Below are 144179 nucleotides of genomic sequence, written 5' to 3' on the forward strand. Positions count from 1 at the left end.
CGGAGAAATCTGTCACTGTTGATTGCAAAATTGTAATCCCTCCCTCATTTACAAAGACGACTAATGTTTGGTTAAAACTGGAATGGACAATCCAACAAGTTCATGTCCAGACAAGTGGGTGAAAGGAATTTTTACACGCTTTTCCTATTTCAGATGGTCAGAGGTCCGCACCAACATGGGCTGGTGATGCAGAACCTGGGGCTAACCTCCTGGGTGCAGAAGGTTTTCAGCCCCACATGGCTAGTGATGATACCTGTGCTTAATAATATCTAGAATTAAAAGACGGCATTGTCATTAATAGAAAGAAAACCGCTGATCCACAGAAATATGGGTCACTCAGGATGGCCCTCTTAAAATGGCCTAGAGAGCCAACCATTTCTAGAGAAGGGGAACAAATGCGAACACAAATTCTGCTAAGGGTCCAGGCCCGAAATGTCAGCTTTCCTGCTCCTCTGATGCTGCTTGGCCTGCTGTGTTCATCCAGCTCTACGCCTTGTTATCTCTCTACTGCTGGCCTGGTATCTGTTGGCCTTAATCCTGTCCTGCATGTCTTTTTAAATCGAAGGGCTAGTGTGGAAGAGGAGGTATAAAATTCTGTCAGTATACCTACTTCCACACCTGGCGAAGGAGCAGATCTCTGTTTTCAAATAAACATATTGGACTATAATCTGGTGTCGTGATTTTTTTTTACCTTACTACAATCACTACAAGGTTTACTGTTCAAATCTAATGTTGAATTCTCTGTTTGTGCACCTTCTATGCAGCCTTAACTTTGTATATCTCGCTGTATTCTATTACCCTAATGCACTTTGTATAGTACGATCTGCCTATTCTGCACACAATGCAGAACTTTTCACTGTACCTAAGTATATGTGACAATAATAAATCAAATCAAAAATATAGCAGTTGCAACATCAGTGAAGCAGTATGTGAATGTTAGTGCTGATGTAAGGCCAGATATGTGTGCCATATGTTCCAAGAGGTGAGTAGATCCTATCAAACAGCATGTTTGTTCATAGTAAGCCAAATGCCAACATGACCCAACCAGTCCACATTGGCAAAATATGCAACACAGTACCTAACATTAGGTGTGATTCTGCAATTGGGCAACATTTGCTGGCTAATCCAGAATGCGTGAGGATTCATGCCATCTTCGGACTATCAGTGTGGTGCGTTTGTGTGTACTGGAAGTTATGAATGTTAATACACAGGACCCAGTGCAGTACAGATAGAAAAAATACCCCCACACAGCACCTGTTTCAACAAAATCAGTGACAGGCAATTGGCTGTTCATTTCTGACAGCAATGCATCTAACAATTACAGCCCACTTGCAAACCAATTCTTTCATGCAATGTAAATGTTGGTTTTCCCTTTGAATTGGCATTTTTGTGAATGCCCTGATGAGAGCGACAACAAACCTTTGATAAAATCAGTCTTTTGTCAATGATACTCAAGTTCAAATCATAGAATCATTCAATACAGAGGAGGCCCTTTGATCTTTTGAGTTTGTACTGTTAGAAACATTCTACTACTCTGCATTAGCCCCACTTTCCCAAGTTAGGCCCATAGTCTTGAAGTTTCTGTATGACCAAATGATTATCACAGAATTGTCATGCCGCAGAAAGATATCTTTCAAACGGTAAAAACTGAAAGAATTGTGGAAGCCGTAAATCCAGAACAAACACAGAAGTTGCATGGAAAGCTCAGCAGGTCTAGCAGCATCTGTGAAGAAAAAAATCAGAGTTAATGTTTCTGGTCCAGTGACCCTTCCTCAGAACTGGTCGGTATAGACCAGTTAGACTGAAGGCTGTTTCCATGCTGTATGACTGTGACTTGCGGTAATTATGTAGTCAGTCAGTAGCACTGTGATGCCTCACTGGAGAAATGCATTGGGAATCAAGCCTCGTTAGTCCCAGAGTCAACCCAAAAGTTAACAATATTGTCATAGTGCGACAAGTCCCTTCCCCAGAACTGGGTCACTAGACCCAAAACATCAACTCTGATTTTTTCTTCACAGATGCTGTCAGACCTGCTGAGCGTTTCCAGCAACTTTTGTTTTTGTTCCATTTGTCAGCCCATCATGTCTAAATGAGTCTATACCCTTTTTCCCATACTCCTCCTCACCATTTCTACCCACATAACCACCCAATGTCCTTCTTCAATGCGTCAGCTGAACCTGCATCTACCACATTTCCAGGCTGTGCATTCCACACCCTCGCTACTCACTGTTTGTCAAATGTTTTGCTCCCATCATCCTAACATCATTTGCACATGATGTTAGCCCTGTGGCCTCTTGCTCTTTTTTCTTATACAAATGGGAACAGCTCCCCCCGCCTCCTTCATCTATCCGGCTCCATCATGATTCTGAAAACCTCTATCAGATCTCCTCTAAACTGCCTTCTCTTCGGGGGAGAACAGTCCCTACTTCTTCAATCTATCCTCATCACTTACAGCTCCTCATCCCCGAAGCCAATATTGTAAATCACGTCTGCACTCCCTCTAGCATGTTCACATCCTTATTTCAATGCGGCACCCACAACTTCAGCACACAACAACAATCCAGCTGAGGTCTAACAATTGTCTCATTAGACATTTCCAACTCCACTTTGACTTACACTCCTCCCCTTTCTCCCTCCCCAGCCCTCCCCTATAGAATAGAACAGAAGAAAAGAATAGAATATCTTTTACAGTAAAAGATTGGGAGTACAGTGAAAAGTTTTTACAGTGATAGCCTTTTAATGGAACCATCTTAGGCACGAGTACCGAGGTACTTATCTTACAGAGGAAAAAAATATAGTGGTCTTACACAAAGAGGATTAAAGGAAAACATAAGCATTGCTTACACAGGTAGTTACGATAAAATGAAAAGTGATTTGGTGATGGTGGAAAAACTAATGTTCAGTTGTGTGCAAGAACATTTCTGGATTATAAAAAGAAAGAAAAAGAGAAAGCATTTCTATTAACAAGATGCAATTTATTCCACGGACGCAATCAGGCACAAGCCACATTGGCCACTGAGGGTTGTCACTAAGGCCCCCATTGAGAGACCTGTTGACATTGGTCTTCATCCTACAAAATCCGAACCTTGCTCCTCCCAAGCCCTTGTCAAACATCATTTTGGGTGGAGCTGAATGCAGTCTCCAACACTAATTCTTTCAGGGCCATTAGCTTACACAACAATGTAGGCGGCTTCATTCACAGTATTGAATTGCAGACTGTGGCCCAATTCTCGTCATACCTCAAGCCTCCCACAAGCACAGTGTTAATCCTAAACCAGAGAAATGGTTCATATTGGATTTCTACATTGAGCACCTCACATTTTGTCACTCGTCCGAAACTAACACGCAATTGGAAGTTTAGCACCTTCATATTTTTAACAGCTTCCTGACCTCTAATTAGCCTCATGGCAATTAGCCACAATTGCCAACAGACACAAATACTTGGATTTACAGCAAAAGCTGTAAAAGCACAGATTGTTAAATGGCAGAATAAATGCCTGACCCTGTGATATCCAATGGTGCTTATAAAATTTGCCACTGTTTCAGCGAAGGTATTAATTGGTTTGTAATGATGTTGAACTTCCCATACAACTGCTTATTTTTGATGACCACTGAATTAAAATTGATTGACATTCCCATAAAAAAGAAGGGAAAATTTGCACAAAGATGTTAAGTAAATGTATTTAATCCAGTATTGTACTGCTTCACTCTCACCAGTACTGCCACCACTTACCCACTTCCATTTTCTGCCCTTGGTAACCATTCTTTCAGTTGACGGAACTGTGAATTCCCTTTATAAAACTTGCCAACTACCCCTCCTACTATAGAGTGCTTTTAAAAACCTCCCTCATTGACCAAGTTAGTCATCACTTGAGTAAATGGGACTAGATTAGCCTGGGAAACCTGGCCTGCAGAGACCAGCTAGACCAAAGGCTGGATTTTCCAGGCTGTATGACTGTTAATTATGTAGTCAGTCAGTAGCAGTGTGATGCCTCACTGGGGAAGTGCATTGGGAATCAAGCCTCGTCAGTTCCAGAGTCGTCCCAAAAGTTAACAATATTGTCATAGTGCGAAAAGTCTCCAATTTACCTCTTGGGGACAGCCAGCCTAACAGAAAATAAAGACCATACCCCTGTACATGATTTACTACTTATTTTAACCAAAGTTGAACAATTATGAACTGTCAATATACATTGCCCATGCAATAAATCACTAACCGCCTCTAAGCCCATCCCTCCCATACACATACCACATAGACAGACACACGCGGATATAAGACATTGGTGTTATGGGTAAAGGGGCCAAGGTGGGAAAACAATCCTAATCCACAAGGATCACTGTGATGATCATTTAACTCGTCAGGATCTTCTGTCTTTCACTCTTCTTCCTCCAAGTTGTTTTTTAGCCCCTTTGTAGTCAGCACAGGCGCTGAGAGTTAGTTAGTTCAGTTAGCTGGGTGACTGGTCTGTAGTGTACAGTAACACCATAAATCCCACACGAGCTGTGGTTACCATGAAAGTCTCCCTTTGCCTGAGGTGTGTGCCCTCAGATTAAAGCACCACCAATTATCTCTTATTCATGGCTTAGTGAGACAATGGTGGCTTTGCCCAACCCTTAGAAGGCACAGGCAATTGGTCCACCTTAAACAAAGTCAATTAGTTGGTGAGGGACATCAACCGGTTTTAAGCATTTTACTGGGGAGAAAGACAAAAGACAATAGACAATCGACAATAGCTGCTGGAGTAGGCCATTCGGCCCTTCAAGCCAGCACCAGCATTCATTATGCTCATGGCTGATCATACACAATCAGTATCCTGTTCCTGCCTTATCCCCATAACCCTTGATTCCATTATCTTTAAGAGCTCTATCCATCTCTTTCTTGAAAGTATCCAGAGACTTGGCCTCCACTGCCTTCTGGGGCAGAGCATTCCATATATCCACCACTCTCTGGGGGAAGAAGTTTCCCTCAACTCTGTTCTAAATGGCCTACCCCTTATTTTTAAACTGTGTCCTCTGGTTCTGGACTCACCCATCAGCGGAAACATGCTTCCTGCCTCCAGAGTGTCCAATCCCTTAATAATCTTATACGTCTCAATCAGATCCCCTCTCATCCTTCTAAACTCAAGAGTATACAAGCCCAGTCACTCCAATCTTTCAACATATAATAGTCCCGCCATTCTGGGAATTGGCCTCGTGAAACTTATCTGGACAGAATTGCAAGAATACCAAATCTCAAAGGGATCAACAATTTATGCTGAACACATTATAGCATTTATAAATTGTTGGTTCCTTTGAAATTTGGCACTATTACATAGGTCTTGATGATTGTAAGATGAAAAGCTTCAACACTTCAGTTGTCTTATTGTAACTATTATTTTCATGCACGATTTGATGTCACATTTTCTCTGATAATTCCCTGAAAGTAGAGCTTGTATTCTATTAAATGTTTCACAACCATCCACCATCTCAAAATGATTTACAGCCAACAAAGTACGTTTCCTAATGTAACTACTGCCATCGCGCAGGAAATAAATCAACATATTTTAACTCATAAACTCCTAAACCTACTCCAAAACCTTAGACTTCTGAATAAGCGCTATGCAATAATGGCTAGGCACTCGGTAATAGAGTGAAGAATGATCGACCAAATAACCTCAATCTATGCTATAGCCATTCTGCGAGTCCCTGAGAGAGCTCCTTACACTTTTTGACTGAAATGTAGGCTGAGAGACTCAACTTTACGTTAACGTGCAACAATATTTGAGGTTTTTAACTGAACCCCAGCATCATACTTATCTGAGAAACAGAGTTCCAGATTTCCGCTGCCCCCCCGGTACTGCCCTTGAATCGACTGGCTCTGACCTTTGTAATTCTGCCCCTAAGTTCTGAAATCTTTCCAGGAAAACTACTTTTTCTCGATCTATCCCATCGGCTCCATTAATCATCTTGAACACCTCAACTCAATCACTGCTTAATCTTCTATACTCAGGTGTGTACATATCTTGACTGTGTCATTTGTCTTCAAAATTTACCCGCTCTCTTGCCTAGAACACTGTGGTCCAGGGTCATACCCTATAATAACGGACATGATGCCAGTCAGTAGTGACTCTATGGAATTCTTTACAGAAGAGGGCTGTTGAGCTGGGTATTTCGAAGGCTTAGATAGGCAGATATTTGATCAGTAAGGGAGTAAGAGCATAAGAACCAGGAGCAGGAGTAGGCCATCCGGCCCCTCGAGCCTGTTCCACCATTCAATAAGACCGTGGCTAATCTTTTTGTGGACTCAGCTCCATTTAACAGCCTGCTCACTGTAACGCTTAATTCCTTCACTGCTCAAAAATCTACCTGTCTTTATCTCAAAACACGTTCAATGAGGAAGCCTCACCTGCTTCGCTGGGCAGAGAGTTCCAAAGATTCACAACCCTTTGGGTGAAGAAGTTACTCCTCAGCTCAGTCCTACATCTGCTCCCACTTATTCTGTGGCAATACCCACTTGTGCTCGTTTCACCCACCAGTGGAAACAACCTCCCTGCTTCTATCTTATCAATTCCCTTCATAATTATATGTGAAGGGTCACACACTAACAGGAGTAGGCCATTCAGCCCCTCGAGTCTGTTCTGTCATTCAATGAGATCATGGCTGATTTGTGGCCTAACTCCATACACCTGCCTTTGGTCCATATCCCTTAATATCTTTGCTTGAAAGTGGAGTTGAAGATTATCAGATCAACAATAATCTTATTCAATGGCTGACCAGACTCGATGGGCTGAATGGCCACCTTCTGCTCCTACATTTTAGGGTCTTATGGATACCTGACAAGTGGCTGACTGCTTTAAAATATACCTCACAATCGATGTTTCCCTTTATTAAATTAGAGGAATCTCAATTACAATGCGTGTAAATCTGAAAGCTCATCAGCAGTACCTCAGCAAATGAAGTGAATGAAGAAAATTTTGGATTGAAGAGGTTTTTGGAATGTGTAAGATGGTTGAGTGGCACGACTCGAAGTGTCTAATGGAGGTTTAGTTTCGCACTTGAAGGAATAAATTGAAGGGAGCATATGAAAGTGCAGGAAAATGGGATTAGAGTAAATGTCTCTGATCATCTCTCATCTTCGCTAGCACAATGGGTCAAACCGATTTCAGTTACACGCCAATTTACATAATTCCAAAACAAACCATTTTGTTATCGGCAGCATTCTGTGAACTCCCAGAGTAATACAAGCAGAAAAATGACTTTGTACAGGCACATATGCAGTGGTGATGTGGTTATATTGCTGAGCTAGAAATCCTGTCACTTACAACCACTCAACTCCAAAGGCAAATCTGCTCTCTGGTACTGCGATCTTTTGGTTATAAACCCATCCGTTTCACTAATGCCCTTCATGGAATAAAATCTGCCGTCCTTACCTGGTCCAGTCTCCGTGTGACTCCAGGCCCATAGCAATGTGATTCATGATGTTGCTGACACAGGGCAACTCTTAGTGGGCTCTCTACAGCAGACCTTATTCTTACATTTCTTACAATCATTCTGAACTTTTAAGCCTCAATTCTACATCTGTTAAAATTAACAATGTTCACCTTCTTTGCAGCTGTAACTTTGTACTCCTTGCTCTGTTCTATCAGCCCATGATGATACGATCTGCCTGTGCCTGTGCTCTGTCAATCAGTGATGCTGATGGTTTTGTGATGTTTAATCTCAAAGGGTTTGCAATGTTGTGCTAGATATCAGAAAACCCAATGCCCCTGTGGGTACAATGTATTTTGTGAAGCTCAGTTCTCCTGAATGCTTTACAGCTTCCAATTACTCGCCTTAAAAGTATGGCAGAGGACAGACTTTTGCAATATTCAACCACTGTTCTTGAAACATTTTCATAACCTTCCACAGCAGATGAACAGGAATAGACCACTAGTGCTGCCCCACCATTCAATGTGACCATAGGGAAGTCCAGGCAATGGAGATGGATGGGGATGGGAATATTCATTAATTTATAAAATTCCTTGGTTTTAATGGTTTATTGCATTATTAGTTGCATCCTTCTATAGAGTGGACCCTTTAGTTCAATCACAATAGGGCAAGATTCATTTCATAGAATCATACAGTACAAGTAATAAGATTTTCCAGCGCATCAAGGCTGTAATGACAAAACTATATTTACTAACTAGGCTAGCCCCACTTTCCCGCACCAGGCCCACAGCTTGTTATAGCACTAAGTGCTCATTCAAGCACTTTTTTAAGGTTGTGAGGTTTCTTGCCTCAACTCCAGCCTCTGGCACCCTCTGGGTGAAACTTCTTTTGCTCAAATCCCTTCCAAACCTTCTGCCTTTCACTTTAATATCATTCTCCTTTGTTATAGACCCTTCAGCTAAAGGGTTAAACAGAATTCTATCCACCCTGTCCATGCCCCTCATAATCTCGTATGCCTCTACTAGGCCCCCCTCAACCCTTTCTGCTCCAAAGAAACCAGCCCGAGCTTATCCAGCCTCTCTTTATTAGTGGAATGCTCCATCCCAGGCAACATCCTGGTGAATTCCCTCTGCATTCCCCACATCCCAGTGCGATCACATCCTTCCTGTAGTGCGGTTACCAGAGCTACACACAGTGCTCCAGCTGTGGCCCAACCAAAGTCCTGTACAGCTCCACCATGTCCTCCCTGCTCTTATAATCTGTATCATGACTGATAAAGGCAAGCATCCTGTATGCCTTCTGACTAACCTGACCTGCCACCTTCAGGGATCCCTCTGTCCCTCTGAGCTTCCTTGTGTCCTTCCATTCATTGAGTCCTCCCTTGTCCTACTTTCTTCCAAAGTTCATTACCTCTTACTTATCAGAGTTACATTCTGTCTGTGAATGATCTGCTCATCTGACCAATCTAATTATATCCTCCTGCGACCTAACATCTTCCCAACCACCCAACCATCTTCAAACTTACTTAGCATTCCCATTCTCACCTCTACAGTTTACAAATTGTTGGTTTTCTTTTGTCTGTGACACTAATGTCAGCCTGCAATTACTGAAGTAGGAGGAACCAGGGAGGGTATTGTTATTCTGAGTGTTAGCCACTGTGAGAGAAATTGGAAATTGTTTCAGTGGTCGAGGCAGTTTGATTTACGATGCACGGAATTATATACTGCTACATGAGAGGTTATAAATGCAACAACTTACTGTTTTCAACATGAACCCAGTCACTGATATTTTACAACACGTGTGGGTTTTCCATTATCCTGAATGCTTTGGGAACAATATCTAGAATTGCGCCCTGCTCCTTTGCCCCTTTGCTTGCTTCTGGTCTAGCAGGACTTCAACCTTTGCCTTCAGATCTCTCCCTTAGTCTCATCTAACTCTATATCTGCAACCCTATCCAGACCTGCAGCCTATTGAGATCTCTATACCTCTCCAATACTTGTGCAAAATCGATTTTTGTCCCTTCACTTATACTGAGCATACTTTCGTTTCTCAGGACCCCAGGCTCTGATATTCTCTCAATTAGCCTCGTCACCACCCTTTCTCTAACACCTCCCTTCAGATATTCCTCAAAACCTACCTCTATGAGTAGATGTCTGGAGCCCTATCCTAATTACCTTGGCTTAGCGTCAAATTTTAGCGTTTTCCAGGACAGACGAGGGCATTTAACTCATCAAATCTGCACCGATTTACCAACACCAAACCCATCCCTCCACACCTTTGCTTAAAAGGTAGGAAAGTGGAGTTGGGGCCTATCAAATCAGATGCTCTCATTGAATGGTCGAGTAGACTTGATGGGCTGAATGGCCGACTTGCGCTCCTACATTTTATGGTATTGTCAGCCCATTCGAGGACTCCAACCCGCTTTAAAGCTCCTTTGGAGATTTGGTAATATGACTGAAAAAGCATTTACATTTCGAGGACGTCTTTCAGATCACCCCAGAGCAACTGCGCAGCCAAATGGGTCCTTGTTGAAGTCCATTCTCTGGGGCAATGCAGGGATCAGCACATTCAATTTGTCACACAGCAAGCTGAAAGAGTAAAGTCTTCACCCAGAGAGCGAGGAGCCTGTGGAATTCTCTGCCACAGAAAGTGTTAAGGTCGAAACATTGAACATTTTCACAAAGGAGTTGGATATTGTTCTTAGGATGAAGGAGATCATATGGGGAGAAAGTAGGAACGGGGGCCTGAGTTGGATGATCATATTAGATGGAAGATGAGGCTGAAAGGGCTGAATAGCCCGCTCCTGCTCCTGGTTTCTGAGTTTCTATGCTCCCCAACTGACTCTTCAGAAAGGGAAATGTACTAAAAACATTGTATAAATGGGTCTTGGGAAGCCTGCAGGAATGACATTAGGTATCTACTAGAATTGTAAAATCTAGACAGTGTGGAAGCAGGCCATTTGGCCCATTGAATCCACACTGACCCTCTGAAGAGCATTCCACCCAGGCCACCCTATCTCTGCATTTCCCACGGCCAATCCACCCAAACCTGCACATCTTTGGACTCTGGGAGGAACCGGAGCACCCAAAGGAAACACATGCAGACACGGGGAGAATGTGCAAACTCCGCACAGACAGTCGCCCGAGGGTGGAATCGAACCCAGGTCCCAAGTGCCGTGAGGCAGTGGTGCTAATCACCATGCTATCGCTGCTGGAGAGGGCGTTGAGTGCAGAGGCCAATTTAACATGTCTCTCCGGGCAATTGGGCATTTTGAAAATTTGGGTCATTCGGAAGTTCCTTCCAAAGAGGGCCCAGTAACACCACAAAATGTTTGATGAGAATGAACAATCAATTTCATTCACAGCCAAGAGATTGCTGGGCTATAAATATCTCCTGTTACCTTGATGTGAAAGTTAGCTGTGGTCTGATAAAATGTCAACTGCTGAGTGTTCATATCAACACAACAGCAGCACATTCTGCTGGAGTCAGGACATTTCTGTACAGCAAAATATGCTTGGGCTCAGGGTTGCAATCAGACAGTAATACAGCAAGCCTGCATGTTGGGTGGAGGTTATCAAACTGCATATGAACATAAAAACGTAGGAAATAGGAGCAGGAGTAGGCCATCCAGCCCATCGAGCCTGCCCCACCATTCAACAACGTCATGGCTGATCTTTTCATGAAGTCAGCTCCGCTTATCTACACCGCTCACTATAACCCTTAATTCAGAGAGTCATACATAAGATGTACAGCATAGAAACAGACCCTTTGGCCCAAATTCTCATCAAATATCCCAAATCTGACCTAGTCCCATTTGCCAATATTTGGCCCAAATCCATCCAAGCCCGTCCTACTCAAATGTCCACCCAGATGCCTTTTAAATGTTGTAATTGTACCAGCCTCAAGCCCTTCCTCTGGCAGCTCATTCCAAACACGCACCACCCTCTGCATGAAAATACAGCCCCTTCTGTCCCTTTTAAATCTTTACCCCAACACCTTAAACCTATGCCCCCCCTAGTTTTGGACTCCCCCAACCCAGGGGGAAAAAAAATCTTGGCTATTTACACAATCCATAATCCTCATGATTTTATAAACTTCCACAACGCATCCTCTCAACTCCTAAACTCAACGCACTGACCAATAAAGGCAAGCATACCAAGCACTTTCTTCAATATCCTCCACTGTCAAGAAACTATGAACCTGCACTCTAAGGTCTATTTGTTCAGCAACACTCCACAGGACCTTACTATTAATTGTACAAGTCCTGCCCTGATTTGCCTTTCCCAAAATGCAGCACCTCACATTCATCTAAATTAAACTCCATCTGCCACTGCTCAGCCCATTAGCCCATCTGATCACTGCCCCATTGCGCTTTGAAGTAACCTTTTTCGCTCTACACTGCATCTCCAGTCGTGGTGTTATCTGCAAACTTATTAACCATACCTCCTCTATTCACATCCACATCGTTTATATAAATGACGGAAAGCAGTGGACCCAGCACCGATCCTTGTGGCACACCGCTGGTCACAGGCCTCCAGTCTGAAAAGCAATTCTCCACAACCACCCACTTTCTCCTATATTCTGTATTCAAATGGTTAGTTCTCCATGTGTTTCATGTGATCTAACTTTGCTAACCAGTCTACCATGAGGAACCTGCTACTTTTTGAGGTGTTTTCGGTTTTAGAGCTGATTTTCTTGAATTTTAAGAGCTGTAATTACTGTTTTATAAGCTATTGCATTGTTTTGGAACTTTGTAAAAAACAGATCAAAACAATGACACATTGAAATGGAAGAAGAGAGACAAAAATAGAAACCATGTGGGAAGTAGAATAAAATGGAGAAGTGAACCCGCACATCTGACTGACACAGCACTGAACCTGCATAGCTGTCTGACACAGCAGTAAACCTGCACAGCTGCCTGACCCACCTGTGAGCCTGCACAGCTGTCTGACCCAGCAGTGAAGCTGCACATCTGTCTGACTCAGCAGTGAACCTGCACAGCTGTCTGACCCAGCAGTGAGCCTGCACAGCTGTCTGACCCAGCAGTGAACCTGCACAGCTATCTGACCCAGCAGTGAAACTGCACATCTGTCTGACTCAGCAGTGAACCTGCACAGCTGTCTGTCCAGGCAGTGAACCTGCATAGCTGTCTGACACAGCAGTGAGCTTGCACATCTGTCTGACCCAGCAGTGAACCTGCACAGCTGTCTGACCCAGCAGTGAAACTGCACATCTGTCTGACTCGGCAGTGAACCTGCACAGCTGTCTGACCCAGCAGTGAACCTGCACAGCTGTCTGACCCAGCAGTGAGCCTGCACAGCTGTCTGACACAGCAGTGAGCCCACACAGCTGTCTGTCTCTGATTTTTCTCTTTTACCTTTCTCTGGACATCAGAATTCATCTAAGAAAAATAAATAAACAGTTAAGAAAATTATTTTATCATTCAAAAATCCATTTTTACCTTAAAAACGTTCCCCGATGTAGTTTCAACTGCTTCACTGGGCAGGGAATTCCACAGATTCTCAACCCTTTGGGTATAGAAGTTCTTCCTTGGCTCAGTCCTTCATCTGCTCCTCCTTATTTTGCAGCTATGCCCCTCAGTTCCTTTTTCACCCACCAGTGGGAACAACCTCCCTGCTTTTACCTTATTGATTCCCTTCATTGTTTCATAGGTTTCTATAAGTTGCCCGCCTCCATTCTTCTAAATTCCAATGAGTATAGCCCCAGTCTAGTCGATCTCGTTTCATAAAGCCAATTGTCTCAATTTCGGAATGAACCGAGTGAATGCGCTCTGCACCCTCTCAAGTGTAAGTACATTCGTTCTCAAGTTCGTAACGGCAGGTTGAGCATTACCCCAGCACTGATGGCTGAAGCAGTATGAATTCTCTCAGGTGTCGTTTGCTGGGTAAGATGTGAAACACAGGCCTTATCTGCTCTCACTGGTAGAATCTTTTGTAAATTCCCCATGGTACTATTGTGGGAAGGAGCAGGGGAGGTCTCTCTGGTGTCCTCTGCAACATTTATTTGAAGATTTTCCTTCCTGTTTGTGGGAGAAACATAGAAAATAACAGCAGGAGCAGACCATTCGGCCCTTCATATACGGCTGATCACCCAACTACCCAACTGCTTTCTCTCCCTACCCTTCCATTCCTTTTGCCCGAAGAGCTATGTCTAACTCCTTCTTGGAAAACGTTCAATGTTTTGGCCCCTACCACTTTCTGTGGCAGAGAATTCCACAGGCTCCCCACACTCTGGGTGAAGACATTCTTCCTCATCTCAATCCTAAATGGTCCAGCCTGTATCCCTAGAGTGTGACCACTGATTCTGGATTGCCCAGCCACTGGGAACATCCTTCCTGTGTTTATCTTGTCTAGTCCTGTTGGAATTTTGTGGGTTTCCTTGAGACCTCCCTCTCATTCTTCTGAACTCTCGTGAATATATTCCCAACTGACCAGCGTCTCTTTGTACATCAGTCCGTCCCAGCAACTATTCTGTAAAACTTATGCTGCGCTCCTTCATTGCTGGAACATCCTTTTTCACATCAGGAGACCAAAACTGCGCACAGTATTCCAGGTGTAGTCTCATTAAGGTGCTGTACAATTGCAGCAAACAAACACAATCATTCCATTGCCAGATGCCCTGCAGCCATTTCACGGAATCAGTACAGTATGGAAGCAGGCCATTTGGCCCATCAGGCCAACACTACCCTTTTGCAGAGCGTCCTACCCAGCCCCAACTGCCTTCCCTATCCTTGTAAACCTACATTTCCCACGGCTAACCCACCTAGCCTGCACATCCATGGGCACCATGGGGCAACTTACCATGATCAGTTACCCTAAGCTGCACAGCTTTAGGCTGTGGGAGAAAACTGGAGCACACCCACGCAGACACAGGGAGAACATGCAAACTTCACATAGACAGTGGGTGGAATCAAACCTGGGCCCTGGGCATTGTGAGGTGAAAGTGCTAACCACCGAGCCACCGTGCTGCCCAACCTCTGCACACGTCCCCAGACTACTCAAGCATGAGTCCCACCTCAAACCACTCTGGGGGGCTGGAGCTTGGGGGGGGGCGGGGGGGGGGGGGGGGGGGGGGCGTTGGGCGTGGTTTTGGAGGAGGTTTGTTATTCTAGACCCCGGAGAGATGTAGGGGGGAGCGTTGGCAACTATGACAGTGAGGGAGAGAGAACTCTCACACTCGGCAACACCTTGTGAGTGAACAGCCAATCTGAAAGGGAGGGATCCCCACTTTCCCACCTGGGGTCGGAGCAGGGTGACTTGCTGGCACTGCGCCCCCTCCCCTCCCCCCCAACCACCAGCCCCTCAAGTCCCCTCCGAAGGAGTCCAAATGGACATAACTAAAATTTCCAATTGGGACATGGGTGTGTGCCAATCACATGATAAAAGGAGGACGGAAGAGGGAGACAAGCAAATTCGGCCCTTGTATTGAAGAATGGGATCAGAACTGTCCAGGGAAATATAGGCCAATCAGTTTTTCACACAAAGGCAAGAGAAAAGTCTGAAATGGCCAAGCAGGCCTCTCTTCTCAATGATAAGTAGGAATGGGCAGCAAAGACCATCCACCTCAATGAGGCCAACATTCCATGAACAGGACATTAAAATCCCAAAAACAACCAGCAATTACAAAATATAGTGATGAAGAGACTGCATAGACTTCAAAAGGGAAAATCTCACTTGGCAAAGCATATTAAATTCTTTTCAGAGCGAGTAGGTATTGGTAATGTAGTGGATGTATTTAATCTGGATTTTCAATGGGCCTGCAATTAAGTGCCTTCTAATAGACGAATGAATATGGGCAGAGAATGTGGAGTCGGGCCACAGAACAGAACATCTGGCTCCAAGATAGAAGGCAGAGATTGATGGTGAGAGGTTATTCTGAATGGAGGAAAATGGGATGTGATGTTCCGTGAGGATCATTGCGCAGAATGCTCATCTCCATGCTGCATGGCCAAAAGTTGGACTCCGCGTTCAAGCTCTTGATTTGTAAAATCCGCAGATGACACCAAACCATGGAGTGGCATGGTGCCTCAGTGGTTAGCCCTGCTGCCTCCCAGCATTAGGTACCCAGGTTCAATTCTACCCTCAGGCAACTGCCTGCGTAGAATACACACATTCTCCCCGCGTCTGCATGGGTTTTGTCCCACAGTTCAAAGATGTGCAGGTTAAGTGGTTTGGCCATGGTGTCCAGGGATGCACAGGCTAGGTAGATTAACAATGTGAAATGGTCCTGCTTCAGCATTGTAAGGATTCTATGAAATAGGCTGTGGGATAGGGAGTGACAGAGTGGTGGTGGAAAGATGTGTTGTTCAATGCTGAACGGATTGGAACAGATAATCATTGGCCAAATTAGAAAATAATTACCAACAGGTTAGACAGCATCTGATGAAGGATCCCAACCCGGAACATTGGCTTTCCTGCTCCTCAGATGCTATCTGACCTGCTGCGCTCCTTCAGCTCCACATTTTGACGCCTCTGACTTCCAACATCTGCAGTCCTTGCTCACTGAAAATAATGAACAAACCCAGTTCAGATAGGAACGTTTTATCTGGAACACCAAAGGAGTTAGTTATAGCTTTATCCAGAGGAGATGGTGCAGTATTAATCCTTGAACACCAGGCTAATGTTCAGCAGACATGAGTTCAAATCCCACCATGGCAGAGAGTGAAATTTGAGTTCAATAAAAAATCTGTCTGATTGGTGACCACGTAACCTTTGAAAATAAAAATTGCTGGAGATCACAGAGGGTCAGGTAACATCCATGGAGAGGGAACAAGCTCACATTTCAAGTCTAGATCAGAGCTCTAATGAAGAGTCATCCAGGCTCAAAATATGAGCTGGTTCTCTCTCTATGGATGTTGCCTGGCTGTCTGAGATTTCCAGAAATGTTTGTTTCTTGTACAGATTCCAATATCTGCAGTAATTTTCTCCTACCATGTAACCATCCTGCTCATTTTTATTTAAAACAACCCCACCTGGTTCTCTCTAAACTGTCCTTACCCACTCTCAATAGACTGACTGAAATGTGGGGTGACTCTAAACTGCCCTCAGGGCAATTATGGATGGGCAACAAGCGCTGGCCTGACCAAAGATGCCCCTGCCCTGAAAATGAACACAGAGAAATGAGATAACAAGGTGTGGAGCTGGATGAACACAGCAGGCCAAGCAGCATCAGAGGAGCAGGAAAAAGACATTTCGGGCCTAGACCCTTCTTCAGAAATGGCTCTGAAATAAATAGGGAGAGAAGAATCTCACAAATGCATCTCGCTCATTTAAACAAAACCCCAGGCCCACTGAACAGGAAACAAGAGGCCAATTTACAACAAGAAGCCTCTGCAAAATCAGAGGAAGGCATACAGGATGCTTGCTTACAAAACTATCGGTCAAAATATAGATAATATTCAAACAGATAATTAAATAAATCAGACACAAACTAAATTTTACAGCTACAGTACACTGCAGGCAATAAATCATTTCACCTGTTCTGCCAAGAGAGCTGGATATTGGAGTAACAAAAGTCAGGAGTTCTGCACCAAATATCAGTGTTCTGCCACTTGGGTTGAATTTATATCATCAGTAACGAGGAATAATAATTCACAATCTCAGGCTGCAGCTTGTGCGTTTTGTTATTTCTCCAGCTCCCGGGGGTATATCTTTTATAAGTAACACATCCAAGGAATGTAAGAACTGATAACAATTAAATGCTATATCGCATTAATATAGCGCCTTACCTGGCTGCAGGGAGTTCCAAAGTTATTTACATCCAAAGAACTGCAGTTGAAGCGCAGCCTCTGTTGTCCTATAGAAGACTCAGCAACCAATTTGTGCATAGAACATAGAACATGGAACATGGAACATGGAACATGGAACATGGAACAATACAGCGCAGAACAGGCCCTTCGGCCCTTGATGCTGTGCTGACCTGTGAGCTAATCTAAGCCCATCCCCCTACACTATCCCATCATCCTCCATATGCTTATCCAAGGACTGTTTAAATGCCCCTAATGTGGCTGAGTTAACTACATTGGCAGGCAGGGCGTTCCACACCCTTATCACTCTCTGAGTAAAGAACCTGCCTCTGACATCTGCCTTAAATCGATCGCTCCTCAATTTGTAGCTACGCCCCCTCATACAAGCCAACATCATCATCATCATAGCAAGCTCCCAGATCATCTCTGCCCACACTATCAACTGAGGGGCTAATATTTACCTGGAAACCAGAGAAAACACGAATCAAAGCAAAAAAACTGTGGATGCTGGAAATCTGAAACAAAATCTGAGCATGTGGGTGGCACAGTGGCTCAGTGGTTAGCAGTGCTGACTCACAGTGCCAAGGAACCTGGGTTCGATTCCACCCTTGGGTGACTGCATGTGTGGAGTTTGCACATTCTCCTCATGTGGGTTTCCACCCACAGTACAAACATGTGTAGGTTGAGTGGATTGGCCATGGGAAATATCCCACAGTAAGCCAGGGATATGCAGGCTAGGTGGGTTAGCTATGGGAAATGCAGGATTACAGGGATAGGGTAGGTGTGTTGAAATGATCTTTACAGTGTTAGTATACACACCCTATGGGCTGAATAGCTTGCTTCCACATTGTAGGATTCTATGATTCTAACTCTGTAGGTCTGGCTGCATAGTTGGAGAGAGGAAACAGAATTCACTTTCTGAGTCCGGGATAATGGGAACTGCAGATGCTGGAGAATCTGAGATAACACAGTGTGGAGCTGGATGAACACAGCAGGCCAAGCAGCATCTGAGGAGCAGGAACGCTGACGTTTTGGGCCTAGACTTTTCCCGAAACGTCAGTTTTTGTGCGCCTAAGGTGCAGCTTGGCCTGCTGTGTTCATCCAGCCCCACGCTTTGTCATCGCTTTCTGAGTCCAGTCTCCTCTTCAAAACTGAAGGATTTCAGGGTGACATGTGCAGGAAATGCTCAGCAAATTTAGCAGCATCTGAGAGAAAGAGAGTTAATATTTCTTTTTAATAAAATTAGTAGAATGAGTCTCAAAGTTTAAGGTGTAAGTGAGCTCAGAGGAAAAAGTAAACAGGGGAGGAAAGAGTGAAAGAATTGGGCAGTGAAAGGTTACAAGGGCAGGACACATTAACTGAGAGAAGGGGGTGATGGTGTGAGGTGAAAAGAGGAGGTAGTAGTGGAAACAAGTTAAGATAAAGAAGTTGAACATCAGAACTAGGAGCAGGCCATTCAGCCCCTCAAGACTGCTCCACCATTTGATGCGATTGTGGCTGATTTCACCACAGCCTCAACTCCACTTTCCTGCCTGCTCCCCATCACCCTTCAACCCGTAACTGAATAAAAATCTGTTACCACTTCCTTAAATTTACCCCATGTGCTAGCATCTACCGCTCTCTGTGGGGAGTGAATTCCACACAATTATGACCCTTTGAGAGAAATAATTCCTCTTCGACTCAGTTTTAAATCTGCCCTCCCCTTATCCAAAAATGATGGCCTTTTGTTCTAGATTGCCCCCACACGAGGAAATATCCTCTGTACATCTGCTGTGTCAATCCCCTTTATCATCTTATACACCTCGATTAGGTCTCCTCTCGTTCTTCTCAACTCTAAAGAGTATCGACCTAAACTGCTCAATCCCTCATCATAAGACAATAGATTGGAACTAATCTCGTGATCCTCCTCTGAACTGCCTCCAAAGGAGGTACGTCCCTCCATCAAGTGAGGGGACCAAAGCTGTACTCAATACTCTAGGTGCTGTCTCACCAATGCTCTGAACAATTGCAGCAACATTCACTCTTTTATCCTTTCATAACATCAAATATCGCTTCATGAACAAGTCAAATCCACCACACTCGACCTTCCTTCAACCTGTTCCACTAAATTCGCTATAACAAGGTGTGGAGCTGGATGAACACAGCAGGCTGAGCAGTGTCATAGGATGCCAAAGATGCTGCTTGGCCTGCTGTGTTCATCCAGCTCCACACTTTGTTACCTTGGATTCTCCAGCATCTGCAATTCCCGTTACCTCTCTCAAGTGTATTCGCTGTTCACAGCTAGATCAGCCACAAACTTGTCAAATGTAGGAACAGACCTGAGTGGCCGACATTTGTTCCGAAATCATATGTTCATGTGCTTGCATGTTATAAAAGTAACAAAGAGCTGGAACAAAAGCAGAAGTTGCTGGAAAAAACTCAGCAGATCTGGCAGCATCTGTGAAGACAAAAACAGAGTTAATGTTTCGGGTCCAGTGACCCTTCCTCGCTAAGAAGACCCTTCCTCCCAAAGAACTGGGATTTTCTTTCCGTGGTATTAGCAGGAAAGGAAACAATGTTACTTGAATTAGAGATAATGGGAACTGCAGATGCTGGAGAATCCAAGATAACACAGTGTGAGGCTGGATGAACACAGCAGGCCAAGCAGCATCTCAGGAGCACAAAAGCAGACGTTTTGGGCCTAGACCCTTCATCAGAGAGGGGGATGGGGAGAGGGTTCTGGAATAAATAGCGAGAGAGGGGGAGGCGCACCGAAGATGGAGAGAAAAGAAGATAGGTGGAGAGGAGAGCATAGGTGGGGAGGTAGGGAGGGGATAGGTCAGTCCAGGGAAGACGTACAGGTCAAGGGGGCGGGATGAGGTTAGTAGGTAGGAAATGGATGTGCGGCTTGGGGTGGGAGGAAGGGATGGGTGAGAGGAAGAACAGGTTAGGGAGGCAGAGACAGGCTGGGCTGGTTTTGGGATGCAGTGAAGGGAGGGGATGAGCTGGGCTGGTTTTGGGATGTGGTGGGTGAAGGGGAGATTTTGAAGCTTGTGAAGTCCACATTGATACCATTGGGCTGCAGGGTTCCCAAGCGGAATATGAGTTGCTGTTCCTGCAACCTTCGGGTGGCATCATTGTGGCACCGCAGGAGGTCCATGACGGACATGTCATCCAAAGAATGGGAGGGGGAGTGGAAATGGTTTGCGACTGGGAGGTGCAGTTTATTGCGAACCGAGCGGAGGTGTTCTGCAAAGCGGTCCCCAAGCCTCCGCTTGGTTTCCCCAATGTAGAGGAAGCCACACCGGGTACAATGGACCCCAGCTATGCCTGCCTCTTTGTAGGTTACGTGGAACAGTCCCTCTTCCGCATCTACACAGGCCCCAAACCCCACCTCTTACTCCGTTACATTGATGACTGTATTGGCGCCGCCTCTTGCTCCCCAGAGGAGCTCGAACAATTCATCCACTTCACCAACACCTTCCACCCCAACCTCAAGTTCACCTGGGCCATCTCCAACACATCCCTCACCTTCCTGGGCCTCTCAGTCTCCATCTCAGGCAACCAGCTTGTAACTGATGTCCATTTCAAGCCCACCGACTCCCACAGCTACCTAGAATACACCTCCTCTCACCCACCCTCCTGCAAAAATTCCATCCGCTATTCCCAATTCCTTCGCCTCCGCTGCATCTGCTCCCACGATGAGGCATTCCACTCCTGCACATCCCAGATGCCCAAGTTCTTCAAGGACCGCAACTTTCCTCCCACAATGGTCGAGAACGCCCTTGACCGCATCTCCCGCATTTCCCGCAACACATCCCTCACACCCAGCCCCCGCCACAACCGCCCCAAGAGGATCCCCCTCGTTCTCACACACCACCCCACCAACCTCCGGATACAACGCATCACCCTCCGACACTTCCGCCATCTACAATCCGACCCCACCACCCAAGACATTTTTCCATCCCCACCCCTGTCTGCTTTCCGGAGAGACCACTCTCTCCGTGACTCCCTTGTTCATTCCACACTGCCCTCCAACCCCACCACACCCGGCACCTTCCCCTGCAACCGCAGGAAATGCTACACTTGCCCCCACACCACCTCCCTCACCCCTATCCCAGGCCCCAAGATGACTTTTCATATTAAGCAGAGGTTCACCTGCACATCTGCCAATGTGGTATACTGTATCCATTGTACCCGGTGTGGCTTCCTCTACATTGGGGAAACCAAGCGGAGGCTTGGGGACCGCTTTGCAGAACACCTCCGCTCAGTTCGCAATAAACAACTGCACCTCTCAGTCGCAAACCATTTTAACTCCCCCTCCCATTCTTTGGACGACATGACCATCATGGGCCTCCTGCAGTGCCACAATGATGCCACCCGAAGGTTGCAGGAACAGCAACTCATATTCCGCTTGGGAACCCTGTAGCCCAATGGTATCAATGTGGACTTCACCAGCTTCAAAATCTTCCCTTCCCCCACCGCATCCCAAAACCAGCCCAGCCTGTCTCTGCCTCCCTAACCTGTTCTTCCTCTCACCCATCCCTTCCTCCCACCCCAAGCCGCACATATATTTCCTACCTACTAACTCCATCCCACCTCCTTGACCTGTCCGTCTTCCCTGGACTGACCTATCCCCTCCCTACCTCCTCACCTATACTCTCTTCTCCACCTATCTTCTTTGCTCTCCATCTTCGGTCCGCCCCCCCCCCCCCCTCCCTATTTATTCCAGAACCCTCTCCCCATCCCCCTCTCTGATGAAGGGTCTAGGCCCGAAACGTCAACTTTTGTGCTCCTGAGATGCTGCTTGGCCTGCTGTGTTCATCCAGCCTCACACTTTATTTACTTGAATTAGACCTCTCTTATAGTCCAAGCAGGGCTGACAGCAAAGACGTGTTTCATGAATAAGTCATGAAAGACTTATGACACTGTGTGTGACTTCTGTTAGCCTTGAGTAACAAGTTGGAAGAAAGATTAGAAGTTCAAATAAGCAAACTTTCCTCAATGTGTTTCATCTTCAATCCCAGACATTGACTTGTAAAGGATATAGAAGGGGCAGGAGTAATGCAGAAATGATTCATATGGTTAATAGACAGACTGAGAGGTCATACTTCTCATTAAAGACAGCCTGAGATTATATTAGTTCAGGAAAAGACAGTCTTGAAGCTGGAAGCCCTTGCATTTACCAAAAGGTAAGTGGTTAGCAATGCTGCTTTACAGGGCTAGGGACCCGGATCCACCCTTGGGTTACTGCCAATTATCCCTACCCCTGTGTGGGTGTGCACTGGTCTCCTCATCGCTGTGCCTAAGGATTCACACATACACCAGACCTCCATATGGAGCAGATCTCCATCCCTTAAATTGTGAGTGGGCCTGACGGATTGTTAATGACATCTCACAGCATTCACCATTTTATTCCAGACTTCCATTGAACGTAGTTTCACCAACTGTCGTAGTGGGATTCAATCCCACATTCCCAGAACATTAGCCTGGAGTTTTGGATTACTTGGCCCAATGACATTACCTGTAAGGAATGGAGCGTCGCGCAGTAAGGAGGGAGGAGCTGAAAGGGCCAAAGTTGCAATTGAATGGGGAAATGTTGTGACAATGTGACGAGGTAATGGGAAGGAAGGAGGGATCGACCAGCGTGTTGTAAACTGAAATTTTCCTACTCCTCTCCCTTTATCAACAGGATAAAACGGTCATTTTCCAGTTCTGAAGAGTCACATCAGACCTGAAATGTTAGCTCTGCTTCTTTTTCTCTGCAGATAAGGCCATAAGAAATAGGAGCAGGAGTTGGCCATTCAGCCCCTCTAGCCTGCTCTTCCATTCAATGAGATCATAGCTAATTGAACATTCTTTATGTCTATTTACTCACATTTTCCTGGTCACCTGTGTTTGTCCTACTGCTGACTTCTTCCCACATGCTCTGTTTTCATTTCAGATCTCCACCATCCAAGTATTTTTTTTAAATTATCCCACTTTTGTTATCTCATTGCCCTTGCAATAAGCCATACACATGGTTTGGTTTGACCTCAATGGAATCGCTACAGTGTGGAAGCAGGCCATTCAGCCCATTAAGTCCACCCCAACCTGCTGAAGAGATCCCCACCCAGGCCCAACCCCTACCCCAGCATTTCCCATGACCAATCCGCTTAACCTACACATCCCTGCACGCTAGGAACAATTGGCCATGGCCAATCCACCTAACAAGCACATCTTTGGACTGTGGGAGGAAACCCACGCAGACATGAGGAGAATGTACAAACTCCACACTGGCAGTTGCCTGAGGGTGGAATCGAACCTGGGTCCCCAGTGCTGTGAGACAGCAGTGTTAACCACAGAGCCACCGCGCCATCTCAAGACCTGTTCAGCACCTCTAGTAAATTGAACCAAACAAAATTTTGTCCAAATTGAGGAGCACTTAAATGTTGGCCACCATCCAGTTCTCAACATTGATTCACAAAAGAGATTGATTGTTGATTTTAATGAGACTTGCTGACAAGACAACCATGCTTTTAAATCAAAAGGGGGAATGTAAGGATTTTTGAATGTGCATGAAACAGGATCCAGGTCTGAGAAAAACTTTATTGGTTCTGGGTGAGCAATACCTGACACTGTACACACAGGCAATGCACAGGAAAATGTTGCGTTGTCTCTAACATCCTTTCCCCTTTTTATTTAAATACTCTGCAAACAACAGAAAGCACACACATTGCGATTCATTGGTTTATTTTCAAACGCTTTTATAAGCCGGTGAAATAATTAACAGGGCCAGCATTTAAGAGTCCCACAGTTAGTCATGAGTCAACCACATTGCTGGCGATCTGGAGTCACCAGACCAGGTAAGGAGGGCAGTTTCCTTCCCTAAAGGGCATTAGCGAACAAGATGTGTTTTTCCCCAACAATCGACAATGGATTCATGGACATCATTACACCCTCAATTCTGGATTTTAATTACATTCAAATTCCATTGTCTGCTGCAGCAGGATTTGAACCCAGTCCCCAAATTAACAGTCCAGCAATAAAACCACTAGGCCACTACCTCCCCACTAAGACAAGAGCCTTAGAGAGGTTGAGAATCCTGCCTCCATCCCACAGACCCCCTTTGCCCACATCCAGCACGCCCCCATCCACCTGAACTACTCCCCCTGGCCTTTTACTGGTACTTTTCTTGCTCATTGAGAACTGTCAATGTGATGTTGTTCGCCTCAACCTCTCTAACCCATTTTAACCTATTTCCTTCTGAATTGACTGCACTCTGTGCTCTCAGATCCAGCTCTGACTGTGCTGATAAGGGTGGTGCTGTTGTTCTCTGGTGTGGCCTCTACATTGCAGAGGCTGAGCACCATTTCTCAGCTACCTCCTCCTAACTCTCCCAGACCATGACCCCACCATAAAATGTCAAACTATTGAGCCCACAACACTCACTAATCTCATTCCATTTGCCAATCTCCCACTGACTTCCTCCAAGCTCATTGCCCCCAACCTCATACAGCTCCTTCTGAAAATCCACAAACAAGGCTACTCAGGCAAACCCATTCTTCCTGCTTCGACTCCACTTTTTCTCCCCTTGTCCAGTCCCTTCCCACTTACATTCAGAATTCTTGTGAAGTTTTACATCAGTTTCAGAATTTCCAGTTGGCGGGCTCCTCTTTACCATTACAGAATTTCCAGTTGGCGGGCTCCTCTTTACCATTATTGGGATGAGTACGTTCTTATCTTGTTGACTAGGATGGATATGATAGCCTGAATAGCCTCTTTCTGCACTGTAAACATCTACAATATTCTCACTTGCAGAACATCACAGATTTGGATGGCTTTCTTTTTCAATGAGAATCGATGGTAGGTTCAGTCTTGCTATTGCTGAGATGAGCTTTCCATTCCAGGTATTTTGTTTTAACAAAAACATCATTTGAATTTAAATTCCACTAGTCGCCATGGTGGGATTCAAACCCATGTTGAGGAAGCGTTGGGCTGGGCCTCCAGATTACGAGTCAATGCCACTACATCACCAGCTTCCCAAAAACAACATGTGCCACTTCTATCAATTTGATAACAGATGTGGTTTAAATTTGATTTCTTCGGGGAGGCTCCATGAATAAGATCATTTGGAAATGATCCCGTGATCAGTGCACTCCACATAGTCAATGCCTACATTAATTATGCAGCAATTAGCTTGTTCAGAGCAATATGCTTATTTACTTGCCAACACTCATGGTAATTTGTAGCTGTATCATCCTGTCGGAGGCTGTGACTGAGTTAGAAATGCAACTGGGCCTGCGAGAGTTGTCACAATTGTCACTAAACACATCCTTAGTTTTGTCTATGTCCCTGATGATGAACAGAGCAGAAGATTACAGTTCACCACATTTGCAAAGGTAAGTAATGCTGTAAAGGCGCTGTTGTTTAGTCTAAGCACTGCCTTGTCTTTCTCTCTCTGTGGTTTGCTGACCAGGGGTCCGGTGGGGCTGAGGTTGTGGGGGGTGGTGAATTTTCACTACAGAGTCAGCAGCTTGTAGGTTCAACTTCCAAGTTGTTGTTGGAGGGTCCACTCCATGGTACCTCTGTCCATGATAGGAATGAGGGATCATTGCCCCTGCCCTTGGTCAGACTAGGTGTCAATTTTAATGAATGTATTAATGGCAAGGCCTCCTCAGCCCTAGCAAGGGACACACAATGCATTGTGTGGCATTATTGGAAGAAATGGAAGGGATTTATAGTGACTGGAACAAGGGCCAGGTGGAACTGTGAGACCCCTGATTGGGCCTGTTAACCTGGGTCAGTCAGAGAGCCCTGGCTGACAGATATAGACAGAAGATTAGAATCTCCTCAATCAGGGTAGTGACTCTGAGCTGGCTGGTCACAGCCAGTGTACCATGCACAAGTAAATTAAGGGTGACTTGGTGATGGGATACCGGCCTCTGTGCAGTTATTATTGGTTAGCTGTCAGCTGGATGGCCTGTTTACTACACAGAGCAATGCAAATATTGTAAGTAAAATACCCAAATTGACTGAAGTTACGATAAACATCCCACCTTCCTGAGCTTATTTGAGACATGATGACTGTCAGGCTAAAACAGTCGTCCCTCCCTCTCTCTCAAATGCATGAGTGGGCCTCTGGTGTCTTTGCTCTTTTTTATAATTTGATCCATGGAAGAATTTCAAACAGCATTGTTAACATGAGGTTAACAGAAAACATCCAACTGAGACTTGAGCCCAGATCACCTGGCCCAAAGGCAGGGAACTATCAATGCACTACGAAAGCCTTTCTACACATTTTCTAACTACCCTGTTCAGAGATGTTACTATGCACCTCTGGAGTAGGCTGGTATCAAACCTAGGCCTCCTTACTCTGAGGTAGATACACCACCACCATCCATTAGGAACTCTCATAGTCAGTTCTATCAATTGAAGTTAAGTTGATAAGACAAATTTAGCACATTTAGCCTTCTGAGGAAGGGCTGAACACACCAGTCCACAATCCTCTGGGGGTTAGAAGAGTCAGAGTTGACTTAATCTCAGCATTATAAGGCGAGGTGACTGAGTGGACGCTCTTCATGTGCGAGAATCCAGAGGTAGGGTACACTGTTTAAAAATGGAGGGCTTGCAGGTTTGAGATGAGGAAACTAACATTTGCTCTCATAGGGTTGGGAGCCTTTGGAATTTGTTTCTACAAAGAGAAGTGGGCATGGAATATTTTTGAGGTAGATGTAGATAAATTCTTGATGACCATGGAGATGAAGGATTATCGCGGATGTGCAGGAATGTAAAGTTGAGATTAAACCCAGATCAGCCATGATCTTATTGAATGGGGGAGCAGGCTCGGTGGGCCAAGTGGTCTAGCTCTGATTCCATTACATATGTCGGTATAAGAAGAAGAACTAACAGTGTTTTCCTGGATCAGGTAGTGAATCATTAAACCAACTGTTTCTTATATCAGACGTCAGAGGGTGTCATCCCTTGGACTTAAAGGAGTTGGGGGTAAGGGTCATGCTGGGCATGACAGGGCTGTGATCAGGATAAGGACATTGCAGAGTGGCTGCAAGAGCAGGCCAGAAGCTTGGAATACTGTGGCAAGTAACTCCCCCCGGCTCCTCAAAGCCCATCCGCCACCTACAGGGCACAAGCCAGGAGTGTGATGGAATACTCCCCACTTGCCAGGATGGGTGCAGCCCCAACAACACACACCATCCAGGACAAAGCAGCCGCTTGCTCGGCACCACATCCACAAACATCCCACTCCCTCCACCACCGACACTCAGTCACAGCAGTGTGTACCATCTACAAGATGCACTGCAGAAATTCACCAAAGATCCTCAGGCAGCACCTTCCAAACCCACAACCACTTCCATCTAGAAGGAGAAGGGCAGCAGATACATGGGAACACCACCCCCTGCAAGTTCCCCTCCAAGCCACTCACCATCCTGACTTGGAAACGTATCGCCGTTCCTTCACTGTCACTGGGTCACAATCCTGAAATTCCCTCCCAAAGGACATTGTGGGTCACCCTACAGCACATGGACTTCAGCAGTTCAAGAAGGCAGCTCAGGAGCACCTTCTGAAGGGGCAACTAGCAATGGGCAATAAATGCTGGCCCAGCTGGCATTGCCCACATCCCACAAATGAATAGAGAAAAATAAAGTACAACTGGGGATATGGTTGAGAAGACGCACAGCTGCAGGATGGTCATAATGAAGTGCGGGCCAAAGTCCAGACAACGGAGATTTTGGAAATGCGGTCTAAAGTGAATTAAGGAACAATTTCCTCATGTCACTGAAACAAGAGATGTCTTCTGAAGATTTTTGCCTCACACTCATCAGGGTAAATGCAATAATGCCAAATATCAAACAATCAGAACAACACACATTCAAATTCATCATCACCAAAGGAATTCATTCACACCTGGCACCTTTTAAATTACCTGCGAAACTACAGCTCCTTGTTCTATGGCAATGTGTTTGTAAATATGAGTCATCATGTCAACCAATCAGCCCCACTCCTTCCTGCAATAGAAATCATTGCGACCGCCTGAGGTTTGACGTTCCTGCGAGTGTCGTGATGAGCAAAAGGTACAAAGCATCAGTTCCATGTCGTTGTTTTCAGAAAGGCTCAACTTCTGTATCAGATCCATCTCGGCCTCCTCCACTAGTCCCCAGCAACAGATACCAGTCTTCAGGCAATTTGATCCACTCCATTTGATATCAAAAAACAGTTGGAGATGCTGGGTACTGCGAAGGCTATGGGCACTGACAACATTCCAGCAATAGTACTGAAGACTTGCGTTCCAGAACTTGCTGCTCCCTGAGCCAAGCTGCTCCAGTACAGTTGCAACGCTGGTATTTACCCGACTATGTGGACAATTGCCCATATCGGTCCTGTACACAAAAAGCAGGACCAATCCAACCCAGCCCATTACTGCCCGATCAGTCTCCTCTCGATCATCAGGAAAGTGATGGAAGGTGTCAGTAACAGAGCTGTCAAGCAGCACCTGCTCAGCATTAGCCTGCTCAGTGACGCCCAGTTTGGGTTCCGCCAGTGGGCATTGGTCAGTGCACAAATGGGAGACAGAAGATAAAGGTAACAAGGTGTGGAGCTGGATGAACACAGCAGGCCAAGCAACATCAGAAGAGCAGGAAAGCTGACGTTTCGGGTCTGGACCCTCCTTCAGAAATGGGGAGTGGGGCGGAACGGGGCTCTGATATAAATAGGGAGAGAGGGGAGTCGGATAGAAGATGGATAGTGGAGACTGACAGGTGTGCTCCATCCCAGCCTCTTTGACCTGTCTGTCTCCTCTCCACCTATCTTCTCCTCTAACCATCTTCTATCCGCCTCCCCCTCTCTCCCTATTAATTTCAGAACCCCCTTCCCCTCCCCCATTTCTGATGAAAGGTCTAGGCCTGAAACGTCAGCCTTCCTGCTCCTCTGATGCTGCTTGGCCTGCTGTGTTCATCCAGCTCTACACCTTGTTATCTCAGATTCTGGAAAGTGTATGTGAAGTGTTGCTTCACCTGGAAGGTATGTTTGGGCCCTTGGATCCTGGGGAGGGAGGAGGTAAATGGGCAGGTGTTGCACTTTCGCCAGTTACAGGGGAAGATGCATAACAAGGAAGGGTTGCTGGACCCGAAACATTAACTCTGACTTTTTTCTTCACTGACGCCAGACCTGCTGAGCTTTTCTAGCAACTTCTGTTTTTGTCCCCAGAACACGAGCTGATTTTGCGGATTAATTGTCTAGTGATAATTGATTTGGCTGGTGCCTCTCCCAGAATGGGCCATCAGGAGGCCACATTTGTTCATTATCAATCAGGAAGACCTTTCTAATAGGCTTCTTGTGTGGGGGAGATGCTTTATTAACACGTGCAAGATTCTTAGGGGATTTGACAGGGTAGATGTGGAAAGATAGTTTCCGCTTGTGGGAGAGTCGAGGACCAGAGAACAGATTCTGAGAATGTAGGTTTAACAACCAGAGGAAAAATGATGAGGAATTGATTTTGAGATGCAAGTGCATTGCATCAAGGGATGGAAGAAAATGATTTAACAGCAATGATCGCAACAGAGTTGGGGGGGGAAGGTGGGGAATCATATATGGAAAGCAAATGTTACCAAGCTCCAATGAAGGGGCAGGTCTTATAGGATGACTTGAATAATTCATTCAAATAGGCTACACTGGCATGATGGGCCAAATGCCCCTCAATCTGATTCTGAGATAGACATGGATTAAATGCTGAGGTGGGAAATGATCCACGGAAGAAGCAAGCAATATATTCTAAAGCAAGCGATATATTCTCTTGGCCGAAGCTAATCTGTAACCACATCCCCTTCATCTTTCAGTGTCTGAGAAAAGAAATGAAATGTTTCTGCAACACTTCAACACGTGATACGGTTAAACCTTACTGACTGATTCCACACACTCTACTCTCCGTAACATTCCCAAAACTCGCCTGTCTGTATCCGAGTTCTCACCGAAATCCATGCACATGGTGACTGCTAGGCAGCTGCCCCCTCAAATCTAAAATTCTCTTTCTTTACCATGAAATCTTACATTGGTCTCACTCCCAGCTGGAATCTCCATTCCTACAACCCTCTGAGATCTCTTCCCTCTTCCAGTTCCATCCTCTTGCACATTCCTCATTCCCATTGCTAAGCATTCTGTTACTACTCTCAAAGGACCATGAATGTGTGGAATTGGATCCCCCAGATTTCAGTGGATGCTGGGACATTGGGTAAATTTGAGAAGGAGACAGATTTTTAATTAGTAACGGCCAAAGGTTTTGGGCAAGGGGCAGGAAAGTGGAGTTGAGGCCAAGATGAGATCTTGGCCATGATTGCATTAAATGGTGGACCAGTCTTGAGGGGCTGAATGGCCTCCTCCTGCTCCTGGTTCTTATGCTGTCATGGTTCTGTGCTATGAGATACCGAACACTCCTCTACTTTATTAAATTAAAGTGAAAATGTGTTCCTATCAGAAGGAGTCCAGTCTATCTTGGATGGCAATGCAGGCTCAGTAAACAGCTCTCTCTTATTTCATCAGCAAATCATGGATTTGAGAGCAGTTCCAGAGATCTATAAGCTAGGCTGACACTCCCAGTGCTGAGCAAGTACTGCACGGTCAGAAATATCATCTTTCAGACTGTAGGATTGGAACCAGGGCCAGGAGGATCTCATTGACTATGAGATCCCTGATTGGGGCTGTTAACCTCAGCCAATCAGGGAGCCCTGGCTGATAGATATGAACAGGAGATTCAGAAGGTCTCTTCAGTCTACCGACTGGCTCGGAACCTGTTGCTCATGAACCCCGTGTACTATGCACCTGTAACTAAATGGTAACTCAGTAACAGGATACCAGCCTCCATTCAGTTATTTCGTACATTAAGCTGGGAATCTATCTGGGTTCCAAGTTGGATGCACAGAAGTCTATTTCAACTGAAACCAGGAGAGTTCTCCACGTCACTATCTATCCCACTATTAAGCTTACTAAGCTAAAGAATCGGGTTGCAATTTCATTGCTGACTGCAGGAACTTGCTGTGTGCAAAATGGTCCTCGCATTCCTCAAAATGCAGCAATAACAACACCTAAAAGTTCCCAATTCTTTATAAAACATTTCACACCCACCTGATGTTTTACCTGGTGCTACGAAAATACAAAATCTCTCTTTTATTCGTATTCCAGCTCTCATTCAGCTGGAGTACCTGTGCTTCCACAAACTCATTATTTTTCATTACTAATGTTCATGCGCTTGACTGCGCATTGACTTGACCTGACATGTCACTTAGAGCTTTACACAAATGGAAACAAAGCGGCATTTGTATGGATTATTATTTTAAAATCAGGAGCTGTCAGTGTGCATGAATTTTACAGTGACTGAGGTTTTACTTTTCAAGTTTTTCTGCAACCATTCATTCAGATATACTGAGCAAAGATCGATTGGAGATTGGTCTAAGTAATGTTAAGTAACCTCAATCATTCATAATCTTATAGAAAGCTAGAGAGTCATAAACTGTGGCCCACACAAACACATTGAGTAGTTCAGATGAACAATACTAATGTATTTAAGAGGAAGCCAGCAAACCACATGAGGAAGTGATAAATAGACAGGTGCAATGATGTGGGGAAATGAAGTAGAATGGGAAGAGGTCCTGATGGAGCAGAAATACCAGTATTGACCAGTTGGGGCAGAGTGGTCTGTATCTGTCCCTGGAAAGTAAATGTAAAACTTTACTGCTTTGGAATGGTATTCATTTGAACATGCATTTATCATGTTTTATTTCAACTCTTTATCTGCTGAGTCAACCTGAGAGGAAAAAAGTCATAGAATTGTACAATACAGAAGAGGCCCTTCAACCCATCAAGTCTGTACTACCCAAAATACACGATATCTGCATTAGCTCCATTTTCCTGCACTAGGCTCATGGAAGTGAAAGCTATGACATGTCAAGAGCTTGTTCAAGTACCTTCTAAAGATTGAGATTACCTGCCTCAAGGCAGTGCATTCCGATTCCCTCCACACTCTATGTGAAACTCATTTTCCTCCAAACCTCCTGCTTTAACCACTTTAAAATGACGGCCCCTTTGGCATTGATCCTTCAACTGAGGGGGGCAGCTGTCCATGCCCCCCACGATCATATACACCTCATCAGGTCCACCAACACCCCACCCCCGCACCCCCTCTCAACCCCCACATCAACCTGTTCTGCTATGAAGCAAACAACCCAGTAAAACTTTGCCCTGGTTCAAACTGAGAAGAGAAGAAGGACTGAAGTTACAACAACACATCCTAGCCCCAGGACTACGCACAAATGTTGTGAACTTTTAATTCCAACATAACTTGCTTTTTCCAAAAAGAAAACATGCAAGACAAGGGCAGCAAATGTATGGTAACAGCAGCACCGCACCCCCCCCCCCTCCCAAGAATCCATGTTTCTTTGTGTTATAGAACATAGAACATAGAACAATACAGCGCAGAACAGGCCCTTCGGCCCTCGATGTTGTGCCAACCTGTGAACTAATCTAAGCCCCTCCCCCTACACTATCCCATCATCATCCATATGCTTATCCAAGGGCTGTTTAAATGCCCCTAATGTGGCTGAGTTAACTACATTGGCAGGCAGAGCGTTCCACGCCCTTACCACACTCTGAGTAAAGAACCTGCCTCTGGCATCTGTCTTAAATCTATCACCCCTCAATTTGTAGCTATGCCCCCTTGTACAAGCTGTAGTCACCATCCTCGGAAAAAGACTCTCACTGTCCACCCAACCTAATCTCTGATCATACTAAACCGTAACCCTTTTGTGGGATTCTGGCAAAATCAGTGTTTGCTGCCCTTCAACGTAAGGAGAGTCAACCACATTGCTGTGGACCTGGAGTCACTTGTAGGTCAGACCAGGTAAAGATGGCAGTTTTCCTTCTCTAAAGAAAACTGAATGAGTTTTTAAAGGTTGTAAGAAAAACAAAGTTGCTGGAAAAGCTCAGCAGGTCTGGCAGCATCTGTGAAGGAGAAAACAGAGTTAATGTTTCGGGTCCGGTGACCCTTCCTCAGAACTTGGGTGTTCCTTCCTGAGGAAGGGTCATCGGACCCAAAACGTTAACTCTGTTTTCTCCTTCACAGATGCTGCCAGCTTTGCAGAGCTTTTCCAGCAACTTTGTTTTTGTTCCAGATTTACAGCATTTGCAGTTCTTTTGTTTTATATTAAGAGTTGTAGTCATTTTGGATGTTTCTGAGACTAAGCCTCTTAATTCCAGATTCAGTCATTGACTTTAAAATCCACCAGTTGCCATAATGAGATTTGTCAAGGCACAAGCCCCTGGATTCATTAGCCATGACAAGAAGGATCACAAGACTTGAAACATTAACACTGCTTCTCCCACCACCGATGCTGCCAGACCAGTTGAGTTTTTCCAACACTTTCTGTTTGCAAAGAATTAGCAAGTCTTTTTCTGTGGCAGTGAGCTGGGAAGAAGTTGTAAATGGGGGAAGCAAAGTTATAATGATTGCTTAATGGGTGAGTTACAGCTTCAAAGAGAATTGAAGCGGGGAATTCCTGACTCTGCCCGGAGATCCTTTATGTGAGGTGGAGTTGGTCAGAATGGAAGTGAAACAGATCCAGTCACACGCCCACAGCTGATAAAAGTCCTTTGAATTTCTTGTCTCACTCAGGTGTAGAGTTACTTAACAGCTACCAACCACACAATCCCATCAAAACTCCTCATTGTCAGAGAAGTCACACATTCGTTTTCTTCGCTGACAGCAGTGATGTGTTGTACCACTGGGATCATAGAGATGGTTTTATTCAGTCAACCTGTTCGCATGACAGAACATTCACAGCCCAAATGAATGGCTACACCAGGGACTAACACAGTATCCAAACTGACACGTTGATGCCACAATTTGTCATCAAATGTGCAGAGTGGGTCAGGCAACAACTGCCTGCCTTTATATGGCACCTTTAATGTAATATCACATCCTAAAGCACTTCACCAAACACCCCCATCCTGTGGAATCTTACAGAACATTGTGCCAGAAAGAGGAGAAGGCAAGGGAATAGGGCTGAAGAATGATCAAATGGCGGAGCAGACATGATGGGCTGAATGGCCTAATTCTTCACCCTACAAAGGAGCAGCGCTCTGAAAGCCTGTGTTTTCAAATAAACCTGTTGGACCTAAACCTGGTGTTGTGTGATTTCTGACCTTGTTCACCCCAGATCAATACCAACACCTCCAGATCACATACTCCTCAAGGCTAATATTCATCCTCTAATGATACAAACTCCAACATACACTCCCATCGATCAGCCTCCACAAATCCAATTTCAAAGGCAGTCAAAGCATCTCATGGTAAGAACTGAAGCATTTGCAAACAGTCTTAATTTGCTGTGTTTATCACAGCAAACAGAAGCCAAATCCTCCTAATTGATTCTGACAATTCAGCTCCTATTTGGCACAAAGAAAGGAGCATGAGAACAATATCACCGCTCTCTCCATTTTAAATCGCAGGGGTGCACCCGCTCTAATCATTGTCTAATCACTTCTGTTCCTAGCCTGGAAACAGCCCAGATATACTCAGCTGGATTCAGAAATGTAGAGTGCGCATCTCTCCCGACCGTCAGCACTCAAGCTATCAGTTACAAACTCTCAGCCTTGCCACAATTGCAAAGGGCTTTTCTGAGACCACATCTGTCTGCATTTTAGTCCTCGCAGTTAAGAAAGGATCTTTTTGCATGGGACGAGATAAAGAGAAGATTCACTTTTTTGGTCTCTGGGATGAAAGGGCCAAGGACTCAAGTTTGATTTGTGCTTCAGTCTGTGTGGAGTTTGCACATTGCCCCCGTTACTGTGTGTGTGTTTCTTCCGGGTGCTCCAGTTCTCTCCCATAGCCCAAAGGTGAGGATTTTCAAGACCGGGGGTACATTTTTCACCCAGAGGGTGGTTCGTGTGTGGAGTAAATTTCTTGAGGAAGTAGTGAATGAGGGTACAATTACAACATCTAAAAGATGCTTGGATGGCTATATGAAAAGGACATGTTCGAAGGGATATGGGCCAGGAACAGGCAGGCGGAATTCGTTTGGTTTGGGACTATGTTTGACATGGACTGGTTGGACCAAAGGGTCTGTTTCTGTGCTAAATAACTCCATAACTCTATGTTAACGTTAGGTGGTTTGGCCGTGTTAAATTGTCTCATTGCGTCCAGGGATGTGCAGACTCGGTGGATTAGCCATGGGGATTGCAGGATTGCAGGGACAGAGTAGGGATGTGATCTGGTTGGATGTTCTTTGGAGGGTCGGCGTGGACTTGATGGGTCTATATCCTGCTTCCACCTTTTAGGGATTCTATGACTCTGTGAAAGAGTTGCTTTTTCTTTATCTGTTTGTGGAATGTGGGCCTCTCTGACTGGCAAGACCAGCACTTATCATCGGACCCAAATTTCCCAAAAGGCAGGTGAGTATCATTGGCTATGGGTCTGGAGTCACATGTAGGTCAGGCTGGCTATCAATGGCAGATTGATTTTATTGAATTCAAATTTCACCACTTACTATTGTGGGATTCAAATGAAAATCCGCCCCCAATGTTCAAATGCAACAAAATCAGGATGATACCCAGGCTTGGGATGATCAGCGACAAGTAACTCTCAAACCACATCAGTGGCATGTGATGACCATCTCCATCAAGGCAGAACCCAAACATTCCCCCTTTGTGGTTAAAAGGCATTGCTATCCCTCGATCCCTCACTATCAACATCCTGGGGGTTATCATTGACCAGAAAGCAACTGGACTACCCATATCAATACAGTGGTAACAAGGGCACGTCAGAGACTAGGAATACTGCAGCAAGTAACTCTCCTGACTCCCCAAAGCCTGTCCACCATTGACAAGGCACAAGTCAGGAGTGTGATGGAATACTCCCCACTTGCCTGGATGGGTGCAGCCCCAACAACACTCAAGAAGCTCAACACCATCCAGGACAAAGCAGCCGCTTGATTGGCACCACATCCACAAACTTCCCTCCCCCCACCATCGACGCTTGGTGTGCACTATCTACAAGATGCACAGCAGAAATTCACCAAAGATCCTTAGAGAGCACTTTCTCAACCCACAACTACTTTCCTCTAGAAAAACAAAGGTGGCAGATACATGGGAACATCACCCCCTGCAAGTTCCCCTCAAGCCACACACCATCCTGACGTGGACATTTTTCACTGTTCCTTCAGTGTTGCTGGGTTGAAATCCTGGAACTATGGGCATTGCGGGTCTACCTACTGCACAGGGAGTGAAGCCATTCACAAAGGTAGCTGGCCATCGCCAACTCCAGGATAGTTAGGGGTGGGTAATACCTGTGGTTCTGCAAGGCCAGCCCATGATTATTGAAGGAGTTTTACCTAGGAACCTTCGTCCCTAAGATGGTGCCGTTAGGTGATGACTTGTAAACTTTTCTCTCTACCTATGGTGAGTGTAGGTGACAATAAAGCTAATTCAATTCAACTCCCATTCAATGGGCGAATAAACAGAGTGGGAGGAGTCATCAATGAAAGCAGCAAAGTCAAGTTGCAAACCTGAGTGACAGGGCAGACTAATCACTGCCTGTTTCGTCTACCTCTGTGCTTATTTCTCATCTTCGTGTGTTCACCATCCTCACCCACCTAAGGTCCCAGGCCCACTTACTGCACTGTCCCCAGGCTGTAGGAAACTACATCACTCTTGCAGGCTTCCTCAGGCCCCTCCATCCACAACCTGCTTGTTTTGGATACATTCCTCTCTGCCTCTGTGTGGAGAATTAACCTCGGCCCATCTATTAGATTATTTTAACATCATAAAATGACCCAAGATATTTTACACGAATATCATAAACCAAACCGTATTGGGACAGATGATGTGAAGCTCAGTCAGAGGGGTGAATTTTAAGGAGTAGCGTCTGAATGAAATTGAGAATGTGGAGCGATTTCAGGTGAATTTCCAAAGCTGAAGGCTTTGGTGGAGAATGAAATAGTCCCACAGAGGCCTGTATCGTGTCACCAGGCCCCCCTTTATTTACAGTTGGAGAGTCCCTGACACTGATCCAGCTCCTTCAGAGCTGGCTCTCAGAGTGAACAGCACCCCTAACACTCCTGTTCATATCTGTCAGCCAGGGATCCCTGATTGGACCAGGTTAACAGCCCTAATCGGGGAACACAGATTCTGTGAAGTCCACCTGGCTGATCTTGTTACAATCGCAATAGGGAGATTCTGATTCCTGATGCACAAGGATGTCAAATTTCCATATAAATAAAAGAATTTATTCAAGCCTTGCTCCTCTTCTAAAATATCCAGGATCTTAGGAAGCCTATGGTGTCCCTTTGCTTTCCCTGCACCATATCAGTGATCAATAGTCTATTTGCCAAGTAATCAACGTCCTTTTCTGCTATAGTATACATTGTGGTGATCGTTCAAAATTTGGCATTCTTGCACTAGTCCTGATCAGTGCTGGTAAAAAAATTCCAACAATATGTCTCTCTTTTCACCAATTCTCAAGTTCAGCATGAGCAATGACATCAGAAATTACCTGTTGCACAGCAGCTTTAGTCAATGCTTTAGAATGTCTCCTGTCTCAGATTTGCAGGAACTTGTCTCAGTTCCATTTCTCCTTCCGAATTACTGCACACAGGCTTTACTGATCATCTGTCGTGAGCATTTGACCCGTTATCAATTACCATCCATTGAACTATTGTATAACTTTTAAAAAAATTAAAATATCTCATTAAATTAAACCATCCTAAACAAAATACATAGGTGCCCCGCGTAATATTCTGGAATTGAGCTTGTCCATTTTCTTGCAGAGAGAAACAGCCAATAAGATATGAATGTCTGCAATAATGGCACTGGGAACTATCGGACATTGAGATTGTGGTTCTGCAAAGTCAGTGGAACAGGGGGAATGACCGACATCACAGTCCCTCTTCCAAAGGAGAAGTGTACCCTCCTAATCAGTGTCCTTGAAACATTTTGGTCTGTTCGATATCAACTTCTAACATTCCACTTCATGTTGTCATCCAACTGATAACCATTGGCCAAGCAAACCACTGACTTACTTTAGCCCTAGTGCAGATGATGTAAGTCTGCATGAACACAGTCTGTAACCATGAATCATGGTTCCTGCATGAGGTCACTAGATACAGTCCACGAACTTTTATAATTCATTCATGGCATGTGGGCATTACAGGCTGAGTTAGAATTCATTACCTGTTCCTGGTTGCCCTCTTGAGAAGGTGGTGGTGAGCTGCCTCCTTGAACCGCTGCAGTCCGTGTGCTGTGGATAGACCCGCAATGCCCTTAGGGCAGGAATTCCAGGATTTTGACCCCGTGACACTGAAGATATATTTCCAAGTCAGGAAGGTGAGTGGATCAGAGGGGAACTTGCAGGGGGTGGTGTTCCCATGTATCTGCTGCCCTTGTCCTCTGAGATGGAAACTGTTGCGGGTTTGGAAGGTGCTGTCTGATGAGCCTTGGTGAATTTTTGCAGTGCGTCCTGGGTTGCTTAGCACAATTCGCTGGCCGGCTGGTACATGATACATAGTGAGCCTTAAGTGTAGGTTCTGCACTGGCTGATGGCATCATGCACTTCCTTTGACGTGTCATGTTGGTGACCCTCAGCTTAAACCACCACTAGCCTTCTCTCTCTAATGAAATTCCAATTTGATTTATTATTGTCACATGTACTTTAGGCACAGTGAAAAGTTTTGTTTTGCGTGCACTACAGGTAGATCATACCATACAAAGTACATTAGGGTAATAGAGCAGAGCAAGGAATGCAATGTTACCGCTGCAGAGAAGATGCATAGAGAGCGAAACGTGTCTTTTGGTGCGAACAGACTATGGCAACTTTACCTTTACACACTGCTGCTTCTAAGTGTCAGTGGTGGAGGGAGTGGATGCTTGTGGATGTGGTGCCAATCAAGCGGCTGCTTTGTCCTGGACGGTGTCAAGCTCCTTGAGTGTTGTTGGGGCTGCACCCATCCAGGCAAGTGGGGAGTATTCCATCACACTCCTGGCTTGCGTCTTGTAGATGGTGGGATAGGCCTTTGTGGAGACAAGAGGTTAAGTTACTCCCTGAAGGACACCTAGCCTCTGAGCTGCCAAAAAGGATTTATACACCAAGCCCAGTTGAGAACATCCCCTGATAGAGTGGAATCTGAAATGTAGATCGTGCTTCCTTTCCACTCCTTCTCTGTGTCTATTGTGCCTCATCACGAAGCCATTTGGAATCAAAGCATGATGTCTGCTGATGGACGAAGAACGGTGGATTCAGATTTAGCTCATTCAGTCACAGCAGAGTCACGTGAGAAGCCTATGACCCTGAGTAGGAATCATTCTCTCATGACTGACAGTGAACAGTAGACAGGCTTTGACCCTGTTGATAACAAATCTATCAGGTGCATTTTGGAAAGATTGTAAGTTTTAATGCAATGAAAACTCCTTTGACCTTGAGTCAACACAAACTTAATTAATTATTGCAGCATTGTAAAGCAGATGCAATGAGCTTCATTGTACCTTACATCAATGGGAGCAGTTTGTTTGGCCCATTGGACCTATGCTTGCTGGTGATTACTAGAACCTCTAATAACTGTACTTTAGTATTTTACCAGTTGGACTTTTGAAAGTGCAAGAAGCCCTGGGGACCCAGTGGTTTTTGCTTGTTGTCTTTGATAAAGGGTAAATATTCCATGAGGATCACTTTGCAGTCATTGACATTTTAGATAGATTGTTTGCCAAATTGGGAACTGCTAGACACAGACGTAAAGAACAAAGGCCCCTCGGTCTTGGTCAGTTCATGGACTTCCTTATGAATTTTGGAATTTAACATTTTCATGCTACAGCACGTAATCAGTCAAACAGTACAACATATTGATAAAGGACAGCCTGAGAACTTATACATTGGAAAGGAAAATGTTTGACTTTTTAAATTTATTCTTGGGATGACGGCAACGCTGGCTAGCCCAGCATTTATTACCCATCCCTAATTTCCCAGGGCACAGCTCAGAGCCAACCACATTGCTGTGGGTCTGGAGTCACATGTAGGCCAGACCAGGTAAGGATGGCAGTTTCCTTCCCTGAAGTACATGAGTGAATTAGATGGGTTTTTCAACAATCAGTAATGGTTTCATGGTCATCATTAGACAGCTAATTCTAGATTTTTATAGAATTCACATTTCACCTTCTGCCATGGCAGGATTCAAAATTGGGTCCCCAGAACAATACCTGGGTGTCTGAATTAGCAGTCCAGTGATAACACCAGTAGACTATTACCTCCCGTCCTATCTTCTATTGCACACATTGATTGTCCCCACACAATCGAGACATAAAGACTCTGGTACATGTCTTAACTTTTTGTTCCTAAACGGTCATTGCCATCCAAGAGGAATGCCAGGGCGAAAGACAATCTCACCAAACAACAAGGCAAACTCATGTCCTGACTCCCCAAAGCCTGTCCACCATCTACAAGGCACAAGCCAGGGGTGTGATGGAATACTCCCCACTTGCCTGGATGGGTGCAGCCCCAACAACACTCAAAAAGCTCAACACCATCCAGGACAAAGCAGCCGCTTGATTGGCACCGCATCCACAAACATCCACTCCCTCCACCACCAATGCTCAGTGTGTGAAGGTAAAGTCACCATAATTGGACCACATCAGAGGACATGTCTCTCATTAGAGAGACGGCTGGTAGTGCTTTAACCTGAGGGTCACCACACCTCACATGACAAGGGAAGAGGAGAGACTTTCATGGAACATCAGCCAGCACAGAGATTGAACCCACACTTTGGGGTCACTGTCTATTATAAACCAGCAGGCCAGCCAACTGAGCAAGGATCTAGGCCCGAAACGTCAGCTTTCCTGCTCCTAAGATGCTGCTTGGCCTGCTGTGTTCATCCAGCTCCACACTTTGTTATCTCGGATTCCCCAGCATCTGCAGTTCCCATTATCTCTGAGCTAATCAACCCCACTACAGTGTGAAGCAGCTACAAGATGTACTCCAGAAATTCATCAAAGATCCTCAGACAACAAGTTCCAAACCTACAATCATGTCCATCCGGAAGGACAAGGGACGCAGATACATGGGGACACCACCCCCTGCAATTTCCCCTCTAAGCTACTCACCATCCTGAAATGAAAATATATCGCTGTTCCTTCAGTGTCGTTGAGTCACAATCCTGGAATTCCCTCCCTAAGGGCATTGTGGGTCAACTTACAGCACATGGACTGCAGCAGTTCAAGAAGGCAGCTCACCCCCACCTTCTCAAAGGGCAACTAGGGACGGACAAGAAATGCTGGCACAGTCAATGACGTCCACATCCCATGAAAGAATTGGAAAAGGTCAGATGTAGGCTGTAACTAGTGATGACATTTGTAGTTAGAGATTGAATGCATACAAACGTGCATCATCTCTGTCAGGGCCAAAGTAGATCATTAGTTTGTTCAGAGCCAATGGTTATCTGTTGAGTGATAACTTGACGTGGAGTGTGGGAAGGAGATATCAAGCAGACCAAAATGTTTTGAGAACACTGATTAGGAGGATGCATTTCTCCTTTAGCTGTATGAGATCCAGGTTTTGGAGTTTCATCCTGAAATCACTCCACACTCTCTACTTCTTTTCAAAAAATGCTCCTTAGGGCTCACCCTTTGGACTGAGCTTCAGATCATCTGTCCCAATGTGGGTTGGTTTAAGGTATTCCTGTGAAGTGCCTAGGATCATTTGATTATGTTAAAGGTGTTACATAAATACACATTGTTGTGTTTGTCTTTTAATAATGCCAGAGTTTCTACAAGCAATGTTCTTAGTGCTCTCCATCATCCTCTAAGATTTCTGTGTGGCCCCATGCCTCTAAGTCCCTGCGCCCCCTTTAACATTATGTGAGTCAGTTCTCGTTGTCTATTCTTGATGTTCCTGCCATAATTTAAGGAGTGTGTGCTCATGGAAAAGACGTGCCGCCATGATAAATGATAGCAACACAAAGAGGGTAAAGGCCATTCAGCCCATCCAATCTCCTCCACCATTCAACAGGATCATGGTCTTAAAATCCTCAACTCCACTTTCCTGCCTTTTCCCCATAACCCTCGATTCCCCTTGCTGATTAAAAATTTGTCTCTCTAAGTCTTGAATATGCTTAATGACCCAGCCTCGACAGCACCTCTGTGGTAAAGTATTCCAGAGAGTCACTCCCATCTGAGAGAAGACATTACCCCTCACCTCTGTCTTACATGTGTGACCCCTTATTCTGAGATTATTCCCGCTGGTCCTAGACTGTCCCACAAGGGGAAACAACCTTCAGCACCTACCTCATCAATTCCCCTAAGAATCTCTTGCATTTCAATAGGTTGCCTCTCATTCTTATATGTTCCAGCAAAGCCTTTCCACGTGTGTGATAGGTATCATTTCATGAAAGATCTCAAGTGATTTACCTGGAAGTTGAATAGCTGAAGGCATCGATAGTAGATAACTCCCCTTCCATCATAAATGCAATAGACTCTTTCTAATTAAAATTGAAGGAAGAATTATTTTTTAATTACATTTTTCAAGCAAAAAATCTGTTCCTAAAATCTCTGAGTCACATTGGAGAAAATCTTATCCAGGTCTCCTTATGATTATTGAGATTCATTCGATTAGGATGTGCTTGTTGATTATATCATTTGCCTGCCTAGATGGAATGAAACATCATTGTGAAATATTACCAAATTAAAGTTTCTCACGAATTGTTATTAGCTATTTGTCACTTTTGTAAGCTTGGAACTGATTTTGTGAGGCATTCTGAAGCGACAGTGCCCTGTACTATGGAACACAGGTTAGTTTATTAGTTTTTAATTGCCAGCACAAACGTTTTGTGAAACGTAAAGTCCAGTATTTTAGGGCAATCTCAGTGGAAAGTTAACAGCATGTTGATGTAATGCAAAAATCAGCAGTCTAACTTAGGGCCATCCATTCACTTGTTATTCATCTGTTAACAGTTTACTCACACCATTTGCCACCTGCCGAGACTTGTAATTTAGCCTGTTGGCACTCCACTTACACTCTTTGTATAACAAGGTGTGGAGCTGGACGAACACAGCAGGCCAAGCAGCATCTTAGGAGCACAGAGGCTGACGTTTTGGGCCAAGACCCTTCATCAGAGAGGGGGATGGGGAGAGAGTTCTGAAATAAATAGGGAGAGAGGGGGAGGCGGACCGAAGATGGATAGAGGAGAAGATAGGTGGAGAGGAGACAGACAAGTTAAAGAGGTGGGAATGGAGCCTGTAGAGGTGAGTGTAGGTGGGGAAGTAAGGAGGAGATAGGTCAGTCCGGGGAGGACGGGCAGGTCAAGGGGGTGGGATGAGTTTAGTAGGTAGGAAATGGAGGTGCGGCTTGAGGTGGGAGGAGGGGATAGGTGAGAGGAAGAACAGGATAGGGAGGCAGGGAAGAGCTGGGCTGGTTTTGGGATGTGGTGAGCAGAGGGGAGATTTTGAAGCTTGTGAAAATTCCATTCCCATTCCCAATTCCTTCGCCTCAGCCGTATCTGCTCCTAGAATGAGGCATTCCACTCCCGTACTTCTCAGATGTCCTTGTTTTTCAAAGACCGCAACTTCCCCTCCCCAGTGGTCGAGAATGCCTTCGACCATGTCTCCCACATTTCCCACGACTCATCCCTCACACCCCGCCCCTGCAATAACAACCAAAACAGAATCCCCCTCGTCCTCACATACCACCCCACCAACCTCTGGATACAACGCATCATCCTCCGACACTTCCACCATCTACAATCCGACCCCACCACCTAAGACATTTTTCCCTCCCTTCCCTTGTCTGCTTTCCAGCAGGACCATGCTCTCCATGACTTCCTTGTCAGCTCCACACTCCCCTCCAGCCCCACCACACCCGGCACCTTCCCCTGCAACCGCAGGAAGTGCTAAACTTGCCCCCACACCTCCTCCCTCACCCCCATCCCAGGCCCCAAGGTGACTTTCTATATCAAGCAGAACTTCACCTGCACATCTGCCAATGTGGTATACTGCATCCACTGTACCTGGTGTGGTTTCCTCTACACTGGGGAAACCAAGTGGAGGCTTGGGGACCGCTTTGCAGAACACCTACGCTCGGTTCGCAATAAACAACTGCACCTCCCAGTCACGAACCATATCAACTCCCCCTCCCATTCTTTAGATGACATGTCCATCCTGGGCCTCCTGCAGTGCCACAACAATGCCACCCGAAGGTTGCAGGAACAGCAACTCATATTCCGCTTGGAATACTTGGAACATTGCGTGCAGTTCTGGTCACCCCATGACAGGAAGGATGGGGAAGCATTGGAAAAGGTGCAGAGGAGATTTACCAGGATGTAGCCTGGTCTGGAGCGAAGGCCCTATGAAGACAGGCTGAGGGACTTGGGTCTGTTCTCATTAGAGAGAAGAAGGCTAAGAGGGGATTTAATAGAGACATACAAGATGATCAGAGGATTAGATAGAATGGACAATGAGAGTCTTTTTCCAAGGATGATGGCGTCAGCTTGTACGAGGGGACATAGCTACAAATTGAGGGGTGATAGATTTAAGACAGATGTCAGAGGCAGGTTCTTTACTCAGACAGTGGTAAGGGTGTGGAACGCCCTGCCTGCCAATGTAGTTAACTCAGCCACATTAGGGGCATTTAAACAGTCCTTGGATAAGCATATGGAGGATGATGGGATAGTGTAGGGGGAGGGGCTTAGATTAGTTCACAGGTCGGCGCAACATCGAGGGCCGAAGGGCCTGTTCTGCACTGTAGTGTTCTATGTTCTACATTCTATGTCCTAACCCTGCAGTCCAACGGTATCAATGTGGATTTCACGAGCTTCAAAATCTCCCCTCCCCCTACTGTATCCTAAAACCAGCCCAGCTCGTTCCCACCTCCCTAACCTGCCCTTCCACCCACCAATCCTCTCCTCCCGCCTCAGACCGCGCCCCCATTTCCTACCTACTAACCTCATCCCGCCCCTTTGACCTGTCCATCCTCCCTAGACTAACCTATCTCCTCCCTGCCACCCCACCTACACTCCCCTTTACTGGCTCCATCCCAGCCTCTTCAACTTGTCTGTTTCCTCTCCACCTATCTTCTCCTCTATCCATCTTCAATCCGCCTTCCCCTCTCTCCCTATTTATTTCAGAACCCTCTTCCCATCCCCCTTTTCTGATGAAGGGTCTAGGCCCAAAACTCAGCTTTCCTGCTCCTCTGATGCTGCTTGGCCTATTGTGTTCATCCAGCTCTACACCGTGTTATCTTGGACTCTCTGGGCCTGTCATCTCTTTTACACTTTTTGTATGATCCTTTTATCTCTCTTGTTCATTGGTCTCTCTTGCCTATAAATTCTGTGTCTGTGTGCACCCTCTCACTTCACCTGATTAAGAGCCAAGGCTCCGAAAGCTTGCGATTGCAAATAAACCTATGTCCTCTGACTTCTGACTTTATCCACCCTCAGTCCAATACCAGCACCTCCACACTGGGGGAAACAAACTTTGACTACGCATCAAGGACCATAACTCAGTGAGTGGATCCCTTTCATCTGCCTGAAACAGAGCAAAGTCTTGATCTCGACCGAGTTTTGCAGACTGGCACATTCCAAGGTCCAGGACCATGTGCTGAGGGACACACTACAGCTTGGAGAACCTGCTGCCAAGGTGCAGTGGGGAAAGACCACTGCGTGAGTTCTTTCTGCCAAAGTTAGATGGAGATCCATTCAGTTACCAGATCCACGTCCCCAACCCACCCCACCCATGCCAGTGCTTCAAATATATGTAAATATAGTCTCGCACAAGTAAAAGCTCTGGATAAAGTCATTCTCCAATGTTTGTTTATTCCTTCATAAGTCACAATAGAGAATTGAACTGCTTCAGCGCATATATAAAGTTTTTTTGATGAATAAAGTATATTTTTGAAATGAAAAGCAAACTTGGAGAGATGAAGAGATTCAGGGTGAATTATGAACCTCTTGTTATTACTCACTATTTGCATCACTCCAGTGTTAGCTTTAAATAAAGAGATCCCACCCTCAGATGTCTCATTACGTTTAAGAACTTGCTGGATTTGCACAGTGGTTAACCATTAAACCCACAGCAAGAAGTTAAGACTGGGATTTAACAGCGTAAGAAAGTTTTTAACCCTGTAACAATTGTTAACGCGATGATACTGAACCTCTCAGACACCAAAAGGGAATTATTAAATTAAAACAATTAAAATTTAACTCATTGTTACAGGAAGTAAATGATTATTAAAGATTCACAAAATTTTAATTTGTTTTTTATTACTTTTCAGTCTGTTTTCCCTTCTGGTTGCAACCCATTCTTTTTTTTTCACATTATTTCACTTTCTGCGGTTGGTTTGACTCCAATTTGCCAGATTTCAGTTTCCTTTGCTTGTCTGTTTCTTTCCTGAATCCTTTAACTCATTAGCTAAGCACAAACACTGGAGTCCTTGTTTCATTCATGCGATATGGATGTTGCTGACTAGACCAACCTTTCTAGTCCATCCCTTATTTGCCAGAGGGGATTGATGAGGGCAGGGCAGTGGAGGTGATCTAAATGGACTGCAGTAAGGTATTCGGCAAGGTTCCTCATGGTGGACTGGTTAGCAAGGTTAGATCACATAGGATAGAGGGAGAACTAACCATTTGGATACAGAACTGGCTCAAAGGCTGAAGACGGAAAGGGGTGGTGGATGGTTGCTTTTGACACTGGAGGCTCGTGACCAGTGGTGTGCCATAAGGATCGGTGCTGGGTCCACTTCCTTTTGTCATTTATACAAATGATTTGAATGTGAACATAGGAGGTATAGTTAGTAAGTTTGCAGATGACACCAAAATTAGAGATGTAGTGGGCAGCGACGAAGGCTAACACACTCGACAATGGGATCCTGATCAGATGGGCCAATGGGCCAAGGAGTGGCAGATGGAGTTTAATTTGGATAAATGTGAGGTTCTGCATTTTGGCGAATCAGGGTAGGACTTATACCCTTAATGGTAAAGTCCTGGGGAGTGTTTCTGAACAAGGAGACCTTGGAGTGCAAGTTCATAGTTCCTTGAAAGTGGAGTCACAGTTGGATAGGATTCTGAAGAAAGCAGTTGGTATGTTTGTCTCTATTGGTCAGTGCATTGAGTATAGAAGTTGCTGCTGTACAGGGCATTGGTTGGGCAGCTATTGGAATGCTGGGTGTAATTCTGGTCTCCCTGCTATCAGGGTGCTGTGAAACTTGAAAAGGTTCAGAAAAGATTTACAAGGATGTTGCCAGGATTGGAGAGTTTGAGCTACAGGGAGTGGCTGAATAGGCTGGGGCTATTTTCCCTGCAGTGTTGGGGCTGAAGGCCGACCCTATGGAAGCTTATAAAATCATGAGGGGCATGGATAGGGTGAATAGGCAAAGTCTTTTCCCTGGGATGGGGGAGTCCAAAACTATAGGGCACAGGTTTAAGGTAGGAGGGGGAAGATATAAAAGGGACCTAAGGAGCAACTTTTTCACACAGAGGGTGGTGCGCGTATGGAACGAGCTGCCAGAGGAAGTGGTGGAGGCTGGTACAATTACAACATTTAAAATGCATCTGGATGGGGACATGACTAGGAAGGGTTAAGAGGGATATGGGCCAAATGCTGGCAAATGGGACTAGATTAATTTAGGATATCTGTCAGCATGGACAGGTTGGACTGAAGGGTCTGTTTTCATGCTATATGTCTCTGTGGCTCTATGAGTCTATGACAGTCAAGATTCAGCCACATTGCTGTGGGTCTGGAGTCACATTTAGCCCACACCAGGTAAGGACGGCAGCTTCCCTTCTTGAGGAACATTAGTGAACCAGAGAGATTTTTTCCCGGCTATTGACAATGGTTTCATGGTTATCATTAGACTCATAATTTCAGATTATTATTGAATTTATATTCAAATGCTACTATCTGCTAGATTGAGATTGGAATCTGTGTCTCTGGACTAATAGTCTAGTCATAATACCACTCAGCCATCACTGGCTCAGGTACAGAACATACAAACATAGAACTAGGAGAAAGAATAGGCCATTCTGCCCCTCAAAGCTGAAGCACCACTTAATATAATCATGGCTGATCTCATCTCACCCTCAACTTCACTTTCTTGCCTGTTATCCTTTCAATCCTTTACTAATTAAAAATCGGTCAAGCCCTCCTTACAGTTTTTTAATGTCCCAGCATCTATTACACTCTGGGCTGTGAATTTCACACATTCATGACGTTTGGCGTGAAGTAATTCCTCCTCATCTCTGTTTTAAATGGATCCATAGAGTCACAGAGTAATACAGCATGGAAACAGGCCCTTCGGCCCAAACGAGTCCATGCTGACCATGATGCCTGCTCAGCTAGTTCCAATTTCCCACACTTGGTCTGTATCCCTCTAAACCCTTCCCTATCCAAATGTTTTTGAAATGTTGCCATTGTGCCTGCCATAGCCAATCTCTCTGGCAGCCCCTTCCTTACACGCACCACTCTCCGCATGAAGCTATTGTCCCTCAGGTCCTTCCTAAATATTTCCCTCTCACCTTAAACCCATGCCCTCTACTTTTCAATATCCCATTCCTGGGAAAAAGACTACATGCATTCATCCTATCTACACCCCTCATGATGTTATACACCTCAATACCACAAGTATTGACTAAACTGTTCTAGCCCTATCTCCTGTTGACGAATTACGTCCTGTATCATGCACCCAAAATCTTTAACCAAACCTCTGTTTAACCAAACTTGTGAGGCACGCCCACATTACCAGTCTCCGTCGGCACAGAATGGAGACAGGAGATTTACAAGGACAGCACTAGAACGGAGAGATTAAACTCAGCAGGCAAGCTGAACAGGTTACTTTCTAGGAATAGGAATAGCAGAGGGTACAGCTGACCTGAATGACTCTAACATTGAGAAGGGTTCGGTAGGGTAGGCACAGGGTTGTATGAGTTCTGGGGGGTGTGGTGGGCCCTGGGCTGGGGACGTACAGAGGAACCAGTCACACCGAGCTGAAAAGACTGAGGGAAGCAATTCCAGAGGCTGGGTCTTGGGTGGCTGAGGGAACATGTGTGGCAAAAGTGGGGCAATTAAAAATCTGGCAGGGTGGGGGGGGGGTCAGGCAAGGGATAAGAATTTGAGAGTACAGGGCTTTATGGAACTAAATCTGCCGCTGTTACCCTAAAACTATGACCTCTCGTTCTAGATTGTCCCACGGTGGGAAACATTATCTCTAGGTCTACTTTGCCAATCCCCTTTAACAACTCAAGTACCTCAATTAGATCCCAAAGAACAAAAAGAACAAAGAAAATTACAGCACAGGAACAGGCCCTTCAGCCCTCCAAACCTGTACTGACCTGCTGCCTATCACAGCTAATACTCCCTATCCTTCCGGGGACCGTATCCCTCTATTCTACCCTATTCATGCATTTAAATAATTAGATGCCCTACCGTGTGGAAACAGGCCCTTCGGCCCAACAAGCCCACACTGCCCCTTGAAGCATCCCAACCAGATCAATCCCCCTATAACCCACACATCCCTGAACACTACGGGCAATTTAGCATGGCCGATCCACCTAACCTGCATATCTTTGGACTGTGGGAGGAAACCCGCACAGACACGGGGAGAATGTGCAAACTCCACACAGACAGTCGCCTGAGGCAGGAATTGAACCCAAGTTCCTGATGCTGTGAGGCTGCAGTGTTAACCACTGAGCCACCGTGTCGCCAAGGCACCTCCCATTAGTCTCATTCCTTGAAGCTCCAGGGAATATAGGCCTAAGCTGCTCAATCTCTCCTCATAGGTCAATAAACACTCGTGTAGAATCAATCTTGTGAAGTTGAACCTGGAGAAAATTCTCGAATAAAAGATGTTGCTATGGGTACAGCATGAGTACAATCAAAACTGTTTTTAATTTCAGGGATATGTGAAATTGTTCAATGACGTTCCAGAGTGCAGAACTCTGTTCTTGCATTGATATGCCATCCAGAAACCTGTCCCATCCAACCGATTAATGTTTGTACTTGGTATCATACACTTCTCCAAATCTGTGCGTACATGCCCGAGCCTTGTGTGTTCCCTGACTTGAAATGCTGAGGGACTATAACAGAGTGGCTGTGTTTGGTGAGTAACCATTACATGTAGCAGTTTGACACATCCCAAGGACATTCTGAGAGGTTCACTGAAGCCTGGGACAGCAGCTACAGAGACACAATGACAAAGGCCTACCATCCAAAATCCTCCTGCCATAGCTCACTGAACAGATACAAACTGTGCTGAACCATTTGGGCAGTACATCAGGCATGAGCACTGCAAATAGAACATCCATTTGTATCACAATAGAGTGATAGAGTCATAAAGTCATAGAGATACACAGCACAGAAACAGACCCCTTGATCCAACTCGTCCATGCCGACCAGGTATCCTATATAAATCTAATCCCATTTGCCAGTTTTTGGCTCCTATCCCTCTAAACACTTCCTATTCATGTCCCCATCCAGATGCATTTTAAATGCTGTAACTGTACCAGTCTCCACCTCTTCCTCTGGCAGCTCGTTCCATGCACGCACCCCCCTCTGAGTGAAAAAGTTGCTCCTTAGGGTCCTTATTAAATCTTTCCCCTCTCACCTTAAACCTGTGCCCTGCAGTCTTGGACTCCCCTATCCCCAGGAAAGGACCTTGGTTATTCACTCTGTCCATGACCCTCATGATCTTATAAACCTCTATAAGGTCACCCCTCAGCCTCCAACACTCCAGGGAAAATAGCTCCAGCCCATTCAGCCTCTCCCTGTAGCTCAAACCCTCCAACCCTGGCAATATCCTCATAAATTTTTTCTGAGCTCTTTCAAGTTTAAAGTATAATGAGCAACTTTACAGCGTTGATATAAAATAACTTAAAAACCAAAATCATCTATTCCCAGTAGTTTATTGAGGGATAGATTTGCCAAACTTCATGGGGGAAAACAGCAAGCACTGACACAGGGAAGACAGGCTCTCTTTTTGACAGGACCTCTCTTTCTTTAGGCAAAACCTGAGACAATGCAGCACTCTCTCAGCACCAACTACACGCTCTGATCACTGCAGTGGTACGTACAGCCCAACATCGAGATGGTGCTCTTCTGCAATGACAAGGAGCCAAATCTGAAAGGAGAATTTGATTCAGGACAGTTGCCTGAAACGGCTGATAATCCTCCGAGGATGTTCTGAGGTGTGGGTGCAAGCTGGCCAGCAAGTACAATGCAGGTAACTGAAAGGGAATTAGATGGTAATTTGGAAAGGAACAATGAGCAGGGCTGTGGAGCGCAGGGAAGCTGAAGAACAGCATTCAGTGAAATGTTCATTTGCAGAGCTGGTGCAGAGACAGGACTACAGCTTCGTTAAGGCACAGAAAGAGGCCATTCACCCTATCAATAAAATCTAAATCTAAATCTTCAAGCAAGCATCATTAGCCAGTGCCAGTCTTTTGTTCAATCCCTGTATACTTGTACATTATTTTCTACCCAAATTACCATCTCATGCTCCTCTTGAATGCTTCAGTTAAACCTGCCCCAACCACATTTCCAGGCAGTGCATTCCAGACCCTAACTACTCGCTGAGTGTCACGATGGGTTCAATGGTCTTCTGCTGCACTCCAAACAACTCTGCGATTCTGCTCCTTCAACATTCTGTCATGCACTTTGCTGAATCTTGTGATTTACATGTATTCCTGGGGCAAGAAAAGCAGTCTGCAAATGACAGGGGTGTTGCTAAGCTTGACTGTCATCACAAAATTGCCTTTCCATCGACCTTGTAGATTTGCGGGTGACTGAAGAGTAAAGGTGAAGATGAGACAGTCACAGACATATCCTGCAGAGTTTGAATAAAGGCTGTTACAGACTGGAGCATAAGGGACTGAATGAAAATCTACCACATGACCAGGTAACAACGAGAAAACAACACTCGATGCTATTTAAGAAATAATATATTATCACCTTTACTGTGCTGGGGAATTGAGAAGAGACAAAAAAAGAGATGGTGAATTGAATCTTTTAATAGCCTTGCTATTCTCAGTTCTCGGTACTAATGATTTCAATTATATTTGACCACAATTTGCAGCCACCAGCTCATTTTACCAATCCCAGAGCTTGCATTATTCAATGCCTCTCATCAGAGAGTGTACAGCTTAGGAACTGCTTCATTACCGAAGGAGGTAATTAGCGACATCTGGTCACATGTTGGAGTATCATCTTCTGAGGGTTATGTGTGATCGCATGTGACTTCTGGAATCAAAAGCTGAAATTCCAGGGGAAGGGCTTCTCTTTTTGGATGTTTCAGATGAGCCAGTAGGAAGGCAGCCTCTCAATGTTGGGTTGAAAGTTCGAATACCAATACCAGACTACTTATGCAGTACTGAGGGAGTGCTGCACTGTCTGTAATGCTCTCGTATGAGTGAGATGCTTCAATGAAATGCTGTCTGTCCTTTCATAATACATGAGGTTTTCCTTTGATGTCCTGACCCTTGTACCTGGGCTTTCAGGTGTTAGTTTATGAGGAGAGATGATACAAATCAGACCTGTTTTCTTTAAAATTGAGAAGGTTAAGGGTCAATCTGATCAAAATCTGCAACTCATTAAGAGGAAAAGATGAGGTAGAAAAATCAGTGTTGGCAGATTCTAGAACTAAGGGGAATAGTCTGAGAATGAAGGCCAGACCGTTCAGGGGAGATGTTGGTAAGCACTTACATGCACAAAGGGTGATAGATGCTTGGAATTCTCTTCCACAAATGACAGTGGATACTGGATCAGTTGCTAATTTTAAATCTGAGATAGATAAATTTATGTTAAACAATATGTATAAGAGGTATGGGTCAAAGGCAAGTACATCGATTCAGTTAAATTGATTAACACTTACTTCTATCATCTAAATCATGAATATAAACTGTGAAGAGCTAGGGTCCTAGCACTAATCCCTGTGGTACTCCATTACTCACTGCCTGCCATTTAGAGAAGAGGCCATTTATTCCGACTGCTTCCTGCCAGCCAACCCATTTTCTCTCCATCCTAACAGCACTATCCCAAATGCCATGTGCTGTGGTTTTTCGTATTAATCTCTAACAGGGGGCTTTGATAAAATCCTTCTGACTGTCTAAATAAACTGCACCCATGAGCTCCCCTTCAACAACACTATTGGTTATATGGTCAAAGAATTCCAGTAGGTTTGCCGAGCATGACTTCTCTTTTGTAAGATCATGCTGACTGCATCCTGCCAATGTTTGGTTTTAACAAGGTTGTCTTTCACAGAAACCTTTGAGCATTAAAAGGCAGAGTATCTCGTGTTTCGTTGAGACACCACTTTTTAAAGCCAAACGAAAGAACAAGATATAACCTATCAATCCATATTTCAGTCTGGGATCTGACTTATCCAGTCATAACGTCAGCTGGGATCGTAACAATAAGTTACATCCTCTACTGGATGTTTCCAATTCTTCAGCTGAATTAACTGGTGACATTTTTGCATTTCTAACTGTTTTCCCGTTTAGTAAAAGCTGGATATTTTTCAGGTCTAGAGATAGTAGGAACCACAGATGCTGGAGAATCTGAGATAACAAGGTGTACTGCTGGATGAACACAGCAGGCCAAGCAGCATCAGAGGAGCAGGAAGGCTGATGTTTCGGGTCTAGACCCTTCTTCAGAAATGAAGAAGAAGGGTCTAGGCCCGAAAAGTCAGCTTTCCTGCTCCTCTGATGCTGCTTGGCCTGCTGTGCTCATCCAGTTCTACACCTGGTTATCTCTATTGCTCAGCATTTGGACGTGGACTGCTTCAGCATCTGATGAGTCACAAAGGTTTTATGGACCAGACCAGACCCCCTCAAAATATTTAAAAAGGTAGCCTAGGCCCAAACTTTTTTCTTATTTTAAAGAAAAATGTGAAGTGTTCTGTTCCAGACACAATGCTACTGGTCAAACTACACAATTTTAAGCAAAATGCAATTTATTCAAACACTGTGGTGAAAATACAACCCAAGGAAGAGGAATAACTTAAGTCCATTGGCATCCTTAACAGAACATTAGATAAAGTAACCATTACTAATTAACTGTTCCAATACAGTAACATGCCATAAACATGCCCCTTGGCAAAAAGGGAAAGTTCAGACACAGATTCTCACTTGCAGTTCTCCCGTCCAGGAGGTCAAAAAAATTTCAAAAGAAAATCCAGAGAGAGGAGCAGCCAGGAGACATTTACTGGAGCTTCCAACGCTGAAGAGGGGCCTAGGCCCGAAACGTCAGCTTTTCTGCTCCTCTGATGCTGCTTGGCCTGCTGTGTTCATCCAGCTCCACACCTTGTTACCTGTTGAAACCCCAGTAGCTTCTGCTGTTACCAAAAAGAAACAAAACTTAAGTATCCTGATTTGTAAGAGCTGGTCATACCCACTCAGGCTGTTTAAATAAAACCCAAGGCTCCCCACGCTGTTTACATTACCTTAGACTGCTCTGAACTTCTGCCTTACAACCTCTCTTCAAAACAGAAGAGCAAAATAACCCTTAAAAGCCACATCATTATCACATATGATACTGAACATTGTGCAAACATCATTGAAACATCCCTACTTTTATGTGAAATGAACTTCAAGCCCACCTGAAGTGCATTCACCACTGACTACCACTTCCTGAAGTTTAAACTTTGTCTCTCAAAACCAGAATTCACACTCCAAAACACATGAATTCTGAGCGATATATTCACACAACAGTGTGTAAAAGCTATGTTGTAACAAAAATCTTCAAAACTCAGTTATAGCGGTATATTTTGTGCACTTCACTTGAATGCAACAAATCCCCAAACGTCGAAAGCAAGACACATTTTGATGCTTCAGAAATCTTTGTAAGTACTGCTCATAAATAATCCAAGCTGCATTTAAAAATGGTCTGAGCCTCATTTAAGAATACTGTTGCAATTACTGTGCGGTATTGTTTCAGTCAAAGACAATTAGTTTCATACAATACAATAAACCTTGGTTTTTACAAACTGAATTAATTTATTTTCTGGTTTCTCCCATTAGCTAACACAATCACTAGTTTAATTACTGTCTCATCACTTCTTTTCCTTTTGATTAAAATACAGAATCAACAATGTTTGAATTAATTTAACTTCACATAATGTCCAATATTTCAGAGCTTTGCTTTCATAACGCAGCAACACTTTCCAAGTAAGCAGTAAAATTTGGAGGTTTGTGTTGAGAAAGTGCTGGCAGTAAAATGGATTTTCTTGGCAGTGTTGACATCCGTTGCTCTAACATTCTCATCCCTGTTTTCGAGAGCCTCCGTTGTCTCCACACTTCCCTATTCCCGGAACCATTCCTGACTCAATGTTAGATGCAGTGCCTCCTGCTGCAATACAGTGTGTGATAATAAATGCCTTCCTTCGGTAGCTTTCTTTTTGAAGCTGTAAAGATGCTACATACATAATCACAAATTTTCTTGCTATTATATTTACATAATCCACGCCCTGTACCATAAATTTGACAAAGTATACTATCGATTTCACCAGAAAAAATATACATTTCGAAGTCTGTAGAAGACTCTTAGTAAATCTACTCAATGCCTCATTAACAATGAGAGCTAAGTGATTCTTCCTGTCACAGTTTATTCGTTTTGAACACCATTCCTCTGAATTATCAAATAAAGCATTATAAATGCAGTAATGGAGAGATGCGCATTTTTACTGATAGCCATCAGTTGCCGCTTGCCCCTGTGCGTAACTTTTAATACAAATCAATACAATTGTTTTTATTCATTCACAGGATGAGGGTGTCGCTGGCCAGGCAACATTTATTGCCCATCCCTAATTGCCCAGAGGACGTTTCAGAGTCAACCACGTTGCTGTGGGTCTGGAGTCACATGTAGGCCTGACCAGGTAAGGATGGCAGTTTCTTTCCCTCAAGGACATTAGTGAACCGGATGGGGTTTTCCCCCCAAAAAATGGCCATCATTAGATTCTCAATTCCAGATATTTTATTGAATTCAGTTTCCACCACCTGCTATGGCAGGATTTGAAAGCAGGTCCCCAGAACATTAGAAACAAAAACAAAGTTGCACAGGTCTGGCAGCATCTGTGAAGGAGAAAACAGAGTTAACAGTTCGGGTCCGGTGACCCTTCCTCAGAGCTGATACCTGCGTCTCTGGATTAACAGCCCAGTGACAATACCACTAGGCCACTGGCTCTTGATGCTGTGCAAGCACCACACCATTGAGTCATGGCTGACCTGTATGTCAATGTTATTAACATGAAGGATAGTAACGGTTTGCAACTCTCTTCCCCAAACAGCAATGGCTGCAGGCTCAATTGTTAATTTTAAATCTGAGATAGATTTTATTTTTGCTAAGCAAAGATATTAAGGGAAATGGGCTAAAATGCAGTTCGATCACAAATCAGCTGTGATCTTATTGAATGGTGGAACACGCTAAAGGTGCTGAATGGCCTACTCCTGTTACTATGTTTTCCTGGCATTGCTCCACTTCTTGTGATAACTGAACAAACATCTATTACTCTCAATTATATCAGCACCAATTGATACACAGCTTTTTCTTTGAAAGATGAAGTAACCCTGTCAAACATCTGGGAGTCCAAATGCAGCACATCCCCTGGCTCATCTCTATCCACTCTGGTTGAGACTTCCTCAAAAATCTTTCATAAATTAGTCAGGCACATTTTCCCTTTCATGTTCTGTCTGGCATGTGACAGGTTAGCAGCTTCCACGGGGAGCCAGGCCTGAGGAAGGGTCTCTGGATCCAAAACGTTAACTCTGTTTTCTCCTCCACAGATGCTGCCAGACCTGCTGAGCTTTTCCAGCGACTTTGTTTTTACCCCTTGTTTTTGGCTCGCTCAGTGTCTGATGGAATATACACATGGGGCTGCATTCCATTGGAGCTCAGCATCATCGGGAACAAGAGGAGGCGTCTTGAGGCCACTTCCTCGCAAAAGGACAGGGCAGAGCCAGTAAGATTGAAGCTGATCACCCACACTGGTAACTGGGCCCTTCACCTCCTCCTGTCCACCCCTCCCAGCCTATTGACAAAGAAAACAGGAGCAGGAATAGGCCATTCAGCCCTTCAATATGATCATGGCTGATCATCCAACTCAATAGCCTTCTCCAGCTTTTTCCCCTTATCCTTTGATTGCTCAGGCCAGCACCTTCTTGAGAACATACAATGTTTTGGCCTCAACAACTTTCTGTGACAAATGTTTTCACAGGTTCCCCATTCTCTGCTTGAAGACTCATTTCTCCTCATCTCAGTCCTAAATAGCTGGCCCATATCCTTAGACTTTGATATCCAGTTTGTGATGTGCATGAGAACCAACAGCATCAACTCAATTCCCACACTGATTGAGGTTACTATGAAGGACTCTCCTTCTCAATATTCCCCCTCTCCTGAGGTGTGGTGACCCTCAGGTTAAACCACTTCCCATTCATTTTTATATTATTCATTCATAGGATGAGGGTGTAACTGACCAGGCCAACTTTTATTGCCCATCCCTAATTGCCCAGAGGGCAGTTTAGAGTCAACCACTTTGCTGTGGGTCAGGAGTCACATGTAGGCCAGACCAGGTAAGGATGACAGTTTCCTTCCCTAAAGGACATTAGTGAACCAGATGGGTTTTTCCCAACAATCGACAAAGGTCTCATGGTCATAATTAGATTCTTAATTCCAGATGTTTTTTGGATTCAAATTCCACCATCTGCTATGGTAGGATTCAAACCTGGGTCCGCAGAACATTTACTGGGGTCTCTGAATTAGCAATCCAAAGAGAATACCACTAGGCCATCATTCACCTCTTGTGTAAAACACAAGAACATGAGTACTAGGAGCAAGAGTAGGCCATTCAGCCCCTCAAGACTGCTCCACCATTTAATACAATCATGGCTGATCTCATCTCAGCCTCAACTCCACTTGCCTGTCTGCTTCCCATGAGCCTTCAACGAAGGGTGTGCTGGCATCCACCTCACTCTGCAACAGTGATTCACAACCATTTGAGAGAAGTTATGGGAGACCAGTCCAATGATACAATAGGACCACAGCAACTTTACACTTACTCTGTGACTGCTGCTTCTAGACGCCCTCATTATCAGGAACCTTCCTTCTTGTATCTATCCTGCCTATAAGTGCCCCGAAGGGGAGTAAACCAGTTTCCATGCCCAGGCTTGGCGATATGTGAGTCCAGATCCAAAGTAATGTGGCTGGTCTCTGAAGTGCCCTCAAGCAGGAATGGGATTGTCAACAAAGACTGGTGTTATCAGTGATACCCACATCCAACTGAATAAAAAAATGACAGAGCCATTACTGAAAATTGACCCTGGCGTGCAAGTTCATAGTTCCTTGAAAGTGGAGTCACACGCATACAGGATAGTGAAGACTCCATTTGGTATGCTTGCCTTTATTGGTCAGTGCATTGAGTACAGGAGTTGGGAGGTCATGATGTGGCTGTACAGGACATTAGTTAGGCCCCTGTTGGAACACTGTGTTCAATTCTGGACTCCCTGCTATACAAAAGATTTGTTAAAGTTGAAAGGGTTCGGAAAATATTTGCAAAGATGGTGCCGGGATTGAAAGGTTTCAAATATAGGGAGATGTCGAATAGAGACGGGCTATTTTCCCTGGACCGTTGGAAGCTGAGCGGCCACCTTATAGAGCTTTATAAAATCATGAGCGACATGAATAGGGTGAATAGCCAAGGCCTTTATCCTAGGGTGGGGAATCCAAAACCAGAGGGGCATTGTCAATAAACATGGAGCAGTTCAGACAGCATCAGAGGAGCAGGAAGGTCAACATTTCAGGCCAAAACCCTTTGTCAGGACTGGGGAGGGGGTGGACAGCCCAGTAAAGAATAGAGGGAAGGTAATCGGGCTAAGGAAAGGTAGGAGGAACCAAGTGAGGTGGAGAGTAGGGGCTTTTAGTGATTGGTCAGTGGGAAGGGTGGAGTGGATAGATGAATAAGAAGACTCAGAGATAATGGGAACTGCAGATGCTGGAGAATCCAGGATAATAAAATGTGAGGCTGGGTGAACACAGCAGGCCAAGCAGCATCTCAGGAGCACAAAAGCTGACGTTTCGGGCCTAGACCCTTCATCAGAGAGGGGTCTAGGCCCGAAACGTCAGCTTTTGTGCTCCTGAGATGCTGCTTGGCCTGCTGTGTTCATCCAGCCTCACATTTTATTATCTTGAATAAGAAGGCTGACAGGTTGTGGGAGGAGAGATTTTGAAGCCGGTGAAATCAATATTCAAGCCACTGGGCTGTAAGCTCCCGGTGTGAAATATCACGTGTTGTTGTTCCAGTTGACATTTGGCTTCGCTCTGACAGTGGAGGAGGCCAAGGATGGACATGTCACCAGGAGAGAAGGAGGGGCAACCAAAATGTATGGCAACCAGAAGGTTACATTAGAAGCGTGAAGTGGAAAGGAATCTCACTTGCAGCAGAGAAATCCTACCTTGATGAATAAACAAAATAAACATTAAAAACAGCACAGATTTTGACTCGACCTCATTTGAAATTGTAATGTGTTTTATTATTATCACTGAATATTGATGGTATTTTAATATTAATGATGTGCATATTGTGGTCTTGACTTGTGTTTGTTAAAACGTTCAGAACTATTATTTATTGGTCTTCAGGAGCTGCTTTATTTATTTGCATTTGTGTTCATTCCGGAGCTTCAGTTTGTAAATTCCCACAAAATAAAAAGTTTACCTCCTCAGAAATGGTGAGATTAACGAGTAACATAGATTCCAAAGGCTCGGCAACTCACATTCTTCGTGGCTACAACAAGTGTTCATTGACTTTTCCACTGAAGTGTGAAACTGGTGCATGTCACCAGGACAATGTATGAATCAAAATAAATTTTTTAAAAATTGTAAAGCGAGGCTGTGTTCTCTGAAGATGTTTATTGACTTTGTCCTGACCGCTGCTAAATGTCTGCAGAATCAAATTATGTAGGATAGGGATGAGGACAGGGTATTGAGAGAATTGAGCCTATTTGAGATGGTTACAATTGGCCAGGAGCTGACAAGATATTGATGGCTCACCCATCCCCAAACACCCCTCCCCCCTTCCGCCTCAGTTCAGTGAGGTACTCAGGATGTCTTTAAATGATACAGATGAGATTAGAAGTGCTCCTTCATAGCTCCCATTACGCTTTCTGTCTTGCTCATTCGTTTCAAAACATTTATTCAGGGTGTGTATTCAAGCAGTAAAAAGTAATATGAGAAAACAAGCCTAATCAGTGCATAGTGGTTTGTATCTGCTGGGACCAAAGTCCCCTCAAAGTTGCATTGGTGCCCAGCTGTATAGCAGCACCATGCAGACCCACAAACAGAGCAAAGCTAAGCAAGTGTGAGCAAATTCATTCCAGATCACCTGCGAAAAATGAGACCATCATTTTAATTTTGCAAAGCGTCCGTCAGAACTCAGAATAATCGCAAATGCGGCCGTGACGATCACCCCAATTTAGCATCTCAGCTTTTTTTAAAATATTCGGTCTCGGGAAGTGGGTATCCCAGCCTGGTGGGGACTTGTTGCCCCCTTGAGAATGGGGTGGAAAAAATCCACCCGCTGTATTGGAGGGAGTTCCAGGATCGTGACCCAGTGACGCTGATGGAATGACTAAATATTTCCAAGTCAGGATGGTGAGTGGCTTGGAGGGGAACTTGCAGGGGGTGTGGTCTCACAGAACATAAGTAAATACAAAATAAGCCATTTTTCAAAGTAGGATATCCCCATTTTTCTAGAATGTACATAGTAAATATTTCATGATTGGTTGGCAACAGAGTATAAAGATAACCTGGGTCATTTTGGAATGAACAAGCTGAGTACTGTAGGGATTGGTGCTTAGGGATTCAGCTGCTGTCAGTATAATTCAATGACTTGTGTGAGGGAATAAAGTGTAATATTTCCAAGATTGCTGACAGCGCAAATCTAGGTTTGAGTGAGAGTAGAGAGGAGGATATAAAGAGGCTTCAGGATAATTTACCCAACTGAGTGAGCATAGATCTTATTTGGGAGATTCAGAACAATATGAGGCTTCTCACTTCAATAGAACAACAGAATGGCAGATAAAAGGTGATAAATTACAAAATGGTGATGTACAAAAAGTTCTGTGAGTCTTTGAAATGAAAATAGACAGGCAGATGCCGCAAGTAGGAAGACAAATGGTGTGTAGCTGCTAGCCACTCCTCCATTACTCCCCACCACACGTTCCCATGCAATTGCAGAAGAATCATAGAATCCCTACAGTGTGGAAACAGGCCCTTCAGCCCAACAAGTCCACACCCAACCAGACCCAGCCCCAATAACCCATCAAATCTACACGGACTTGAAAACTACAGGTAATTCAGCATGGTCAATCCAGTTAGCCTGCAGGAGAAAAACCCCCACAGACACGGGGAGAATGTGCAAACTCCACACAGACAGTCACCTGAGTGGGGAATCAAACCCAGGCCCCTGGCACTGTGAGGCAGCAGTGCTAACCACTGAGCCACCGGAAACTTTTGCCCCCTGGTCCTCCAATACATCTGCCATGGGGAAAAGATTCTCACGATTTATGTCTATGCCTCTCATCATTTTGTAGACCTCATTCAGATGCCCCCTTCAGCCTCCATTGCTCCAAGGAGAACAGTTCCAGCCTATCCAGTCTCTGCTTATAACTGAGACTTTCCATCCCACGCAACATCCTGGTGAATCTGCTCTGTTCTCTCTCCCAGTGCAATCATGTCCATCTGATGGTGTGGTGACCAGAACTGCGCACGGTATTTCGTCTGTGACCTAACTAATGTTTACAAAGTTGGAACAAGAATTCCTCGCTCCTATATTCTATGCCCCGGCTAATGAAGGCAAGTGTCCCGTATGCCTTCCTCACCCCCCTGCCTCCATGTGCTGACACCTTCAGGGTACTATGGGCCTGTATACTAAAGCTCCTCACCACTCTCTAGGGACCTATCATTCACTGTGTAGCTCCTTCAATTTTTGAGACCACCCAAAATGCATCACCTCACACTTATCAGGGTTAAATTCCATCTGCAGAGGGCTGTTCTAGGTTACAAAGGGACATTGATAGGATGCAGAGCTGGGCTGAGAAGTGGCAGATGGAGTTTAACCCTGAAAAATGTGAGGTGATACATTTTGGAAGGACAAATTTGAAATACAGGGTTGACAGAAAGATTCTTGGCAGTGTGTAGGAGCAGAGGGATCTTGGGGTTCATGTCCACAATGAAAGCTGCCACCCAGGTGAATAGAGTTCCTAAGAAGGTGTATGGTGTGTTAGCTTTCATTAGTAGAGGGATTGAGTTCAAGAGCTATGAAGTTATGCTCCAGCTGTACAGAAGCCTGGTTCGGCCACATCTGGAATATTGTGTTCAGTTCTGTTCACCTCATTACAGGAAGTGTTTGAGAAGGTGTAGAGGAGATTTACCAGGATGTTGCCTGGAATGGAGGAAGGCCTTACGAGGAAAGGTTGAGGGAGCTAGGGCTTTTCTCTTTAGAACAAAGGATGTCTTGATAAAGGTGTACAAAATGATCAAATGTATAGATAGAGTGGACAGCCAGAGACTTTTTCCTAGGGTGGAGGTAGTTATTAGAGAGGGGTATAATTTTGAAGTGAGTGGGGGTAGACACAGGGGAGATGTTAGAGGTAGGTTCTTTATTCAGAGAGTGGTAGGGACGTGGAATGCAATGCTGGAGACGGTAGTGGGGTTGGCCTCATTAGGGGCATTTAAGCGGCTATTAGATAGGTAAATGGATGATAGTATAAGGTAGGGGTGGAGGTTAGATAGACCTTAGGGTTAGGGTAAAAGTTCAGCTCACCTCATGGGCCAAAAGGCCTGTACTGTGCTATACTGTTCTATGTTCTATGATCTGCCCTGACTCTGCCCAATTCACCAGCTGATCAATATCAGACTGTAACCTGAGACCATTCCCCCCTCCACTATCAGCAATACCATGAATTTTTGTGCCATCTGCTTACTTACTAATTATACCTCTACATTCACATCCAAATTGTTAATGTACGTAACAAATAGCACGGGTCCCAGCATCCAATTCCTGTGGTACACCACTCGTGTCAGGCTCCCAATCACAAAACAGCCCTCCACCACCACCTGTTACTTCCAATTTTTAAGCCATTTTGGATCCAGTTTGCCAATTTGCCCTGATTCCATGGGCTCTTACCTTTTGGGCCAGTCTTCCATGTGGGACCTTTTTCATTCTTTACTCATTAACGGTGTGAGGATGTCGCTGGCCAGACAGCATTTATTGCCCATCCCTAATTGCCCAGCAGGCAGTTCAGAGTCAACCACATTGCTGTGGGACTGGAGTCACATAGCCTGGAGACCAGACCAGGTAAGGATGGCTGTTTCATTCCCTGAAGGACATTAGTGACCCAGGTGGGTTTTTAACGACAATTGACTCACAGTCATCGTTAGACGCTTAATTCCAGATATTTTTATTGAATTCAAATTCCACCATCTGCCGTGACAAGATTTGAACCCAGGTCCCCAGGATGTTATCCAGCCTCCTAGATTAACAATCCAGTGATAATACCACTAGGCCATTACCTCCCCATCTTGTCAAAGGCCTTACCAAGGTCTGTGTAATCCACATCAACTGTACTAGCTGCATTAGATAGTTAGTCCACCTTTTCAAAAAGCTTAATTAAATCAGCCAGACTAGAGATCCTTCTAACAAATTTGCACTGCCTGTCCCTGATCAATCCTACCTGACCAAATGTTGATTAGGCCTGTCCTTCAGAATTTTTCCAATAATTTCCCAAGCACAGATGTCAGGCTAACTGCTCTACAATTACCTGGCCTATCCCTGCCGTCCTTCCTTAATAACGGTAAATTCTGGTGCGGCCGCATTTGGAGTATTGCATACAATTCTGGTCGTCGCTTTATAGGAAGGATGTGGAAGCTTTGGAAAGGGTGCAGAGGAGATTTACCAGGATGTTGCCTGGTATGGAGGGAAGGTCTTACGAAGAAAGGTTGAAGGACTTGAGGCTGTTTTCGTTAGAGAGAAGAAGGTTAAGAGGCGACTTAATAGGGACATACAAGATGATCAGAGATTAGATAGGGCGGACAGTGAGAGCTTTTTTCCTCAGGTGGAGATGGCTAGCATGAGGGGACATAGCTTTAAATTGAGGGGTGATATATATAGGACAGAAGTCAAAGGTAGGTTCTTTACTCAGAGAGTAGTAAGGGCGTGGAATGTCCTGCCTGCAACATTAGTAGACTCGCCAACTTTAAGGGCATTTAAATGGTCATTGGATAAACATATGGATGATAAAGGAGTAGTGTAGGTTCGATGGGCTTCAGTTTGGTTCCACAGGTCGGCGCAACATTGAGGGCCGAAGGGCCTGTACTGTGCTGTTATGTTCTATGTTCTATGTTCTAGCTATTATCCAGTCATCTGGTACTTTGTGTCTGGCCAGCAAAGTATTAAATACATTCGCCAGGGCCTAAGCAATCTTCTCCCTTGCCTCCTATAGCAGCCTGGGATACATCTCTTCGGGTCCTGGGATTCTGTGCTACTAAAACATCTAATATTTTCTCCTCATTAATCTTGAAGTTTTCACTATCCAATCTGAAATCTCCTGCTGCAATGCAGATGCTGTAAAACAGGAACAAAAACAGAATTTTGCTGGAAAAACTCAGTAGGTCTGGCAGCATCTGTGAAGAACAAAAATCAGAGTTAATGTTTTGGGTCTGGTGACACTTCCTCAGAAGTTCTTCAGAATTCCTCCAATTCTGAAGAAGACATAAGCTCTTCAGAAGTCTTTGTTGCGAGGGGTGTGGAATACTCAAGCAAAGAGGCTTTGATGAACTTAGCTAAGACTCTAGTTTGACCTCAGGTGGAGTATTGTGTACAGCTCTGGGTAGCCTCCTTAAGAAAGGGGTGAATGCTTTGGGGAGAGAGTTCTGAAAAAAATTTACGAAAAAATTTGCCAGTAATGGCAAAGTTCAGTGACGAGGATAGATTGCAAAAGTTGGGATTGTTCTCCCGGGAGAGATGAAGATTGAGCGGGAGATGTGAATGCAGGTCCAACTGAGGCTTTCAAAGGACCATTGGTCGATTGTTTCAACAGAATGTCGATGACTCTAAGCAAAAAGCCAAAAAAGACGTGGATGCTGTAAATCAGAAACAGAAAGAGAAATTGCTGGGAAAGATCAGCAGGTCTGGCTGCCAGTCACTCTTCCTCAGGATTCGACCCAAAACATTAACTCCGATTTCTTTCCATAGATGCTGCCAGGCCTGATGAGCTTTTCCAGCAATTTCTGATTTTTTTTTTGTGTGTCAATGACTAATCTCCCCACGGTGCCTGTGCTTTGCAGTTCAATTATGTCCAGCTTCGTTCAGTGCGATCACTGGGGGGAAACTGTTAACCTCAGGTAGGACTGATAAGTGGTAAGGCAGTCATACAACACAATTCGAGTTCCTGGTTTTCAGGGAGGAAAAGAAGGAAAATATTGCTTGAGTAAGCAAACTGAGTGAAGACATATCACAATGTCCCATTCCAGAGTGATGTGTCATTTTCTGCATGCGTTAGGCTTGTTCCCCATGACTGCAGACACATTCCTGTGCTATCACAATTGATCAATAGTAAACTGGAAAAGTTAAAGCCGAATGTTTGAACAGTTAGGACACACCGAAACCTGAAAAGGGCAGGACTTGCTCAGCCAAGACAAAACTGTTTCTTCTCTCAGTTTCTCTCAAATTAGTGACTCCTGGCACCCCAGCCTCACACATGTGATAGCACTGACGCAGTAGAGTTTTAGGTTCAATGTGATGGGCTCCTTTTGCAGCCTCACCTCAATGAGCAGGCAGATCATCTCCAGATCTACAGTCCTTGAGACACTGGGTTCGGTTTAACAGTAGCCAAAGTTTGGAGAAACGGTGGTATGGTGTTGTCGCTGGGTTAATAATCCAGAGGCCTAGGCAAAGGCCCTGGACTGTCATGGCAGCTGGAATTCAAATTTATCTCATACAAATCCCTAGAATATAAAGTAAGTTTTATTAACCATGGCCATCAATCTATCATCAGTTGATGCAAAAATCAATCTGATTTACGAATGTCCTTTAGGGAAGGAAATCTGTTGTCCTTACCTGAGCTAGTCTACATATGACTCCAGACCCACAGCAATGTGGAATCAATATCCTCAACCTCTCTCCCCAACAACATATGGACTGCAGTGGTTCAAGAACGCATCTCACTATCGCTTTCTGCAGGACGTTTAGGGACGGGCAATAAATGCTGGCCCAGCCAGCAATGGCCACATCCCAAAGCTTAAGAAATAGCCACCAGCACAAGATCAAAGAGGCCAGGGATAAGATCCATTCGAATGTAAGGCAGTCACTGGCAAATCCAGTTAGGAATGTGGGAGGAATATATTCCAGTCCTTTTCCCAAACAGTGAAGGAAGATGCTGCTGGGTCGGATAGAGAGACCCGAACTGGACACAGGCAATCAAGACACTTTCAAAGTATGTGCATGTCCCCCAGTTGGAATCACAAGCTCATACAGCATTGAGTAAGGCCATTTGGCCCATCAAGCCTGTGCCTGCTCTTTGAAAGATTTTTCCAATGAGTCCCACTCCCCATGCCGTTCCGTTTAAGTATAAATTTGTACGAGTAACAAAGTCATCACCAGGACAGTCAGGGCCACTGTCTCAAAGGCAGATGTTGCTGGAAATGCTCGGCAGATCTGGTAGAATCTATGAAGAAAAAAATCAGAGTTAACATTTCGGGTTCGGTGACCCTTCCTCAGAATGACCCTTCCTCTGAACCACTGCTTCTTTAATCTTGTACTCTATTCCCTTCTTAATAAAGACTACTAAAGTGTGTGTTTTATTAACAGCTCTTTCTATCTGTCCTGCCACCTTTAATGATCTTATACATCTGAGTCCCTTTGCTTAAGGAAAGCTGCAAGGCATCTGTAAGTATATTAATTTCAAGATCACCCCAACCTAGCCAGCAATGCCCCTGTCTCACAGTATGGTTGAAATGCTACAGTTCCCCACTGTTATTTGACCTGTTACTGTAGGAGAGGGCCCATCAGATGGATAGCGCAGCAAATTCAATTGTATGGGCTAGTGTTAGGCAAAGCTGGGGCTGGGAATCTACATTCAGGGTCTCTAGTGTCTATTATAGGCCACCATACACAATTCCACTGCCTCCCCACCAACCGATTTTAGTCCTCCTTCCCCACTCTCTCAAACCGAGTCCCCTACACTCCCAACCTTCTGCACATCCCTACAACCGCCCCCAACTGAAATCTTTTGTTGGGGCCAGCAAGAAAGGCTTCACCATTCCCCAGTAGACAAACAGGAGGCTGAAGGAACACAGGAGGCCAGGCAGCATCTGGAGGAAAGGAGCAGTCAATGTTTCGGGTACTACCCTTCCTCAGGACTCTCTTCATCCAACCTTCCACCATTCCCTAGACTTTCCTTCAGTCCAGGTTCCATACCCTCCTCATCTTCCAATCAGCTTGACTGACAGCTGTCTATGGTGCTACCTCCTGCTGAGTGAGGCGAGAGGAGAATATCTCAATCTGAGATAATTAATGCCCCTTGGAGTACTCAGTGATCTGGGGGCTGGATGTTTCCCTATCCATTTATCAATTGATCTGACAGGAAATGACACCATTCCTATTCCCTCATTGTTACTAGGTCACAATCCTGGAATTTCCTCCCTAAAGGCATTGTGGGTCTACTTACAGCTCATGGACTGCAGCAGTTCATGAAAGCAGCTCACCCCCACCTTCTCAAGGGGCAATTACGAATGGGTAATGAATACTGGTCCAGGCAGAGATGCCCATGTCCTGTGAATGATTGTTTATTAATTTGAAAAGCCTGAAGTATCCTATTCTATTGCTGGTCCCTTAGAGTCAAAGAGTCACAAGAGCATTGAAACAGGCCCTTCAGCCCCTTCACATCTAGGCTGACCCACAAACACAAAACTACACTAATCCCATTTTTATTTCCTTGGCCCATGGACTACTGTATCTTGATTTTATAAGTGCTCATCCACATACTTCTTAAATGTTGTGAAAGCATTTAACATGGATCTCTTGGCTGTATTCACCCACAGAATGCTGGAGAAACTCAGCAGGCCTGGCAGCATCTGAGGAGACCTAAAAACATAGAATTAATGTTTTGAGCCCAGAAGCTGAGTTTTTGTGGCAGTCTTCTTGTGAGGTTGAATGGACTGGACTCAATGGGCTGAATGGCCTGCTTCTGCTTCTATGTTTCATATTGGACTTGGAAATATTAACTCTTTCTCTCTCCACAGCTGCTGCTGAGTTTCAGCTCCTGGAGTAGGTTGGAAATGTCATTTGGCTTCTAATCAGTTTGTACAATAATTTTGCAAAATCCTGGAAATCTTACAGGCAGAATAAGCATGTCAATCTCCCAGGTCTATATCCCCATTATTGAGATGCAGGTCACACATGACCAGTTGGAATGGGTGAGCCATGGTATCCACACATCCAATGGGCTCCCTAAAACAAGGCCAGTACTGTGAGCTCCACAATGGGAAGCAATATTGAGGAGGCCAGAAAAAACGCTACAAAGGGACACCCTACAACACCCCCGTGAGAGGTGCATGGGAATTTCTTTCCCCTGGAAGCTAGAGAAGAATCATCCTCCGAATACTTTGAGCACCTCTGAGTAACAAAACATGCGGAAGTCAATTATAAACAGTGGAAAGACAGCTTGGGATCCAAACTGTCCCATCCAGCTGCCTCTTCAAAGACTACTTTCAGAGAGAAAAAATGAGGTAACAAGGTGTAGAGCTGGATGAACACAGCAGGTCAGGCAGCATTAGAGGAGAAGGAAAGCTGACGTTTTGGGCCTGGACCCTTCTTCAGAGAAAAAAAGTAGCCAGCATGGTAGAGCTCTCCCTTCAAACTCTGATCAGCATGAGCTTCTTCAGTAAATTAGATCCTTCAAAATGTAGCTGTTCCTTTGCACAATACTGAACAAGGTCTACTGCACTCGCCCAAGTTTCCCATTCATTCACTCATTCATTGGCGGTCCCTCGTAGACGAGGTCTCTCTCTCTCTCCCCCCCTCTCAGACTGGGTCTGTAGGTGGCTGTGCTGACCGAAGTGGCAGGCTCTGTTACATTCGAGGCAGGAAGGGTGGGTGGGGTATTGATGCTACAGTGCGCTCCTTTCGCTCTTTCCACCCGGCCTCGGCCTTTTCCCGATGGCAAGTCTCAAGATGCTGGATGCCTTCCTGGATGCTCCTCGTCCATTTTGGACGGCCTTGGGCCAGTGGTTCCCAGGTGCCGGTAGGAATACCGCACTTCCCCAGTATGGCGATGAAAATCGGCATGAATCAAGTGGAAGGGACAACACAGCATGGAGCTGGAGGAACACAGCAGGCCAGGCAGCATCAGAGGAGCAGGAAAGCTGACATTTCCGACTTTCTTCAGAAGGGCCCTGACCCAAAACATCAACTTTCATACCCCAACTCCACCCTGTTCTCCCTTTCACCCTCCACTTTTTGTGGTGAAGGGTCCCGACCCAAAACATCAGCTTTCCTGCTCCTCTGATGCTGCCTGGCCTGCTGTGTTCCTCCAGCGTTACCCCTGGCTCCAGCATCTGCAGTCCTTGCTATCTCTGATCAAGAGGAAAGCTTAAAACCGAAAGAACTGCAGATGCTGTAAATCAGAAACAAAAACACAGAAGTTGCTGGAAAAGCTCAGCAGGTCAGGCAGCATCGGTGAAGAAAAAATCAGAGGTCCGGTGAACGTAGAAATCTGGGAGGGTTCTGGATGCGGGAGAAGGTTACAGGGATGGGGGTTTGGTATTTTGAGAACGAACATGAGAATTTTAAAACATGCAGGACTGGATGGGGAGCCTATGCAAGTCAGTGAGCAGCAGGGGTTTAATTATGTGCTCAAACAAATCTCAGCTGGAACCATATGTTTAAAGCTGACGGCATAGCTTCCTCAAGGAAGGGAGATTACTATTAGAAGGGAAATAACTGAAAACAGTCTGGCTCTGTTTCAGATTCTCATCAGCAAAAAGGAGGCCAAGAAAATAGTCAACAAAGAGAAGCACTCTAGAATGGAGCCGAGCTGATGATAAAGGAAGGCAGCAAACAAGCAGCTGTGTTCATCCAGCTCTACACCTTGTGATCTTATAGACAGCAGTCAATTTACTCTCAGGAAGTTCCCAGAAGTGGCACTGTGTTAATGACCAGGCCATGAGTGATGTTGGTTGGGTGAGAAACATTAGCCAGGGCACAGGAAGAGTTCCGCTGCTCGTCATAACAGCACTTTGTGGTCTTCTGTGAGAGTCAGCACCAACGCGATGGGCCAAAGGATCTCCTCTGTGTTTTTTCACTCTATGACTGACTCTAGTAGCTAGGACCTCCCACTAATGTCTCACTGCAATTCAGCACCTTCACTGGTATAGCACTCTTTCCAGACTCCCCTGTGGGTACAAATCCTGATGTTTTCACTCAGATCTTCAAATTTAAGGGTGCCCACATTGTGCAGCAGATAAGATTTTCTACAGACACCCTGTCCACGCAAGTTACAGTGGAAATATCTTTCTAAGATAAAGAATTGGCTCGGAAACTGAAAAGAAATACTGTTCAATGACCTTCATGTTTCCTTTAGCTTAAAGCCTACAAGAATTCACAGTCAAACTACGCAGGAGCTCCATGACTAACCTCACAGCAGACCATAAAATGCTGTGGGCTGCCTCAATTTATTTTAAGTTATAATCGAAGTTTCTGGTAAGAAGTAAATAATGGTAGATTTCAGCTGTGGCGCACTGTTTGCTAGAATAAGGTTAAAAATAAGGTAGTGGAAGTATCTATAAATAAACAAGAGACCATCTAGAATGCTAACTGGAGAGTTATTTATAGAGAGCAAAAATAATAATGGCTTAGATGTATGGAAAATGGCTTGACTTTGTGAAGGTATCGTTGACATAGCTAAACTAACATAGAAATCAGGGCACCAGAGCGTGTGGAGAATGTGAACTCGCTACCACTTTGTATTTTTTTTCTCTGAAGAAGGGCCCAGACCCGAAACGTCAGCTTTCCTGTTCCTCTGATGCTGCCTGGCCTGCTGTGTTCATCCAGCTCCGCACCTTGTTATCTCACTTTTTATTTACTCATTCACAGGAGTTGGGGTCACTGGCTGGGCCCAGCGGTTATTCTCCGTCCCTAATTGCTCCTTGAGAAGGTGGGGTTGAGCTGCTTTCTTAAATCATTGCAGTCCATGTGCTGTAGCTGACCCACAATGCCCTTAGAGAGGGAATTCCAGGATTTTGGCCCAGTGACAGTGAAGGAACGGCGATATATTTCCAAGTCAGGATGGTGAGTGACTTGGAGGGGAACTTGGTGGTGTTCCCATGTATCTCCTTCTAGATGGAAATGGTCGTGGGTTTGGAAACAATTGCCAAAGGAAAAGACCAGTGGGAGTCCACTGCAAAGGGACCAAGCGAAGGGGAATTGGTCTGTCATTTGAAAAGGAAGAATGTGCTGTGTCACAGGGAGAGCACAGAAGAATGGCACTAAGTGAATCAGTCATTTTGGAGAGTCAGTGCTGGCATGATGGAGTGAATGGCCTCATTCTACACTGTAACAATTCGGAGGTTCTGCAATTTGAGGGAAAGGTGGATACACAATCAGGGATAAAGGGACAGGTGGTTTGATCGATAGATAACCAAGCCTGGATGGAATCTCATGCAGTGAATGAACCCCGGCACGGGCCAGTTGGGTCGAATGGCCTTTCTGTGCTGAAAAATTCTTGTAATTCCAAGAGTTAAATAGGGGAATTATTCTAAAGCAATTTGTTGGCAATGCACATTCGAAACATTCATCTGTGTCGGGGAATGGGTTTACATTTAGGAGCGAGGCTGTTTAATCTGCTCAGGAACACGTTAACAGTTTCGGTGGGTGCAAGTGCTTGAGATGATGAGAAGGGTCTGCGGAACAGTGTAGCAAACAAAAGGAGCTTTAGCAAACACAATTTACAAACAATGCAGGCTTGTTTTGTGTGAGAATGCAGAGACTGCGCCAGACAAAGTAAGTACAGTACAAAAGCTTGCACTGTTCAAACCTTAGAATTGTGATTCACGTCAGCCAAACAAGTTAAAGATTAATGTGATTGAGTAAAGCTACAACATGATAAATGCACCAATACAGAAGATGAGGGGATTGTGCCTGAGGGGAGAAATTGGCGAGCTTGACCCTTCACCATGCCTTTATATAGACAACTGTTAATCTCACTATGTTCATTTGCAGCTTCTGAGTTTACAATCCCAGTGCAACAGACTCATGAGTAGAATCAGAGAACAATTAGGAGGCCATTCTGCCACCAAGTCTGTGCTAGCCCTCAGAGAGTAAGCGTAAATTACTGCAGATGCTGTTGTCTGTACTGAAAACAAAAACTGCTGGAGATCACAGGGAGCATTTGTGGGGAGAAAACAAGCAAATGTTTCAAGTCAAGATGACTTCATGAAGAGTTATCTAGTCTTGAAACATTTGCTTGCTTTCTCTCCATGGATGCTAGCCCTCAGAAAGAACAGTGTAGAATCAGAATATCCTTTACTGTCACATGTACTCCAGTACAGGAGTACAGTGAAAAGTTTCTACAAGCACTGTCTTTAACGGCACCATCTAAGATACAAGTACCTAAGCACAGAGCTTACAGAATTAAAAAAGGGGGTTGCTACAGATTAAAAAAATATATAAATTAGCATGAAAACAGCAAAAAGTCCAGAATGATAAGTGCCCATCTAATACTTGCATGCCCTTTTCCTCTCCTGATAATTATGTCTGTTCTCTTATTCAAAATGGTACAGCTTCCTTGCTTTCGAAAGGCTGTTACTGCAGGGACGTGAACAATGTGGCGATTTATACGGTGAATATAATGGAAGAATAATGACAGCAGCTATGGGACGGAGGTTATTAAAAGTAAGTGCTCATTAAGTAACAAGCCACAATTGGTTCTGCCTCTGATGCACTGTGCATTCCAGAGCTAAACCACTTCTTTGTAAAGTAGCTATTCACAGCATCACATAATTATTACAGTACAGAAAGAGGCCATTCTGTCCATTGTGCTTGCGCCAGCTCGTCATTACTTAGTATTGTTACTGAGTGCTAGTGTCCTGCCTGTTCTCCATAGCCTTTCAAACTACTTCGATCCAAATGATCATCCAAGAACCTCCTGAATGCCTCAGTTGGACCTGCCTCTACTACACTTCCCTCGCCTCATTGTTTTTACTCGCTCAATCAATAGATGACGGCATTGCTGTCTAGGGGAGCATTTATTCCCTACATACCAGTTAAAGGTCAGCCCCATCACTGTGGGTCTGGAGTCACATTTAGGCCAGATAAGGTAAAAACAGCAGATTTCCCTCCCTAAAGTATAAAGCATCCCAAGATCAGCAGGTAACAAAGTGTGGAGCTGGGTGAACACAGCAGGCCAAGCAGCATCTTAGGAGCACAAGCGAAGGCAAATGGAATGTTGGCCTTTATTTCGAAGGAACTGAAATATAAAAGTAGGGAGGCTTTGCTAAAACTATTTCAGGCACTAGTCAGGCCACAGTTGGAACAGTGTGAACAGTTTCAGGTCCCTCATCTGAGGAATGATACACTGACATTGGAGGCAGTCTACAGAAGGCTCACTCAGCTGATCCTGGGTATGGAGGGACTGTCTTATGAGGAGAGGGTGAGTAGGTTGGGCCTGTACTACATTGGACTTGAGAAGAACCAGAGGCAACCTTATTGAAACTGACAAGATTCTTAGGGGATTTGACAGGGTAGATGTGGAAGTATTGTTTATCCTTGTGAGAGAGTACAGGACCGGTGGATATAATCTATGGCAGTCAGCCAATCCCCTATTTATGCTAATATCTTGCATGGGCCCTTATATTATTCTACAGCCTTCACTGTGACATCTTCTCAAAGGGCATCTGGAAATCCAAATAGATCGTGTCCACTGGCCCTCCTTTGTCTAACTTGTTCACTACCTCCTCAAAGAACCTCCTCACCAACTCCTACAGATATACCATTGAAAGCAAACTGTCCGGGTGCGTAACGGCCTGGTACAGAAACCGCTCTGCCCAGGACCGTAAGAAACTACAGAAGGGGGTGTGCACAGCCGAGACCATCACGGAACCCAACCTTCCACCCACGGACTCTATTTACACAGCTCACTGCAGTGGAAAGGCGGCCAACATTATCAAAGACCCATCACACCCCGGTAATGACCTCCTACAGCCTCTTCCATCGGGCAGCAGGTACAGAAACCTGAACACACGCACCAGCAGGTTCAGGAGCAGCTTCTTCCCGGCCGTTATCAGACTGATGAATGGATTCTCTATCCTCAAATAATGCTGAACTCACTAACGTTGATCGCCTAGTGATGCCCTGTGCAATGTAACCTACACGTCTCTGTCTAAGTGGTTTTACAACTTTTGATCTATACATCCTTGCTAGTATGACCTGCTTGTGCAGCTTGTAAACAAAGCTTTTCACTGTACTCTGGTACATGTGACAATCAATCAAGAATTCTAACAGATCTGTCAGATGTGACCCCCCCTTGAAGAAGCCAATCTGACTCAGTCCCATATTACCATGCACTAGGGGATTGGCTTCCAATCTCATCCTTAGTAATGAACTCTAAAATTTAACCAATGCCTGAGGTCAGGCTAACCAGCATATCATTTTCTGTCTTCTGTCCCCACCCCTTCTTAAACAGGGGGGGTTACATTAGCTATTTTCCCGTCCTCTGGGACGCTCCTTGACTCCACCGATTCCTGAAAGACCACCTCTACAATCTCCTCAGCTATCTCCTTCAGAACTCTGGGGTCTGGTCATAGAATTACAGAATTCCTACAGCATCCTTCGACCCATCGAATCCACACCAACCTTCCAAAGAGCATCCCACCCAGACCCACCACCCACGTTATCCCTGGAACCTTGCATTTCCCATGGTGTATCCTACTCAGATAATAAAATGTGAGGCTGGATGAACACAGCAGGCCCAGCAGCATCTCAGGAGCACAAAAGCTTTTATGCTGCTGAGATGCTGCTGGGCCTGCTGTGTTCATCCAGCCTCACATTTTATTATCTTGGATTCTCCAGCATCTGCAGTTCCCGTTATCACTGATACAAGTATATCCTACTCAACTGTTTTTCTCTTCTTCTGTGTTCCATCCTCACCTATCATTTATTCCTCCCTCCTCCCCCAATCCCATCTTCAGCATATACATTGACCTTCTCCTAGCTGCAGTCAGTTCTGAAGAAGGGTCACTGGACCCGAAACGTTAACTCCGTTTCTCTCTCCATAGATGGTGCCAGAAATGTTGAGCTTTCCGAGCAATTTCTGATTCTTTACTGGATGAGAGGAACAATTGGCCAGGACAGCACTTATTGGCCATCCCTAATTGCCCAGAGGCCAGTTAAGCGTCAACCACATTGCTGTGGGCCTGGAGTCACATATAGGCCAGACCAGGTAAGAATATCAGAGTTCCTCCCAGAAAAGATATTCGTGTGAACCAGATGGGTTTTTCCCAACAGTCGACAATGGTTTCATGGTCATCATTCAAATCTTAATTCCAGAGTTTAATTGAATGCAAACTCCACCATCAGCCATGATGGGATTCGAAGCTGATTCCCAAGAGCATTATTTGGATCTCTAGATTAATGATAGTGTTGTGATAATACCACAGGTTCATCGCCTCTTCGTTTATATGATAAACATCGTTGGTTTGGAAAGTGCTGGTCTGAGGAACCTTGGTGAATTTCTGTATATCACTGACACACTGTTGCTACTGAGTGTTGGGGTGGAGGGAGTGGTTGCTTGCAGATGTTGTGCCAATCAAGTGTGCATCAACCTGGATCTTGTTGAGCTTCTTCAGCTGTATTCACTGGAGTTTGGAAGAATGAGGAGGGATCTCACAGAAACCGATAAAATTCTAACAGGACTAGACAGGATAGACACAGGAAGGATGTATCTGATGGTGATGGAGTCCAGAACCAGGGGATCACTCTCTAAGGATACAGGGCGGGCCATTTAGGGCTGACACGAGGAGAAATGTCTTCACACAGAGAGTGGGGAGCCTGTGGAATTCTCTGTCACAGAAAGTGGTAGGGGCCAAAACATCGAATGTTTTCCAGAAAGAGTGAGATACAGTTCTTAGGGCTAAAGGGTTCAAAGGGTATGGGAGGTGGGGGGATTAGGGTATTGAGCTCGATGATCAGCCGTTATATGCTGAATGGTGGTGCAGGCTCCAAGGGCCGAGTGGCCTGCTCCTGCTCCTACCTTTGTTATTCCTGTGAAGCCGTACTCTCTGCAGCAGAGATTCTGGAGGAAGCTGATGAACACATGAGGAAGAAAAAAATTAACAGGAAGTAGTGATGGAATGATGTGAATCAGTTTGGGACCAGGTTTACAGACTGGTATGGAATAGTTGGACTAGTTTCTGCGCTGTGAATTCTGTGCCACTCCAGGTCACATTTTGACTCAATTTAAGATCCAAAGGATTATACTTAAAACATGCGATTCATTTAACATCTTTAATATCTCCCATCACCATTGAAGATTATCACCAACTAATGACAGTGCCATTAAGAGCCCCTAATCATTATGCATTTGAGTGCTTTATGGAGCATTTCAGCTAACCTCCTGTGATTGTGGTCTCAGTTGATAGAATTGCTAATGTTTGCAAAGATGCTTAACTTCAACGAAGATGTATTCTGCTGCAATATCTTTCCCCACCAACTAAAAACAATTTTCTGACCACGAGCTGTTATTCAAAAAAAATTTAGTTAAGATAAGGGAAGCATCTCTATGAGAAGTACATAAGGGATTATCTTGCCTTAAACAGGGAATGTTACGGGAGATAGGCTGGTGACTAATATAGGCATTCCAAATCGTGAAGGGCTTGGGTCAAATAAAATGAGAGGTGTCAGAAGGCTGGGTAATCAGCAGATAAGGGTTCATGCCAAAAGAAGCAGTGATTAAGCGAGAGGAATTTTTTTTGCAATAAACTACTATGATCTGGGTTGTGCTGATTGAAAGGGTGATGGAAGCAGAATCAATGATGACTTTGAAGAGAAAAATTGGATAAATACCTCAAGGGGTAATATTTGATGAAGGGGCAGTGCTCATAAAGCTTGTGATTTCAAATAACCTGTTGGACTATAACCTGACGCTGTGTGATTTCTGACTTTGTCCACCCCAGTCTAACACCAGCACTTCCACATCATGGGGACAGAAGGCAGCCAGTGCAGGCAAGGTGGACTGTTGGTTAACAAATAAACACCTTCCTCTCATGCAGTATAAATTGTTATTCCCTTTGAGATTTGGCATCCTCGCCATTCTGTCCTGATGATGTGCAGTAATAGCTTCAGGAACCTGTCTCTCTTTCTCCAATAACAAGGTGTCAAGCTGGATGAACACAGCAGGCCAAGCAGCATCAGAGGAGTAGGAAGGCTGACTTTTCAGGCCTAGACCCTTCCTGCTCCTCTGATGCTGCTTGGCCTGCTGTGTTCATCCAGCTCGACACCTTGTTATCTCAGATTCTCCAGCATTGGCAGTTTCTACTGTCTCTTTCTCTAATAAAGTGTAATTGCCGTACCACAGTTTGACCAAAATACTGGTTGTTCCATTGTGATATTTAGAGTTTCATAATGTCACAAACAGCATTCTCAGAAATGCCACCTTCTATACAATCCTACAATTTTGTTTGCGCTCCATCAACTTTGATGGAAAATGGGCGTTGTCCCATTTTTTATTTAATATGAAAAACAATTCAAGACTTTGAAATGCGTACATTCTGATCATCCTCCCACAGAGGAAATGTGCAAAAATGCCAACAATGCTCTGGGGGCTGTGATTATAACGGCTTCATGTATAATGGGGTTTTACAGATTTTGAAAGAAATATTGTTGAATGCTACTTTTCTTGAACACAATCTCCTCTCAGTAAGCAATCTGTAGTGACTTGTTCTCGAACATGTTTCCATTGGATTATTTGTTTGTGACACGTGCTTGGCGCATCATTTTGCTGTTTCCAAACAACGTGGGCCCTCTTAACAATCCAGTCACAGAGAATCATGGCTCACATTCCCGTTAATTTTTATTTGTTTCTTATCTGCGTGGATCGCCGAGGTCTGTGTGCAGGAGCAGAAACCAGAAGTGAATGCGTGGATACAATACGAGAACACCATTTTCATGTTCATGCTGCTCAGGGTCACATTGATCATACAGTCATAGCGTCATACAGCACAGTAACAGACCTTTCCATCCAACCATTCCATGCCAACCATATTCCCAAGCTAAACTAGCCTCACCTGCCTACTCCTGGCCCATATCCCTCCAAACCTTTCCTGTTCAAGTATCTATCCAAATGTGTTTTAAACATTGTAATTGTGCCTGCATCCATCACTTGCTCAGGAAGTTTATTCCACATGAGAATCACCATCTTTTGTAAAGAAAATTTGCCCCTTGTGTCATAATTGTGTCCCCTAGTCTAGAAATCCCTCATCCTGGGGAACCATTTGCTCCACCCATGCCTCTTATCCATGATTTTATAAACCTCTATAAGGCCACCTCTCATCCGACTACACTCCAGTGAAAACAGTCCCAGCCTACCCACCTGTCCTTATACCTCAAATCTTCCATAATCAGCAACATCCTGGTAAATCTCTTCTGAACCTTCTCCAGCTTAATCATACCCTTCCTATAACTGGGTGACCAGAACTGGACTCAGTGCTCCAGAAGAGGCACACAGCATAGAAGGAAGTCTCCCCTCCCTACCCCCACTAATTACTCTAGCAAAGGAAGTCGACTCTGACTCAAAAAACAATAATCCATAGAACTGCTAATTACCTTCTTGTTTGTCTTTTGAGATGAAGTTGACTGTGTACATTGTCTCGGCTCTCAGTCAGATTCTGGTCGGAATGTAATTGATTGAATACCATACAGGAGGTTAGCAAGGAAAATTAAAGCTCATGGCATGAGGGGTAATGTATTGAAATGGAAAGAGAGCTGGTTGGCAGGCAGGACGCAGACAGTTGGAATAAATGGGTCCTTTACAGAGGGGCAGTCAGTGATGGGTGGGGTACCGCAGGGTTCAGTGCTGGGACCCCAGCTGTTCACAACATACTTTAATGATTTGGATGAAGGAATTGAATGCAATTTCTCCAAATCTGCAGATGACACTAAGCTGGAGGGCAGTGTGTGCTGTGAGGAGGATGCTAAGAGGCTGCAGGGTAACTTGGTCAGACTGGCTGAGTGGGGAAATTCTTGGCAAATGTAATATAAATGTGGATAGCTGTGAGGTTACAAAAACAGGAAGGCAGATTATTATCTGAGTGGTGGCAGTTTTGGAGAAAGTGAGGTGCAATGAGACCTGGATGTCATGGTGGAACAGTTGCTGAACGTTGGCAAGCAGATGCAGCAGGCAGTGAGGAAAACTAATGGCATGCTCTCCTTCATAGCGAGAGGATTTGACTATCAGAGTAGGGACATCTTGCTGTTGCTATACAGAGCCTTGGTGAGGCCACACCTTGAGTATTGTGTGCAGCTTTGGTCTCCCAGTCTGAGGAAGGACGTTCTTGCTTTTGAGGGAGTCCAGCGGAGGTTCACCAGACTGATTCCCGGGACAGCAGAACTGACATATGAGGAAAGACTGGATCGACTGGGTTTGCACTTGCTGGAATTTAGAAGAGTGAGGCACGGGGTCTGATAGAAATGTATAAAATCCTGATGGGACTGGACAGGCTGGACGTGGGAAGAATGTTCCCGATGTTGGGGAATTGCAGAACGAGGGGTCACAGCCTAATAATAAGGGTTAAGCCGTTCAGGACTGAGATGAGGAAGAATTTCTTCACTGAGAGAGTTGTAAACCTGTGGAATTTTCACCCACAGGAGTCTGTTGAGGCCAGTTCATGAGATATATTAAAGAGGGAGTGGGATGTGGCCCCTGCAGCTAAAGGGATCAAGGGGCATGGACAGAGGGCAGGAATGGGATGCTGAGATTACATGATCATATTGAATGGTGGTGCAGACTCAAAGGGCCGAATAGCCCACTGCTGCTCCTATTTTCTACGTTTTTATAAGCATGAGTGACTGTCATGGGAATTTCCTCCCCTGGTCCTACCTTTTAATCATTCCATAAGTGTACAGTAACCATCAGAAGCAATACCTCTGATAATGAGTTCATTCACTGCAATTTGAGTTCTCAGGGTCTGAAGGGAGCCAGCGTGTGGCCTGCATTCTCCAGCTGCTGTTTAGTTTCCCTTACTGCATGTTTCATGCTGGCAATGGGGATCCAAAACCCATCACTCTCATAATAACCTATCCTCTTTTGAGTACTGGCTTTCGAAAGAGGATGCACCATTTCGAAGGAGGGTGTACCATTATTTTTTTTGGTGGCATCAGGTACAGCGATCCTCAGCGAAGCCAACATCGAGCCTGCAAAATGAAACTTTCTGACGTCACGTGGAGCTTTCTTCAAATTCAACAAGACCTCCCACACACTCACCAAGTCTCAAACTCTCCATTGAAGACTAGTTTTGGCAAGTGAGCCCCTGGATGTTCTGGCCATGACCAGCCCAGCCTGGTCATGCCTGTTTCAATATAGAGCAGGTGCCTTGGGATGTGAGCCTCACTGCCTGGTACCTCCTGCTATATGATCGCCAGAAACTTCCAACAGTAGCTCAAATGCTGGGGATTCTTCAGATGATGCTGGTCCCACAGTCCAAGTCTCCCACTCACAGAGCAAACAGAGGCCTTCAGTTTGGCCAGCGCTCTCTTTCCTCTTCATTCCCAGGCTGGTGTTCGAAATTGGCTAAAGGCCACGTTTGGTTCGGTAATGCTTGCATTTACCATGTCATCCTTATAGAAAGCCCTGGAAAGTGAGATGCCAGGTTGAAGCAAAATTCCCCATTGCTGATGGGTTCTGCTGAATGCTTGGGTACAAGATATGGCAGGCAGTGACGTTACTTCAGTTCTCCTTGAGCTGATCAAAAGGCTGAAGATCTTGTCTGCAATAATCCATAGATACTCGGCAGATTCCAGCTCAGCCATCGGAAAACCAGAGACCATGATGTCTGTCCTTGGAGACCTCAGTCTGTGCACAGAGTCATCTCAGATTATAGGACATAGAACATTGCAGCGCAGTACAGATCCTTCGGCCCTCGATGTTGCACCAATCTGCGAATCTGAAGCCCATCTAGCCTATGCTATTCCATTATCATCCATATGTTTATCCAATGACCATCTAAATGCCCTTAAGCTTGGCGAGTCTACCACGGTTGCAGGCAGGACATTCCACACCCTTACTACTCTCCGAATAAAGAACCTACCTCTGACATCTGTCGTATATCTCATCACTCCTCAATTTAAAGCTATATCCCGTCATGCTAGCCATCACCATCCTGGGAAAAAGGCTCTCACTGTCCACCCTATCTAACCCTCTGATCATCTTCTATGTCTCTTATTATGTCGCCTCTTAACCTTCTTCTCTCTAACGAAAACAGCCTCAAGTCCCTCAGCCTTTCCTCATAAGACCTTCCCTCCATACCAGGCAACATCCTAGTAAATCTCCTCTGCACCCTTTCCAATGCCTCCACATCCTTTCTATAATGCGGCGACCAGGACTGTACCCAATACTCCTAGTGCGGCTGCACCAGAGTTTTGCACAGCTGCAACATGACCTCATAGCTCCGAAACTCAATCCCTCTACCAATAAAGCCTAACACACCATACGCCTTCTTAACAACCCTGTTAACCTGGGTAGCAACTTTCAGGGATCTGTGCACATGGACACCGAGATCTCTCTGCTCATCCACACTACTAAGAATCTTACCATTGGCCCAGTACTCTGTATTCCCGTTACTCCTTCCAAAGTGCATCACCTCACACTTGCCTGCATTAAACTCCATTTGCCACCTCTCAGCCCAGCTCTGCAGCTTATCTGTGTCTCTCTGCAACCTACAGCATCCTTCGTCACTATCCACAACTCCACTGACCTTAGTGTCGTCTGCAAATTTACTAACCCATCCTTCTACACCCTCATCCAGGTCATTTATAAAAATGACAAACAGCAGTGGCCCCAAAACAGATCCTTGTGATACAGCACTAGTAACTGAACTCCAAAGCAGTTTCCTGTCCATGTGATATCTGATTTCAACACCAGGCTCACCATCATGGATGGCATTGGTGAGCATGGTGGATGAGGAGATGGTGAAGACGAACAGTACTAGTGCTGTGGGTCCTGTTTAACTGCATCAATGATGGGAATAATACAGAAGAGTTGCCAACATCCATAACCTACGTGTTCGTTCCATCACGAAACTTTCCAATTGCACTGATGATTCCTCATCATAAAATTTCTCCATTATCCTTCTCCATTTCTCCAAGACTCTCGTGGTTTATCATGCCAAAGGCTTTGGTCATGCCAAGACCCATGGTGGTCTCCTTTTCTGAGGAAGGATGCTCTTGTTCTAGAGGGAGTGGAGCAAAGGTTGACCAGGGATGGCCGGTCTGATGTATGAGGAGAGATTGACTAGATTGGGATTGGTTTTGTTGGCGTTCAGATGAATAAGGAGGAATCTTATAGAGACTTATATTATTCTAACAAGACTGGACAGGGTAGATGCAGGGAGGATGTTCCCGATGGTGGGTGTGTCCAGATCCAGGGATCACAGTATGAGGATTCGGGGTAGACAATTTAGGACGGAGATGAGGAGACATTTCTTCACCCAGAGAGTAGTGAGCCTGTGGGAGTCATTACCACAGGAAGTAGTTGATGCCGAAACATTGACTGTAATCAAGAAGCAGCTAGATATAACACTTGGGTGTAAAATGGGATCAAAGGTTATGGGGAGAAAGCAGGATTAGGCTGTTGAGTTGGGTGATCAGCCATGATTGTGAAGAATGGCAGAGCAGGCTTGAAGGGCTGAATGGCCTCCTCCTGCTCCTGTCTGCTATGTTCCTGTCAGCATGAGTGGCAGCTCATCTCCTTTCCACAGGACCTTTCAACCCTCAGGACTCAACATTGAGGTTAGCAATTTAAGCATGAAAACATTGCCCTCCATGTCAGATACACAACCCCACCCCCACTCTCCCACCCCCGACCCAACACCCCAGATCCTGCTCTGTGCAGCTTGCTCCCAGCACACAGCTAACCCATGCTCAACCATTCACCATTCTCATGACAGCCCTGATGAGCATTTATCTCTCTCTCTCTTTCAGCTTGTCATCAGCAATCTCTTTGTTTGAGTAAAATTGGAGCAAATTACTGCAGATGATGGAATCTGTACTGAAAACAACAAATGCTGGAGATCATAGCGGGCCAAGCAGCATCCATGGAGAGAGAGCAAGCTAGCATTTTCTTCATTCAAGCTCTGACCAACAGTTATCTAGACTTGAAACGCTAGCATACTCTGTCTCCACGGATACTGCCTGACCTGTTGTGATCTCCAGCAGCTTTTGATTGCCTATCCCTTTTCTCTCTCTCCCTCTTTCTCTCTTATCTCTCTGTCGCTAGGCTCTATCTCTATATTCTCTATTCATTAGCCATCCCTCACCACTTACGTTCCTGATTGGGACTAAAACCCAAAACTTTACATTTCTAAGATCAGAGCGCTGTCATGTGCCTGATTGCCTGTGTAGAGGCATCCTGCTGTGGCAGCTGCTGGGGCTTGATTTCACAAAAATCAAGAATTCAAGAAGCTAATTATGATCACGAAACAAAAACAGAAGTTGCTGGAAAAGCTCAGCACATCTAGCAGCATCTGTGGAAAGAGTTCGAAGGACGGATTACCAGACCCAAAGCAGTAATTCTGATTTAGAGTCCTAGAGTCATAGAGCCATACAGCATGGAAACAGTCTCTTCAGTCCAACTCATCCCTACTGACCAGATATCCTAAATTTATCAGAGATAGCGGGAACTGCAGATGCTGGAGAATCTAAGATAACAAGGTGTCGAGCTGGATGAACACAGAAGGCCAAGCAGCACCAGAGGAGCAAGAAAGCTGACATTTTGGGCCTAGACCCTTCTTCAAATCCTCCAACATCTGCAGTTCCTACTATCTCTGTTTCAGATCTAGACCCTTCCTCAATCTGAAGAAGAGTCTGGACCCAAAATGTCAGCTTTCCTGCTCCTCTGATGCTGCTTGGCCTCCTGTGTTCATCCAACTCTACACCTTGTTATTCTGAATTCATCTAGTCCCATTTGCCAGCATTTGTCCCATATCCCTCTAGACCCTTCCTAGTCATGTACCCATCCAGATGTCTTTTAAATGTTGTAATTGTACCAGCCTCCACCACTCCCTCTGGCAGCTCATTACATACACACATTACTCTCTGCATTAGAAAGTTATCCCTTAGGTCCCTGTTAAATCTATCCCCTCTCACCTTAAACCTATGCCCCTCTAGTTTTGGACTCCCCCACCCTGGGGGAAAAAGACCTTGGCTATTGACCCTACCCATGCCCCTCGTGATTTCATTAACCCCTATGATTTCGCTCTGCAGATGCTGCCAGACCTGCTGAGCTTTTCCAACAATTTCTGTTTTTGTTCCTGATTCACAGCATCCGCAGTTCTTTTGGCTTTTGTGATCATGAAATGTTAGTGAGGTGAAACTAATATCTTTTACAGAGTGGAATCTGTTGGCCTAGACCCCAGACCATAGCAATCCTTAACTGCCCTGTGAAATAGCCTAACGAGCCAGTGGGGTAAAAATGAGTTTATTTTTGATGCAAGATTAGCTCAGTTCTGCCTTTGCAGCTCAGAAAGTTAGCAATTTAGTAGATTAATGAGCAAATTGCAACTGCATTTACATACCACCTTTCACTGTAAAACATCTGTGGTGTTTCGCAGGAACATTATTGAATGGAAATTGACACCTAACCCACATAATATTAGAGATATTTTTAAAATAATCCAAAGAAGTGCAGATGCTGGAAACAGAGTCATAAAGTCATAGAGACATATAGCATGGAAACAGATCCTTTGGGCTATCCAATCATCTTCCCAAACTAAACTAAACTAAATCAGAAACAAAAACAGAAATTGCTGGAGAAACTCAGCGGGTCTGGCAGGATCTATGTAGAGAGAAACAGAGTTAATCTATCAGGCCCAGTTACACCACTTCAGCCTAATTAAAGTTTAAGGCAGTGTGTGAAAAGAGGAACAAGAGAAGAGGAGAGTTTAGTTAGGGTGTGGAGTGGGGGGAGGTCATGTTTCCAGAGATTAGGGTCCAAATGACTGGGAAGGCAGGACTGCTAATGGTCCCTATATAAATATTTTTAAAAATGTTTTTGTCATAATGTGAATCAGAAATGTCACTTAAATGTAAATGTGGAAATTGGAATGTAAATTTAATTGAGTGAAAAAATAATTTTAGCCAGAAATGAATTGCAAAGTGTGTAAAACAGATTGGACTAGAATCTTGGAGCAAATTAATGCAGATGTTGGAATCTGTACTGAATACAAAAATGCTAGTAATCACAATGGGTCAGGCAGTGTCCATGAGAGAGAGCATGGTCCACAGGTGCTGTCTGGCCCATTGTGACTACCAGCAGCTTTTGTTTTCTGTGCTAGAATCTTGTTTTTATTCTTAAACTATTCCCTTTCAGTTCTATCTTTTATCTTTTTTTAATTCATTCACAGACTGAGGGCATCACTGGCCAGGCAGCATTTATTGCCCATCCCTAATTGCCCAGAGGGCAGCTAAGAGTCACCTACATTGCTGTGGGGCTGGAGTCACATGTAGGCTGGACCAGGTTAAGATGGCAGTTTCCTTCCCTAAGGACATTAGTGAACCAGATGGGTTTTTCCCCCAACAATTAACAATGGATTCACGGTCATCATTAGATTCTTAATTCCAGATCTATTTTATTGAATTCAAATTCCACCATTTGCCATGGCAGGATTCGAATCCTGGGTCCCCAGAACATTATCTGGGCCTCTGGATTAACAGTCCAGCGATAATACCACTGGGCCGTCACCTCCTCTTTTTATCCTTAAACTATTATTCTGAACTTTTTATTTCTTTATTTTTCTAATGTTTTTCTCTGGCAATTTGCACTCAATAATCTGTACCTTGGTGCATTTGTGCCTAGGATGATACTGTAGTTGATGACATGTAAACCTCTCACTGTAGTCACATGTGTTCTTTTGACAATAAAGCTAATTCTAAGATTTTATTCAAAATGGTGCTGGGTTGTGGCAACTGTTAAAGCTTTTCGGCTGTATTTCATTGCGTTATTCACTGTAAAATGATAAATAAATCATTCATTATTGAGAATCCATGGAGAAATAGCTGAAAAACTTACAGCGAAATAAACAGTTCAATAGGATGACCTGGCCAACCACATAACCTTCTCTGTGTTTACATGGCTAGACGTGGGAGAACATTAACTCCATTTTTATCCCACATTTTTGGCTTCAAACTGTGAGAAATGCCACAATTTAGCAAGCTGGAAACCGCAAACAGTAGGTTTAATGGAATGCTGTGTGTAATAACCAGATACGTACAGTTAGAGATTATTGGGACCTTGTCCGAGACAGCAGTGGGAGGAGAATAAAAACTTTATTCTCTATGCTCGTTAAAACAAACACATGGATAGTCGGAACTGCAGACGTTGGAGAATCTGAGATAACAAGGTGTGGAGCTGAGTGAACACAGCAGGCCAAGCAGCATCTTAGGAGCAGAAAAGCTGACATTTCGGGCCTAGACCCTTCTTCAGAAATTCTGAAGTCGGGCCTAGGCCTGAAACGTCAGCTTTCCTGCTCCTCTGATGCTGCTTGGCCTGCTGCGTTCATCCAGCTCCACACCTTGTTACACAGATAGTCGTTGCCTGCCCAACTGAGACAAAAATAAACTTACAAAGTAAATGTACCCTGAAATTGGACAGACTGGTTCACATACTTGGAAAATCTTCCCTGTTTACACAATCTCAGCTTTAAATGCAATAGCGTGACAACATTTTCATTTTAAGCCTACTTTTCTGTCACTTGTGTGAACTGTGCTGAATTCAGCGTTCCTATTTGAACCGAAGGCAATTTTTTTTTCAGAAGCTTCTCTCCCTTCCTGGAATCAGGCTGTGCAGAAAGAGGCCATTCTACCCCTGGAGTTAATTCTAGTTCTACCACCTGGCCTTTCAAGAGGTGCCCAATTGGTGCCACTCCTGTTGGTCTGTCGGAAAACCGAGCAATTTCCTGAAAGTGTTGGATATTCAGTGGGCAATTTCCAGAAGTCCTCAGCTTAACCATTGTGTGTGTAAGGGTTTGAATTGCCAAAAGTGATTTAGATGAACTCTTGGACAGTTCATCACATAGCTTTTGACGTCCAGCTGCCCAACCCAGTCAAGCAGCCTTTTGAACTCCATGTGTGATATTTTTAGAGCCAATCCTAATAAAAAGTGACTCAAAGAAAGTGAAAACAAACCTTTGAAATGTGACTTTGCTCTGTGTGTTGCTGATCACCATGTTTCAGGGATTAACCTGCACTTTCTGGAGGGTTTATTTTTATACATTGCTGGATTATAGTCATCAGCAGCGAGGCTGGAATTTATTACCCATCCCTAATTGCCATTGAGAAGGTGATCATGCCTTCTTGAATACGTCTGAATACAGTTAAAAATCAATCACATTGCTACGAGACTTGAGGCCAAACTAAGTAAGGATGGCAGTTTCCTTCCCTAGAGGACAATGGTGAACCAGAGATTTTACAATAATGAAGAGAACCTTGTGTTCCAAATGTGCTCACATTTGTTGACTTTGAAATCCCACCCACTATGGTGAGATTTGACTCATTAAGTCAGACACCATTGAAACAGGTCCTTTAGTCCAGCTTGTCCATCCTGATCATGTTTCCCAATCTAAACTAGTCCAATCTGCCTGTGTTTGGTCCATATCCCTCTAAACCTTTCCTATCCATGTGCCTGTCCAAACACCTTTTCAATGTTCTCACTGCAATGCTTCCTCTGGTAGCTCATTGCACATACGAAGCACCCTCAGTGTGAAAAAGTTGCCCTTCAAGTCCCTTTTAAATTTGTCACTTCTCACCTTAAAAATATGCCCCCTAGTTGTGAAATCCCCCACCCTTGGAAAAAGGCCTTACCTGTGCCCCATATGATTTTATAAACCTCGAGAACATCACCCCTCAGCCTCTGATGCTCCAGGGAAAATAGCCCCAGCCTACTGAGAGTTTCCTTACAACTCAAAACCTTAGCCCCAGTAACATCCTTGTAAATCTTTTCTGGACCGTCTCCTATTTAATAATATCCTTGCTATAGCAGGGCAAGGAGAACCATACGCGGTACTCCGAATGTGGCATCACCAACATCCTGTACAACCTCAACATGATGTCCCAACCTCTGTACCCAATGGTGAAACTTGGAATCGTTACTTGAGATCTTCAGATGACTAACCTGCATTTGCTGTGTTCCCCTGCCTCCTTACAGTTGGGACCTCTTGTGTGAGCCTATGCATGAGTGTTGTTGAAAGACATTTGATGAACCTTAATGCCCTCGCCAATACATTCAAGTGTATTAAGGTAAGGAAAATTAAGCCAGGAAAAGAGGAGAGGCTTATTCATAAGATTTGTCCTCCTTAGATTCAGTGCAGATATGATGGGGTTGACTGGCCTCCTTGATTATCCTGAAAGTAAGCTAATGGCCGACTACCTGTCATAAATCACCATAGTTAAAACAATCTTCCATTAATACTCCAGGAATGCCCCTGCTCTCTGACATAGACAAGATTTGGCCACTGTTCCATAAGGAGTTTGTAGCCAAGTCTATATTTTAAAAAAATTACAAAAGTAACCCATCTATATGTCCTTATTTTTAAAATACTGGGGAGGCACGGTGGCTCAGCGGTTAGCAATGTTGCCTCACAGCACCTGTGACCTGGGTTCAATTCCAGCCTCGGGTGACTGTCTGTGTGGAGTTTGCACATTCTCCCCGTGTCTGCGTGGGTTCCCTCCGGGTGCTCCGGCTTCCTCCCACAGTCCAAAGATGTGCAAGTTAGGTGGGTTGGCCATGATAAATTGCCTGTAGTGTTCAGGGAGGTGTAGATTAGGCAGATGGGTCTGGGTAGGATGCTCTAAAGTTCCATGTCAACTCATTGGGCCAAAGGGCCTGTTTCCACACTGTAGGGAATCTATTCTAAATTCTAAAAGAGGTATTCAAGATGTGGATAAATTACAGCTTTCAGAATGCTCCTGGCTTGTCAGAAGTTAAAGGCTTTACAATGATGTGCCTTTTTTAGGACTGAAATAGTTCTCACTAGCATATGAAAGTTGGAGGAAATATAACTTTCCAGTGGTTTTCACAATGGAGAGCCTGACCTCAGAAGAGGTTCCAGTCTGTTTGACGTTCACAGCCTTCCTCACTCAACAAAAGGCCACAAGGAAACGCCAAGAGGTCAGGCAAGGCAGGGTCAAATTGTTTTACCACAAGATAACTCCATTTTTGGTGTGGGAGTAATGTCAGGCTATATACCACATACATGGCAAACCCAAACACATTTGAAATTTCTGCTGAGTTCCAACCAGACCCAATTTACCCATTTTCCAAGAGATTGAACGTATATTGTGGGAGTCAAGACATTGGTGAGTCATTGTAAATTCACTGAGATCTTTTTAAAAATCATGATGGAGATGTTTTTGTAACTCACCAATTCTTTAAACATGACAAAAAGGTAGAGGTTTAGAAAAACCCTTTCGGATGAACTGCATTGACCGACAAACTGATTGGTCTAGGTTAGAAAAAAGAAATCTGTTGCTACAGTTTTAAATGTTGACATCTTTTGAGCTCTGTTATTTAAGCTGAGGTCATTCTGAGTGCTTGGCTGTGTTTCAAAAACTACGAAAGCAGTTATCTCGGTGGAAGTGGGGGCTGTTTCCCAAGTTCACATTTTAATTAACAGTTTAAAGAAGCTACTGAAGAATTAGCGACTCAAATAAAAATGTAATACAGCTGGAAATCTTCTTTGCATTCTGAAGAAGTGTTAAAGCAGACTTGAAGCATTAACTCTATTTCTCTCTCTACAGATGCAATCAGACCCAAAGAGTTTACGAATGGTTGAATTAATTATTAATCTGATTAATGGAAAATCTGTCTTCGATGCGGCTACTGAACAGAAGTATTTTTTTCAAACGGTCTGAATTCTTGAGTGGGTTTCAGCAATGAGTGGCTTTTCTTGATATTAAGTGTGAATGAATGAGAGTTCGATTAGAGTGTTCATTTTATTTTTCATCTCCACAAGGATTCTGAAGTCTATACCTTTTGGATACTAGTGCATGGTTTTTGGAAGTGGCACAGAAACTGAAGTGGCATGAAGGTAAGAGACAGCATAGGCAGCATGGAGGGGTCTTGAGTTGGGATGGAGTTAAGAGGAGACTTAGGAGTTATGAGGAATGGTGTGGTATGATGAGGTGGCGAGGGGCTGTAAGACTTGAGAGTTCGAGGGTCCAACAGCTTTTAGGACAATGGGGTCACTACTCTTAAATTGAATTGAATAATTTATTGTCACATATATTCAATACAAAACACAATGAGAAGCACATACTGTAGCCATGCATAGATGCCATTAATCAATTTACTAATCAACTGTAAATCAAAATTAATGTCTAACTCCACCTTCAATATGTCAAAGACACAGCGATAGACTCTGCAATGCAGGGCAATCTGAGATATGTGCTGAATGAAAAGACAGTGGAAGCAAGTTCAGCATCAGCTTTTGAAAGGGAAATGGATTAACACATGAAGAAAGAGAAAATTTGTGGAAAAAGAGAAGGACATTAATTGGATAACTCTTTCAAAAGCCCAGATCAGAAACAATGGATTGAATTGCCTCCTTCTGTTCTGAATCATGCCATCGTACATTAAAGCTCTGACATCAGTGGGCACTTTCTGTGTTAATGCTTCTGCGTTGTTTTGAAATTCAGATGTCTGTGGAAAACGTGAACACATAAACTTCTCACAATATCACTGCACATTCACCGGTAGCTGAAAAGAATTGCTTAAGACGAAAAATGAAAGTGAAGCCTCTGAAGATTTACTATCGTGTGTTTAAATTAAATGTCTTTTTAAAAATGGGATAAGATGAACATTATTAACAAGTGTTATTAAATTAAAATAAAATGGAGCTTTGCTTTAGCCCAGTAAAACTCTGCTAATTGGTGTTATATTGTGGTTTGACATTCTCTACCAATAAAAAGAAATGTAAAATGAAAGTTCAATTGAAACTTGTCAGTTTTCTGCATTTTTTCCCCCAATTAGATGACCACCAATTAACTGAACCTTTCGAACGGGAATTTGGAAGCATTCACATGAAGCTGAGAGAAGATTTGCAAAAGCTCAAACCAAGCTTTTATTGGATCCTAATTGCATTCATTGAGACGTTCAGTTAACTTTGAGCCATCTCTCAGAAACGTCCTGCTTATCTGCAACTCTGTGCAGTGGTTTCTGAGTTCGGCACAAGGGCTGGACCAATAGGAACATTTGTAATTGTATAAACCGCACTCACATGCCCCTGAATACAGAAGATGAGGTAGTGTGCTAGCTCTTGGGAGTTTAAGATGATCAAAGTTTGATAATGAGGTCCCATTTCCTCTTGTGGGGAAGTTCAGAACAAAAGGCATAACCTGAAAGCTGTTTTGTTGATTGGCATCGGTCCTTCTGCAAGAGTGGATGGGAATGCAGCTGCAGAATGTTGTGAGGTTGATGTAATCACCAGCTGAACTCCTACTGCTTGTACAGTGCACTTTGGTGCCTCACAACAGGGTTAGGTTCAAGCCAGACCGGTCAAGGCCAGCACTCTGGCTTAGGCTTTAAAGTAACACTGTTATACTCAATACAGTTGTACATGATGACGTTAGAATAACAGGAATTACATAGGAACACAGAAGATAAGAGCAGGGATAGGCCATTCAGCCCCTTGAGACTGCCCTACCATCCAATATGATCATGGCTGATCATCGCACTCAATACCCTAATCCCACCCTCCCTCCATAACCATTTTTCCCTTTAGCCACAAGAATTACATCGATCCCCATAATGTTTTGGCCTCAACCACTTTCTGTGACAAAGATTTCCACAGGCTCCCCACTATCTGGGTGAAGAATTTTCTCCTCATTCTAGCCTTAAAAGGTTAACCTAGTTCCTTGGTCTGTGACCCCTGGTTCAGGGGTTCCTGGTCATCAGGAACATCCTTCCTGCATCTAACCTGTCTAGTCCTGTTAGACGTTTACAGATTCCTGTAAGATTCCTTCTCCCCACCAACCTCATTTTTGCAAACTCCAGTGAATACAACTCTACATGGGTAAGTGGTGGAGGCTGGTACAATTACAACATTTAAAAGGCACCTGGATGGGTACATGATCAGGAAGGGTTTAGGGGGATATGAGCCAAATGCTGGCAAATGGGGCTATGATAGCTTGGGATGTCAGGTGGACTCAAGTTGGACTGAAGGGTCTATTTCTGTGTTGTATAACTCTATGACTCAATCTCTTCTCATATATCAGGCCTGCCGTACCTGGAATCAATCTGGTAAATTTTTGCTGCATTCTCCATCAAGAATATTCTTCCTCAGATAAGGAGACCAAAACTGCACTCAATATTCCAGATGTGACCTCACCAATGCCCGGTATATTTGCAACAAGACATCCTTGAGATAAAGATTTCAACTGGGAAATGAAAGGCTTTACAATTAGCGTGCCAATGACCCTGTGTTTTCTGCAAATAATCACAAGGATCTGTAAACAGTGCGACTGAAGAACAGAAGGTCTTTGAATGTAAAAGGGACACCCCATCAGATCCTGTGCCGTGGTGCTATTGAACCATGAACCCACAGATTTTTCCCCGAACCTATTACACGCACATTCCTTTGTGAGTGTGTTTGTGTGTGTGTGTGTCTGTCTGTCTGTTTGTGTGTGTGTGAGAGAGAGAGAGAGAGAGAGAGAGTGTGTGTGTGTGCGCATGTGAGAGAGAGACAGCGTATGTGTGTGTGAGAAACAGACTGTGTGTGTGTCTGTGTGTGTGTGTAAGAGAGAGAGTGTGTGTGTGTGTGTGTGTGTGTGTGTGTGTTTGTGTGTATCTGTCTCTGTGTGTGCGTGTGTGTGTGTGAGAGAGAGAGTGTGTGTGCGTTTGTGAGAGAGAGAGGGAGAGAGAGTGTGTGTGTGTACGCGCCTGTGTGTGTGTGTATAGGGATTTAGAAAGATGGTTAGAGTTTCAATCAACAAAACTGGATGCTGCTAATTTACATTTCTGTTTGCTTGTGGTTAGAACTGATTTCTTCCCAATAAAAAGTGCAACATCGAGGGCCGAAGGGCATGTTCTGCGCTGTATTGTTCTATATGTAAAAGCGGCTCATGTTAAGTACAGAGACCTCGTGAATGTTTTCTGTTGACCTGAGTCAGGTCAGATGGGTAAACTATGGAGTTTGATTAAATCTGTAACTTTTGTAATAACTCTGGAAGTACTGGGGCTTGAGAATCCATACCCTTTCCCAAGCATGATATGATCATTTTAATCGAATCTTTGGGAACCCCAACAGTTCTCTTTGTAAGAGCTACCTCCGTGGACATGAGCAGATCCTTGGAAAAGCAGCCATCCTTCCATCCTCTACACAGGCCTAAAACACCAAAGCCTTCTGGTTTGAATACTGTTATTGCGCCCATGTGCTGGTCTCTATAAGGCACAAATCTCAAAACATGTAGCTTGAATAGGCTCACAGTCATAGACTCAAACAGCCAAAGTGATGTCCAGCGCAGACTCCTCGGCCCAACTCGTCCATGCTGATTAGGATATCCTTAATTAATCTTGTTCCATTTGCCAGCATTCAGCCCATATCCCTCCCTTGTACCCATCCAGATGCCATTTCAATGTTGTAATTGTACCAGCCTCCACCATTTCCTCTGGCAGCTCATTCCACACACGCACCACCCTCTGTGTGAAAATGTTGCCCCCTAGGTCCCTTTTATATCTTTCCCCTCTCACCTTAAACCTGTGTCCTTTGGTTTTGGACTCCCTCACCCTGGCGAAAAGATCTTGGCTGTTCACCCTATCCATGCCCCTCATGATTGTATAAACCTCTATAAGGTCACCTCTCCGCCTCCAACATTCCAGGGAAAATAGCCCAGCCCATTCAGCCTCTCCCCGTTGCTCAAACCCTCCACCCCTGGCAACATCCTTGTAAATCTTTTCAGAATCCTTTCAAGATTCACAACATCCTTCCTACAGCAGGGAGACCAGAATTACACATCACATTCCAATAGCAGCCCAACCAATGCCCTGTACAGCTGCAACATGACACCCCGACTCCTATACTCAGTGCCGTGACCAATAAAGGAAAGCGTACCAAACACTACCTTCACTGCCCTGTCTGCCTATCATTTCTTCACACTCAGGGCAATGGAAACCTGGAACTCATTCCTCCTAAACATTGTTGTGACTGCGGGTCAGCTTTCTTTATTCCACTGTGGGATGTGGGCATCACCACCATTTGTTGCCCGTCTCTAACTGCCCTTGAGCTAAGCAATTTGTTATGCTCGTCAGAGCAACCACGTTGGCTGGAGTCACATGCAGGCCAAACTGGGTAAGGATGGTGGATTTCCCTCCCTGAAGGGAGATTGGTGAACCAGATGGGTTTTTACAACAATCAATGATAGTTTGATGGCCACTGCCACTGAAATGATCTTCAATGCCAGATTTATAAACCGAATCTGAATTTGATGAGCAGCCACTATGGGACCTGACACCATGTCTCCAGGGGCCTGTGGATTACTAGCATGGTGGCATTATCAGCACAAAACGGCTTCCCTCCGATTCAAAACTGTGAAGCTGCAATTGGCAACATCTTTTTTTCTCCCTTTATTCACTCATGGGATGTGGGTGTCGCTGGCCAGGCCACCCCTAATTACCCAGCGGGCAGTTGAGAGTCAACCACATTACTGTGGGTCTGGAGTCACATGTAGGCCAGACCAGGTAAGGATGGCAATTTCCTTCCCTAAAGAAATTAGTGAACCAGATGGGTTTTTCCCAACAATTGACAATGGATTCATGGTCATCATTAGAACCTTAATTCCAGATGTTTATTGAATTCAAATTCCACCATGTGCCGTGGTAGGACTAAACTGGGAATAATCCAGAACATTATCTGGATTAACAGTCCAGTGACAATGCCATTAGACCATCGCCTCAAACTACAAATCAATCATTATGCAAGCAGATGATGGAGCTGACTTGAGGCATTGAATGGTCTCTTGCTGCTCCTATTCACTCCATAAACATGCCAGCATAGATTTAAAGAGATGTGCAAATGAAGCAAGGGTGATGTGAGCATCTCACCCAGTGAGTAGTGAGGGTGTGGAATGCACTGCCTGGGAAATGTGATGGAGGCAGGTTCAATCGAGGCATTGGAGAGGAGCATTGGGTGGTTATTTGGATAGGAATGGTGGGCAGGAATATAGGGAAAAGGCTGGAGATTGGCATTCAGAAATAACAGAATAGAACTGAAGGGAATAACCTTTACTGCCATGCGTACTCAAGTCCAGGAGTACAATGAAAAATTTACAATGTTGTCCATCATGGTGCCATCTTAGGCACAAAGTACCAAAGTACAAATCTTAGATACAAAAAGACAAATAAAAACAGTGCTCGTGACCATTTGAAGAACCAGCACAGGCAGAATGGGCTGAATGGCCTCCTTTTGCACCAGAACAGTTCTGGGATTCTGTAAGATGGAACTGAGCATGACCTTGACCCTGTGCCCTTTTAGGTTTTTTATTTTTGTTACCAAATTTGGACAGTGGTAAGTTTGACACTTTTAGAGAAGTAGATGATTGCACACTTCTGCTTTTATTTTATATTCTAAGATAATCAGAAAAGCAAAAATATATTTGTGGTGTAGCCTCTCACCACAGCCAGTATGATAGTTCACATAAGGTATACTGCGCAGACTGGGCTCTTATTGAGATTGATATAGGAACTCACTGACATGAGAATGCCATGTAGCCGATTGAACCTGGTCCACTATTCAACACAATCATAGAGTCCCCACAATGTGGAACTAAGCCATTCAGGCCATCAACTCCATGCCACGCCTCTGAAGAGCATCCCACACAGACTAACCAAAGCTCTAACCTGCACATCCCTGAACACTTACAGGCAATTTAGCATGGCCAATCCACCCGAACTTGCACATCTTTGGACTGTGGGAGGAAACCGGAGCACCCGCAGGAAACCCACGCAGACACGGGGCGAATGGGCAAACCCCAAACAGGCAAGTCGTGCAGGGACTGAATTGAAACTGGGTCCCTGGTGCTTTGAGGCAGCAATGCTAACCACTGAGTCATCAAGGGTCTAGGCCCAAAACTTCAGCTTTCCTGCTCCTATGAGGCTGCTTGGCCTGCTGTGTTCATCCAGCGCTACACCTTGTTATCTCAGATTCTCCAGCATCTGCAGTTCCTACTATCTCATTGTACCATCAGTTGACTGAAAACTTTTACTCACCCCATCCCCATAACACTATCCACTGCTGATAATCAGAAATCAATCAATCTCTACCTGAAACAGACTCAAAGACTTACATTCCACAGCCCCCTCTTTGGTAGATAATTCCAAAAGTTCACAACCTTCTGAATAAAATAATTTCTCCTCCTCTCAGGTGGTTCCCGCTTTATTTTTAACTCACAGCTATTGGTTCTGGGCTCCCCCAAACAGGGGACTTTGATGGCTATTAACATCAGTTATTATTACACTGTTCAAAGATCTGACCTATCCATAGCCTAAGTGCTGGGCTTACTGATGTTATAGCTATGTTATTTAATTAACACAATGCTGTCTGCAATGACTCAACTCTTCATTAATTCTGAAACTGCTGAAGTTAGACGAAGACCTTTACACTAGAACATCACATGTCCTGAAAGTCACACAACACTTCTGGGAAACAGGCAATAATAGGAGGACAATAAGAGAGGTCTTACGGTGACACTGTAGTGTCCCTACCTCTAAAATGGGCTTGGATAAAGTCTCACATTCCCCAACCATATTGTGTCTTATTTCCCAGATTTCTGAGGAAGGGTCACTTGATCCGAAAAGTTAAGTCTGATTTCTCTCCAAAGATGCTGGCAGACCTGCTGAGCTTTACCAGCAATTTCCATTTTTGTTTCTGATTTCCAGCATCTGCAGTTCTTTTATTTTATACGTCTTATTTAATTCACTTGTGGGATATGGGTGATGCTGGCTGAGATTTATTGCCCGTCCCTGGTTGCCCCCTTGAGAAGGTGGGGGTGAGCTGTCTTCTTGAACCGCTGCAGCCCATGTGCTGTAGAGTGATCCACACTGCCCCTAGGGAGGGAACTATGTTTGAGGAGAGTCTGTCAGTACAATACAACAGCATTAACAGACAAACCGCTGGAGGAATGAGGACAATCTTATTCCATTTATTGTGTGATCTGGAATGAACTGCCCTAAACAGCAAATGGTAGCAGATACAGCATGGGGCTTTATAAATGCAGCTTTGATTGGGGTGGCATAGGATCCGTAACACAGAGTCTAATTCGAGCACTTTCCCCAAGAGCTGGAACAACATGATGGGTTGAATAGCCTCTTTCATCACCAAAAGATTCCATGTTTAGATATCTCTGTGAAGGTGCCAATCACTTTGACCATCTCTAGCAGGCCCAGGTGAGGGCCAAGTGGCTGCTTAGTCAGAGATGAGGAGATTTCTTCACCCAGAGAGTGAGCAGCCTGTGGAATTCTCTGTCACAGAAAGTAGTTGAGGCTGTAACATTGAATGTTTTCAAGAAGGAGTTAAGACGAAGTTCTTGGGGCTAAAGGGATTGAAGGGTTTAGGGACAAAGTGGGAACTGAGTTGGATCATGATTGTATTGAATAGCAAGCAGGGTCAAAGGGCTGTATGGCCTCCTCCTGTCCTGTTTTCTATGTTTCTATGTTGCCTCAGGGCCCACAGCTACACAATGGAAGGAACTTACACTTGGTCCTGAGGGAGTGCCTTAAAGAAGCTGCGCACAGTCCGACAACACAGTCCCCTCCCATGGGCTCCCAGACACTGTCTTCCTCCCCACCTTTTTAAAGAAGCCATTTTGAGCCTTTGCACTCAGGACCATCTGCCCCCTGCCTAAACCTTGGTAGCAGGGGAGTTGGATTGAGGGCCCTTATTGCCTCTTAATTCAGTCATTGAGAACCTCACGGGGCATGGAGGACACCTCTCCCACCATTAGCTTCCCCCAACAACCCACCCAATAATACCGAAGGGGGACACGGGTGAGAAGGACAAATGATGGATTGGAAACCCAGCATAATGCACGCTCTGAAAACAAAAATTACTGGAGAAACTCCACAGGTCTGGCAATATCTGTGGAGAAGGAAATAGAGTTAATGTTTCAGGGGCTTCAGAACGAAAGAAGGATCCAAACCGTTCACTCTGCTTCTCTCTGTCTCTCCACACATGCTGCCAGGCCTGCTGAGTTTCTCCAGCAACTTTTCTGATCCTGTTTCGGATTTCCAGCATCTGCAGTGCTTTATTTTTCTTTTCATCAGGTATGTTTCCTCGGCTGTGATGTTCTGAGCTTGTGACAGGCGCTTTGTAACTTCAAAGCTTTGACTGGGATCTCATGGTACCCCCACCAACCCCCTGAGCTTGCCCATGCTGGGGTGTTGCTAACAGGCTGAGGTCAGGCCTGAAGCACTTTGACAATTCGGTACAAGGCTGGTACTCAGATGGAGATGTCCGTTCTGCTGGGGTCACAGCCACATGGAATAATCAGTGAGTGGATCCTCTTGGTTCAGCAGATTCACAGCGTGGCTTAGGCGGTGAAATGTGGAACCCATCCATCAACACCTGAGCTGTCAGAACTGAGCAGAGACAGAAAGAGAGAGAGAGAGAGAGAGAGAGAGAGAGAGAGAGAGAAGGCAATATAACTGCAGCAATTGTCGCAGAATTGGTGAACAAGGACCAGGCGTTGGCCATTTGGCCCCTCAAACCCAATAAGATCATCACCAATCTGATTACTCTGCATTCCCCCCTCAGCCTGATACCCTTTCAACCTCAGACAGGTTGAGAATCTGCCCACACCTGCCTTAAAAATATTTGCAGACTCTGCTCCCACCTCCTTTTCAGAAAGAGTTCCAAGGATTTGACAGGGACCCCAGGTTCGATTCCACCCTCAGGGTGACTGTCTGTGGGGAGTTTGCACATTCTCCCCATGTCTGCATGGGTTTCCTCCGGGTGCTCCAGTTTCCTCCCAGAGTCCAAAGATGTGCAGGTTAGGGTTGATTGGCCATGTTGAACTGTCCCATAGTGCCCAGGGATGTGCAGGCTAGGTGGGTTAGCCATGGGAAATGCAAGGTTACAGGGATAGGGTGGGGTGGGGATTGCTGGGTCACAATACAGCACCGTTCCTTCAGTGTGGCTGGAATCCCCTCCCTAAGGACATTGTGGGTCAACCCACAGCACACAGACTGCAGCGATTCAAGAAGTCAGCTCACCCCCACCTTCTCAAGGAGCAACTAGGGACAAACAATAAATGCTGGGCCCAGACAGCAATGCACATGTCCCATGAATGAGTGAAAAATCGAACAAATATGCCAGATGTGGTCTCACCAGTGTCCTGTAGACTAAAGCATTGCCTCCTTATTTTTGAATTCTGCTGCCCTCACAACAAACAAAAATACATTAGTTTGGTTTAACTGTCTAATTGTGTCCCTGCATTCCGAGGGGCAGAGCCGTAATGCTCACATCAGAGTATTGAGGGCGAAAACAAAGTGTACCTCCTTACACAGAGGGGAGAGGAGTTTTTGTTTTACATATTCATATATTTTTGTGTTTGATTTATTATTGTCACATGTACAGTGATAACAATTGTTCAGCATGCTAACCAGATAAATCATACTTTAGCTATGTACATCAGGGTAACAGAACAGAATGCAGAGAACAGAACAGCTACAGAGGAGATTCAGGGGAAGATCAACTCTAATATATGAGAGGCCTGTTCATAAATCTGATAGCAGCAGGGAAGAAGCTGTTCTTAGATCTGTTGGGATGTTTTTTCAAACTTTGGTATCTTCAGCCCAATGGAAGAGGGTGGAAGAGATTATAACTGGGGTGGGAGGGGTCTTTGATAATGTTGGTTGCTTTCCTGAGGCAGTGGGAAGGGTAGCTGGAGCTAGTGGGTGGAAGGTTGGTTTGTGTGATGGACTGGGCTGTGTTCACAACTTTCTGTAATTTCAGGCGGTCTAGGGCAGAGCGATTACCATACCACACTGTGATGCATCCGCTTAGGATGCTTTCTATGGTACATCTATAAAAATTAGAAGGCCTCACACTGAACATGCTGAATTCCCTCAGAAATAGAGGGGTTGCTGTGCTTTCTTGGCCATAGCGCAACGTGGTGGACCAGGGCAGGTTGTTGGTGATATTTCCTCCGAGGAGCTTGAAGCTCTCGAACACCTTCACCGCAGCATCATGGGTACAGACAGAGGCGTGCCCTCCACGCACCTTCCTGAAGATGACCAGCTCCCTGGTTTTTTTTACACTGAGAGAGAGATTGTTGCCTTTAAAACGTGCTGCGATTCTGTCTGTCTCTTTCCTGTATTCTGTTTTGCCACTGTTTGGGATCGGACTCACTACGGTGATGCCATCAATAAATTTATAAGTGGAGTTAGAGCTGAATGTGAGCGCACAGCCATGAGCGTATAAGGAGCATAGTCAGGGGGTGAGTGTGCCACCCTGGTGTTGGGGATATGGTGGCGAAGGCGTTGCGGCCTATCCTTACCGATTGTAGTCCGTGAGTCAGAAAGTCAAAGATTCAATTGCAGAAGCGGAGCAGAGTCCTAGGTTTCAGAAACTGGAGATGAGTTTGGTTGGAATTATGGTGTTGAAGGTGAAACTAAAGTCAATAAAGCAGGAGTCTGGGATGTGGGCATCACTGGCCGGCATTTATTACCCATCTTTTATTGCGCAGAGGGTAATTAAGTATCAACCACATTACTGTGGCTCCTGAGTCATCAAAGCAGGTCAGGACAGCAGGTCCCTTCCCTCAAAAACATTAGTGAACTGGATGTTTCTTTCATCTGACAATTGACAATGGGTTCATGGTCATCATCGCAGGTGGACAAATTACTGCAAAGGGCTCTGAGAGATAGGGTTTATGATCACTTGGATCAGAACAGTTTGATTAGTGAGAGTCAGCATAGATTTGTGAGGGGTAGATCATGCTTCACAAACCTTAATGAATTCTTTGAAGAGGTGACCAAACACGTGGATGAAGGTAGAGCAGGGGATGTGGTATACGTGGATTTCAGTAAGGTGGTTGATAAAGTTCCCCATGGTAGGCTCATGCAGAAGGTAAGGAGGCATGGGATATGGGGAAATGTGGCAAATTGGATTCAGAATTGGCTGACCCTTAGAAGACAAAGCGTGGTAGTGGATGGAAAATATTCAACATGGTGCTCAGTTACGAGTGATGTACCACAGGGATCTGTTCTGGGCCCTCTTCTATTTGTGACTTTTGTAAATGATTTGGATGGAGCAGTGGAAGGGTGGATTAGTAAATTCATGGATTATACGAAGGTGGGTCGAGTTGTGGATAATGCGGAGGGCCGTTCTAGGTTACAAAGGGACATTGATAGGATGCAGAGCTGGGCTGAGAAGTGGCAGATGGAGTTTAACCCTGAAAAGTGTGAGGTGATTCATTTTGGAAGGACAAACTTGAAAGCAGAATACAGGGTCAATGGTAGTGTGGAGGAGCAGAGGGATCTTGGGCTTCATGTTCACAGTTTCCTGAAAGCTGCCACCCAGGTGGATAGAGTTGTTAAGAAGGCGTATGGTGTGTTAGCTTTCATTAATAGAGGGATTGAGTTCAACAGCCATGAAGTTACGAGCTGCATAGAAGTCTAGTTCAACCACATCTGGAGTATTGTGTCCAGTTCTAGTCATCTCATTACAGGAAAGATGTGGAAGCGTTGGAAAAAGTGCAGAGGAGATTTATCAGGATGTTGCCTGAAATAGAGGGAAGGTCTTTTGAGGAAAGGTTGAGAGAGCTAGGGCTTTTCTGTTTAGAACGACAAAGGATGAGAGGTGACTTGATAGAGGTATACAAAATGATCAGAGGTATGGATAGAGCAGACAGCCAGAGACTTTTTCCTAGGGTGGAGGTAGCTATTACGAAGGGGCATAGATTTTAAAGTGAGTGGAGGTAGATATAGGGGAGATGTCAGAGGTAGTTCTTTACTCAGAGAGTGGTTGGAGTGTGGAATGCATTGCTGGAGAGGGTAGTGGAGTCGGCCTCATTAGGGGCCTTTAAACAGCTGTTAGATAGGCATTAGATAGTGTAAGCTAGCGGTGGAGGTTAGATAGACCTTAGGATTAGGGTAAAGGTTCAGCACAACATCGTGGGCCGAAGGGCCTGCACTGTTCTATGTTCTATGAGACTCTTACTTCCAGATATTTATTGAATTTAAATTCCACCATCTGCCATGGAGGGGTTTGAATCCTTTGAAGATTGCTGGGGTCTCTGGATTAACACTCTACTGAAAACATCATCAGGCCACCACCACCTCATGTGGAATAGCTTTGTCCTATTCCGTCACTTCATTTTCCTTGCTTTTCCTACAAAGGTTTCGGTAACTTATTACCAGCAGCCCCAACCAAGGTTGGAGGAATGAGCAAGCTGTGCATCATGGCTGTGGAAGGTTTGAGTGGGGAATTTATTTTCATTCATTCATAGGTTGTGGGCATCACTGGCTAGGAAACATTTATCGCCCATCTATAGGCAATACCCCAGAGGGCAGTTAAGTGTCAATCACATTGCTGTGGGTCTGGAGTCTCATGTAGGCCAGACCACATAAGGATGACAGCTTCATTCCCTGAAAGGCACTATTGAACCAGATGGGCTTTTCCCAGCAATCAATTCATGGTCATTGTTAGACTTATAATTCCAGAATTTCATTGAATTCAAATTCCACCATCTGCCGTGGCAGGATTCGAGTCTGCGTCCCCAGAATATTGCCTGAGTCTCTGGGTTAACTGTCCAGTGATAACGCCACTCGACCATCAACTCCTCACAGTGAATGCCCACATTATGTTTGTGGTATCAGTGTGTTGTACATTCGAAATGCTCTCAGTGACTGTGTGTGTGCCAGATCCCTCTGCAAAGTAACAGATTGATAAATGTCCCCTCTCAAACATTTCTCCTTGAGCTTTCCATCATTCCTGTAACCAAATCCTGGAAACACGGCTATTGTACGTTCCATTTAGGATGCTGGACAGATATAGTTGAGAAAATTATTTGAATAAAATGAAACTGTAATGATTCCATACCTATCTGCTACATTACAACTAATTAAAGTTACATCTTTGGCTTGTGAGTTGATGTAATATTGGAAATTACTTCATAAAGAAAATTACTTCTTACATTTATGATAATAAAATTATCTCTGGAAGATAAAAACAGCATATTATTACAATGTAAAGTGCCTATTCTGATAATATTGATGCAAAAGTGTGATGGCATCTTTAAAGGTGTTCTTTCCAGTGCCAATAATCATTTCACTGAGTGCCAACATGCTACTGTTCACATCTTCATTCTCTGACCAGCTGAGACATTAACAACAACTTGCAATTTATGTAGCACCTTCTGAAGTGCTTAACCTAAGAAATGACCAAGCAAAACTTAACTGTTGCATGTCTTTTCCAGCTCACCGTCCAGGGGCCTAAACAGTCTTTCCAGGTGAAGCAGCATTTCACTGTACATCCTCCAATCTTGTGTCTCCTGTTCACTTCATTGACCTACTGTACATTGAAGAAACCAAACGTACAGTGGGAGACCAAGACAACAAAATGTGAGGCTGGATGAACACAGCAGGCCCAGCAGCATCTCAGGAGCACAAAAGCTGACGTTTCGGGCCTAGACCCTTCATCAGAGAGGGGGATGGGGAGAGGGGTCTGGAATAAATAGGGAGAGAGGGGGAGGCGTCCGAGCTGGGCTGGTTTGGGGATGCAGTTGGGGAAGGGGAGATTTTGAGACTGGTGAGGTCCACATTGATGCCATTAGGCTGCAGGGCCTTTTCTTTTCTCTCCATCTTCAGTCCGCCTCCCCCTCTCTCCCTAGTTATTCCAGAACCCTCACCCCATCCCCCTCTCTGATGAAGGGTCTAGGCCCGAAACGTCAGCTTTTGTGCTCCTGAGATGCTGCTTGGCCTGCTGTGTTCATCCAGCCTCACATTTTGTTGTCTTGGATTCTACAGCATCTGTAGTTCCCATTATCTCTGGTACAGTGGGAGACCGCTTTGCAGAACACCTCCAGGCTGTGCATAAGCATCCTCCTGACCATCCCACAGCTGGTCATTTTAACACAGCATCCTATCCTCAGCATACTACAATGCTCCAACGAATCAGAGCAAACAGATGAGTAATACTTCATTCTCGTACTGGGCCATTTACAACCTCCTGGGCTTAACATTGAGTTCAACACCTTCAGATTGTGAAGCTATTCCCATTCTTTCTATTTCTGTTAGCTTTACCTGTTACATTCTCTGTCACCATGAACTCTCTCTCCTCCCCCCACCCCAGAGGGACCATCTGTTCTTTCCAACCTGGCAGTAGGACACACATAGTTCTGCCATTCTCACATTCCAGTCACTTAATCTGCACTATCAGCATCCCTTCTCCCCCAGCACTTCAACCCCCTTCAACCCCACACTGCTGCATAACTGTTGACCCTCCACACTTCACATTGACTCTGATGAAGAGTCATTTAGATGGGAAACATTAGCATGCCCTCTCTCCATGGATGCTGCCTGACCCGCTGTGATCCCCAGCATTTGTTGTTTTCAGTGCAGATTCCAGCATCTGCAGCAATTTGCTTCAACTTTGTTATTAATCAATAAACCTCGATTGAAAGTTAGTTTTAGTGTTGATGACTGTGAAACTGCAACCCGTCACCACCCCTCCCCCCCAATCTGGTTCCCTTCAGAGCGAGGAAATCTGCCCTCTTTACCCAGTCTGCACTGCAAAGCCTCTCCCTGCCCACAGCGATGTGGTTAACTCTTAGAGACAGTAGGAACTGCAGATGCTGGAGAATCTGAGACAACAAGGTGTGGAGCTGGATGAACACAGCAGGCCAAGCAGCATCAGAGGAGCAGGAAAGCTGACGTTTTGGGCATAGACACTTCTTCGGAAAGAAGGGTCTTTTCTGAAGAAGGGTCTAGGCCCGAAACGTCAGCCTTCCTGCTCCTCTGATGCTGCTTGGCCTGCTGGTTAACTCTTAACTGGATTAACAAGCCACTCAGTTCAGGGGCACTTATGGATAGGTCACAAATACTGGCCAAGCCACTTATACCTAATGAAAGGATTTTAAAAAGGGAGGATGATGCAGGAAAGGACGGTTGCGGTAGGTGACCAGTTAGGAGCTAGAATGGAAACACAGGGTCAAGAGGCTGGAAAGCATAGCCCTCCTCTTCTCTTAGAAATGCCATGGCTGCCATTACTGGTGAGGGTGTTGGAAGATCGAATGTAGGGTCTGGGCCAGAAACTATACGTTCCTGAGCTGTATTTTCTACATAATCCTAAATAATCTAATGTAATCCAATGTAATTCTATATAATTAGGCTTGTAGACAGCTGCTTGTCAAAGGCAAACATGAAAAACACCACGACAGAGAGACATCTGGAGAAGCCTGATGTTTGCAAAGTAAAGTCCTGTAATGTGACCTTACAGAAGATTGCATACTTGAAGATTACTTCAAAATTAAAGATGCACGGCCCTAAAGTAGGTCAAGGGCCAAACGACTGCCTTTAGCATCGATGTCAGAATGTTCTCCTGCTTGCATTGGCTGAATAATATAATCTAGTGGGTGGGCTAAAGGCAAGAAGGTGAAGGGGACGATTGAAAGGGAGAGCAGACTCAAATGATGATACGGCCCGTTCCTGCTTCTACAGTCACTGGAAAGGCCACCAATTACCACCCCCACCAGCCTTTACTGCTCTAAAGCTGGGAGGCCTGCTCAGACGTTTCAGTAGGCAGTCGAGGGTCAACCACATTGCTGTGGGTGTGGAGTCACATGTAGGCCAGACCTGGTAATAATGGCAGTTTCCTTCTGTCTTGAAGGACATTGCTGAACCAGATATCCTTTGGCAGCTGATTCAAAAATGCTCCACTAAGACTTTTTGTGTTTTTTTCAGTCCTGCTCCATTGAATCTCTCTCTCTCTCTCTCTCAATGGGTTAAATTCTTACTTTGGGAATGTACTTTACAATGCATTTTATGTTGGGTGGCACAGTGGCTCAGTGCTTAGCACTGCTGTCTCACAGAGCCACGGACCTGGGCTCAATCCCACCCCCCGGGCGACTATCTGTGTGGAGTTTGAACATTCTCCCCGTGTCTGCGTGGGTTTCCTCCGCGTGCTCTGCTTTCCTCCCACAGCCCAAAGATGTGCAGATTAGGTGGGTTGGCCATGAGAAATTGCTCACAGTGTCCAAGGATGTGCAGGCTAGGTGGGTTAGCCATGGGAATTACAGGGATGGGGTGTGCCTGGGTTGATGTCCTGCAAAGAGTTGGCGTGGACTCAATGGGCTGATTGGTCTGTCTCCATGCTGTAAGAATTCTAAATAGAATGGGAAATGGCATTTTGGGGCCCCAAAATTGCCCCCCACCATGTGCGTCCTGGGATTTTCAGTGACGTGACTCTTCCCTTAGCATAGAGGCTCTTGTCATAGCTACTACAAGTAGTTTTCATTTACAGATTTATTAATTACATTGAAATTTAAACAGTGGGATTGGAGCCCACAGCCTCAGTGCATTAACTGGGCTGTAGAATGGCATTACCACCACACCATCACTTTCCTTCCCACCATGCAGCTCCTATAAGGTGCCAGAAGGTATTTCACTCTGTTAAAGGCGCCATAAAAATGCAAGCGGTTATTGTTCAACGGCTCAGTGCATTAATATCCCGGCATGCCACCTCAACAAAGTTGAGAGAGTGTCATTTAAATTTAAAATGCTTCTTACAGAGCTCAAAGTGGGTTACCATTAGCATAAATCTGATCATATCTGCTAGTTTAACCAAAACTGACCTGATTTTGTTGACTGTGCAATAAATTATTTTACAATTGCCTTGGATCCTGGATTTGTTTATCATTATGTGTCATCATGAATCCTCTCTTAAGAGCAAAGATGTTTTATTATTTGTTTGTAACCAGTTTTCCTCAGATGTATATTGAAAAGAGAGAGACAAGAATTTACACTGATGAAAATATGCATAAATATGAATAAATCTGAATTGCTTCTAATGTTCCAATATGTCTGAGGGATCCTACTTAGAAGTTAGGTGATTGTATTATTCACCGCCTTCAGAAAGGGAAATGAGGGTTAGTCGGATGGTCTCAGTGTGTATCCATTAGAGAAGGGAGGAAGAAGAGGTGGAAGCTTAGAAATTAGGGGCAGGCCATTCAATGGAATCATGGCAGATCCTCGATCTGAATCCTGCTTTCTCCCCACTCCCCTTCAAAATAAAATAAAAGTCTCTTTCCTAAATATCTTCAGCAGCTTCTTTAAATTCATTTACAGTAAGGGGGTCTTACTGCCAGGCCAGCATATCTTACTCAGCACTAAATACTGGAAGGCACTTCAGAGTCAACTGCTGTGGGTCTGGAGTCACGTGTCGGCCAGACCAGGTAAGGATGGCAGTTTCCTTCCCTAAAGGGCATTAGTGAATCAAATAGAATTGACACCAATAATTGATTCGTCGTCACCATTATTTCCAGAAACGCATTGAATTCAAATTCCACCATCTGCCATGGCAGGGTTTGAATCTGGGTCCTCACATCACTGCCTGGCTCTCTGGACTAATAGTCTCACAATCACACCACTGTGTCATCTTTGTGGAGGCTTGACACGCCCCATGTTGCCCCCAGAATCTCCCCCCAAGTGTCCTGTGGGAGAGAATTCCACAGGTTCACTTCCCTCTGTGTGAAGAGATGTTTCCCCATCTAGGTGCTAAATAGTCTACCCTATATCCTGAGACTGTGTACCCTGGGTCTAGACTCCCCCACCCAGGGGGAACATTCTCCCTGCATCTAAGCTGTTCAGCCCTGTTAGAATGTTATATGTTACAGGTGTTGGCGTTAGAACATTTGAGATCCTGTGGAATATTGACAGGACGGATGCTGGAAAGATTTTTCCTTTTTGCAGGAGAAACCAGAACCAGGAGTCTCAGCTTGAAAACACTCAACATCCTGACTTGCAACTATATTGTCATTCCTTCACTATCACTGAGTCAAAATCCTGGAATTCCCTCCCTCAGGGCATTGTGGGTCACCCGACAGCACATGGTCTGCAGGGGTTCAAGAAGGCAGCTCACCCCCACCTTCTCAAGGGGCAACTAGGGAAGGGGAATAAATGCTGGGCCAGTTAATGATGCCCCTGAATGTGTAAGAGAAAAAGCCTTCCATTTAATATGGAGTGGATTTTAATTTCCCCGCGTCAGCCGTGGGTGGCTCTCATTTCCTCAGGGAGCAGTGGAGGTGAGGTCACCAAATATTAAGGCACAAGTTGTTACAGTCCTAACAGGGAGTCAATGATTATCAGGGATAAATGGGATACGGAGATGAAGGTGCGATCATTTCATCCAAACATCTTCTGAATGTCTAAGTAGATCTGAGGGACTGAATGGCTATTTGCAGCTAAGTCATGTGTGTGAGTATGTGTATGCATGTGTGCATATATGTGTGCGTGCATGTGTGTGTGTGTGTGTGTGTGTGTGCATGTGCGTGTGTGTGAGCATGTGTGTGAACAAGAACAAGGAACAAAAAAAATTACAGCACAGGAACAGGCCCTTCAGCCCTCTAAACCTACACCGATCCAGATCCTCTATCTAAACGCGTCGCCTATGTTACAAGGATCTGTATCCCTCTGCTTCCTGCCCATTCATGTATCTGTCTGGATACATCTTAAATGATGCCATCAGGCCCGCCTCTACCACCTCCACTGGCAACGCGTTCCAGGCACCCTCTGTGTAAAGCACTTTCCACGCATATCTCCCTTAAACTTTTCCCCTCTCACCTTGAAATCGTGACCCCTAGTAACTGAGTCCCCCACTCTGGGAAAAAGCTTCTTGCTATCCACCCTGTCTATATCTCTCATGATTTTGTGGACCTCAACCAGGTCCCCCCTCAACCTTTGTCTTTCTAATGTAAATAATCCTAACCTACTAAACCTCTCTTCGTAGTTAGCACCCTCCATACCAGGCAACATCCTGGTGAGCCTCCTCTGCACCCTCTCCAAAGCATCCACACCCTTTTGGTAATGTGGCGACCAGAACTGTACACAGTACTCCAAATGTGGCCGAACCAGAGTCCTATACAACCGCAACATGACCTGCCAACTCTTGTACTCAATACCCCGTCCGATGAATGAAAACATGCCATATGCCTTCTTGGCCACTCTATTGACCTGCATTGACACTTTCAGGGAATAATGGACCTGAACACTCAGATCTCTCTGAACATCCATTTTCCCCAGGACTTTACCATTTACCACGTAGTTCGCTCTTGAATTAGATCTTCCAAAATGCATCACCTTGCATTTGCCCGGATTCAAATCCATCTGCCATTTCTCCGCCCAACTCTCCAGTCTATCCATATTCTGCTGCAATGTCTGACAGTCCCCTTCACTACCTGCTACTCCGCCAGTCTTCGTGTCATCTGCAAACTTGCTGATCAGACCATCTACACTTTCCTCCAGATCATTTATGTATGTCACAAACAACAGTGGTCCTCACACGGATCCCTGTGGAACGCCACTGGTCACAGGTCTCCATGTTACAAAACTGCCTTCCACTATAACTCTGTGTCTCTTGTTACCCAGCCAGTTTTTTATCCATCTCACTAGTACACCATGGACCCCATGTGACTTCACTTTCTCCATCAGCCTGCCATGGGGAACCTTATCAAATGCTTTACTGAAGTCCATGTATATGACATCTACAGCCTTTCCTTCATCAATCAACTTTGTCACGTCCTCAAAGAATTCTATCAAGTTGGTAAGACATGATCTTCCCTGCATAAAACCATGTTGCCTATCACTAATAAGCCCATTTTCTTCCAAATGTAAATAGATCCTATCCCTCAGCATCTTCTCCAGCAGCTTCCTACCACTGACGTCAGGCTCACCGGTCTATAATTACCTGGATTATCCTTGCTACCCTTCTTAAATAAGGGGGTGTGTGTGTGTGTGTGTGTGTGTGTGTGTGTGTGTATGTGTGTGTGTGTATGTGTGTGTGTCTGTGTGTGTCTGTGTCTGTGTGTGTCTGTGTCTGTGTGTCTGTGTGTGTGTGTGTGTGTGTGTGTGTGTGTGTGTGTGTGTTTGAATGGTGGCACCTCTCAGCAAAGCTGCTCTCCCTCTGTCCTAACCAGGAGGGTCAGCTGAGATTCTAAAGTTCCACTCTGAGGAGTTGAGGATTTGAATCCACTCCCTTCTGACCCGGAGGTCTGAGTGCTCCCCACTGAGGCACAAGGACAGGATTAACAGCTGGACCTGGACATACCTCACTACTCAATTAGTTCAAGAACACAGGACAAAGAGGGACAGGAGTAAAAGTATTGCCATAATAACTCAACAGGGCAGGAGTAAGAGGTGGTAATTTTGGAACTATCACAGCTCTCGGAATCCACAGGCAAAAGGATGGAGGCTCAAGTCTCATGATGTCTGCTGGTGAGATTTAAACTCAGTTGACTAACAAATCCATTTGCCTCTAAATCTTTTTGATCTGCACATCCTTCACTTGCTGTGATCTGCCTGTACTACTTGTAAACAAGGCTTTTCACTGTATTTCGGTGCAATAAATCAATCAATCAAAATGAGCAATCAAAAGCTACTCGTGGTGAAATGAATTTGACACCATTGTTGATTCTCATTAAGAACAATATGTGGTTCCCATGAGGGAAAGAAATCTGCTGGTGTTAGCTGGTCTGGCCTACACGTGACTCCAGGCCCACTGTCATTGTGGCTGACTTTTAACTGGCTGAGCAAGACACTCAGTTGAATCAACCACTGCAGAGAAGTCAAGAGAGAGTGACCTGACATCAGAAAAGACAAGCAAACTCAGCCCCACTAAGACCTTCCATCTAACATCCCAGATACCACATTTGGGAGAGCTGTCTCACAGACTAGTCAAGCAACAGCCTGATAAGATCATACTCACAGAATCATACCTGACAGACAATGTCCCAGACACCACCATCACTGAAGATGAGCTTTTCAATTGACTTGGGCAGGGAGACAAGCACATCGGAGCCAAAGATAAAGGTAAAGCATTTACAGTAATCTTCAGAAACATTGAGTGAATGATCCATCTCGGCCTCCTGCAGTGGTTCCCCTGTGTCACAGATACCAGTCTTCAGCCAATTCGATTCTCTCCAATCTATGGGTCAAGAACTTGCTGCAGACACTGGATACTGGAAGGCTACAGGCCCTGACAACATTCCTGCAATAATGCTGATGTGTTTGTGTGTTTCTGGGGCTTTGTCTGTAAGGTATGATTCTGTAAGTGTGACCATATCAGACTGCTGCTTGGCTAGTCTGTGAGACAGCGGTCCCAATTCCAAACATCGCAGATATTAGGACAATGGGCTGAGAAGGGTTGAGTTTGCCAGAAATTTCTGATGCCCGTGATCATTTCACATTCATTCTCCCTTGATTTTTCTGCAATGGACCCAAACACTTGTGCTCCAGAATTGTGACTTCCATAGCCAAGCTCTCCCAGTGCAAATATAACACCCAAAAATATGGACAATTGCCCAGGTATGACCTGTACACAAAAAGCAGGACAAATCCAACCCGGCCCATTACCGCCCCATCAGTCTCCTCTCGATCATCAGGAAAGTGATGGAAGGTGTCAGTAACAGGGCTATGAAGCTGCACCCGCTCAGTGACACCCAGTTTGGGTTCCGCCAGGGCCACTCAGCTCCTGACCTCATTCCAGCCTTGGTTCACACATGGACAAAAGAGCTGAATTCCAGAGGGTGAGGTGAGAGTGACAGCCCTTGACATCAAGGCTGCAATCAACCAATGGCGGCATCAAGGAGCCCCAGAAAAACTGGAATCATTGGGTATCAGGGGGCAAACTCTCTGGTGGTTGGAGTCATACCTGACACGTAGGAAGATGGTTGTGGTTCTTGGAGGTCAGTCATCACAGCTCCGAGACAACTCTGCAGGAGTTCCTCAGGGCAGTGTCCTAGGCCCAACCATCTTCAGCTGCTTCAATGACCTTCCCTCCATATTAAGGTCAGAAATGGGGATGTTCGCCAATGATTGCACAATGTTCAGTATAATTTGCAACTCCTCAGATACTGAAGCAGCCCATGTTCACATGCAACAAGATCTGGGCAATATCTAGGCTTGGGCTGACAAGTGGCAAGTAACTTTCACAGCACACCAACGCCACGCAATAACTATCACCAATAAGAGAAAATTTGACCACCAAGCCTAGACGTTTAATGATGTTACCATCACTGAATTCTCCAATCATGATGTCATCCTTGGGAATACCATGGACCAGAAATTGAACAGGATTAGCCATATTCATACTGTGGCTACAAGAGCAGGTCAGAGGCTAGGAATCCTGCAGTGAGCAACCCACCATCCAACCCCCCCCACCACCTCAAAGCCTGCCTACCATCTACAAGGCACAAGCCAGGAATGTGATGGAATACTCCCCACTCGCCTGGATGAGTGCAGCCCCAACAACACTCAAGAAGCTCAACACCATCCAGGACAAAGCAGCTGCTTGATTGGCACCACATCCACAAGCACCCACTCCCCCCACCACCGACACTCAGTAACAGCAGTGTGTACCATCTACAAGATGCACTGCAGAAATTCACCAAAGATTCTCACACAGCCCCTTCCAACCCGTGACTTCTTTCCTCTGGAACTGTGGTTCCTAATATGTAGCTCACAATTGACTGGTCAATCGCAAAGTCTCTGACAATTTATTTCACTGACCACACACATTCCCTCACCACGTGCATGCCTGTCACCATGACCTCCAGTTCAGCAGGTTCTGTGGGTTGAGAAATGTGTTTGTTCTCTACAGATTCTGCCATCTTATTGTACATGAGATAACAAGGTGTGGAGCTGGAGGAACACAGCAGGCCAGGCAGCATCAGAGCAGCAGGGAAGTTGACGTTTCAGGTCAGGACCTTTCAGGCTTCTCAGTGGGGTTATAACTCAATCAGAGACAGTGAGAACTGCAGATGCTGGAGTCAGAGATAACACAGTGTGGAGCTGAGGCTTCGCAGTGTGTTCCCAACTTTCCTGCTGCCTGGCCTGCTGTGTTCCTCCAGATCCACACTGTGTTGTCTCTGACTCCAGTTTCTGCAGTTCTTACTATCTCTTATTGTACCATGCCTCGGTTTAGTCCATACGGACTATTGTTGCAGGGTGCAGTAAGCTTTGTGGTGGCAATGCAGACAAATGAGTAAGAAATACACTGGGAGCTGTTGTGTGAAGCCAGTCTATTACAGCACGAGAAATGGAGGAAGCTGTTCAGCCCATCATGTCCATCACGCTTTCTGAAAGTGCAGCTCAGTTCAACCTACATCTCTGTCTGCTCTCTGTAAATCTGCAATGTTTTTCTCCAGCTGCTTGTCTAATAGATCCATGTGGGAGGAAGATATGTTACAGGGAATGCTGCCAGCCATCACATCCAGAGTATAAGGAACACAAACCAACCAGGGATCCAGATACAAATCACAACCACAGAAGCAAGCTCCCATAGCTCAACACTGGAAAGCGGCCAGAAATATTCAGAGAATACCTACAGTGTGGGAAGAGGCCATTTAAGTCTGCAACAACCTTCCGTCCTATCCGTGTCACCTCACATTTCCAATGGATAACACACCCAGCCAGCACCACGGGACGATTTAGCGTGGCCAACCCACCCATGTCTGGACTGTGGGAGGAAACCAGAACAAACCCACGCAGACACGGGGAGAACGTGCAAACTCCACACAGACAGTTGCCCGAGGCTAGATTCGAACCCGGGTCCCTCGTGCTACAAACTAACAGTGCTAACCACTAAACTACCTCATGGAGCAGATACCTAACTGGGGATAACCAGCAGCAGCGGGGCAACATAGTCTAGAAAGGTGAAGTAATAATGATGTGTGATGAACGTGGCCATTTAAAAAGATAGCAAAACAATTCAACTTCCAACCAGAATGGAAGAATGGATTCCTGTTCACAGCTTTAAGAGTGTTTGCCTTGTATATCCCTAAAGTGTATGATTGAGTGAAATGGGGAATTTGGAATGACAACATACAATGACACAGAGTGAATTCAATGATAACTTTCCTCTCAACACAAAAAAGAAGTTGATAAGGTGAAGGTGATTTGAAAGCTCAGCAAATATCTTTCAAAACTAACAGGAAAAGGCAAGACCTTCACTGTCACAATGACACCACCCACAAACTGGGGGAGCAGCACCTCATATTCTGCCCCAGAAGCCTACTGCCTAATGGCCTAGACATAGAATTCACCAGTTTTCAAACCTCCCCATCCCCGGCCTCATCCCACATTCAACCCTCCCTCTCATCCCTTGACACAACCTGTCCATCTCCTTCCCCACCTATCTGCTCCTCCAACCTCACTGGCCAATCCCCACTGCTCCCTACCTGTATCCACCTATCACCACCCCACCTCCCCCAGGCCTCTATTTATTTCCTAGCTCATTTGCCCCTCCCTAGTGCTGATGAAGAGTCTAGGCCCTAAACGTTGACTCTCCTGCTCTTCTGATGCTGCCTAGCCCGCTGTGTTCCTCCAGCTCCACGCTGTGTTATCTCAGACTCCATCATCGGCAGCTCTTGCTTTCTCTGCTTTCACTGAAACATCATTTCACATTTGTTACCTTTTGGCAAAACACAATAGATCATTTACAGAGATAACAAAGTGTGGAGCTGGATGAACACAGAAGGCCAAGCAGCATCTTAGAAGCAGGAAAGCTGACATTTCGGGTCTAGACCCTTCATCAGAAAAGATCATTTACAGATGGTGGAGGAATTAATGAAGCGATGATTGTTGGCCATTTCAAAGACTTTACAAGCAAAGGAGAAGTAACAATGACAATCCAGAGCATGTCACTTGGTGGTTGGACAGAAGCTAGATCTCTTTCAGAAACTGCAGCAGGACATGAAGGCAATGAATGTTTCCCACAGCGATGAAGTCAATGAGATGATGACACAACCAGCTGATTGCTTTGTGCCCATTGATTTTTAAGGACATAACAATTAAACCAGATCTTCTCACCCTTTGGCCTTTGAAGAGAGAACAAAGGAGAGGATAGCTCCAACAAATCCTGAGGATACACGGTCAAGAAAAACATTGCAGTCAAGAAACTAGTTTTTCATCACGACCGATGTTTCAGCAGCAAGCATCAGTGGGTAAAGCTGAGGACTTTCCTCATGCGATGGAAGTTGTCAAGATTATTAACTCGATTCCAGTACCAGCCCTTCAGCTCCGATTGTTGAGGCCCTTATTCGAGAAACTCAACGCTACCTACAGAGAACTCATCCTCCATACCAATGGGTTGGGGTTAGGTCAAGGAAAGGTCCTGAAAAGATTTTTAAATCTCAATCCTGAAATTCCTAAAGCAAGGAATGAAGCATGTAGTGAGCTGTCAGACAATGTGCAGTTGCTCTTAGAGTCATGCCATGTAAACAGGCCATTTGGCCCAACTCATCCATGCTTACTTCAGGTTTCCTAAATTAATCTAGTCCCATTTGCCAGCATTCGGCCCATATCCCTCTAAACCCTTCCTATTCCTGTACCCATCCAGATGCCTTTTAAATGTTGTCATTGTACCAGCCTTCACCACTTCCTCTGGCAGCTCATTCCATACACAGATAACAAAGTGTGGAGCTGGATGAACACAGCAGGCCAAGCAGCATCTTAGGAGATCACTCTCTGTGTGGAAAAATTAGGTCCTTAGGTCCCTTTTACATTTTTCCCCTCTCACCTTAAACCTATACTCCTCTAGTTTTGGACTCCCCCACCCTGGGGGAAAGACTTTGGCGAAGCACCTTATCCAAGCCCTTCATGATTTTATACACCTCCATAAGGTCACCACTCAGCCTCTGATGCTGCAGGGAAAAAAAACTACAGGGAAGTTTTGGGGACTTAACAACCAATGATCAGTGTTGTGAATGCGTTTAAACTGAAACCTGGTCTGTGATCCTCTTAGTTAAAAGATAAAACATTACAACACGGAGATGATGTTCAAAAAACTCTGAAGACAAAGATAAATGGTTCCACCTGTGCACACCTGTGGAACTGAGCAGAAGTCAATTCAATAGGTGATTTTAAGAATTGTATGTCATGGAACAATTGTCATATTTGTCTCAAATCCTTTGTGTAGACATTTGGGGGGAGAGTGCTGGCTACCGGTAGGAGTTTGGCTTACAAAGCAAGGAGTTGGCTTGATCCAAAGATTTGAAGGCTTAGCGGTCTTATCACTAGACAGTTAATGTGGAGGCCCATGTCGTGTTCTGGGTTTGAATCCTGCCGCAGTAGATGTGGTAGAGTTTAAATTCAACTTTTTTAGAAAAATCTGGAATTAAGGTTGATTGTGGGGGGAAGGTCTATCTGGTTCACAAATGTCCTTTAGAGAAGGAAAGTGCCATCCTTACCTGGTTTGGCCTACCTGTGTGTCCAGACCCACGGCAATGTGGGTGACTCTTAGCTGCCCTCTGGGAAATTAGGGATGGGCAATAAATGCTGCCTGGCCAGTGATGCCCTCATCCCATGAATGAAGTTAAAAAAAATCTTATTACTGAGACGAATTTTATATTACAGACCAAATATGTCTCCTAAAGCCGTCAGCGGAGGGAGGCAATGGCCCAGTGGTATTATTGCTGGATTATTAATCCAGAGGCCCAGATAATGTTCTAGGGACCTGGGTTTGAATCCTGCCACAACAGGATGTGGAAGTTGAATTCAATTTTTTTAAATTTGTCTTATGTATCTAATAATGACCATCAATCTATTGCCAATTGTCAGAAAAAAAATCTGGTTCACTAATGCCCTTTAGGGAAGGAAACTGCCATCCTTACCTGGTCTGGCCTACATGTGACTCCAGACCCTAAGCAATGTGGTTGACTCTTAACTGTCCTCTGGGCAATTAGGGATGGGCAATAAATGCTGGCCTGGTCAGTGATGCTGTCATCCTGCGAATGAATAAAAAAAAATAACTGTACAAGATGATATTGAACTGGAAGTCAGATCAAAGTGGTTTTCAGAGACTCATAAAAAGAGAGAAATATTCAACCCTATTTTCTTTTGCTTTTAAAATGAAAGCTTACTTTGGCAACACATCCCACTGTGTGAGAGCGTCTCCCAACTGAAGATAATTAACTCCAAACGGCACACCCTTTGAGCTGATAACCAAAATCCAAGTAATACAACCAACTGCCTCAAACTCCATCCCAAACAAGAGGCGATGGCAGATAATATAGAGTTACAGATGTCACACTTAGACTTGGTGAGCAAAAGACAAAATTATATCTGAATAATTATATGCACTTCATTTTAGACTTATACAGCATTAAAAACAAAGTGTTATTTTGTATTTTCTTTTGCTATACTGTGCTTTGCTTTTCAGTTCAGAAAGTGATAAAGGTTGGAGACCACTGACCAAGAAGGATGAGATACATATAAGACCACCCCCTGCAAGCTCCCCTCCAAGCCACTCACCATCTTGACTTGGAAATATATCGCTGCTTTTTTTTTACTGCTGATGGGTCAAAATCCCAGAATTCCCTTTCTAATGGCATTGTGGGACAACTTCCAGCATATGGACTGCAGTGGGTCAAGAAGGCAGCTCACCCCCACCCTCTCAAGGGGGCAACTAGGGACATGCAAGGCATGCTGGTCCACATAGCCCCACATGAATGAGTTGGAAAGACATGATCACAGCTGACCTCTGGGTTCAACTCCCTTCCCCACTCGCTACCCATACCTGCAAGAGATTAAAAATGCGCCCGTCCCAGCTATTCAACAATGAAGCATCCACACCATAATTCCAATGATTCACAAACCTTTGACCGAAGAAATTTCACCTCATCTCAGACCTAAACAATCAGCTCAACGCTGGATCATCGACAGCTGTAGATGACCGACAGCCCTTCATTGATTTAATTGCCCTTTTGTGGTGGCTGTCACATGGTGTGTCTTTGGGAATAGCCCACCAGTCACATTTATCCGGTGTCATGTTAGCTACTTGGAACAAATCTTGAAAGGAGCCAGGATATCTTTTCCCAGACCTTGTCAGCAAAAGGTGTGCTCCGAAAGGAAATGGGTGACTATCTTGTTCCCACTCGAAGTACAGGTCCTTACGCCATGGGGAGGCACAAGATGAGCCCCCCAGCATACCACCAGCCAAGGCATGTCCTTGTTTGAAAGTTCTGGTGGTGAGGCTTTCTCCCTGATTGGGTTGGGGAACCAACATCTCCACCTGCAAGGCCATGTTATGATGTCTGATTGATCTGTCAAATGAGCTTTCATGTGTAAATGGGTGACACAAAATCCAAGTAATAAAGTATCCCATTGACCAGGGCAATCCTTCATAACAGAAAGGAATCCAGGAAATATAAGATTGTTACAATTCAGAAGAACTCAGCCCACCGTGCCTGCATGGTTCGATTCCCTAGGACCAATCACCTACCTTTCCCCTATATCCCCACTCACCATTTTTATCCAAATAACCATCTAATGCTCCTCTTGAAAGCTTCGATTGAACCTGCCTCCACCATATTCCCAGCAGTGCATTCCACACCCTGGCTACTCGCTGGGTGAGAAATGTTTGTGTCTCTCATCACCAATTTGCACCTAAGAAGGGTCCAGACCCAAAACGTCGGCTTTCCTGCTCCTCTGATGCTGCCCAGACTGTGTTCATCCAGCTCCACATCTTGTTATCTCACTTTAAACTTATGTGCTCTCATTCTTCTCTCCCCTGGTCTAGTCCCTGACCATGTCCATCCACCATTCCTTGGATGTTTTATGCCAGTTTTGAAATTTCCACTTTGTGGGCTCCAGTCGCCTCCTCTTCACCAGGGACATGCAATCCCTTTACACGTAATCCCCCAACAGGATGGTCTCAGGGCTCTCTCCTTCTTCCCAGGAAAAAGGCCTGAAACGTCCTCACCGACCGCCAACCTCCTCCGCTTGGCCAAGCTCGTCCTCACCCTCAACAATTTCTCTTTTGGCTCCTCTCATTTTCTTCAGGTCAATGGGGTGACCCCACTCATGCCCGTCTCTTTCTGGAGATATGTGGAACATTCCTTGTTCCAGTCCTATTCAGGACCCTCCTCACACTCTTTCTCTGATATATTGATGAGATTACTGGTGCTGCTTCCCTCTCTTGTCTACCATTGGTAAAGTTTATCAGTTTTGCTTCCAACTTGCACCCTTCATTCACTTTCACCTGGTCTATCTCTGACTCCTCTATTCCCTTCCTCAACATTTCTGTTCCCATTTCTGGAGATAGACTGGCCATTAATATCCGTTACAAACCCACCGACTCCCACAGCTATCTGAACTATACATCCTCACACCCTGCTTCCTGTAGTAACTTTTTTTCATTCTCCAAGTTCCTCTGTCTCTGTTGCATCTGTTGAGGTGATGCCAGCTTCAACAAAGGAGCATCCAAAATGTCTACCTTCTTCCTCCACTGAGGATTCCTCAGCACTGTTGTCGATGGGCCCTCAACCAGGCCTGACCCATCCCCCCGCATTTCTGCTTTCACCCCTTCACTTCCTTCTCACAACAGGGATAGGGTTCCCCTTATCCTCACCGACCATCCCACCAGCTTCCACATCCAGAAGATCATCAGATGCCATTTCTACCACCTCCAACGAGATGCTGCTGACTGACACGTATTCCCCTCCCCTTCCTTGTCCGCCTTCCGCAGGGACCGTTCCATCCGGGATACCTTGGCCCACTTTCCTTTTACTCCTAATACACCCGCGCAGCCCCACAGCACCTTCCCCTATAACTGGCAAAGGTGCAACACCTGCCCATTTACCTCCCCCCTCCCCAGTATCCAAACATACCTTCCAGGCGAAGCAACACTTCACCTGCACTTCCCAGAATCCAGTCTACTGCATTCGCTGCTCACAATGTGGTCTCCACTACATTGGGGAAACAAAGCGTAGACTTGGCGACCACTTCGCAGAACATCTATGTGCTGCTTGTAAAAAAGACCCTGAGCTACCTGTTGCCTGCCACTTCAATGTACCACCTTGCTCCCTGGCCAACATCTCTGTCTCTGGCTTGCTGCAGTGTTCCAGCAAAGCTCAGCGCAAATTAGTACAACAACACCTCATTTTTCGCCTGGGGTCCCTGCAGCCCTTCGGACTCAGTATTACGTTCACCAATTTTAGGGCTTGAGGCACTTTAACACATGTCCTTTCCCCGCTCCCACACACCAGGCTTGTGATCACATGGTCTGCTATTACACACGGCCCATATTTGGACACTAATTGTCCCCATTAGCTGTTATTTATTCTCCAAAGTCTAACCATTATCCTCTCCTTTGTCTGTCCAACTGTTCTCTCTCTTGGGGGTCAATCCTGACCTATTGTTTACTCCTTCCCTTCACTCACCCTATCTTCTGCATAAAAGCACACAATGCAGAATCACTGAGCAGAGGCTAATAGCCAAGTTCTGTACCCATGATGATGGGCCGTGATCTTGGGTTCATGTCACACTACACGTGACACCCCCCCCCCCACCCCTCATTGTTCTGTATCTGTACAATCTTCCTTACTGGGTTAATAAAGTGTGAAGCTGGATGAACACAGCAGGCCAAGCAGCATCTCAGGAGCACAAAAGCTGACGTTTCGGGCCTAGACACTTCGTCAGAAATCTGATGAAGAATCTAGGCCCGAAACGTCAGCTTTTGTGCTCCTGAGATGCTGCTTGGCCTGCTGTGTTCATCCAGCTCCACACTTTGTTACCTCGGATTCTCCAGCATCTGCAGCTCCCATTGTCTCTGATACAATCTTCCTCACTGTCCTGTTTTGACACCGTTACCTTGAAACCTTGTTTTGGTCTCTCTACATGAATTAGTTTGTGCGGTTTTGGATTCCTTGTTATTTCGGTTAGACCCTCAGCAGGCGACCCTTATACCTTCTTGAGAAGACGTGTAATTTTGGTCTGTGGATGAGGTTGTTGATTTGTTCACTGAGCTGGTAGATTGGTTTGCAGACCATTTTAAACCATACTAGGTAACATCATCAGTGCACCTCTGATGAAGCGTTTTGATGTCTCCTCGTTTGTAATTTATGTGGGTTCGGTCTGATGTGGTGGGTGGGCTCATTTCCCATCCTGCTTCGTAGTGGGTGCTATATGATGATCTACTTCTGCAGGGTTGTTGATGGAGTTCTGGATTGTGTACCAGGCCTTGAGGAAATCCCATGCGTATCTTTGGCTGGCATGTCCTAGGATGGTTATGTTGTCCCAGTTGATATTATATTATCAAGGTAACCATCCTAGGACATGCCAACCAATGACAAACACGGGATTTCCTCGAGGCCTGGTACTCAACTTGGAGCTCCATCAACAACCCTGTAGAAGTAGACCCCATATACCACCCACTGCGAAGCAGGATGGGAAATGAGCCCACCCACCACATCAGACCGAACCCACATAAATTACAAACGAGGAGACATCAAAACGCTTCATCAGAGGTGCACTGATGATGTTACCTAGTATGGTTTCAAATGGTCTGCAAACCAACCTACCAGCTCAGTGAACAAATCAACAACCTCACTCTTATACCTATCATGTTATTCCAGCCATTTGGTTTGGCTCCTGCACCACCTTATTTTTATTTTTTGTAATTGTCTCTCTTCCTCAATTAATCAGATTTTACTTCACTTACTATTCAGCTGCTGACCCTTTACTCACATTGTCTGACACTTTTGATCACCTACAGCACCATTCACACCATTAGTATGATCTTTTGAGATCTCTGCCCTTGACCTCTCCGGCTGTAAATTCTGCCTGTGTGGTTCTCTCACTCTTCACTGGGTGATGGGGCTGTTCTCCAAAAGCTTGTGATTTCAAACAAACCTGTTGGACTACCACCTGGTGTCATGTGACTCCTAACTTTGCCCACCCCAATCCCACACTGGCACCTCCACATCATGCATAAAAACTGATGTTTTCCCAGCGACCATCAGTTCTGAGGAAGGGTCACTGGACCCGAAACATTAACTCTGATTTCTCTGCGCAGATGCTGCCAGACCTGCTGAGCTTTTCCAGCAACTTCTGCGCTTTTGATTTCTCTCATTCTTGCTCATTTTACAATTTGGAAAACCTTCTCCCCATCTACTCCGTCCAGCCAGTTCACAATTTTGAAAGGCTCAATCAAATCTCCTCTCAGCTTTCTTCTCTCCAGGGAGGACTGTCCCGATGACTTCAATCTATCCTCATCACTGAAGTTCCTCATCCCCAGAACCATTCTTATAAACCTCTTCTGCACTCTCTCCAAAGTGTTCACACCCTTACTATATTGTAACATTATCCCTATAACATGGCACCCACAACTGTACACAATATTCCAGCAGAGCTCTAACAAGTTCTTGTAAAAGTTCAACATCATCTCCCTGCTCTTGTATTCTATGAGGTACTTAATGAGGAAGACAGCTTACCCCTCGTAGCTTATCCCAAAGAAAGCAGTACAGTTTGTCCTCAGATTTGGCAAATCTCGGCCCTATCACTTATATCTTTCTATTTGCATAAGAGATTCAAAATGATCAACATTAACACTTAGCGAGAAAATATAACCAGACATTTTATAGGCATGCCACAATTCACATTTGTCAAAAGCATTTGCCCAAATCTAAAAAATCCACTCATTAATACTTACACATCTGTTTCACATGTTCAATTCTTAGCTACAAATTCCAAAGTTTCTCTTACTGTCCTTCTGTTTATGGGGCTCGGTTTTCTCTCATCTCAACTTACTTTTATTTCGTTTAGCAGCCAAGCTTGCTCCTTGGATCTCTCTGTCTCTCCTTTGTACTTTTATTGTTGAGAGATTGTCGGAAACAGGGGAAGTAAAATGAGAAGAAAACCGAGGAGAGGCCAAAAAATGGAGTGGAGTGGAAAGAAGGGGTAAAGAGGAAATGATTCACCTAGAGTCCATATTCTTGATTTTTATTTTAAAAGTGTTTGTCCCTCAGGCAAACTTGATTAATTCTCCGTTCCAGGTCAAATTCATGAGAATGGATAAGAAACTTCACTTATGCTGATAGATTGGGAAAGTTGGGATGTTCTCCTTGGAGAGGAGAAGGTTGAGAGAAGCTCTGGTCGAGGTGCTCAAAATTGTAAGGGGTCTGGATAGCGTAGGTCAGGAGCAACTGTTCCCTCCAGTGAAAGGGCCCAGAAGAAGAAGACAAAGATTTAAGGTGACTGATGAGAGACGCAATGGTGACACAAGGCGTAACCTTTTCATCCAATGAGTATTCAGGAACTTCAAAGTATTGTTTGAGATTGCGATGGAGGCAGGTACAATAGAAGCATTCAAGGGGGACTTGGATTAATATCCAAAAAGGAAGAACATGCAGGGTTATGGGAAAAAGAAATTGTGTCCACTGTGAGCTGATGCTGATACTATGGGCTGAATGGCCATCCAGTTCACTGGAACCATTCTATGGGATTCCATGCAGTTGGGTCTTTGCCCGTTTTCATGTTTCACTGAGATCGTTTTTGGAGTCTACATGGTTTGCTCAGTTAGTTCAGGTTGCAATTTCAGTCAAGCAGTTTCCATTCGGTGAAACTTAATGCGGTGAAACCTCTTAAAATGCTTCACTGAAGCAATGGCAAGCAAAATTTGATGCACAGCCACATGGGAAGGCACAGAGTCAGGGATGCGAAACTTGGTCAAGGAGGTAGATTTGAGCAGGAAAAAAGAAGCAGAGCGAGATTTACCGCGGAAAGTCCGGAGGTTACTGCCCAGGCAGCGATAGGCAAGGCTGCTGGAAAACCAGGGGTATGCAACACGCCAGAACTGGATGGGTGCAGAGATCTTGAAAGATATCAGGGCTAAGAGGTTTCAGAGATAAGGAGGGGCAAAGATGGAAGGAGATTTGCAAACAAGGGTGATCATTTTAAAATCAAATCCTTCTTGGAGCAGAGTCCAATATAACTCAGTAAGCTGAGAGTGTGCACTAAAGGAACTTGGGTTGTGTTAGAATCCAGAGTTTGCAATGCGATGGAAGGAGTGTTTGTTACAGCTATGGTTCCACTTAAAATTATTCCTAGTGACTATCCCCTTCATGCATATGTTTGATGGAAACACATTAATCTTTTCATATTGTATAGTAGATAAATATGTCATCTTGCTTCAGTACTAAATTCAATGCTCCAAATTCCATTTCTCTCTCTCGTAAACTAGCACAAGCACAAGTGATAGTCTGTATATCTGCTCCTTCGTGGTTAATGCTATTACTGCACTCAGATCTCTGGGATCAGTGCATGTCAGCAAGATCTTCATTGCTGACTGCTGGAGCCACTGATTAGAACACAGCTCTGACAATAAAACATTGCATTAGGAATAATGCATTGCATCATAGTCAGTGCTTATACTGTAAAAGCCAATTTATTATCGCCAATTTTACATTACAATCATAGAATCCTAGAATGGTTATATCAAAACTAGCAGCAGGAGTAGACTATTCTGTCTTCAGGCCTGCTCTACCATTCAACATGATCATGGCTGGTTTTTGAATGTTACAGAGTGGCAGGAGGCCATTTGGCCCAGTTCTGGATGTGAGTTTGCTCGCTGAGCTGGAAGGTTAGTTTTCAGACGTTTCATCACCATACTAGGTAACATCATCAGTGAGCCTCCGATGAAGCGCAGGTGTTATGTCCCGCTTTCTATTTATCTGGTTAGGTTTCCTTGGGTTGGTGATGTCATTTCCTGCGTTGGTGATGTCATTTCCTGTTCCTTTTCTCAGGGGATAGTAGATTGGCTCCAAATCAATGCGTTTGTTGATGGAGTTCTGGTTGGAATGCCATGCTTCTAGGAATTCTCGTGCGTGTCTCTGTTTGGCTTGTTCTGGGATGGATGTGTTGTCCCAATCAAAGTGGTGTCCTTCCTCATCACAAAACGACATGACCCACTATCACTCGCATCCTTATATACAGATGAGGAAGGACACCACCTTGATTGGGACAACACATCCATCCTAGGACAAGCCAAACAGAGACACGCACGAGAATTCCTAGAAGCATGGCATTCCAACCGGAACTCCATCAACAAACACATTGATTTGGTGCCAATCTACCATCCCCTGAGAAAAAGAACAGGAAATGACATCACCAATGCAGGAAATGACATCACCAACCCAAGGAAACTTAAACAGATAAATAGAAAGCGGGACATAACACCAGCGCTTCATCGGAGGCTCACTGATGATGTTACCTAGAATGGCGACGAAACGTCTGAAAACTAACCTTCCAGCTCAGCGAGCAAACTCACATCCAGAACCTCAACCTGAGCTACAAATCTTCTCAAAGCTCATTTGGCCCAGTGTCTCCATACTGCCTCTCCTACAGAGTGAGTTTCCCATGCTGATTTTTACCCTGTAGCCCTGCAAGTTCTTTTTCTTGTCAGACAATTATTCAAGTCCCGTCCGACTGCTGTCTCCACATCCTCAGGCACAGAGTTCCTCATTCTTACTACTCGCGATGCCTAAAAGTTTCTCCTCCCACCACAGTTGCTTCTCTGGTCAATCATCTTAAACCTGTGTCATCTGGAAACCTGCCCCTTCGACCAATAGGAATCATGTCTCTCCCTAACCTGTCCAGAGGCACCTTGTGATTTTTAGATCTCTATCAAAGCTCCTCTCAACATTTTCTTCTCCAAGCGAGACATTCCCAACTTCTCCAACCTGTCTGATAAAAGAAGTCCTTCATCCTGATAATCTTTCTCATGAATCTATTCCATTCCAGAGTATTTATGTCCTTCTTAAAGGCCCAAAACAGGCCTCCTCTGGAGATCCGAGCAAGAGTCTTACAAAGGTCCTGTGTTCCAAATGTTCTATGCAAAAACATGAGTGTTGGTTTGCAGTGTAGTGTGATGGCAACAGCATTGGCTCAAATCCCATTACCAGCTGAGGTGACCATAAAGGCCTTTCCTTCTCAAGGTCTCCCCTCACCTGAGGTATGTAGCTCCAATGAGAAGGATATGGATATGTGGGCGCAGAGTGACTGCTCCATCACCAGGGATTGAGAAACTGAGCTGCTCCCTAGAAGAATCAGCAGACCCAGCACCTGAGATTACCAAAGAAAACTGGTCAAGATGGGAAATGTGCTTGATAAATCTAACACCTCCCAATCCTTGCTGTCTGCTCGAATGCCTATAGCAAAGCCTCACATGACTCATTGTAGACAGTGAATGGGAGGCATCCAGTAAAGAGACCACATCAGGGATTGCAACAGTCTTCCATTCAAGGATAAAGGATCATGGAAATGTTTATAAATTACAGCACTGTTCCACATGCCTGCAAATTTTCTGTTTAAAATTCATTCATGTAAGTGTCATTAGCTGGACTCGCATTTGTTGTCCATCTCTAATTGTCCAGAGAGCAGTTCAGAGTCAACCACACTGCAGTGGATCTGGAGTCACATGAAGGCCAGATCAGCTAAACACAGCAGATTGCCTTCCCTAAAGAACATTAGTGAACCAGATGAGTTTTTCCAACAATAACTGACTGTACTCACATGTTCACCACTGGCCCAGCTTTTATAGTGTTTAAAATTTTAAAGTAATTTCTTTTTCTGTTGCCAAATGAAGAGACCTTGGAGTGGAAGTGCCTAGTTCCTTGAAAGAGGAGTTGCAGGTGGGCAGGATGGTGAAGACGGTATTTGGTATGCTTGCCTTTATTGGTCAGTATATTGAGTATAGGAGTTGGGAGGTCATGTTGCAGCTTTACAGAACATTGGTCAGGTCACTATTGCAATCAGTTCTGGTCTCCCTGCTACAGGAAAGGTTTTGTGAAACTCAAAAGGGCTCAGACAATATTTACAAGGATGTTGCCAGATTGGAAGGTTTAAGCTATGAGGAGAGGCTGAATGGGCTGGGCCTACTTTCCCTGGATGGTTAGAAGCTGAGGCGTGATCTTATAGAGGTTTATAAAACCATGGGGGGCATGGTTAGGGTAAATAGCCAAGGTATTTTTTCCCAGGATAGGGGAGTCCAAAACTAGAGGGACACAGGTTTAAGGTGAGAGGGGAAAGATTTAAAAGGGACCCAAGGTGTGTGTATGGAACGAGCTGCCAGAGGAAGTGGTGGAGGCTGGCACAATTACAACATTTAAAAGGCATCTGGATGAGGACATGAAGAGGAATGGTCTGGAGGGATATGGACCAAATGCTGGCAAATGGGACTAGATTAATTTAGGATATCTGGTTGTCATGGACGAGTTGGACTGAAGGGTCTGTTTCAGTGCTGTATATCACTATGACTCTATGGCTCTATTTTTAAGTTGAATACAAATTTCACCATCTGCTTCAATGGGAATCAAATTCAGCATTTTTAGTTTATTTTAATTTACGAAAATTTTAAATTAATTTTTTCTCATTTTTAAGTTGAATACAAATTTCACCATCTGCTCTGATGGGAATTGAACTCATGTCCTCATGTATACAACAGCCTCTCTTGTTTTACTTCAGAAATGGCATCTGGATGGGTATAAAGACAGGAAGGCTTTAGAGAGGTTTGTGCCAGATGCCAGCAAATGGGACTAGATTAATTTAAGATAACTGATCAACATGGAAGAGCTGGGCCAAAGGGTCTGTATCTATGCCATATATCTCTATGACTCTAAGCGCATCTTTGGATATATAAAGACACTTCAGGGTTCCTAAGACCATGAAAGATGATGTATAAATTCATGCTGTTTTTCCTTTGTTGTCCTCCCTCCCTTACTGCCCACAAATGTTCTCTCCTTTCAATCCATGCTTGCCCATCCTCACTGTCACTTTTATCATAAACCTCTCCAGCCCCACACAGTCTTTGGCAGCACTCAGTCCCTCATTCAGCTTCCACAGGCTAACTGCAGAATCCTCACAGCTGGTCAGACCTGACAGTCAGATCAATTGGAGGGCGCAAATGAGGAAGAGGGTCAGACAGATGTATTTGCAAGCTGCAGACAATAATCAATAGCCTGCAGGCAGTTGGGAAGCTGTAATCCTATTTTCTGGTTTACAAACCCTCAGATCAAGCAACTTATCTTGCACATTTTCCAGTCTCATTGTTTGCAATCAAACAATGCATACGAGTTCATCACTCTGAGGTTTACAAAATGGGTGCAGGGATTTGGATTGTTAAAGTCAGAATGGTAAACAGTAATGATTGGGTGTTATGATAGTGTTTCATAGGGGAAACAAAGGATGTGCTCATGGGTTGTATTCATACAAGACAACTATCATTAAAATGATCGTTTGAAATATAAGATGGAAAGAAGACGACGTGAAAGCAGAGGAGATGACATTGACAGTAGGAGTGGGATTACACCATTCTCCACCTTCAGCTTCCCCTTGAAAAGGTCATGGCTGATCTGATGGTAACCATCGACTCCACTTTTCTGCTCCTGATTCCCTTGTCACGTCAAAACCCCATGGATAACAGGCTGAAATTTTTAATCAGTCAGAAAATCGAGAGTTATGGCGAAAAAGCAATAAGATGATTATCAGAGAGAGTAGGAACTGCTGATGCTGGAGTCTGAGACAACAAGGTGTAGAGCTGGGTGAACACAGAAGGCCAAGCAGCATCAGATCAGCCACAATCTCACTGAATGACAGAGTTCACTTGATGGGCTGAATGGCCTGTTTCTGCTCCTGTGCCTCATGGTGCTACAAAGGGGCTGGTTAGCTCAGTTGGCTGTAAAGTTGGTTTCCAAGGCGGAGTGATACCAACAGTGTGTGCTCCACTCCTGCACTGGCTGAGGTTACCATGAAGGGCTCTGTTTCTCAATATCTCCCTTCCCCCGTGTTATGGTGACCCACAGCTTAAACCACTACCAGTTGTCACTCTCCAATGAGACAGCAGGATTATAGTCATATTCTTTATTATTGAGCAACAAATTACATCCCTTCCCATGTGCTCCTGGCTGGCTTCTTACATTCTGCTATCTGTAAGCTTTGATTTGACTTGATTTATTAATGTCACATGTACTGAGATACAGTGAAAAGTATTGTTTTGTGTGCTAATCAGACAAATCATACCTTACATAAGTACATCAGGGAAATAGAACAGAATGCAGAATAGGATAACAAAGTGTGGAGCTGGATGAACACAGCAGGCCAAGCAGCATCTTAAGAGCACAAAAGCTGACGTTTCGGTTCTAGATCCTTCATCAGAAAAGGGGGAATGGGGTGAGGGTTCTGAAATAAATAGGGAGAGAGCGAGAGGCGGACCGAAGATGGATAGAGGAGAAGATAGGTGGAGAGGAGAGTATAGGTGGGGAGGGGATGGGTCAGTCCGGGGAGGACGGACAGGTCAAGGAGGCAGGATGAGGTTGGTAGGTGGGAAATTGAGGTGCGGCTTGAGGTGGGAGGAGGGGATAGGTGAGAGGAAGAACAGGTTAGAGAGGCGGGGATGAGCTGGGCTGGTACAGAATGCAGAATGTTGTGTTACAGCTACAGTGAAGGTGCGGAGAGAGATCCAATCTAATAAAAGACAGGTCTGTTCATAAGTTCAGTAACAGCGGGGAAGAAGCTTTTCTTAAATCTCTTGGTACTCGTTTTCAAACTTTTGTATCTTCTGCCTGATGGAAGAGGGTGGAAGAGAGTATAACAGGGGTGGGAGAGATCTTTGATGATGTTGGTTGCTTTCCCGAGGCAGTGAGTACTGTAGATGGAGTCAATGGGAGGAAGGCTGGTTTGTGTAAAATCATCCAGAACTGTGCTACCCCACATTCATGACTTACAGCCTTGCCTACCCCTTCACTCACTGACCTACACTCAGACTCCCAAACACAGCTTGATTTCAAAGCTCTCATCCTTGCTTCCACATCTCTTCTGGCCTCGCCTAATATTCTTCTCCAGCCCTACGACTGTCAAGGCCCTCTTGAAGCCCTTGAATTCCAGCCACAAGAGGATCTTGGAATTTAGTTGGTCCATCTTCAGCCTTTAAGCCTCTGAACTCTGTAATTCCCTCCTCAAATCTCTCTGCCTCTCTACCTTACCTTCCTCTTTAAAGACACTTCTTCAGCCTTTGGTCTTCAGCTCAATACCTCTTCATCAAAAATCACAGACTTGTTACCATATTGAAGGAGGTCCGTCATCCTGTCAGGCTTGTTCTAGCTCATCTAGTGCCTGTCGCACCAAGTGCCATTCCCCTGCCCTCTCACTATACCCCTACAGCAGTTTTCTGTTTCAATTAATAATTGTCAAAGCTTCGATTGAACGCACTCTCAAGGGGCATATTCCAGACTCATTGTGTGCAAATAAGAACATAAAATCCAGGGTCAGGACGGAGCCATTCAGCCCCTCGAGACTGCTCTAGCATTTAATACAATCATGGTTGTTTTCACTTCAGCCTCAGCTCCATCTACAGTTCTCACTGCCAGTAACCTTTTAACTTGTCACTAATTAAAAATCTATCTCCCTTATAAATTTACTCAGTGTCCCAGCATCCCACTACGTTCTGGGGGAGTGAATTCCACAGTTTGAGAGAAGTAATTCCTCTGTTTTAAATCCTCCCCGTTATCCTAAAACTATGACCTCTTGTTCTAGTTTCCCCTGTATGAGAAAACATTCTCTCTACATCTACTTTGTCAATCCCCTTTCGCTTCTTATACACCTCAATTAAATCTCCTCGCATTCTTCAAAACTCCAGAGTATAGGCCCAGCAGCTCAAACTATCTTCTTTAGCCTTTTATTAATTAATAAAAGGAATTAATCTGTTGAATCTCCTCTGAACATCTTCACCTCAAGAGGAAATGGATCTCCTCACATTGCCATTTCTTCTCTTGTCAATTATTAAGAAAGGTGGTAAGGAAATGCCAGGAAACTGTAGATCACTGAGCCTGACATCGGTGGTGGGCAGGTTGTTGGAAGGAATCCTTGGCATGGGATTTACATGTATCTGGAAAGGTAAAGGCTAATTAGAGATAGCCAACATGGCCTTGTGTGTGGGGAATCATGTCTCAGTAACTTGATTGAGTTTTTTTACCTAGAAGTAACTAGGAGGATTGAGGAAGACAGAGCATTGGATGTGATGTATATGGACCTCAGTAAAGCATTCAACAAGGTTCCACAAGGCAGACTGGTTAGCAAGGTTAGATCACACCGAATAAAGGGAGAACTAACTATTTGGTTACAGAGCTGCTTGAAGTGGTGGTGGATGGTTGCTTTTCAGACGGGAGACCTGTGGCCAGCTGTGTGCCACAAGGATTGGTGCTGGGGACCAAGATAACAAAGTGTAGGGCTGGATGAACACAGCAGGCCAAGCAGCATCTTAGGAGCACAAAAGCTGATGTTTCGGGCCTGGACCCTTCATCAGAAAAGGGGATGGGGAGAGGATTCTGAAATAAATAGGGAGAGAGGGGGAGGCAGACTGAAGATGGACAGAGGAGAAGATAGGTGGAGAGAAGAGTATAGTTGGGGAGGTAGGGAGGGCCGGATATAACGCATCATCCTCCGACACTTCCGCCATCTACAATCCGGCCCCACCACCAAAGACATTTTTCCATCCCCACCCTTGTCTGCTTTCTGGAGAGACCACCCTCTCCACGACTCCCTTGTCCGCTCCACACTCCCCTCCAACCCCACCACTCCTGGCACCTTCCCCTGCAACCGCAGGAAGTGCTACACTTGCCCCCACACCTCCTCCCTCACCCACATCCCAGGCCCCAAGATGACATTCCACATTAAGCAGAACTTCACCTGCACATCCGCCAATGTGGTATACTGCATCCGCTGTTCACGGTGTGGCTTCCTCTACATTGGGGAATCAAGCGGAGGCTTGGGGACCGCTTTGCAGAACACCTCCGCTCGGTTCGCAATAAACAACTGCACCTCCCACTCGCAAACCATTTCAACTCCCCCTCCCATTCCTCAGACGACATGTCCATCATGGGCCTCCTGCAGTGCCATAATGATGCCACCTGAAGGTTGCAGTTACAGCAACTCATATTCCGCTTGGGAACCCTGCAGCCCAATGCTATCAATGTGGATTTCACCAGCTTCAAAATCTCCCCTCCCCCCGCTGCATCCCAAAACCAGCCCAGCTCGTCCCCGCCTCCCTAACCTGTTCTTCCTCTCACCTATGCCCTCCTCCCACCTCAAACCGCACCTCCATTTCCTGCCTACTAACCTCAACCCGCTCCCTTGACCTGTCCGTCCTCCCTGGCCTGATCTATCCCCTCCCTACCACCCCACCCATACTCTCCTCTCCACCTATCTTCTCCTCTATCCTCCTTCGGTCCGCCTCCCCCTCTCTCCCTATTCATTTCAGAATCCCCTCCCCATCCCCCTTTTCTGATGAAGGGTCTAGGCCCAAAACGTCCTCTTTTGTGCTCCTGAGATGCTGCTTGGCCTGCTGTGTTCATCCAGCCTCACATTTTATTATCTTGGATTCTCCAGCATCTGCAGTTCCCATGATCTCTGATCGGTGCTGCGTCCACTGCTTTTCGCCATTTAATGAAATGATTTGGATGTGAATGTAGGAGATATGGTTAGTAAGTTTGCAGATGACACCAAAATTGGAGGGGTAGTGGACAGCGAAGAAGGTTCCCTCAGAGTACAATGGGATTTGATCAGATAGGCTGTTGGGTGGAGGAGTGGCAGATGGAAGTGATGCATATTGGAAAGGCAAACTAAGACAGGACTTTTACACTTAATGGTAAGGTTCTGGGGCGTGTTGCTGAACAAAGAGACCTTGGAGGGCAGGTTCAAATTTCCTTGAAAGTGGAGTCACGGGTAGACAGGATAGAGAAGAAGGTGATAATGGGAACTGCAGATGCTGGAGAATCCAAGATAATAAAATGTGAAGCTGGATGAACACAGCAGGCCCAGCAGCATCTCAGGAGCACAAAAGCTGACGTTTCGGGCCTAGACCCTTCATCAGAGAGGGGGATGGGGAGAGGGAACTGGAATAAATAGGGAGAGAGGGGGAGGTGGACCGAAGATGGAGAGAAAAGAAGATAGGTGGAGAGGAGAGTATAGGTGGGGAGGTAGGGAGGGGATAGGTCAGTCCAGGGAAGACGGACAAGTCAAGGAGGTGGGATGAGGTTAGTAGGTAGGAGATGGAGGTGCGGCTTGGGGTGGGAGGAAGGGATCGGTGAGAGGAAGAACAAGTTAGCGAGGCAGGGACAGGTTGGACTGGTTTTGGGATGCAATGGGTGGAGGGGAAGAGCTGGGCTGGTTGTGTGATGTAGTGGGGGGAGGGGGCGAACAGGGCTGGTTTTGGGATGCAGTGGGGGAAGGGGAGATTTTGAAGCTGGTGAAGTCCACATTGATACCATTGGGCTGCAGGGTTCCCAGGCGGAATATGAGTTGCTGTTCCTGCAACCTACGGGTGGCATCATTGTGGCACTGCAGGAGGCCCATGATGGACATGTCATCTAGAGAATGGGAGGGGGAGTGGAAATGGTTTGTGACTGGGAGGTGTAGTTGTTTATTGCGAACTGAGCGGAGGTGTTCTGCAAAGCGGTCCCCAAGCCCTCCATAGCCTTGGTTTCCCCAATGTAGAGGAAGCCACACCGGGTACAATGGATGCAGTATACCACATTGGCAGATGTGCAGGTGAACCTCTGCTTAATGTGGAAAGTTATCTTGGGGCCTGGGATAGGGGTGAGGGAGGAGGTGTGGGGGCTAGTGTAGCACTTCCTGCGGTTGCAGGGGAAGGTGCCGGGTGTGGTGGGATTGGAGGGCAGTGTGGAGCGAACAAGGGAGCCACGGTGAGAGTGGTCTCTCCGGAAAGCAGACAGGGGTGGGGATGGAAAAATGTCTTGGGTGGTGGGGTCGGATTGTAGATGGCGGAAGTGTCGGAGGATGATGCGTTGTATCCGGAGGTTGGTGGGGTGGTGTGTGAGAACGAGGGGGATCCTCTTAGGGCGGTTGTGGCGGGGGCGGGATGTGAGGGATGTGTTGCGGGAAATACGGGAGACGCGGTCAAGAGTGTTCTTGACCACTGCGGGGGGAGGGAAGTTGCGGTCCTTAAAGTACTTGGACATCTGGGATGTGCGGGAGTGGAATGCCTCATCCTGGCAGCAGCTGCGGCGGAGGCGGAGGAATTGGGAATAGGGGATGGAATTTTTGCAGGACGGTGGGTGGGAGGAGGTGTATTCTAGGTAGCTGTGGGAGTCGGTGAGCTTGAAATGGACCTCAGTTACAAGCTGGTTGCCTGAGATGGAGACTGAGAGGTCCAGGAAGGTGAGGGATGTGCTGGAGATGGCCCAGGTTTACTGAAGGTTGGGGTGGAAGGTGTTGGTGAAGTGGATGAACTGTTTGAGCTCCTCTGTGGAGCAAGAGGCAGCGCCGATACAGTCATCAATGTAACGGAGGAAGAGGTGGGGTTTGGGGCCTGTGTAGGTGCGGAAGAGGGACTGTTCCACGTAGCCTACAAAGAGGCAGGCATAGCTGGGGGCCATGCGGGTGCCCATGGCCACCCCCTTTGGGTGAAGAAGGTGTTTGATACACTTGCCTTTATTGGTCAGTGCATTAAATATAGGAGTTGGAAGGTCATGTTGCAGCTGGACAGGACATTGGTTTGGCCACTATTGGAATACAGCATTCAATTCTGGTCGTGCCTCCAAAGGAAGGATGTTGTGAAACTTGAAAGGGTTCAGAAAAGATTTACAAGGATATTGCCAGGGTCGGAGGGTTTGAGCTACAGGGAGAGGCTGAATGGGCTGGGGCTATTTTCCCTGGAGCATCGGAGGCTGAGAGGTGACCTTATGGAGATGTATAAAATCATGAGGAGCATGGATAGGGTGAATAGGCAAGGTCCTTCCCCTGGGGTGGGGGAGTCCAAAACTAGAGGGGCATAGGTTTGAAGTGAGAGGGGAAAGATTTAAAAGGTACTTGAGAGGCAACCTTTTCCCGCAGAGGGTGGTGCGTGTATGGGGTAAGCCGTCAGAGGAAGTGGTGGAGGCTGGTACAATTACTGTACAATATGTGCATCTGGATGGGCACTCGAATGGGAAGATTTGAGAGGGATATGGGCCAAACACTGGCAAATGGGCTTGGATTAATTTAGGATATCCGGTCAGCATGGATGAATTGGATCAAAGGGTCTGTTTCTGTGTTGAAAATGTCTATGACTCCATGACTCTATGTTAAACCTGAGCCTGTACATCCTCATAGTTCCTTGTACCGGAGACAGTTTCTCCCTATTTACCCTGTCCAGATCCTTATGATTTCGAATACCTTTATCCAATCTACTCTCATCTTTGTCTTCTGCATGGAAGGCTGTCCCAAGGTCTCCAATCTACCAATTCTTCATCATAAACTTTCAAATCTTTGTTGCACTCACTCTAATGCCTTCGTATCCATCACTCACTCTAACGTCTTTGTATCCTTTTTAAGTGTGGCACACAAAACTTTGTGCGAGGGCTAACTAGTGTTCTATTTTTTCAAAGAAGTAATATAAACATAATTTCTCTCAAAGAGGTGGGTGAATCTGTGGAATTTATTATCCCAGAGTGTGGTAGATATCAGAACACAGTGTAAATTTAAGGATGAGATCGGGAGATTTTTAATGAGTGATGTGTTGGAGGGTTATGGAGAGTAGAGTTGAAATCAGTCATAATTGCATCAAATGGTGAGGCAAGCTCGAGGGGCTGAATGGCCTACTCCTGCCCCTAGTTCTTATGTTTTAATGTTTTACATTGCACCCTTCAGATCTGCTTTAGTGCATATGGAGGTCTTTAAAATTGAGAGGAAAAAGGCTCATTACAAGAACAGCTTGCAGACTTCCACTACAGTGGAATGCCTTATAATTCAACTTAAACGAGAAAACGTTGAAACTACTCATAGCCTTAAATCTCTGCAGTAAAAGAGAAAAATATCACACATGTTTTCTTGAAATCTATCGTGCTGTAGAAAACTGCATGTGTGTTTAAGCTACAGAGAGATGAGTATTGTGATTAGGATGTGTGAGATAGCTCAGCAGAATATCATTCGAGCCCTATTTATTGGAAAATAGCCAATGAAGCTGGACATGAGGCAGATTGACTGATTCCTATCAAAACAGAATCTTCTCTTGGAATTGTTTAACAAAGGAGCTTTATAGAACTCATCATTGACTAGCAAGAGAAAATGTTCAGGAAGAAGTGAAGTGGATCATGGAATTAATCATTTTATTCCAATTCCAGTTAATATCACCCGCTAGATCTTGCAGTATTACAAGCTTCCAAGGAATTTGGCGCATGTAATTGGGCAGTAATTAGCCTATGAGGGTCTTAAAATCATTTGTTGATAATATCAGGACGGGCATGGATAGGGTGAATAGATAAGGTCTTTTCCCCAGGGTGGGGAAGTCAAAACTAGAGGGCATAGGTTTAAGGTGAGAGGGGAATGGCCTCCTCCTACACTATAAAATTTCTGTCATTCCAAGTTGTCACTGGACTAGAAATTAGGGGTGGGGTTAGGAACTCGAGTCCATGGCAATTTAAATTCAAATAATACATGTAGAATCGAAATCTCGCTCGTGTCAATAATGGTGACCATGATAACCACTTTTGTTCACACGTCCTTTAGGGAGGGAAAATCTACTTCCCTTCCCTGGTCTGACCTCCACGTGACTCCAGACTCTCAGTAATGTGGGTGGCTCTTAGCTGCCCTCTGGGCAATTCAGGATGAGCAATAATTTCTGGCCTTGGGCAGCATTTTGGTGTGAATAAAACAAAATTAGCAGCCAATTTGTACACAGCACGCTCCAACAAACATCGATGTGATTGTAACTCGACAAGTCGCTACTTTATAGTGAGAGATAGTAGGAACTGCTGGAGAATCTGAGATAACAAGGTGTAGAGCTGGATGAACACAGCAGGCCAAGCAGCATCAGAGGAGCAGGAAAGTTGACGTCTCAAGCCAGGGCCCTGAAGAAGGGTCCCGACCCGAAATGTCAGCTTTCCTGCTCTTCTGATGCTTCTTTACAGTGACTTTGTTTCAGGGATGCACCCTTCTATTCTTGAAAATTGTGACAAGGGCTTTGTTGAATGCCACAGAGAGAACAGAGTGGCCCTGAATTTACATCGTTCCACCCAAAAACGTGGTAACTGAAACAGTGTAGCACTCAGTCAGTGCTGTGCTAAAGTTCCAATGTGGAATTTTGCGCTCCCCCTCTCTGGAACTCCTTGCCACGGACAGCTATGGGGGCAGAGTCCTTGTGTGTATTTAAGGCTGAGAGAGAGTGACGCTTGATCGGTCGGGGAATGAAGGGAAGGGGCAGGGAAGTGTACGCGAGGAATGTGGGACCAGCCATGATCCTATTGAATGACAGATCTCGCTAGAGGGGCCAAATGATCTATTCTTGCTCTTATTTCTTACGGTCTTTGAACCTTGACCTTCTGACCCCGATAGTAGAGAACCACCGAATAGGCCAAAGCTTGAGAGAGAAGAGAGAAAAAGACATAATGTAAGTGACAAACAATGGACAGAAAAAATAAGAGGAAGTGAGAAACACAATCAGAAATTTAAGCCTGGGCTATTGCGGGTCGAATGTTGACATTTTTTTGTCACGGCAATTCGAGGATACATAATAAGGGCCAGTAGGAAAAGATTTGCGTCCTGTGAGTAGGCTAATCAGATTATGAAGAGATTAGGTCAATAGCCATTACTCCTTTATGGTGACCTTGTTATTCATGAGTTATCTAGCCATACCTACTCAGACTCTCTTCCCAATAAATTTTGTTGATGCCATATGTTAAAATCAATCTGGTAAAGAACTGAGCTAAGAGGGCAGGAAAATGAATACATGGTGTGCTATATCCCTCTGTGAGCTGGTTTCACTCCAGTTTTTAATTACTCAGTTCCTGAGGGGGTGTGAAAGCAGAGTGCTTCTCTTTGAAAATCATCTTCAAATGGATTTTTAAAGTATTCACTGCAGGCAGCATCTACCTCTGAAACTTCCTCCCCTCAAGTGGGGACATAGATAAATAAAAGATGGAACTTAAGAACATAAGAACGAGGAGCAGGAGCGGGTTACTGAGACCTTTGTACCTACTCTGCCGTTTCATATGATCATAGCTGATCTCCAGCTTCCATTCCACTCCCCGCAACCCTTCAACCCATCACTAATTACAAATCTGACTGCTTCTTCCTTAAATTTTCACAATGCCCCAACATCCACCACACTTTGGCGAGTGAATCCCACATGTTAGTATTCAAACCCCTGCCCCCAGAACATAAGACCATGCAGAAGGACAAGGGCAACAGATACATGGGAACACCACCCCCGGCAAGTTCCCCTCCAAGCTACTCACCATCCTGACTTGGAAATATATCGCCGTTCCTTCACTGCCTCTGAGTCAAAATCCTGGAATTCCCTCCCTAAGGGCATTGTGGGTCAACCTACAGCACATGGACTGCAGCAGTTCAAGAAGGCAGCTCACCTCCACCTTCTCAAGGGGCAACTAGGAACAGGCAATAAACGAATGAAAGCACTTTTGTCTTACAGACCAAATGACTTTGCTTTGAGATATTTTGCAACAGAAACTGAGAGTTAATTCCAGAAATGTCTAGCAAAATCCAGAAGAGTTGAAATCCTAAATGTTGCACCAGCTCTGGAAAGGCAACTGAACTTCAACTTATTATTTTTACTTATATAGCACCTTAAAGGGAGAAAAGCATCCCAAGGTACAGCACAGGAGCATTACAAAACTCCGTAAGGTATGGGTGCAGAAATAGGCTATTCAGCCCATCGAGCCTGTTCCACCATTCAATGAGATCATGGCTGATCTGATAATTCCCTGCTCCACTTTCCTACCTTTTCCCCATAACCCACGATTCCCCTCAATGATCAAAAATCTGTCTCTCTCAGCCTTGAGTCTACTGAATCATTCAGCCTCGAAAGCCCTCTGTGGTAAAGAATTCCACAGATTCGCTCCTCTATGAAAGAGGAAATTCCTCCTCATCTCTGTCTTTATTCTGAGATAATTTAACACTGAGTCGTATGTGGTGATGAAGGGTCAGTTGACCAAAGGTTCGTCAAAGAGATGGGTCTTCAAGAGCACCTTAAAGGGGGAAAGTGAGATAGAAAGAGTTTTAGGGAGAGGAATCAAAGTCTGGCACCTCAACGGCTGAAGGTACAGAGGCTGATGAAGTGACGCTGAAAATCCAGGATGGGCACAAGGCATGAATTAGAAATGCAGAGAAATGGTGGATGGTTGGAGGCTTGGAAGGGATTACAGGGATAGGGTTGTGAAAAGAGACAAAAAAAACTGCAAATACTGGAATTCATGGGAGTCAAACAGGAGGCTGGAAGAGCACAGCAGGCGGGGCAGTATCTGGGGGAAAGGAACAGTTAATGTTTCAAGTATGACCCTTCTTCAGGACTCTCCCTTCCCGCCACCAACCAGATTCATCCTTCCTAATGACCAACCAGGCTGTACCTACTACCCCCATGCCCACCTATCAATACTATTCCGCTACCCTCCCCTTCCCCTTATATCTGCTGCTCCCCCTACCCCCACATCCAGTCCTGAAGAAGCGTATTACCTGAAACATTGACTGCTCTTTTCCTCCACATGCTGTCTGGCCTGCTGTGTTCTTCCAGCTTCCTGTTTGTCCACATAGGGATGAGGAAAAAAAACTTGCAGAGATTTGAAAATAAGGATGCAAATTTGAAAGTGGAAATGTTGCTCAAACAAGAGCCAGGGGCGATAAGCTTGTACTGTTACACCCAACTGAGGAGAGGTGATTGGCATCTCTCTATTTAACTCTCTTGGTCAGTCACGACATTTCTATTTTTAGCAGACTTCGATTAAAACTGAGTTAACTAGGTCACAACTAAGAAGACAAATCTAAAGTTTGCTGGAGTAAATATAAGAAGAATTTTATTATTTGCTAACCTTGAGAAAAATAGGAAAAACAGCGAATTACTAGAAGAGCAGGTTGAATTTGGTTTGGAGCATATTTATTGAAATTGAGACGAATGAGGCTGATCTCATAGAAACCAATAACATTCTAACAGAGACTTGACTGGGCCACAGCAGGAAGAATGTTCCCAATGACCGGGAGACCAGAATCACGGATCACAGTCAAAGGATATGAATAAGCCACACGCAACTGACATCAGAAGAAATTTCTACACCCAGGTGAGCCTGCAGAATTCTGAGTAGGGCAAAATAAGGCTGAATCAGAATGGCTTCGTCATGTGGGAGGTCATGCCTGACAAATCAGTAAGAATTCTTTGAGGAGGTAGCGAGCAAGTTAGACAAGGGAGAGCCAGTGGATGTGATATATTTGGATTTCCAGCAGGCCTTTGACAAAGTACCCCACAGGAGGCTACTAAATAAGATAAAAGCCAATGGTAACAAGGTGTAGAGCTGGATGAACACAGTAGGCCAAGCAGCATCAGAGGAGCAGGAAAGTTGACGTTTCAGGCCTAGTCCCTTCATCAGAAAAACAGAGCCTATGGTGTTAGAAAGAAGGCACTGACATGGTTGGAGAATTGGCTGACTGGCAGAAGAACAGAATGCACAAATAAAGAGATTTATTTCGGGATGGCAGCCAGTAGCTGGTGGAATTACACAGGGATCAGCGTTCGGACCACAACTATTCACATTATACATTAACGATCTGGACAGAGCAATTGAGGACGCTGTTGCTAAGTTGGAAGATAATACTGAGATAGGTGGATGGACAGGTAGAGTTGAGGAAGCATGGACGTGCACAAGGACACGCTTAGAGAGTGGGCCAAGGTATGGAATACAATGTGGGAAAGTGGGAGATTATGCACTTTGGTAGAAAGAATAGAGGTGTAGTTTATTTTCTAAATTAGGAAAGGCTTTGGAAATCTGACCCAGAAAGGGACTTTTGAGTTCTAGTTCAGGATTCTCTCAAGGTTAAAATGCAGGGTCAGTTGGAAGTTAAGATGACAAACACAGTGTTAGCATTCATTTTGAGAGCAGCTAGAATACAAGAGCGGGGCTGTGTTGCTGAGGCTGTACAAGGCTCTAGTCAGGCTGCAGACTGAATACGGTGAACAGTTTTGGGCCATGTATCTAAGGAAGGATGTGCTGGATTTGGAGGGGGTCCAGAGGAGATTTACAAGCACGATCTCGGGGATGAAGAACTTGTCATATGAGGAGTGGTTGAGGACTCTGGGTCTGTGCTCGCTGGAGTTTAGAAAAATGAGGGTGGATCTCATTGAAACTTTCAAAATACCGAGAGGCCTGGATAGAGCAGACGTGGAGAAGATGTTTCCACAAGAAGGAGAGACTAGGTTCCTCGGGCACAGCCTCAGAGTGAAGGAATGACCATTAGAACTGAGATGAGGAGGAATTTCTTCAGCCAGAGGTTGGTGAATCTGTGGAACACATTGCTGCAGAGGGCTGTGGAGGCCAAATCAGTGAGTGTATTAAAGACAGAGATAGATTGGGGACCAAGGGGAAAAGGCAGGGGAATGGGATTGAGACGCATATCAGCAAAAAGTCCTAATTTTCCTGCTATATCTTCCAGTCTTAAGGAATTCACCATCACAGAAAGTAGTTGAAACCAAAACATTGTCTGATTTCAAGAAGGCGTTGGATGTAGCAGTTGGGACTAAAGGGAACAAAGGATATGGAGGAAGAGCAGGAACAGGCTATTGAGTTAAATGATCGGCCATGATCACAATGAAAGGCAGAGCAGGCTCGAATAACTAATTGGTCTACTCTCTATTTTCTGTGTGTTCCTACATGAACTCACACAGAAAATAAACGTCAAAAGAAAGTAGAATGACAACACACACAGGAGCTAAAGGCAATTTTGAGTTCAGAGTCCTTGAAGCATTAGATTTTTAAAATTGAGTCCCAACTGTTTAGCTGTTGTCTTTTCGCTTCAGCGGTGAAGTTTGTAGATCTTGAGTTCCTTGTGAATATCTGCTGTTCCAAACTGCTGTTTCACCAGACATTGGTTTCTCAGGTTAAGGGAACAAGAGAGAGAAGAGCTATTGGTGTTCTTGCTGTTATTAGGCAATGTTTCTTTCTCTCTTCTTCATTCCTCATGCTGACATACTCTTCCCTTGTGGCTTCTGGGTCTTTTATTTTCCAAGCTGGACAGCTGTAGGTAATGTTTTGTCTCAGTCTGTGAAGTTATTGTGCAAATGTGGGTCAAACAAGTGTTGCAAATTCCTTGACTCACTGAACCGCAGTTCCGCTAAATGAAAATGGTAATCCTGATTCAGTTGGTGTTTCAGATTTCACGTGGACGGCGTGGGCTTTGTCAGGTGATCACAGCAGTCAGTGGTGCCCTTTCTAAAACAATGTTTAATTTCCCAAATTCCCAAGTATTAATTTCCCCTGTAAAATGTGAAAGTTGAAGATTGTTAGTTTTGTTACGATTTTTAACCCTATAAAATCTGCAATGTTAGCAAGGGAATTGCAATGTTGGCTATGAGCAATTACATTGTAAGGTGAGGGCAAGTTACCATAATCACAGGGCAGGACTTATACCCTTAATCGTAAGGTCCTGGGGAGTGTTCCTGAACAAGGAGACCTTGGAGTGCAGGTTCATAGTTCCTTGAAAGTGGAGTCACAGTTGGATAGGATTCTGAAGAAGGCAGTTGGTATGTTTGTCTCTATTGGCCAGTGCATTGAGTATAGAAGTCGGGAGGTCATGTTGCTCCTGTACAGGGCATTGGTTCGGCCAGTTTTGGAATACTGCACTAATTTCTGGTCTCTCTGTCATAGGAAGGATGTCATGTTGGAGAGTTCGAGCAATAGAGAGAGGCTACATAGGTTCACACTATTTTCCTCAGAGCATCAGAGGCTGAGGTGTGACATGATAGAGGTTTATAAAGTCAGGAGGGGTATGGACGGAGTGAACTGCAAGGTCTTTTCCCCAGGGTGAGGGAGACCAAAGAATGAGGGTACAGTTTTAAGGTGGCAGGGGAAAGATTTAAAAGGGATGGAGAGGGGGATATAGCGGGATTGAAGGGAATGGAGGGGGGAGAATAGAACGAGGGAATAATGGAGAGGGGGGGGAATGGGAAAGGAAAAATGAGAGACAGAGGACGGAGAGAGGGAGGATGGAAAAAGAGAGGGAGGGGGAAGGAAGGAGGTTGAGGGACAAAGATGGGGGGGAAGAGAGAGAGAGAGGAAGGGAGGGGGGAGAGGAAGGGAGGGGGAAGAGGAAGGGAGGGGGAAGAGGAAGGGAGAGGGAAGAGGAAAGAGGAAGGGAGGGGAAGTGGGAGGGAGGGGGAAGAGGGAAGAGGAAGGGAGGGAGAAGAGGGAGGGAGGAGAAGAGGGAGGGAGGGAGAAGAGGGAGGGAGGGGGAAGAGGGAGGGAGAGGAAGAGGGAGGGAGGTAGGGGGAAGAGGGAGGGGGAAGAGGGAAGAGGAAGGGAGGGAGAAGAGGGAGGGAGGGGGAAGAGGGACGGGGAAGGGAGGGAGAAGAGGGAGGGAGGGAGAAGAGGGAGGGAGGGAGGGGGAAGAGGGAGGGAGGAGGGGGAAGAGGAGGGACGGAGGGGGAAGAGGGAGGGAGGGAGGGGAAGAGGGAGGGACGGAGGGGGAAGAGGGAGGGAGGGAGGGGGAAGAGGGAGGGACGGAGGGGGAAGAGGGAGGGAGGGGGAAGAGGGAGGGACGGAGGGGCAAGAGGGAGGGAGGGAGGGGAGAGGGAGGGAGGAGAGGGAGGGAGGAGACGAGAAAGGGGAGAGAGAGAGAGGGGAGAGAGAGAGAGGGAGGAGAGAGAGAGGAATGGGAGAGGGAAGAGAGGGAGGGAGACAGGCAGGGAGACAGAGGGAGGGGAAGACAAAGAGAGGGAGGGGGGAGAAAGGAGGGGAGAGAGAGGGGGAAGG

The 144179-nt window shown here is 45.1% G+C and overlaps 2 long non-coding RNA genes across 6 annotated transcripts; both read left to right on the plus strand.

Annotated features, from left to right (window-relative positions):
• Window positions 1–38401: 38401 nt before the first annotated feature.
• LOC125451983 (uncharacterized) lies at window positions 38402–59919 on the plus strand. Of its 3 annotated transcripts, none has more exons than XR_009445810.1 (4): window positions 38402–38515; window positions 51928–52052; window positions 55912–56024; window positions 59444–59919. It is a non-coding gene; the product is annotated as an uncharacterized LOC125451983 (long non-coding RNA). The 3 variants fall into 3 exon arrangements; XR_009445811.1 differs by lacking the exon at window positions 38402–38515 and adding an exon at window positions 41408–41494; XR_007247432.2 differs by lacking the exon at window positions 38402–38515 and adding an exon at window positions 51199–51377.
• A 10879-nt stretch (window positions 59920–70798) lies between these two features.
• Window positions 70799–91299, plus strand: LOC125451982 (uncharacterized). Of its 3 annotated transcripts, none has more exons than XR_007247431.2 (6): window positions 70799–70898; window positions 72977–73088; window positions 75470–75633; window positions 88603–88694; window positions 90195–90484; window positions 91092–91299. It is a non-coding gene; the product is annotated as an uncharacterized LOC125451982 (long non-coding RNA). The 3 variants fall into 3 exon arrangements; XR_009445809.1 differs by lacking the exon at window positions 70799–70898 and adding an exon at window positions 72022–72197; XR_007247430.2 differs by lacking the exons at window positions 70799–70898; window positions 88603–88694 and adding an exon at window positions 72022–72197.
• The last annotated feature ends 52880 nt before the right edge of the window (window positions 91300–144179 follow it).

Source organism: Stegostoma tigrinum, chromosome 5 (genome assembly GCF_030684315.1).
Source record: "Stegostoma tigrinum isolate sSteTig4 chromosome 5, sSteTig4.hap1, whole genome shotgun sequence".
In the NCBI taxonomy this organism is placed as follows: Eukaryota; Metazoa; Chordata; class Chondrichthyes; order Orectolobiformes; family Stegostomatidae; genus Stegostoma; species Stegostoma tigrinum.